A 144,179-nucleotide genomic window follows, 5' to 3' on the forward strand; every position below is an offset into this window, starting at 1 on the left:
GAGTCAAAAATCCAGCCGCACGATGAGTTGACGATCCAGCCGCGCAGGTTTGCGATCTCCCAGCCTCCGTCAGCGATGCTGCGCGTCGTTTCTCCTGCTCCATGCGTCGATTCTTCGGTCGCGTTTCCTGCGAGCGTCGTTTCTCAGCCGCGGAGCTGGCGGCGCGTCGTTTTTCAGCCGCCGATCGGATTCGCGTCGATCTTTTCCCCGCACGGCGCTCTGTGCGTGGATTTTCTTTGTCTTTAGGCTGCCAGCTTCTCCTTTCAGGGTCCCAGGACTGGATGGGCACCACAGGGCAGAGTAGGAGTCTCTCCAGAGGCTCCAGGTGCTGGCAGAGAGAAGTCTTTGCTGTCCCTGAGACTTCAAACAACAGGAGGCAAGCTCTAGATCAAGCCCCTTGGAGATTTCTTCTCAAGATGGGAAGGCACACAAAGTCCAGTCTTTGCCCTCTTACTCTGGCAGAAGCAGCACTGCAGGAAAGCTCCACAAAGCACAGTCACAGGCAGGGCAGCACTTCCTCCTCAGCTAACAGCTCTTCTCCAGGCAGAGGTTCCTCTTGATTCCAGAAGTGTTTCTAAAGTCTGTAGATTTGGGTGCCCTTCTTATACCCATTTTAGTCTTTGAAGTCACCTTTCTTTAAAAGGGACTCACACCCACTTGTGAAATCCTGCCTTGCCCAGGCAAGGCCTCAGACACACACCAGGGGGTTGGAGCCGCATTGTTAGAGGCAGGCACAGTCCTTTCAGATGTGAGTGACCACTCCCCCCCTCCCTCCTAGCAGAGATGGCTAATCAGGAAATGCAGGTTACACCCCAGCTCCCTTTGTGTCACTGTTTGGTGTGAGGTGAAAAACAACCCAACTGTCAAACTGACCCAGACAGGGAATCCACAAACAAGGCAGAGTCACAGAATGGTTTAAGCAAGAAAATGCTCACTTTCTAAAAGTGGCATTTTCAAACACACAATCTTAAAATCAACTTTACTGGTGGAAGCGTGGGGGTTGCTGAAGGACAGTGTGAGGGGTGCTGAGGGAAGCATGAGGGTTGCTGAAGGGCAGTGTGAGGGGTGCTGGGGGAAGCATGAGGGTTGCTGAAGGGCAGTGTGAGGGGTGCTCAGGAGAAGTGTGAAGGGTGCTGAAAGGCAGTGTGAGGGGTGCTGAAGGAAGTGTGAAGGTTGCAGAAGGGGCAGTGTGAGAGGTGCTCAGAGCCAGTGTGATGGGTGCTGAATGGCATTGTGAGGGGTGCTGGGGGAAGCATGAAAGTTGCTGAAGGGCAGTGTGAGGGGGTGCTCAGTGGAAGTGTAAGGGGTGCTGAAGGGCAGTGTGAGGGGTGCTCAGAGGCAGTGTGAGGGGTGCTCAGGGGCAGTGTGAAGGGTGCTGAAGGGCAGTGTGAGGGGTGCTGAAGGGCAGTGTGAATGGTGCTGAAGGGCAGTCTGAGAGGTGCTAAGGGCAGTGTGAATGGTGCTGAAGGGCAGTGTGAGGGGTGCTGACGGACAGTGTGAAGGGTGCTGCAGGGCAGTGTGAGGGGTGCTGCAGGGCAGTGTGAAGGGTGCTGCAGGGCAGTGTGAGGGGTGCTCAGGGGCAGTGTGAAGGGTGCTGAAGGGCAGTGTGAGAGGTGCTGAAGGGCAGTGTGAAGGGTGCTGAAAGGCAGTGTGAAGGGTGCTGAAGGGCAGTGTGAAGGGTGCTGAAGGGCAGTGTGAGAGGTGCTGAAGGGCAGTGTGAAGGGTGCTGAAAGGCAGTGTGAGGGGTGCTGAAGGGCAGTGAGAGATGCTGAAGGGCAGTGTGACGGGTGCTCAGGGGCAGTGTGAAGGGTGCTGAAGGGCAGCGTGAGAGGTGCTGAAGGACAGTGTAAAGGGTGCCGCAGGGCAGTGTGAGGAGTGCTGAAGGACAGGTTGAGTGGTGCTCAGGGGCAGTGTGAGAGGTGCTGAAGGGCAGTGTGAATGGTGCTGAAGGGCAGTGTGAGAGGTGCTCAGGAGCAGCGTGAAGGGTGCTGAAGCGCAGTGTGAAGGGTGCTGAAAGGCAGTGTGAAGGGTGCTGAAGGGCAGTGTGAGGGGTGCTCAGGGGCAAGTGTGAGGGGTGCTGAAGGGCAGTGCGAGGGTTGCTCAGGGGCAGTGTGAAGGGTGCTGAAAGGCAGTGTGAGAGGTGCTCAGGGGCAGTGTGAAGGGTGCTGCAGGGCAGTGTGAGGGGTGCTTAGGGGCAGTGTGAAGGGTACTGAAGGGCAGTGTGAGAGGTGCTGAAGGGCAGTGTAAAGGGTGCTGAAGGGCAGTGTGTGGGTGCTAAGGGGCAGTGTGAGGGGTGCTGAAGGGCAGTGTGAATGGTGCTGAAGGGCAGTGTGAGAGGTGCTCAGGAGCAGCGTGAAGGGTGCTGAAGCGCAGTGTGAAGGGTGCTGAAAGGCAGTGTGAAGGGTGCTGAAGGGCAGTGTGAGGGGTGCTCAGGGGCAGTGTGAGGGGTGCTGAAGGGCAGTGCGAGGGTTGCTCAGGGGCAGTGTGAAGGGTGCTGAAAGGCAGTGTGAGAGGTGCTCAGGGGCAGTGTGAAGGGTGCTGCAGGGCAGTGTGAGGGGTGCTCAGGGGCAGTGTGAAGGGTGCTGAAGGGCAGTGTGTGGGGTGCTCAGGGGCAGTGTGAGGGTTGCTGAAGGGCAGTGTGAGGGGTGCTAAGGGGCAGTGTGAAGGGTGCTGAAGGGCAGTGTGAAGGGTGCTGAAGCGCAGTGTGAGGGGTGCTGAAGGGCAGTGTGCAGAGTGCTGAAGGGCAGTGTGAGGGGTTGCTGAAGGGCAGTGTGAGACGTGCAGATGGGCAGTGTGAGGGGTGCTCAGGGGCAGTGTGAGGGGGTGCTAAAGGGCAGTGTGAGGGGTGCTCAGGGTAGTGTGAGGGTTGCTGAATGGCTGTGTGAGGGGTGCTCAGGAGCAGTATGAAATGGTGCTGCAGGCAGTGTGAGGGTGCTCAGGGGCAGTGTGAAGGGTGCTGAAGAGCAGTGTGAGGGGTGCTGAAGGGCAGTTTGAGGGGTGCTCAGGGGCAGTGTGACGGGTGCTGATGCCCAGTGTGAGGGGTACTGAAGGGCAGTGTTGAGGGGTGCTCAGGGGCAGTGTGAGGGTGCTGAAGGGCAGTGTTGAGGGGTGCTCAGGGGCAGTGTGAGGGGTGCTGAAGAGCAGTGTGAGGGGTGCTCAGGGGCAGTGTGAGGGTTGCTGAAGGGCAGTGTGAGGGGTGCTCAGGGACAGTGTGAAGGGTGCTGAAGGGCGGTGTGAAAGGTGCTGAAGGGCAGTGTGAGGGTGCTCAGGGGCAGTGTGAGGGGTGCTCAGGGGCAGTATGAAGGGTGCTGAAGGGCTGTGTGAGGGTTGCTGAAGGGCAGTGTGAAGGGTGCTCAGGGGCAGTGTGAAGGGTGCTGAAGAGCAGTGTGAGGGGTGCTCAGGGGCAGTGTGAGGGGAGCTAAGGGGGCAGTGTGAGGGGTTCTCAGGGGCAGTGTGAGGGGTGCTGACGGGCAGTGTGAGGGGTGCTCAGGGGCAGTGTGAGGGGTGCTCAGGGGCGTTTTGGGGGGTGCTGAAGGGCAGTGTGCGGGGTGGTGATGGGCAGTGTGAGGAGTGCTGACGGGCAGTGTGAGGGGTGCTCAGGGGCAGTGTGAGGGGTTCTGAAGTGCAGTGTGAGGGGTGCTCAGATGCAGTGTGAGGGGTGCTGACGGGCAGTGTGAGGGGTGCTTAGGGCCAGTGTGAAGGGTGCTGAAGGGCAGTGTGAGAGTTGCTGAAGGGCAGTGTGAGAGTTGCTGAAGGGCAGTGTGAGGGGTGTTCAGGGCAGTGTGAAGGGTGCTAATGGGCAGTGTGAGGGGTGCTCAGGGGCAGTGTGAGAGGTGCTGATTGGCAGTGTGAAGGGTGCTGAAGGGCAGTGTGAGGGGTGCTCAGGGGCAGTGTGAAAGGTGCTGAAGGGCAGTGTGAGGGGTGCTGAAGGGCAGTGTGAGGGGTGGTGAAGGGCAGTATGATGGTGCTGCAGGGCAGTGTGAGGGGTGCTAATAGGCAGTGTGAGGGGTGCTCAGGGGCAGTGTGAAGGGTGCGGAAGGCAGTGTGAGGGGTGCTGAAGGGTAGTGTGAAGGGTGCTGACAGGCAGTGTGAAGGGTGCTGAAGGGCAGTGTGAGGCTTGCTGAAGGGCAGTGTGAGGGGTGCTCAGGGGCAGTGTGAAGGATGCTGAAGGGCAGTGTGAGGGGTGCTCAGAGGCAGTGTGAAGGGTGCTGAAGGGCAGTGTGAGGGGGTGCTTAGGGGCAGTGTGAAGGGTGCTGACGGTCAGTGTGAGGGGTGCTCAGGGCCAGTGGAGGGGTGCTGAAGGGCAGTGTGAGGGGTGCTGAAGAGCAGTGTGAGGGGTGCTCAGGGGCAGTGTGAAGGGTGCTGAAGGGCAGTGTGAGGGTTGCTGAAGGGCAGTGTGAAAGGTGCTCAGGGGTAGTATAAAGGGTGCTGAAAGGCAGTGTGAGGGGTGCTGAAGGGGCAGTGTGAGGGGTGCTGAAGGGCAGTGTGAAGGGTGCTGAAGGGAGCAGTGAGGGTTGCTGAAGGGCAGTATGAGAGGTGGTCAGAGGCAGTATGAGGGGTGTTGAATGGCATTGTGAGGGGTGCTGGGGGAAGCGTGAGGGTTGCTGAAGGGCAGTATGAGGGGTGCTGAGGGAAGCGTGAGGGTTGCTGAAGGGCAATGTGGGGGGTGCTGGGGAAGCATGAGGGTTGCTGAAGGGCAGTGTGAAGGGTGCTGAAGGGAAGTGCGAGGGTTCATGAAGGGCAGTGTGAGAGGTGCTCACAGGCAGTGTGATGGGTGCTTAATGGCAGCACGAGGATTGCTGAAGGGCAGTGGTAGGGGTCCTGGGGGAAGCGTGGGGGTTGCTGAAGGACAGTGTGAGGGGTGCTGAGGGAAGCATGAGGGTTGCTGAAGGGCAGTGTGAGGGGTGCTGGGGGAGCATGAGGGTTGCTGAAGGGCAGTGTGAGGGGTCCTGGGGGAAGCGTGGGGGTTGCTGAAGGACAGTGTGAGGGGTGCTGAGGGAAGCATGAGGGTTGCTGAAGGGCAGTGTGAGGGGTGCTGGGGGAGCATGAGGGTTGCTGAAGGGCAGTTTGAGGGGTGCTCAGGAGAAGTGTGAAGGGTGCTGAAAGGCAGTGTGAGGGGTGCTGAAGGGCAGTGTGAAAGGTGCTGAAGGGAAGTGTGAAGGTTGCGGAAGGGCAGTGTGAGAGGTGCTCAGAGGCAGTGTGATGGGTGCTGAATGGCATTGTGAGGGGTGCTGGGGGAAGCATGAGAGTTGCTGAAGGGCAGTGTGAGGGGTGCTCAGGGGCAGTGTAAGAGGTGCTGAAGGGCAGTGTGAGGGGTGCTCAGAGGCAGTGTGAGGGGTGCTCAGGGGCAGTGTGAGGGGTGCTGAAGGGCAGTGTGAATGGTGCTGAAGGGCAGTCTGAGAGTTGCTAAGGGGCAGTGTGAAGGGTGCTGAAGGGCAGTGTGAGGGGTGCTGAAGGGCAGTGTGAGGGGTGCTGAAGGGCAGTGTGAATGGTGCTGAAGGGCAGTCTGAGAGGTGCTAAGGAGCAGTGTGAAGGGTGCTGAAGGGCAGTGTAAGGGGTGCTGACGGACAGTGTGAAGGGTGCTGCAGGGCAGTGTGAGGGGTGCTGCAGGGCAGTGTGAAGGGTTCTGCAGGGCAGTGTGAGGGGTGCTGAAGGGCAGTGTGAGAGGTGCTGAAGGGCAGTGTGAAGGGTGCTGAAAGGCAGTGTGAAGGGTGCTGAAGGGCAGTGTGAGAGGTGCTGAAGGGCAGTGTGAAGGGTTCTGCAGGGCAGTGTGAGGGGTGCTGAAGGGCAGTGAGAGATGCTGAAGGGCAGTGTGGCGGGTGCTCAGGGGCAGTGTGAAGGGTGCTGAAGGGCAGCGTGAGAGGTGCTGAAGGACAGTGTGAAGGGTGCCGAAGGGCAGTATGAGGAGTGCTGAAGGGCAGTGGGAGGGGTGCTGAGTGAAGCGTGAGAGTTGCTGAAGGGCAGTTTGAGGAGTGCTGAGGGCAGTGTGTGGGGTGCTGGGGGAAGTGTGAGGGTTGCTGAAGGGCAGTTTGAGGGGTACTGGAAGGAGCGTGAGGGTTGCTGCAGGGCAGTGTGAGAGGTTCTTAGGTGTAGTATGAAGGGTGCTGAAAGGCAGTGTGAGGGGTGCTGAAGGGCAGTGTGAGGGGTGCTGAAGGGCAGTGTGAGGGGTGCTGAAGCGCAGTGTGAAGGGTACTGAAGGGAGCAGTGAGGGTTGCTGAAGGGCAGTATGAGAGGTGCTCAGAGGCAGTGTGAGGGGTGTTGAATGGCATTGTGAGGGGTGCTGGGGGAAGCGTGAGGGTTGCTGAGGGGCAGTATGAGGGGCGCTGAGGGAAGAGTGAGGGTTGCTGAAGGGCAATGTGGGGGGTTCTGGGGGAAGCATGAGGGTTGCTGAAGGGCAGTGTGAGGGGTGCTGAAGGGCAGTATGAAGGGTGCTGAAGGGAAGTGCGAGGCAGTTCATGAAGGGCAGTGTGATGGGTGCTGAATGGCAGCAGGAGGATTGCTGAAGGGCAGTGTGAGGGGTCCTGGGGGAAGCGTGGGGGTTGCTGAAGGGCAGTGTGAGGGGTGCTGGGGGAAGCATGAGGGTTGCTGAAGGGCAGTGTGAGGGGTGCTCAGGAGAAGTGTGAACGGTGCTGAAAGGCAGTGTGAGGGGTGCTGAAGGGCAGTGTGAAAGATGCTGAAGGGAAGTGTGAAGGTTGCGGAAGGGCAGTGTTGAGAGGTGCTCAGAGGCAGTGTGATGGGTGCTGAATGGCATTGTGAGGGGTGCTGGGGGAAGCATGAGAGTTGCTGAAGGGCAGTGTGAGGGGTGCTCAGTGGAAGTGTAAAGGGTGGTGAAGGGCAGTGTGAGGGGTGCTCAGAGGCAGTGTGAGGGGTTCTCAGGGGCAGTGTGAAGGGTGCTGAAGGGCGGTGTGACGGGTGCTGAAGGGCAGTGTGAATGGTGCTGAAGGGCAGTCTGAGAGGTGCTAAGGGGCAGTGTGAAGGGTGCTGAAGGGCAGTGTGAGGGGTGCTGACGGACAGTGTGAAGGGTGCTGCAGGGCAGTGTGAGGGGTGCTGCAGGGCAGTGTGAAGGGTGCTGCAGGGCAGTGTGAAGGGTGCTGAAGGGCAGTGTGAGAGGTGCTGAAGGGCAGTGTGAAGGGTGCTGAAGGGCAGTGTGAAGGGTGCTGAAGGGCAGTGTGAGAGGTGCTGAAGGGCAGTGTGAAGGGTGCTGAAAGGCAGTGTGAGGGGTGCTGAAGGGCAGTGAGAGATGCTGAAGGGCAGTGTGACGGGTGCTCAGGGGCAGTGTGAAGCGTGCTGAAGGGCAGCGTGAGAGGTGCTGAAGGACAGTGTAAAGGGTGCCGAAGGGCAGTGTGAGGAGTGATGAAGGACAGGTTGAGGGGTGCTCAGGGGCAGTGTGAGAGGTGCTGAAGGGCAGTGTGAATGGTGCTGAAGGGCAGTGTGAGAGGTGCTCAGGAGCAGCGTGAAGGGTGCTGAAGGGCAGTGTGAGGGGTGCTCAGGGGCAGTGTGAGGGGTGCTGAAGGGCAGTGTGAATGGTGCTGAAGGGCAGTGTGAGAGGTGCTCAGGAGCAGCGTGAAGGGTGCTGAAGGGCAGTGTGAGGGGTGCTCAGGGGCAGTGTGAGGGGTGCTGAAGGGCAGTGCGAGGGGTGCTCAGGGGCAGTGTGAAGGGTGCTGAAAGGCAGTGTGAGAGGTGCTCAGGGGCAGTGTGAAGGGTGCTGAAGGGCAGTATGAGGGGTGCTGACAGACAGTGTGAAGGGTGCTGCAGGGCAGTGTGAGGGGTGCTCAGGGGCAGTGTGAGAGGTGCTTAAGGGCAGTGTGAAGGGTGCTGAAGCGCAGTGTGAGGGGTGCTGAAGGGCAGTGTGTGGGGTGCTCAGGGGCAGTGTGAGGGTTGCTGAAGGGCAGTGTGAGGGGTGCTTAGGGGCAGTGTGAAGGGTGCTGAAGGGCAGTGTGAAGAGTGCTGAAGGGCAGTGTGAGGGGTTGCTGAAGGGCAGTGTGAGACGTGCAGATGGGCAGTGTGAGGGGTGCTCAGGGGCAGTGTGAGGGGTGCTGAAGGGCAGTGTGCGGGGTGTTGATGGGCAGTGTGAGGAGTGCTGACGGGCAGTGTGAGGGGTGCTCAGGGGCAGTGTGAGGGGTTCTGAAGTGCAGTGTGAGGGGTGCTCAGGGGCAGTGTGAGGGGTGCTGACGGGCAGTGTGAGGGGTGCTTAGGGCCAGTGTGAAGGGTGCTGAAGGGCAGTGTGAGAGTTGCTGAAGGGCAGTGTGAGAGTTGCTGAAGGGCAGTGTGAGGGGTGCTCAGGGGCAGTGTGAGAGGTGCTGATTGGCAGTGTGAAGGGTGTTGAAGGGCAGTGTGAGGGGTGCTCAGGGGCAGTGTGAGGGGTGCTGACGGGCAGTGTGAGGGGTGCTTAGGGCCAGTGTGAAGGGTGCTGAAGGGCAGTGTGAGAGTTGCTGAAGGGCAGTGTGAGAGTTGCTGAAGGTAGTGTGAGGGGTGCTCAGGGGCAGTGTTAAGGGTGCTAAAGGGCAGTGTGAGGGGTGCTCAGGGGCAGTGTGAGAGGTGCTGATTGGCAGTGTGAAGGGTGCTGAAGGGCAGTGTGAGGGGTGCTCAGGGGCAGTGTGAAGGGTGCTGAAGGGCAGTGTGAGGGGTGCTGAAGGGCAGTGTGAGGGGTGGTGAAGGGCAGTGTGAAGGGTGCTGAAGGGCAGTGTGAGGGGTGCTCAGAGGCAGTGTGAAGGGTGCTGAAGGGAAGTGTGAGGGGTGCTTAGGGGCAGTGTGAAGGGTGCTGACGGTCAGTGTGAGGGGTGCTCAGGGCAGTGAAGGGGTGCTGAAGGGCAGTTTGAGGGGTGCTGAAGGGTAGTGTGAGGCTTGCTGAAGGGCAGGGTGAGGGGTGCTTAGGGGCAGTGTGAAGGGTGCTGACGGTCAGTGTGAGGAGTGCTCAGGGCCAGTGAAGGGGTGCTGAAGGGCAGTGTGAAGGGTGCTGAAGAGCAGTGTGAGGGGTGCTTAGGGGCAGTGTGAGGGATGCTGAAGGGCAGTGTGAGGGGTGGTGAAGGGCAGTGTGAATGGTGCTGCAGGGCAGTGTGAGGGGTGCTAATGGGCAGTGTGAGGGGTGCTGGACAGTGTGAAGGGTGCGGAAGGGCAGTGTGAGGGGTGCTGAAGGGTAGTGTGAAGGGTGCTGACGGGCAGTGTGAAGGGTGCTGAAGGGCAGTGTGAGGCTTGCTGAAGGGCAGTGTGAGGGGTGCTCAGGGGCAGTGTGAAGGGTGCTGAAGGGCAGTGTGAGGGGTGCTTAGGGGCAGTGTGGAGGGTGCTGACGGTCAGTGTGAGGGGTGCTCAGGGCCAGTGAAGGGGTGCTGAAGGGCAGTGTGAGGGGTGCTGAAGAGCAGTGTGAGGGGTGCTCACGGGCAGTGTGAAGGGTGCTGAAGAGCAGTGTGAGGGGTGCTTAGGGGCAGTGTGAAGGGTGCTGACGGTCAGTGTGAGGGGTGCTCAGGGCTAGTGGAGGGGTGCTGAAGGGCAGTGTGAGGGGTGCTGAAGAGCAGTGTGAGGAGTGCTCAGGGGCAGTGTGAGGGGTGCTGAAGAGCGGTGTGAGGGGTGCTCAAGGGCAGTGTGAGGGATGCTGAAGGGCAGTGTGAGGGGTGTTCAGGGACAGTGTGAGGGTGCTCAGGGGCAGTGTGAAGGTTGGTGAAGGGCAGTGTGAGGGGTGCTCAGGGGCATTGTGAGGGGGCTCAGGGGCAGTGTGAGAGGTGCTCAGGGGCAATGTGAGGGGTGCTGACGGGTTCGCCCCTGGACAGCAGACACAAATTATAAATGACCAACACTTGCTGTCACTTTTGTGAGCCTCGGGTGATCTATCGTGAATCATCCGGTTGTCATCTGGGTCCGGTGCGCGTGTTGTTGTGAACAACAAACGGCGTTGTGTACCTGGCAGCCGACCGTGCCAATCTTTTATGGAGAGTGAATGGTCCTTCCCTGGCGCCGCCTCGGTGCTTACTTGACGCTTCTAGGCGGCGGGTATATATAAGCGGGAGGTCGTCCCAGAGACACTGAGTGCCCTGTGAGCTCTGGGCAGCCATGACCCCCGCCAGGGCGACCCCCCTCCGGCTGCTGCTCTGCGTGATCGCCCTCCAAGGTGAGACTCTGCTGGCCCTGGACAAGGGGGTCCTCGGTGGGTTCGGGTTTCAGCACCCTGCTTGGGTTCTCTGGCCTTCACCAGGTTCTGGGATGTTCTGGGAAAGCTTTGCTGCTTTGGTCACCGCCTTGGACACATCTGGTTCCAGGTCCTTGAGGCCACGGCCAGGTCCTCGTCCCCGGGGCTGCGGTCAGGCTGCGCCTAAAGCACGATGACAGCGTTTACAATACGAACATAAATTACACATTTTCCAACTTTCAAACTTAGAATTAGTGAGAAATTGACCTCTTCCTGCGGTTTCCATCATTCTGCGATGCACAAGTCACACCAGAGATTGCATCCAGCAAATACCGCACCCTGCGGTCTCTGTAGGTGCCTGAGGCGGTATTACTTCCTACCACTATAGGGCCACCAGAGTGGGCCCAAAGAGTCTGTTGAAGGCCTTTCTAATTCCTCATCCAACCCGCACATGGGAACATGACCTTAGCTGAAAGGGCCTTATCCCAAGGACACCTTGTCTCCAGGCTTTAGAAGCCAACAGTGGGATCTCTCTGATGCTCGGTGCCCGGCCGGCACCGTGAGAACTGCGCAAGTAGCCCTTGTACATAGCGCCTAGATACCAGCTTAGCGTTTTCAGCCCTGCCAAGTGTCCCAGGTCCCCCGCTTTTTTCTTTAAATTCTGGGGCTTGTAGCAGTGGCATAACACAGGACCCCGCAGCCCCTGCCGGGTGGTGGTGGAGGGGGTGGTCTGGGGGGCATGGGGCAGGCTCGAGCTCAAGGGGGCCTCCTCAGCACAACACTCTGGCCTGAGACTTGAGTGAGTCCGGAGAGGGGGCTCCTCCATGTACTGTGCAGGACCCCCCCTAAACTTTTGTTACGCCACTGACTTGTAGTCGTGTTTGTTGCATTATCGACAGGACTACAAGTCCCATAATTCAAAGAAAAATACCTATACTGGAGCAGCACATCACGCTCGGACCTGGACAGTGCTTTAAATGGGCCGGTACTCTCCGGTACTGAGTACAGGCACTTTTTTATTTTGGGAGTAAATTAAATATGCCAATTAGGTATAAGCCAATCATACCAACTTTAGATGGGAGAGCACCTGCACTTTAGCACTGGTCAGCAGTGATAAAGTGCTCAGAGTCCTAGAGCCAACAGCGAGAGGTCAGAAAAACCAGGAGGAAGGAGGCAAAAAGACTGGGGATGACCCTGCGTAAGGCAAAAAGTCCAACAGAGAGTACCTGCACTTCTCAGGGAAAAAGTAATTCTTTTAATTAGAGAGTACGGGCACTTCTCAGACACAAGCAGGCACTCGGGTACAGAGTACCTGCACTTCTATTTTTCCATTTTAAGCACTGGACCTGGGAAACTTGTCAGCTACGCATTTTTTGGGGGCAAATACAGACTGCTTGTGCCTCACTCACAAGGAACGTAGGTGTGGTAAAGTGATGAGGGTGGAGTCTCTGCACTCGGGGTGGAATCTCCACACTCGGGCCGAAACCCCACAGGGTGCACGGCAGAGAGCGCGCCCTGCGGACAATGCGCCCTGAGTGCGGAGATTCCACACTCCCTTCTTTACTACACGTATCTCCACGTAAATCCCTTTGTGAGTTGGGCCCTAAGTAGGATAAGCAGACATCCTGGATTTCCCCGGACAGTCCCGGTTTTTAGAGAACTGTCCCGGTGTCCCGATGCTTCTCTTAATTTTAAATAAATGTCCCGGTTTTTGGGACAAAGGTCAGATCTTTAAATAAATGTCCCGGTTTTTGGGACAAAGGTCAGATCATCTAGGGAAGCATAAGTTGAAAAACGCCTACAAAGTATGAAATAAAGTAATTTATCTGTTACTGTCAGGCAACATAGTCCATTGTGTGCTCGCAGCAGAGAGTGGGGAGCAGAGAGAGGTGGGTGGGGGATGGGTTGGGGTGCAGGGTGGGAGGTCAAGCCATAGCTAATTTTATATACTACTCTTTTAAATGTGTGTGTGTGTGTGTATATGAGTGTGTATAGGCACACATTCCCGAAGCTACGCACAAAAAACGGGAGAGGCCAAATATAAAAGTGAGAGTAAAGTCTTTAGTCCTTCTTTTATGTCTGACCAGTCCCGGTTTTTGCTCCTCAAGATCTGATCACCCTAGCCCTAAGTGATGTGCGCCTTTGTATGAACTTGCCTGTTGTAGAGGTGGACGAGCCACTGCGAGATCGAGCTAGGCTCAAGCCTGACCCCTGGCTCTGGTTCAGCTCGAGGTCCTATTGGAACCTCGAGCCCAAATCGAGCCGAGCTTTAAAGTGGCTTCTGCCTGCCTGTCCTTCCCTCTGCCCAGGCTGTGGCCTTACATTCAAGGCTGCAGGTGGTGGAACTATGGAGCCAAGCTCGAGTCTTGGCGTCGGCTCAACTTCCTGTAATTCTCGGCAAATTACTTACTCTACCCATGACTGAAAATAAAGCAGGTAACTTTGTGTAATGTGACTGGTGCTTATGTAAAGCGCTCGGTCGAGTTCCCGCTAAATTTAAAGACTGCAATAAGGTAACATAAAGCCTTAACATAAGGAAAGAGAAAAAGCTACCAGTTTACTGGCTGATTTGTACCAAGTAAAACCAGAAAACCTCGATCAATCACAGCATATCCAGCTTAACCTGTGTGATCATAGGCAAATATTCTATTTCACCAAACTCTTTTTTCTTCATTGTCACGCATGAAGGCACTTTTAAATGTCTGAGTCAGTGCTTAATTTGTAAATAAAAAGGTGCTGGTGCCCAAAACCCTCCTCTTAAACACGCGGCTGCTGCAATTAAATGTGTGAACACGGAATAGTGGGGCAGCGTAATCCTGAAGCCATCTCGGGCCTCTTCAATCCATTTACAGCCACTCCCTGCTCCTTCAGCTCACTCTAGCAGCTTTCTACTTTCTCCCTTTGTGACGCTATTCGTTTTTCTCTTCCTCCGTCTTTCTCATATGTATCTTTTGCTCGCAGCAAATACTTGAGGCAGAAGAATAAGCCCCGGCCCTCAAAAATAAGTGCTGGTGCTCATCACCGGAAACAACAAGCACAAATTAAGCACTGGTCTGAGTTCAGACCACCAGTTGCATAAATATATCACTTTTAATAAGTACTTATGAGTTTAATGCTGTAATGTGCCCTACTAATGTAAAAGCTTTAAAACCTTACAGAAGTCCACATTTTTCAACTTTGAAGAGACTTTATCATATGTTTGTTCCGATTTTCAAAGGAATTATTTTCAGACCTCTGCTTGTTCAGAGGCTAAGTTCCGAGCCACACCCCCGGCTGGGCTGTGCGGCAGCTTTTCACCTGATGTGAAGGCGCGCTCACCTTTAAAAGTCTGTTGGGACTCTAGGAAGCAGCAGCGTGACGTGCTCTTGTGCACAGCATGTTGCCCGAAGCACCCCAACAGCAGACCTGCCAACTCACGCGCACCGCCGTGTGTCACACGATTTCAGCTCCCTACACGTGGTCACCCGGTGAGGAACCCGAGATCACACGGTGGCAGGAAAGACATACTGAAAACCACAGCAGAGAGCGCCTTTCCGGTTTGTCTTCGGTACTTTAAGCAGCAGATGTCCATTAAGAGGTGTAAAAACACCCTGGGGCTATAGCCTCAATGACCCTCTCTCTTTGCTTTTTTATAACATATATATCAGGGGATTGAATAGGGAAGAGCTACATTTGCTTGTAAAAGATGGACAAGCCAATTTTATTCCAAGAAAAGTTTGAAAGCCTTTTACTAAGAGCAAAACTGTTTAATGTCTGCCTGAAATGCTCAGGCTTCGTGTGAACACAGGCTGGGACGAGGGGCGTGGCTACCATTTGGTGCAGCTGGTGAAGTGGCACCAGGGTCCAGAGCCCAGAAGGGATACCTTGAACCTTGACAATGCTATATTTTACTTCCCTAACAGCAGTCAAAGGGACTACTTTCTGTGTCCCCACCGGTGCCCACAGCATCCTTGCTTTGCTAGTGGGTGGAGCAAGTCAAGTGGCTCTTGGCTGATGGGCAGGCAGAACAGTCACACAAGTGAAGTGTGTTCTAGAGTGTCTGCTGCATGAGTAGGATGCATTGGTCGCCATGACGACGACCGACTTCCCCCATCACTCACTGCATACCTGCTTTTTAGGCCTAGTGAGGAGAATAGACAGTCAGTCCTATATAAATAAACATTCAGTATTACCTAAGAGGCACTATCGGCACAAGGCCCCATCCAGTCAAATGTCTTGCCCCACCCTTACCTGGGGAAATTCATTTGTAAGTTGGCAGGTATGGAACACGCAGAAATATCAGATACTGCACTACTGTCGAGCATCCTGTCTGGAGTGCCCCAGCAAACAGAAGTATTGCTTTATGCCCTCATGTCCAGATTGCTGAAGCAGATGCATGATATTGGGCACTCATGCCCTGCATGTAATCTGAAGTAGGGAGGAATCTTTCATTCCGTCTGCGGAAGTGGTGAAATATTGGTCACTCCACTTCACTCTTCAACACGGAGTTCCAGAGAAATTCTGCCAATCGCAATCAGGATTTGTCTCCTGCGATGCTCCACAAAATGTGAGCGTGAGCGAGATTTGCCATCCCCTAGCATGATTTTCTAATGTGGGCGATCACAAGCGGCTGTGGTCGGAGGCTGCCGCTCGAGTAGATTTGCTGCCACTCTTGCGCGAAGCATGCTGATCTCCGCGCTTATTTTTCAGCGCTGCTCACGTTACCAGCGCTAAACTGAATTGCAAGTAGCATAAGTAGGATATTTTCTGCCCATTGTCAGAACTCCATGGAATCTCACGCAGTTTCACTCCATGGAATTCCGTAGAGTTACATAAAAACTCTGCCCACTCCTAGTCTGTAGCAGTTTCAGGAAATAGAAGCGTAAACATTTTGCTCCTATGATGCTTGTTGTCTTGAGCAGCCCTGAAAGCAGCAGCGTGACACTGGGCACTCATGTTGCGCTTGTGAGTGCTCTAGAAACCCGATTTGCGCTCATACTCAGCGCATTGTCTTCCACTCCTGAAAGGACCAGCACGCTTTTAGGTCGAGTCTACAGGCAGCGTGCCTGCACTGTCGCTATAGTGACAATTTCTTGTTAGGACGAGCCTGCTGGCAAGGCGCATGCGCTGCTATGGTGACCATCTCTTGTGTAATAAAAAAAAACTACATAAATTGAGATTTCCCGCAAATAATTTAACGTCCGTTGGCATCATAATCTCCTCTTTTTACTGCTTTCTAATTCAGCAGCGCTTGTGACATGTCACTTCCTCTTCCAAGTGTGGAGCATGGACCAAATACAACATGATTTTACCTAATTAGTATCCCTCTGCTGCTTGTGCTGTGATTGAGGTACTATTTTTGTCCTTTTTTTGACATTTTTATTAGCACATACTCGATCCAAGCCAAAGTAATTGGAACACCTATGCACTTATATGAAACAAAGGGGAAAGCTCCTTTTTTTTACATTCCCCATGTGATGTTGTTTGCAAAGTTTATTATAACTTCAAAAAGCATGTGTGAATTATGTGTTACAAGGGCAGGGAGGTACATTTTTTTAGTGGTAATGCACATAATTTTAAAAGAATATGTTTTTTATTTAACTAGCATTCATTTATGTATGTAAAAAATTGTATTTTTGTAGTTGTATGTAAATAAGGCGCTACACGCACCTGTGGCCGAGGCAGAGTGTGCACATGGACATGGATTCATCATTTTTCTGTGGAGTTGGGAATTTACAAATTAATTCTTTGTCTGCACCGGGTCTGGGACTGGCTAGCAGGGGACACAGGAAACGACCCCAGGACAGATACCCTTGTAGAAGGTACTTCCTTGTATACAGGTGCATATTTATGACAGCTTTGCATCATGCTTGCACCACACAGCGTGGTACATGGGTGACACTAACCTCTAAATCAGATGTTTGAAGCCATGAAAAGCCACTTTGAGTGGCTTTGAATGGCTTAAAAAATCTGCGGTAATAGAATGCAGCACAAATCTCTACGTTGCATTACTCTGCGCAAGGGAGGCATTCCGTGGATGTTGTGTGGGTGTTCCCACGCAACTCCCATAGATTTTGACACATTCCCAGGTTTACCAAACCTGGTAAACCTGGGAATGTGCCAAAAAAATTAAGCCTCCCAGGAGAGGTGCAAAGAGAAGAAATATGTTTATTTCTCCTGGTTACTTCCTCTTTCTATGTGTGCTGCATTCTGCAGTGCACATAGAAAGAGGAGAAAGCCTCTCAGCATTGTTTTGTGCAGGAGGGTACCCCTTCCTGCACAAACATAATCCTGCTGACAACTCAGACACCCAGTGCTTAATTTGTAAATAAAAATGTGCCAGTGCCCAAAGCCCTCCTCTGCAATTAAATTTCGGAACACGGAATACTGAGGCAGCGTAATCCTGAAGCCGTCTCGGCCTCTTTACTCCATTTACAGCCACTTCCTGCCCCTTCAGCTCACTCTTGTAGCTTTTTACTTTCTCCCTTTGTGACGCTTTTTTGTTTTTCCCTTCCTCCGTCTTTCACACATGTGACTTTTGCTCGCAGCAAATGCTTGAGGCAGAAGAATAAGCCCTAACCCTCAAAATAAGTGCCGGTACTCAGCACCGGAAACAACAAGCACAAATTAAGCACTGCAGATACCCCTGCAACGTGGTGAAAGGGTGCCTGTGTTGGCACTAGGCAGCCCATTGTGCACCAGTGCAGGGGGAAAGGACAGGACTGAGCCTCATGCCCTAAATGCAGTGCATTCCTGCCCTTGCCCAGTGATGCAGGGCAGGAAGGCTATTTGGTGTGCTTCATTGCACCACAAATCCCACAAATATGCCCCTCAAGCCTCGAGCAGGCATGCAGACTTCACCTTAGCACATCTGCAGAAGGGAGACCTCAGCCAACTGTGCATCTCCCTTGGTACGGAAAGGTACCAATGTTATTTTATGTTTCATTGTTATTGTTAGGTCTCATTTGTTCCACACACAACCACACTTAACCAGCAGACTTTGGAATCAGCTTCCTTATTACCTTAGAAACCAGTCAAACCTGTTGACTTTCAGGAAACTTCTCAAAACATGGTTATTCCCACTCCCTATCTAGCAAAGACGCACTATTTTTCATTGCAGGATTCTTTTTTCTGCATATGCTAGCGCCAAGACGCCCTCGGGCAAACACCGTACTCTATAAAAAATAAATATCAACAATAAAATCTACCATTAGTACAGCATCCAAGATACTGTGTGCTATAGTATCTTATGTTATGTTACATGTAAATGTATATATCCCAACTACTTCAGGGACCAAAGAGAAAACTTCTAATCGTAGTTTTTTCTCCGGTTGACACAAGCGAATTCCCTGTTGAGTGTTTAAGGTTTTTTCCAAAAGTATAATCCACCCCCTCCCACCAAGCGTTCTGGAAGAGTTTGTGTGATTTCAAAAGCTTAGGAATGCATCCATTACAAAGCTGTTTTTATTGCTTGATCCAATAGAAAAAGTTTGTGTTGATTTCAGCTCCTGCTTCCAATGCACTCATTTCATGTCTTAAAATATTAAAAAAGCGCAAACCTCTGCACCTTTCAAGCAGTGTTTGAATCATCCAATTCAACAGTGATTCTCCAGGCAATGTTTCCCATCCCCTCCTGCTTGAAGGCAGCCTCATGCATTCACAAGAATAACAGTAAATTGAAAGGCTTAAACGAGAGGGGTCACTCTGCTAGCGTTGCAATATAGCTGAGCATTAAAGGGGTTCGTTTAAAAGAAATTAGGTGTGTTCACATTTGTAATGTCCAGTTGTAGGGTGTAAAATAACTCAGATTACAAGTGTAAGCCTGAGGTTACGAGATTACTCCATGTCACCAGGGATCCCACATTTTACTCTTCAAGCGACAATAGCTTCTTCCACAGAGGTGAACAAGCACTTCAACTCCCAGAGTGCATTGGTGCCTTATCAAGGACCCACATTACACCCCATCTCAAAAAACTACACTGGCTCCTGATTCAGAAGAGATGTCAGTTCAAGATGCTGACCCACGCCTACACGGCCCCGCACAAGAAAGGACCAGCATACATCTACAAATGCCTGCCCTTCCACCAACCGACCAGACACCTCCGATCAGCTTCCCTCTCCCTCGCAGACACCCCATGGACCCCTCGAGCCAACAGCAGAGGATGCTGCTTCTCGCACATGGCAGCCAAGGCTTGGAATAACCTCCCCCTGCACCTCAAGACTGCACCATCACTCTAGAAATTTAGAAAAAATAAAGACTTGGTTGTTTGAATGATCATTCTTCCACGCAGCAGCACACAGCTCCAGCGCCTCGAGAGCCTCACTGGTGATTTGCCACGCTCTATAAATGTTGATTGATTGATCAACCAAACTATAACATATATCTAAGGAGATTTAATAGGGGAGAGCTGCATTTGCTTTTATTCAGAGAAAATTTTGAAAGCCTTTTACTAAGAAGAAAACTCTGTTTAATGTCTGTCTGAAATGCTCAGGTCTTGTGTGAACACAGGCTGGGGCGATCAACGTGGCTACCATTTGGTGCAGCAGTTGCAGTGGCACGGAGGTCCAGAGCCCTGGAGGGGTACCTTGAACCTTGACAACACTATATTTTACTACCCTAACAGCAGTCAAAGGGGCTGCTTTCTGTTCCCTCACCAGTGTCCACAGCATCCTTGCTTCGCCCCTGGGTGGAGCAAGTCAAGTGGTTTTTGGCTGATGGCTGATGAGCAGTGTAGGAGGCTGGCCTGGCTTATAGTGGGTACCTGATGGTACTTACACCTTGTGCCAGGTCCAGTTATCCCTTATTAGTAGATTAGTAGTGTTCTAGCAGCTTAGGCTGATAGAGGTAGCTATAGCAGATCAGCTTAGGCTGAATTAGGAGACATGCTAAGCTCCTACTATACCACTCATATCATATAGCACTATATCATAAGAATCACAATACTCAGAGTTACTAAAAATAAAATAACTTTATTTTAGTGACAATGTGTCAAAAATATCTCAGAGGATATACTCCCTTAGGAGGTAAGTAAATTACACAAAATATACACACAAACCAAAATCAGGTAAGTAAACAGTTAGAAAAGTAGTGCAAACACTGTAGAATACAATAGGATGACATAGGCCTAGGGGCAATAAAAAACATATACTAAGAACGTGGAATGCAAACCACTTAGGGACCCCAGGCCTCATGTAGTGTGTAGATGGTCACTGGGAGTGTAAGAAAACACTAAGGGTGTCCAAGATAGCCCACCCCAAGACCCTGAAAAGTAGGAGTAAAGTGACCCTACGTCCCCAGATACACACTTAAGTCGTGATAGGAGATTCTGCAAAGACCACAACGGACTGCAAAGCACTGTAGACAGATTCCTGGACCTGAGGACCTGTAAAGGAAGGGGACCAAGTCCAAGAGTCACAAAAGTGTCCGGGAGGACAAGAGCCCACTAAAACCGGATGAAGGTGCAAAATGGCTGCCTCCGGGTGAAAGAAGCTGAAGATTCTGCAACAACAGAAGATGCCAGGAACTTCTCCTTTGCACAGAAGATGTCCCACGGAATGTTGGAGGATGCAGAGGTTTTTTTTTGGAGAAAGACTGTAAACAAGCCTTGCTAGCTGCAAAGGTCACGGTTGAAAAAAATGGGTGCTGCCAGGCCCAGGAAGGACCAGGGGGTCGCCACTTAGAAGAGGAGACAGAGGGGGCACTCAGCAACACAGAGAGCCCATTCTCCAGAAGGCAGCACCCGCAGAAGTATCTGAACATGGGTTCAAGAAAACTGAGCATGGTGGTCATCTCAACACTACGAAGGGGGGTCCAACGAAGCTGGTGGTCAACTCAGCGAGTTGAACAATGCAGGACGGAGTGCTGGGGACCTGGGCTAAGCTGTGCACAAAGGATTCCTTGCAAAAGTGCACAGAAGCCCTAGCAGTTTCAGTTAATGCAGTATACAGGATTACTGTCTGGCGAGGGGAGGCAAGGACTTACCTCTGCCAAATTTGGACAGATGGACCACTGGACTGTCTGGGTCACTTGGATCCAGCACCTGTGTTTCAGGGACCACACTTGTCATGATGAGAGGGGACCCAGAGGACCGGTAAAGCTGAAGTTTGGCATCTGCGTTAGCAGGGGGAAGATTCCGTCGACCCACGGGGGATTTCTTCTTGGCTTCCAGTGCAGGGTGAAGGCAGACAGCCCCCAGAGCATGCACCACCAGGAAACAGTCGAGAAAGCCAGCAGGATTAGGTGCTACAATGTTGCTGGTAGTCTTTTTGCTATTTTGTTGCAGTTTTGCAGGCATCTTGGAGCAGTCAGCGCTCGATCCTTGGCAGAAGTTGAAGAGGGAGATGCAGAGGAACTCTGGTGAGCTCTTGCATTCGTTATCTGAGGAAAAACCCACAGGAGAGACCCTAAATAGCCCTCAAAGGAGGATTGGCCACCTAGTCAGGTAAGCACCTATCAGGAGAGGTCTCTGACGTCACCTGCTGGCACTGGCCAATCAGAGGCTTCCATTGTGCCCTCAGACCTCTGGGTTTAAGATGGTAGAGGTCTGGGACACACTGGAGGAGCACTGGGCACCACCCCTGGGGTGGTGATGGACAGGGGAGTGGTCACTCCCCTTTCCTTTGTCCAGTTTCGCACCAGAGCAGGGCTGGGGGTTCCCTGAACCAGTGTAGGCTGGTTTATGCAAGGAGGGCACCATCTGTGCCCTTCAAAGCATTTCCAGAGGCCAGGAGAGGCTACTCCTCTCAGGCCCTTAACACCTATTTCCTAAGGGAGATGGTGTAACACCCTCTCTCAGAGGAAATCCTTTGTTCTGCTTTCCTGGGACTGGGCTGCCCAGACCCCAGGAGGCAGAAGCCCGTCTGTGGGTTGGCAGCAGCAGTAGCTGCGGTGAAAACACCAGAGAGCTGGTTTGGCAGTACCCAGGGTCCATGCTGGAGCCCCGGGGATGCATGGGATTGGCACTCCAATAATAGATTTGGCATGGGGGGACAATTCCATGATCTTAGACATGTTACATGGCCATATTCAGAGTTACCATTGTGAAGCTACTTATAGGTATTGACCTATATGTAGTGCACGTGTGTAATGGTGTTCCAGCACTCACAAAGTCCGGGGAAATTGCCCTGAACTATGTGGGGAAACCTTGGCTAGTGCCATGGTGCCCTCACACTTAGTAAATTTGCACCTAACCTCTACCAAGTGAGGGTTAGACATATGGGTGACTTATAAGTTACTTAAGCGCAGTGTAAAATGGCTGTGAAATAACGTGGACGTTATTTCACTCAGGCTGCAGTGGCAGTCCTGTGTAAGATTTGTCTGAGCTCCCTATGGGTGGCAAAAGAAATGCTGCAGCCCATAGGGATCTCCTGGAACCCCAATACCCTGGGTACCTAGGTACTGTATACTAGGGAATTATAAGGGCTTTCCAGTGTGGCAATTAGAATTGGTGAAAATGGTCACTATCTATAGTGGCAATTTTAAAGGCAGAGAGAGCATAAGCACTGAGGTTCTGGTTAGCAGAGCCTCAGTGACAGTTAGTCACTACACAGGGAACACATTCAGGCCACAAACTATGAACACAGGGGTCCTGGCTAGCAGGATCCCATTGAGACAGGCAAAAACAAACTGACATACAGGTAAAAATGGGGGTAACATGACAGGCAAGATGGTACTTTCCAACAAGCACACAGCACAGTCACACAAGTGGATTGTTTGTTCCAGCATGTCGGTTGTATGATTAGGATGCACCGGTCGTCATGGCAACAACCGACTACCCCATCACTCATTGCATGCCTGCATTTTAGGCCCAATGAGGAGAATGGACAGTCAGTCCTATGTAAATAACCGTGCAGTATACTACCTCAAATTCTGTCCCGCCCCAATTACACGCATCACTCCCGTACTTTGGCAAAATGTTTTTTCTCAAATTTCATATTTCACACAAAGCAGATGCACTGAGGGTAGAGAAAGCACTGAGAGAGATAAAAACTCAATTTAACTTTTTTACCCTTGAAGTGCACCAGTTTCTTGTTCATATTTTCTCCCCTGATGGTTGTCAGCCATCAGCCATCTGCTGTCAGTGTTAACCTTAAATACGTGGGCCAGATACCTTTAATCTAGCTAGTGGCAGATTAACAGCACCGATAGAATAACAAGCATTGGAAAATCCAGTCAATCTCACCTTTTGGCACTATTGGCTTTGCTAGTGGTGTTTGCCAATTCTGCGCAGCACTGGCAAAAAAGATACAAGCATATGGGGAGAGAAGAAAAAAATGAGAAGCAGTGTTAAAAAAAACGTAACCATAATCACTAGTTCCAACCCTAAAAGCAATATTTAATGGTGAAGTTATTGCGCGGGGCATTTATGTGCACAAAAGATTGAAGCAAGAGTAGAGGATGGTGGGAGTACGCATTGCAAGGATATCTATTTTAAAAGGAAGCCACCCGCAGCATAGTCGATGCATTTGCAGCTAAGAACCGGCATTTAAATAGTTTGGACAGGAGTGGCTTACTGGCTTTGCCCCTTAAACCACCACACGTTGGGGCATATTTATACTCTGTGCTGCATTTGTGTCATTTTTTTTGCGGCACAAACTTAACTCCATATTTATATTTCGACAGTAGACTTGTCTAGCGTCAAAATATTAGAGTTTGCACCATTTTTTTGATGCGTGAACCCACCTTGCATCAATGAGATGCAAGGTAGACGTTCCCATCGAAAAAATGGCGCTATCCCCATAGCGCCATATTTATCCCCCATGCTAAAATGATGCACGGGTGGGAGGCGGACCCAAGTAATGGCGCTAAGTTTGCTTAGCACCATTTACTTAATGCCTGGGTTAGACCAGACGTTAGGGGACCTGTGGACCCATTTCCATGGTCAAACACCAAGGAATGGGTCCACAGGTGCACACCCCAAGCCCCAGGAACACCCACACCAGAGGGACACCAGAGGATGGGGAACCCCAACCCAGGTAAGTAGGTGAGTATAGGTAGGTATTTCTTAAAACAATTTCTAAGTGCCATTGGGGGCCCTGAAATGGGGCCCCCTGCATGGCACTGGGTGCAATGGCCATGCCCAGGGGACACTGGTCCCCTGTGCTGGCCATTGGGATGGTGGGTATGACTCCTGTCTTTTCTAAGACAGGAGTCATTTTTTTGGATGGTTATGCATCTGGAAATGACACAAGGCTGGTTAGCGGCATTTTTTTTTTGCCACTAAGAAGACTAGCGTAATTATCTGCCACACAACCTTTGTTTCCCATACCGCCACCCCACCCGGCTAGGATACATATTTTGTTTTACGCTAGCCGAAGCTCAGTGCTGGCTTTCGCCATTCCTTAAACATGGCTCCAAGCTGGCGCTGTAGAATGGCACCAGCCAGTTATAAACTTTTTGATGCCAAACTGCGTTAGTGCAGTTTTGCATCAAAAAGTATAAATGTGCACCATTATGATTTGACGACCAGCAGGGCTGCGAGGAGAGCCCCGCCTCCAAGCTTAAATCAGCCAGAACTTGGCAACTGACGTGAAATATTTATTTTTTGTGTGTGTATTTTTTTGCCATCTGGGCAGAGAAGCATCAGTCACTCACATTTTTAATTAGATGCAAGCATGAAGATTCAGCTAGTGTGGGCGTGTTAGCCAGTTTCCCACAGCATGGAAGCCTTCTCCTAATGGCGAAAGATCGCATGAGATGGCACGGAACAACCGGTAAAATGTAAATGCTGAGAAAATTCACCTCAAAACTACAAGTAAATGTGCAGTTGAGTATGCAAAGCCAAGCGCCGAAATACCTCCACAAAAACACAAGTGGCGGAAGTCATTAGGGTATATCTGCTGATGACTAAATAAAAATAAAGGTGTAGCGGGGAGGGGAAGACGCGCACTATAGACACCATTGCTATGCAAGGACACGGAGGCGGCCTGGGACCTCTCAAACGTTGCTGAACTGGAATGCTAGCTTACACCCTCAAAGGTGCTTGTAGAATTAAGCAGGTCAGAGGAACATTAGTGCGAACTCGACCTGGAGGGTATTGGAGCGCTATACACAGGGGCGTAGGAGACAGCGACATCCTTGGGAATTTTCAATTGACCCTATACAGATCGCCCTTTGTTTGTGAAACGCAGGCTTTGATAAACGTACACAATCATATAGGGGGTCATTCTGACCCTGGCGGTCTTTGACCACCAGGGTCACGAATGACGGAAGCACTGCCAACAGGCTGGCGGTGCTTCCAAGCCCATTCTGACCGCGGCGGTAAAGCCGCGGTCAGAAAACCGGGGCCGGCGGTTTCCCGACGTTTTTCCCCCGGCTGGGCGAATCCGCCAGGGCAGCGCTGCAAGCAGCGCTGCCATGGGGATTCTGACCCCCTTCCCGCCAGCCTGTTTCTGGCGGTTGTCACCGCCAGGAAGAGGCTGGTGGGAACGGGTGTCTAGGGGCCCCCTAACAGGGCCCCATGAAGCTTTTCACTGTCTGCTTAGCAGACAGTGAAAAGCGCGACGGGTGCAACTGCACCCGTCGCACCGCCGCAACACCGCCGGCTCCATTCGGAGCCGGCTCCTGTGTTGCAGCCCTCATTCCCGCTGGGCCGGCGGGCGCTAACTTGCTTAGCGCCCGCCAACCCAGCAGGAATGTCAGAATAGGGGAAGCGGTATTTTGGCCGCGTGGCGGCCAAATGGCGCTTCCCGCCTGGCGGGCGGCAACCGCCGCCCGCCAGAGTCAGAATGACCGCCATAGTTTGGACGTGGAATAGGGAGAAAGGAAGGCACATTGTTACAGTTTGAAAGTATGATCTATTGTTACATTCACAAAGTATTTAGACCAAATGTGAAAAAACAGGTTGCTTAACCTTTCATCGTCATGCACCAAGCAAATAAGGGCAAAAAAGTTGCACCGATCATGCACCTCGCCTCATGCAAATTGAAACCGTACTGGAGATATCAAAAGCGATCAGGTACAATAATTGTAACCTGTGCTCTGAAACTGTAGTTCTAATAACACTTCTACTCCTCTGTGTGATCTTGGGCAGCTCAGTTCCACACCAGTCAAAACTGGGAGCATTTACACTGAAGAAGCTCTTGGTGTTACAGACTGTTTAATACATGGGATTCTGTGCTCCCTGTATAAACGGCAGTCAATTATTTCTATATAATCAGCTACTTCTGATGCATCAAGTCACTGATTATAAAGAAAAAAGACGTCAGACCTTGACTTTTATATGTTCCTACAGTTGAGTTCTGACTCACAATGCCTTCTGCCAGAGCCAGCAGCCAAGCTGAAAGGCAGGTCAGGTCACAGAGCACAATTAAAGCAACATATAGAACATTGCTTTTCTTTCTTCTGCTCTATTTTAATAGCTTGAAGTGACAGAAGCTGCACTAAGGCAGTGGTTCCCAACCTTTTGACTCCTGAGGACCCCTATTGTATCACTACTGGAAGCCGGAGACACCCAAGCATTTGTACGATTTAAATTTAAAACATTAAAATAGTAATTTGCAAAAAATACACACACAAGTTCACAACAAACAAATACTCGAATAACTAAAGATATAATTATTTTATATTGAAGAAATATGCAAAAATCGAAACATTTTAATGGGAAGATTAGCGCAGCAGCTCAGGTGACTAACTTTTCAATGTTTGGTCTTATTTAGGAAAGCTGAACTCTCAGGTCAGATTCTAAATTTCCCAAGCGATTTCTGTTTTTATTTTTGAGGTACATAAGATCTGAGAAAGTGTTTTCACATAAATATTTGGTGGGGAAAGGAAGTAAAACCATAAGGGCCTCTCATCTCTCCATAGCCTCTCTGTCACATATAATTAATTTGTTTTATCGCACCTCTCATACCAGTGCAGGGTGTCAGAGCACTTTACAGGGGACTACAAGGTGCAGAATTCACATGTCATCCACACTTGTAGGCATTTTCTAAGAGTGTTTGGTCTGGAGAAACACAAACTCAGGATTCAGAACATAACACAGTGGTTAGCGGTGACTTTAAAAATAAGAATATATTTTTATACAAGCAAACCTTTCTTAGCAGCATAAAGAAAATGAAAGACTGGGGGAAAAATAACTTTATACTTTGTGCCTTGCAGTTTGCATGCAGCTCTTTGATGGAAATCATAGCTCACTGTGCTAGATTATGACTGTAACTTATGAGCTGCACAGTAACAAAATAATCTCTGTGACAAAAGTAGTAACCCACTGAGCTATGCACATAAAATACTGTTCTTTGCATGATACACGTTCTTAGCAGCAGGCATAGTAACCATCCGTGCTACCTTAGATGAATCAAAAACGCCACTAGACAAAACTCCCATCTTTCTCCAGCAGGTAAATTAATCACCAGAGTTATCTTGACGCTTTTATTTCTGTGTGAAAGCTGCTGCACATGTTTCTAGAGGCCCCAGCCAGAGAAGTGCTTTCATGCGGATCCCCTGGGAATGTGTCATGGACCCCTGAGGGGGGCCTCTGCCCACAGGTTGGGAACCGCTGCACTAAGCTTTTAAGTGATTTATGAGAAAGGTGATGGTGTGACCATGTATTATATGGGCTATTATAATGCCTGGCATAGATGATAAGGATACTGCAAGTCACCTCAGAGCTCCATACTTTATAAACAAACATTGGCAAAGCCAATAGGTCTCATCGATGCAGAGCTATTGGTTTTGCTAATGTGTTTTAGCCATGTAAATTAGCATGGCTACTGTTCAGCATGGCTATAAGTTAATGGCATAAAGGAGAATGATGTGTCATAGAGTGTTGTCGATTGGTGTGGCACAGAGTGTTGAGGAGTGAGTAGAGTGTCGTAGAGTGGAAAGGCATAAAGAAGAGTGGAGTGGCATAGACTGGAGTAAATTAATGTGGAATGGTTTAAAGAGAGTTGAATAGAGTGTCGTTGAGCTTAGTACAGTGTTATATAGTGGAGTGTTGAGGAGTGCTGTAGAGTTGAATAGAGTATCATAGAATGAAGTGGCACAGAATGTCGTGGAGTGGCATAGAGTGGAGTAGTACGTCATAGAACAGAGCGGAGTAAAGTAAAACTGTTAATTGTAAACCTCGCACTTGTATAGCGCACTACTCACCCGTTAGGGTCTCAAGGCGCTATACGCATACCACTGTGGAACCCCTCCTGGTTTTTCCCTTTGAGGCACCCGCAGGGTGAAGCCAGGCATCCAAGCGCTGTCAGGGCCATTGTGGCGATTAAGCAAGCTATTGCCCAGAGTTACAGAGTGGTACCCATCAATTAGATTAGGCACTGAGGCGAGAATTATCTGGTCCAAGGGAACTGAGCCCAAGACCCACCAAGGCGGGAATTGAACCCCAGTCCCAGGCCAGATCTCTGCATCAGGGTCTGCCGCTCTAACCATTGTGCCACACTTCTCTACGAAGTGGCATGGAGTGGCATAGAATCAGATGTGTAGAGAGTGACAGAGTTTAGTAAAGTGTCGTAGAGTGGTACAGATTGGAGTAGAGTTTACTGGAGTAGAGTGCCATGTAATGTAATGTTCTAGAGTGAAGCATCGTAGAGTGGTCTAGAGGGAAGTGATGCAGAGTACAGTGGTGCAGAGTATATTGGCACAGAGTGCATTGTTTTTTAGTAAAGTGCTGTTGAGTGCATTGGTGTGCAGTGCACTGGTTTAGAGGGGGTGCACTAGCATAGAATGGCGAAGATTAGAGGGGTGCAGACTGGAGTGGCACAGCATAGATTGCAGTGACGTAGAGTGCTGTGTCAAAGGGTGATGTGGTGCATGATAGAGTGGCGTAGAGTGTAGTGGCATAGAGTGCATTGGTGCAGAGTACAGTAGAGTGGCATAGAGTTGAGCGGTGGAGAGTAGCGTGCAGTGGTGCAGAGTGGAGTGGCACAGAGTTCAGTGGCAAAATGTGCAGTGTTGCAGAGTAGAGTGTCATAAAGGACAGTGGCATAGAGTAGAATTGCAAAGAGTGCACTGGTGTAGAGTACAGTGGTGCAGAGTAGAACAGGTTGGCGTAGTGTGCAGTGTTGCAGAGCAGAGTTGTAGATTGCAGTGGTGTACAGTGATGTAGAGAGCAGTGGTATAGATTGAAGCGGTGCAGAGTAGAATAGAGTGGCAAACAGTGCAGTGGCATAGAGTGCTGCAATAAAGTACAACGTTGTATAGTAGAGTGGCATAGAGTGCATTGGCATAGTCTGCAGTGGTGCAGAGTAGAGTGGCATAAAAAGCAGTGGCAGAGAGTGCACTGGTTTTTAGTAAAGTGGTTAAGAGTGCATTAGCATGGGGTGCAGTGGCATAGCGTAGAGTGGTGCAGAGTAGAGTGACGTAGAGCGGGCAGTACAGTGTAGATTGCAATGGCATAGAAGCAGTGGCATAGCGTAGATTGTTTCAGAGTAGAAGGAAGTGGTATAGAGTGGAGTGGTGCAGGGTAGAGTGAAGTGGGGTAGAGTCGTGTAGAGTACAGAGGTGCAGAGTAGATTAGAGTGGCATAGATTGGATTGGCACAGAGTGCACTGGCGTGGAGTGCAGTGGTACAGAGTAGAGTGCATTAAGACAGAGTACTCCGAGGTGTGGAGTGGACTGGTGTAGAGTTGAATGATGTAGAGTGCATTGTCGTAGACTGCAGTGGTGCGGAGCACAGTGGAGTGGCCTAGACTGGAGTGGGGTAGAGTGCATTGGCATAGAGTAGAGTGGTACAGGGTAGAGTACGGAGGTGCAGAATGGAGTGGTGCAGAGTAGATTGCAGTGGCATGGAGTGGTGCAAAATGGAGAGGAGTGACATAAAGTGGAGTAAGCATAGTGCAGTAGCGCACTACCACTAAAAATAATACATCTTCAATTGAAATGACAACTACATTTGCACAGACATAGAGTTTTACTGATAAAAGTATACAGTGCACAAATGTTAATGTGTGGAAATGTCATTGCCTAGTGTATTGATTTGTTTTGATCATCTTAAAATATTTGTTTCCACCACACTTATATTCTTCAATATCTGCACATTTAATTTACAGACATTTAGGGGGTCATTCTAAGCTTGGCGGGCGGAAGCGGGAACCGCCACCGGCGGTCATTCTGGGTTTCCCGCTGGGCTGGCGGGCGACCGCCAAAAGGCCGCCCGCCAGCCCAGCGGGAAACACCCTTCCACGAGGAAGCCGGCTCCGAATGGAGCCGGCGGAGTGGAAGGGGTGCGACGGGTGCAGTAGCGCCCGTCACGAATTTCAGTGTCTGCTAAGCAGACACTGAAATTCTAAGTGGGGCCCTCTTACGGGGGCCCCTGCAGTGCCCATGCCATTGGCATGGGTACTGCAGGGGCCCCCAGGGACCCCACAACACCCCATACCGCCATCCTGTTCCTGGCGGCCGAAACCGCCAGGAACAGGATGGCGGTATGGGGTTCGGAATCCCCATGGCGGCGGGCGGTACACCGCCGACTTTCCGTTTCTGGCCGCAGCTGTACCGCCGCGGTCAGAATGCCCAAAGGAGCACCGCCAGCCTGTTGGCGGTGCTCCCGCGGACCACGGCCCTGGCGGTTTTTACCGCCAGGGTCGTAATCAGGCCCTTAATGTTTGTTGTGTGGTAGAAAAAAATATCATCTTAAAACCTTCCTCCATCAGAACCCCAGTAGCCAACATGATTGTCATATAAGTCCTCTCACTTTGAAACCAGAGGAAAAAAGATAAACACCAAGCTCCAAGGGAAGACAGAGTTTGTCATTTGACCTCGGTCTTTGAATGCACAGCAAGTGAGACAAAATAAGAACAAGATTTAAAGGCATGTTTACAGAAATCAAACACTGGTGGAAGGATACAGTAAACAAAAATGCTCTACGGGAGGGACAAACTCAAGCTGGACAGCCTAAAACAAATACAGCTAGCAAATAGAAACCAAGCAAATGTGAGCTGCGAGCTACAAAGCCAAAGGTAAGCAATGGGTGGAATACATTCCCAGGGAAGCTTTACAAATGTCCTCTAAATGTCTTTAGCAAACCACACAGCTGTGCTGTCTGGTAGTCTTTGACATATTGAACTCAGCCTTTGACCTCGTTCCTCTATCTGTTTATTGAACTCCTCTGTGACCTGCAATATCCTTATACAGTATGGCAGGGGTCCTTTATGCCTTATATCAAGAACTGTGTACTGAAAGTTATAACCTCATCTCATGCAAAGCTTGGTGAACCTGCACACTGAACCTCCATATCCCTGTCTCCCAGACCTGTGCAACATCCGCCACCCGTACATCATTTGGAGGGGCGCTGTATGAAATGGAACATTCACGATGAGCCAATTATGATACACATCAGAAGATTGAAGAGATCTTGTCCTCTGTAACACAGATTAAAATATATGCAGAATTACCACTTCCTTCTTTGAGACCCCAAGGTACTTGAGGTCTACTATGTACCTTTTTATTCCACGTTGCTGAAGACAAGGATGTTGAACAATCAACCTCATTTAGCCTAATCCACACATCAGAGTAAGGATTCTAAGCCCATGAAATAAATACTGCCACCACTCGGAGATCTGACAGACTAGAATACAATATGCCATCTAAACACTGCGATAGTCAAACTGTATCTTGCTATTTAGGGCCTTTTGCATACTCTCTTATGGGCATGGACTGCACTCACTCACATTATGAAATGTGTGCAGATTTATGCAAATGCATTGATACAAACACTGAATTGCTGATGCCTTGGTTGGCTATTGCCAGGGCTACTGGAATTAAGCAATTATTCGCTGCAGTGTTTTTGGCAAAAAATATGGATTTGCGGCATTTGCCACAAAATCCATCATCTGCTGCATAATCTTCGGTTCAAAAGTTACTAAAAGCACAGCAACACGTGTTGGTGCACAGTGGAAGGCCCCTTTGCAAACGTTCACTACTAACCTTTCTTTTGCTTGTTGCTATATTTAGGTGTTAAGCTGATACTAATGAGGTGCAACCTAAGCCGAGAGAGTGTTAACAAGTGTAAAAATGCTAAAATATGAAATACTATCAAAAAATGTGTCACATTATGCCGCACAATTTGTAGGAAAATACCTTCCTTTTGGCATGGTTACAACCACTTTTTGCCTGCTATTAGTGTGCTTGGACTGTTTATCTCCCTCTAAATTTGGTTGTCTAGGACCTTTGTGCACTCCTAAATTGGCATACTGGTGCCCCCTTATAAGTCCCTAGTACATGGTACTTAGGTACCCATGGCATTGGGGCACCAGGGGCTCCCCATAAACTGCAGCATATATTGTGCCACCCACGGGAGCCCATGCAAAATGTGTATGCAGGTCTGACATTGCAACCTACATGAAAAGGTGCATGCACCCTTTCACCACAGGTCACTGCACCAGGTCACTGTAAGTTGCCCCTATGGTAGGCCCTTATAGCCCTAAAGGCAGGGTGCAGGTCCCTGTGTGTGAGGGCACCCCTGCATGAGCAGAGGTGCCCCCTATAACCTACAGTTCAATTGCACTGGACTTCGTAAGTGCAGGGAAGCCATTTCACCTGTGTACTGGACACAGGTCACTACCCGTGTCCAGCTACATAATGGTAACTCTGACCCTGGGCATGTTTGATATCAAACATGTCGGAATCATACCCTAATACTGTTGCCAGTATTGGTTGTATGATTCCATGCACTCTGGGGCCTCCTTAGAGGATCTGCTCTCCTCTGGAATTGTGTGATGGAACCTGCATCAAAGGTGGTGGTCTAGAGTGGCCTCCTTGGTCCTCTCTGACAGTTGTCCAACTTGGGAGACGGTGAGGCCTTGCATTTCCTTGCAGGACAGTACCCCTGTGCACCGCAACTCTTGCAGCCACCAAGGCTTGTTGCCTCCTGCTCAAAGGCATCTTCAGGCTTTGAGTAGCTTTGGTCCCCAGCACTTCTTCCTACCCAGCATATTCTCCTCTCTGCTGCTCCAGCGACGTGGGGCTCCTCTTCAGGTGTGCTGACTGGGCCTCACTGCAACTTACTATGCCTGCTGCCAGTAGGTTGCCTGTGGGGGCTGCGACTGCTTCTGTTGGCTCTCCCAACTGCTGAGGGTCACCCCGGACTCCTCTTCAAGGGCCAAGTACCTGGGCCTTGCTGGTCCTCTTCAGCTTGGCAACTCTTCTTTTGCTCCTCTTGCATTTGCCAAGGCGTGTTGGTGGTTCTCCAACACCACTGACCATCTGCAACCCGACAACTGATGTGGGACACCATCTGCACTGCTCGAAGGACTCCTCTTCAGCTCCTAGGGTCAAGAGCTGGCCTTCTTCTTCCCCTGTAGACCTGGTTCTTCATCCACAGAAAGGTGGGTAGTAGCTCCTGCCCTAACTGGACACTCCATCGTGGACTGGATTCTGTCCCCTTCTTTTGCAGGTCCTCTTCTTTCAGAATCCACCATTGGTTTCTTCTAGACTAGTCCTGTTCTTGCATAATCTTTTTTCTAAGTCTTCCTGTTAGTCCTTGGGAAGACCAGGTACTTACCTCTGCTTTCCTGGTCGCTGGGGGTCACTCAGATACTCACCTCTTGAGCTTCCTAGTTCTTCCAGCTCCACTCTAACAACTCCACATCCTCCATGGGGGACTGTATCTCGCATTCCACTTTCTTAGTATATGGTTTGGCCGTCCCCTAGGGCCCTTGCGATTTTCACCAAGTATTGCCAATGCTTGTTGTTTTCTATGCTAATTGCTGATTGCTAATGTGTATATAATTAGTGTGTACTTACCTCCAGTTGGGGGGAAACTGCCTAGGGGTAATCTAGTGTTGTGTTACTATAATAAAGTACCTTTATTTTTGTAACACTGTGTGGTTCCTTCATGTCTGATAAGTTGCTGTGTGACTACAGTGGTATTACATAAGTTTTGCATGTCTCCTAGATAGGTCTTGGCTGCTCATCCTCGGCTACCTGAAGAGAGCCCTGGCTTCTATTCACTGCCTACACTTCACTAATAGGGGATACCTAGACCTGGTATAATACATAGGTGTCCACCACACACCAGGCCAGCTTCCTACACAATTTGCCTCTTCCTGCTGCATAATTTAGTCAACCCTGCCAAATATTTTTGGCGCTCCCCAGTCACATAATTCCTGTGGCCCTGACTATCACCAATGTATCCTCATGTAACTGTTATTATTTATTTGCTATTTTTTCTGTCTCTACTCATAAAAATGTAAAAATAATAAAACAAATTATAATACAAGTCAAACGAGAATGTTAAAAACAGAAAAGATAATATACCTCAATATACTTCAATATGCTTAAGTATGTAACGATAATAACAACATAACTAATAACGCTAGACAACACTGCCAAAAATGAAGACGTGGCTTCTCCCTGTTAGCCGTGCTATAATCCAATCCTTCATTACTTAGATAAAAAGCATTATGTGTACATTTTAGAAAGAGATACCCTTCTAGTAGCTAAATGATATAGGCCCTCATTTTGACATTGGCGGGCGGCCAATGCCATCCTGCCATCAGGCCGCCTGTGCGGCCTGAACCCCGCCGGCCCTATTATGGCTTACCCGCTGTGCCAGTGAGTCGAAAAAGAGTTTGCACCAGCCGGCCCAGTGGGGAACAGGGCCTTAACAATGAAGCCGGCTCCTAATGGAGCCGGCGGCAATGTGGTAGTGCAGCGGGTGCAGCGGCACCCATCGCGCAATCCACTGCCCATAATTCAGGCAGTGGAATGCACGATGACTCTGTGCATGGGGGCTTGGCATGGGCAGTTCAGGGGCTCCCAGGGGCCCCCAAGGCCCCCATTCCATCAGCCTTTCCGCCATGGACTGGCTGGCGGATGGGGACTCGTAATCCCCAGGGCAGCGCCGGGACCGCCAGGCTGCAGGCTGGCGGTAGCCTGTCAGTGTCTGCGGTTTGACCGTGGCAGCTCCGCCACGGTCATAATGTTGTGGCTAGACCGCCCCTTTGGCGCCGGTCTGACCGCGACCGTGACCCTGGCGGTCTAGTGACCGCCAAGGTCATAATGACCCCCATAGTCTGAAAAGGTAGAATCTTGCCTTCCCTGTTTCACCAAAAGGTGTGATCCTAGGCAACTACAAATACTCAGGACACAAGTCCTACAGAAAGAAGTAGGGGGGGCTAACCAAGTAAGGCAGTTTGCAAGTGACATCACTGCACATGACGTCAGGGCGCGTGACATTGCACTTGGCATCACAACCCATGACCTCACAGAAAGTGGCCTCAGATCTTAACATCTTAGACAAATGTTTAGAAGGCCTATCAAGTACATTTGAGCGCATTACTATATTTAACAAATTAGATTTTGCTCTGGGGTTGTGCCAAAAAAGTTATGGAACCCTGACACAAAATCTGGGCCTCAGTTTATGCATTTATTTTTTAGAAACCTTGCCACAAAGAAATTGGCATAAATGAGAAATGTGGCAGCAAATCACTTCTGATTAATTAGTTACAAAGTCTGCATTTTAAAATATCTTGTGGGGGTTAAGACACCTTCTGAAGAGATCTTTGTGTGCCCAGTATTTCTCAGGGAATAATAATAATGTTTAGGTATGATGTAAAGCGCTTTGACACCCTGCATTGGGACGAGTAGCGCTATAAAAGAAATAAAGCAAAATAGTGGTATTTAAATAGTTATTAGTGTAAATACTGGGACAGACCAACACATCAGATATTCTTACAGTGCATACCTATCTCTTATATGCAGGAACTGAAACAAGTGAAAACCACTTCTCTTGGGTAGCTGTGAAGTAATAGCAAGCGGTGTTCCATTTTTCTCCTCCATAGCAGCTAGGTGTGAGGCTCCAGCCGGCTTCCAGGTAGAAGAAACAAACAAAAGGCGGCCTGATGGCCCCTAATTTCAGCCTTTGTCCTGGGCGAGCAGGAATTTAGAATCAGAAAGCCTTCCTCCATGCTGGCCAGAACAAATGAAAGCGCTTCTGAAAGTGTGTGCAGGCGCTACTGAAAATGTCCCACTACATCAGGACAAATTCGTCATGGTTTACTGGGGCCACTGGCTTGAAAATACTATATTTCACAGAGTCCCCTTTCTAGCTTGCAGGAGTCAGGCTGAGTGGAACTCTGTTCCCTCTTTTGATCTTCCTCATATGCCCTGCAGGGTTGTCTTCAAGGCGGCAGGTGGGGGTAGGGCTGAGAATGGCAGGATGCAGACAGCAATCAGCAAGCAGGCCCATTCTAAGCAGTGCTTCTGGGCACTAATGACCCTGCGAATAATAGAAGTGAGAAAATTATTTTGTCCCCTTGTCCCCCCTACCCTCATCCCTCGTGTCCCCCACACTCCAAAATCTGGGGTGGATACATCGCCCACGTCCTCCACACTTCCTACACCCATGGTTATACATGAGCACCAGCTACATGACACAAGGTCACATTCATTTTCTTTTTAAGGCTTGAGTCGATTATGTGATGTGTCCAGAATGACAAAATGTTAAGCTGACACAGAGAGTCAAGCTTGGCTCCTTAGTTCCAACATCCACAGTCTAGCTGTAGTGCCACATCCTGTCCTGGTATAGTTTGTGTGAGATGGCATAGGCAGAATAGAGGGCCTTTGGCATAGCATTAGGTTACTCAATATGCAGATAAAACAAAAGCTGCACAGGCTCCAAAAGTATATTACACATGTTCAAATCACACCAAAAGCACACATGCTAAAACTAGAAGCTCTTGGTTATTAGCACTATATAAATATTCTATTGGGCCCAGAGCTTAATTTGTGCTTGTTTTTTCCTGGTGCTGAGCGCTGGCAATTATTTTTCTGCCGCAAGCATTTACTGCGAGCAAAAGACACATATGGGAAGAACAGAGGACGGGAGAAAATTAAAAAGCATCACAATGGGAGAATGCAGAAAGCTGCAAGAGTGAGCTGAAGGGGCAGGAAGTGACTGCAAATGGATTGAAGAGGTTTGAGATGGCTTCAGGATTATGCTGCCTCAGTATTGCGTGTTCGCACGTTTAATTGCAGCAGCCGCGTGTTTAAAAGGAGGGCTTTGGGCACCTGCACGTTTTTATTTACAAATTAGGCACTGATTGGGCCTGGTCACTCATCTGCGGATGTGCCCTCGGTTGAAGGGGTGAAAGGAGGGAGTCTATGGGGTGAGAGAAAGGGTAATTGTGAGAGAAGGGCAGGGGGTGGGTGGATAGGGAAGTGAAACAGATCTGCTGGGCAGGAATCCAAACCTGGAAGTCGACGCTGTGTCTTTGGGCTTCCTTCCCACTAGCAGAGGGCTCGCTGCAGTCTCCGAGAAGGAGAAAGGGAGGTGGTTGCCTTTTATTCGTAGACAGAGAATCTGCACTGAATGGGACCCAATGGCTTCAATGGCGTCACAGGTTATGAAGTGGTACATGTAATATTATAGGCAGACCGGACAAGATTTTACTTGTGTTATGGTTCCAAAAGCACACACACAACCTCCTTGAAAACAAAAAAAAACTAGCATGGAGGGCGGCGTCCGTGAAGCAGACACCATGCTGATAAAAGAAAAAAAAAGATGTTACTTCTGTTACTGCTCCAAAAGCACACTCACAACCTCCTCGAAAACAAAAACAAAAATAGAAAATATGAGGTGCAGCGTCCATGAAGTGGGCACTGTGTTGATGAATAATAAAGCGTCATTGGCGCCAAAAGCATATTATTAAACAAAGTTTGCTCACAAACACACGCTACCTTCTGGTTGGAAAATGCTAATGCCATCAGCTGAGCGCATTTCAGTCGAAAAAAACACAAACACCACATTCCAAAAACACGAGCTAAGAAGAAAAAAAAAGTAATCCGCCGAAACTAAGCTAAATAGACAGGAGTACATGTAAAGGGCCAGTCGCCATGGAAGGAAACCAAACAGCAAAAGACGGAACAATACAGCCAATGCACCACTGAAAAGCAAGGTTTTCAGAGCAGCACAGGAAAGAACAAATGAAAACCATGGGCATGCTCGAAGCCGAGACAATAGTTTACAGCATGTCTCAAAGGATCAGCGCATGCGCTGCCTAGGCAAGACCTAAAAAATAGCTCAGTTGGGACTCAGATTTATATGTTATCACAAAAAATGTAAATGTAATGATATATCATTTAAAAAATGTATTTTATTTTAAACTTTTGCTTTTGAACCATTTGAGTGGGACTCTTTTTATCAAACTTGGGAAGATGAAACCTGACAATGCCTTTTTGGGATTCTAACTTAACGTTCACACCATGCCATAAGAGGCAACAAATGTTTAATTCGGATTCCCTCATATTATCATTAAACACAGCTGTATGCCAGAATTGCATAGACTCTGGAAGTTTTTCCTGATTATTCTCTTGTGTTTTGAATCTGTATGGTCCTCACCTGGCAAGGGCAAAAATTACATGAGGCGGAGACGAGGGAGGGGATATTGTCAAAAAGTCGAAGCAACTGATTTTTTAACTAAGTACGAGATTCAAATTCCTGCGCCTGCTCATAATCCGGTGATTCTGGTCAAATCACTTATGTTATGGACTATTCCCTCTGCTGCGATCTAAATCAGGCCCTTAATCTCATTGTGCATACAAAAAAATGAGTTTGATCTTGCTTAATATAATCTGGTGTTTACGTAAACCACTGGAATGCCAAGTTTGTCCAAAATAAAACTGAAAAGAATACATGCACATTTCCTGGCAAGTAACATCAATGATTTTCGTTGGTGCAAAATTAAACTGATATCCGTGTGATCTATGTTGTCCAGAGAAGATTATTTGAAATCGAATACAGGCCCTACGTATTGGGGAAATTGAAGGCCAATGCTTGTTTACTCATGTGCTTCTTTCTCAGCCCTTCACGTTGCCTGAGCCCCAACATCCAATGTTGATCAGTGCTCCCACTGCCCTCTGACGTGCTTTCACTTTGTTCTCCGTAATTTTTTTATATGCACCTCTCCACCACACAATTTATTGGCTTTGCCAATGCTTGTTTACTCGTGTGCTTCTTTCCTGACCGCTCAACTTGCCTGAGCCCCGGCTCTGTTTTGATCTGGGCCTCCAAAACCCTTTGTGCTTTCACTCTGTTCTCTGTATTTTTTATATACCCTTTTACACCACACAGTTTTTTGGCATTGTCAATGTGTTTTAGCCATGTTGTACAGCAAGAAAAAAAAAAAACGCTATGACCTAGTTAAAGCTGGCTGCATCATAGGACTTTTTTCTACAGCGGCTGTACAACATGCCTAAACAAACACTGACAAAGCCAGTAGATCTCGCTTAGGCGGGATCTATTGGCTTCACCAAAGCTTGTTTCATTTATGTGCAGCAGTCTATCACTCCCAGAAACTTGTAGTGTGACATGGATAGTCATTTGCAGCTTTTCTGGGAGTGATCTGAGATCTTCCTGTCAGTCAGTTCGCTCAGGTAAAAGGGATCACATTATTTCTTCAATGTATTATAGTCAGGGCCACTGGAATTATGCAATTGTGCTACGATTTTGGCATAACAATAGCTTTTTTGCATTTGCCACATTATTCACCATCTGCTGCATATTCAGCAGATTTTAATCAAAACAAATTTTTTCTAGCACAAACTATTTAAAGGTTACTAAAAATGCAGCAACAAGTGTTGCTGCGCAAAGGAAGCCCCGTGCAAAGCTGGACCACTCACCTTTCTGTTGCTTATTGTTATATTTGGGTGTTAATCTGGTACTAAGGAGGTGCAACGAATGCCAACATAGCGTTAACAAGTTTAAAAATTATACAATAATGAAGTAAACTATCACAAAATGTTCCACATTATGAGCATACCTTGCCTTTTCTTGCCGTATAATTCCAGTGGCCCTGATCATAGAATGCAACAAATTATGACCCCTGCAATTAGTAGCAGTTATGCAATTGGAAAAAGTACAATATATCCATCAAAAAGTAGTTGATGTGTGTATTTCTGCTGAGGTGAAACATAATTTTGGGTCAAATACACGTGAATATTTTTCAGAAAGTAATGATGATGATGAATCAGAAGAAACCCACGGGGGTGGGGTCAGTGACAGACCCCATGGAGTCCATCTGTCATTGGATGGTCCAAGAATAGTGGGGAGCCTCTATGTTTAGAAAGGAGGGGTGATCAGATGAATGACATGGTTGACCCTCCGGTACCTACTTGGGTGTCGTTCACTTGGGAGCACCTCGCACCAGTATCCGCAAGAGATGGTTTTAACATCAGTACAGATGGATCATTTTTTGGGATCCTGGTAGGAACACCAGAGGGGCATTCTGGTTGGTCTTTCCCAGTATTTTGGTAAACTCTCTATTTATTTGCATTCCAAAGTGCTCTATCTTGGGGCATACCCAGAAAATGGGCTAGTGGCTGTACTCACCTCCTTGTGGATGTCTCTGTGCCTCGACTGAGTAGATGGGACAGGAGTGGCTACCCCACTCTCTTGCTGCCGGACAGTAATTCTGAACATTTGCGCCCCCTAGGCCCTGCGGTGGTGCCCCACCTTTACTCCACAGACGCGTGAACCACAGCCACATGAAACAGTCACAAGACTATGAACAGCTACATTCACATCCTCTCTGTCACTGTATGGCATGTGTAATGCCACAAGACAAAAATACTGCATCTTCTATATCAGATCATTATCTTGAAGGATGACACTCAAGTCATCCTTGGCTTGTCCAGGAAGGACTATATTTGGATTAACAGCTAATCAGGAGCTGTCCATATTTAATTCAGCCCTAATGAGTCAGAGCTGAGTCTGTTTACCTTGCTTCCCAGCTAATGGGGTCTCGCTTTTTCTCTCTTTATACAACCTTCAACTATTTCTGAGTAGCCTTTAATTATTCTTGGTATAAAATGTTATAATCATCTATTCAAGTTACAGTAATTATGAGAAACATAGTACTTGTTGACATTTTGTGATTTGAACATGCTTAATGAGGATGATGCACATCATATTTTTACACTTTGCCTGTCTTTATATGCAATTAACTAGGGGTGGGCGGTAAACTACGCAATTCCGGCAGAGTTGACAGAGTTTTCCCCACTCAGTGCTCCCAAGTTCTAGAAAACGCCACCAACCACTGCATGGCAGAGTTTTGTCTTGCGCATGACGCCCCAATGTTAAATTGGTGAGCGTGAGGAAGAAAATTGTGCTTTAGTCCGCCTACAGGCAAGATTTCTCAACGTGGGTGGTCACACCAAGTTTCTACCACTCGCATTGCAAAAGCTGCTGTTCATATTGAGAAAGCTGCAGCTCAAGTAGAAAAGCTACTTGAGCCGCAGAATGAAGTAGTGCCCTTTGGGGCACTGTGTGGTGCCATTCGTGCTGTTGTGACTGTTTCGGACAAGTTCCCAGCGCTAAAAATCAGCTTAACGTACCGGAATTCCACCGCTTGCAGAACTCCACAGAATCTCACAGAGATTTTAGGTAAATCCACAGAATTCCACCGAGTGAAAGTCCGCAAGATCCTACAAGGCCTACAAATAACCTTTAAATAAATGGTTGCCAGTATATTTAACATCCTTTTAATGTGAGTGCTGAGTCCAGTGAACATCATTCAAATGCTTCTGTTGACCAGGGAGCGCATGCATGACAGTCACTGTTTGAGCTAGAACATGCTTTGGCAAACCAAATCAATCTTGCTTATCAGTCTTTAGTGAGCAACGCAATTGGCTTTTCCAATGCCCAGCTGACCATATTAAAAGTATGGAAAGGAAAGAAAACATTGCTTTCTAGATTTTCAAGATGCCTGCTGCATTGTGTGATGCAACCTGTAATGCATGGTCACATGCACTGCCGTGATGTGATGATGCAATGCTTCATGCCAAATGGTGGCCATCTTGGAGTTATGGAGTGGTAAACAAGTAATGACGTTAAAAAAACGCAGCGTCAGTACTGGAAGGCTCCACCATAGGCAATTAAAATCAAGGGTGAAAAAGCTGTGCTCCAGGATAGGCCAAACACAGAATGAGGAGGAAAGCCACCAACAAAAAGCAGGGAACTGAGATTGACATGAAAGCCAGTTAATCTTGAGCAAGGGTTGACACTGTGGAGTATTCTATACAATGCTGTCTGCAGTGAGAGAAAAAAATCACAAACATTTGAGGCTGTTATGCTCTATCCTCTGCCTTTCCCTTCCTGCCCTAAGACTGGCCTTGCCAGGCATGTACATCATTTGAGTGTGAGTGAGTGAATGTAAGCAAGCATCAGTCAGAATGTGTTGTTATACTTGCCAATCTGCTGCTGGACCTGGCATGTTTCTTGCCTTTTAGAAGCACACTTGGCAAAATGTTGGCACTGATGTACTGGAGGCAATACTTTTATATGGGATACGCATGACAAAATGCTAGTGCTGGCACACTCCAGGTCAATTTAAGCATGGGGTACCTGTGAAAAAAAATGCTTGCACTGGCATACTGGAGGAAATTCTTGGCATGTCGGAGAACAACAGTGGCAATGTCACAGGGTTATAAATGACAAAATGTGGTCCTTGGCACATCAGACATAAGTTTTGACATAAGGGTTCCCATAATACATGGACATCAGTATAAGCAAAATTCTGGCACTGGCTTATTGTATGTAGTGTTTGGGCAAAAGGCGCATCCGTGGCAAAATGCTGGCCCTAGCAATGGAAGTAATTTTTGACATAAGGGGCATCCATCGGCAATTAAAAAAAATAATTGGGTAAAATCATGGAGACTTTAATGATTAATGATTGTCGATTAATGATTAATGATTAGTTAATGATTATCTTTTGAGAGCCTATTGATTTTCAGCAAGTATATGTGAAAACTGTGCATTGTTTTCAAAGTCTGCACAGGGGAGAGGAACCCCCACTCTTTGAACTCCCCTGGAAGACTTCAGACTCACTTTGCTTTCTTACTATAATTCAACTGTTCCCTTGCCATATTATGTCAAAAGCTTTATATAGATGATTACTAAAATAGACATTTGTGGTGTGTTGTATTAATAATGCAATTATTATGTAAGTTCAGCAATGGTAATTATTTTGATGTCACCAGGATTAATGTCATGTAACATCACTTTCTGGGAAGATTCAGGCACAAAGGTAATATGAGGACACTTCCTGTGACATCATTAAGGTCGAAGGGTATATGATATTTGTTAGATCTGACAGCCTTAGGGTGGTCATCCCCCAACTTTTTGCCTGCCTCCCTCCATTTTTCTGACACAGTTTTGCCGGTTTTAGGACTCTGCACACTTTACCACTACTGTCCAGTGCTAAAGTTCATATACTCGCTCCCCTAAACATGGTAACATTGGTTCCTACCCAATTTGCATATTTAAGTTATCTGTAATTCTCTAGTAAAGTGCACTCACTACATGTGCCCAGGGCCTGTAAATTAAATGCTACTAGTGGGCCTGCAGTACTGATTGTGCCACCCACATAAGTAGCCCCTTAACCATGTCTCAGGCCTGCCATTTCAAGGCAAGGCCTGTGTGCGCAGTTTCACTGCCACTTCGACTTGGCATTTAAAACGTTGCATCGTCCTTGGGCATCAAAATATCCCCACATTGCAGTGAGGAGCCAAGACTGTGTGGCAAAAAACTACACAAGCCCTTGCAGCGTGGAAAGAAATGACACATTGTCTGTGTTGCGCTGGAAAACCTGACGAACACCTTATTTTTTCATGCATCTCCTCCTCTGCAGTCCCTGTGCGTCGTTATTTTTGATGCATCCCAAGTACTGTGTATAACAAAGAAACAACTATTGATTTCTAACGATTAAGACTCTTGTAAACCTTTTAAAAGTGATATTTCAACTTGTGCTTATTGGATCTTTGTTGTTTTGACCTTATCTTATTCAGATAAATATTATCTATTTTTCTAAACCTGTGTGGTGTATTTCTGTGGTGTCTTCACTGTGTTACTGTATGATTTATTGCACAAGTACTTTACACATTGCCTCCTAAATTAAGCCTGACTGCTCAGTGCCAAGCTATCAGAGAGTGGGCACAAGATAATTTGGATTGTGTTGTGACGTAACTTGCTTGGACAAGGGTGTAAACCTCTGCCAACTAGAGACCCCATTTCTAACAATATTACTTCCACTACGCTAGACATTTTGGTACATGGACATCCATGTCCAGTTTCCCAAATACTTATTCGAATTCAGAAAGATTTCCAAAACAGTGTTCATTCAAAAAAACAAAATGTGTCAAAGCTGTACTAAAGAGCATTTGCTGCCATCTGCTGGCCATTATTAGAATGTCATAAAGGAAGAAATTATTATATTCAAAAGCCATTACATTAGGATTGGACGAAATATTGAATACAATAATTTGGTGTTCCTCTTGTTAGGTGTTAAAATCAATCAATCATATGTCTTAAAGCACACTACTCACCCATAGGGTCTCAAGGACCTGAGGAGTGTGTCCTCAGAGATCAGTTGAAGAGCCAGGTCTTGAGGTCCTTCCTGAACTGAGGCAGCGATGGCTGCGATGAAGGGGTGAGATGAAGGGGTAAGGTGTTCCTAATTTTTGCTGCCAGGTATGTGAAAGATCTTCCTCCAGCCAATTACTTCTTTATGCAGGGTACGTTGGCAAGTGACTGACACAAAAGGAGAGGTCTGGAGGGGGAGTACCAGGTGATGCACTGGCTGAGGTAGCTGGGTCTGCTGTCGCAGAGGGATCTGTAGGCATGCACGAGGAGTTTGAAATTGATCCTCTTCTCAACGGTGATCCAGTGGAGGTTTTTCAGGTGTTCTGTGATGTGCTCTTGACGGGGAATATTTAGGACGACGAGTCTGGCGGCGGTGTTCTGAATTTGTTGCAGCTTGCTCAGGTTCTTCTTGCTGGTTCTGTCATAGAGGGCATTGCCATAGTCAAGTCTGCTCATGATTAGTGCACGTGTCATGGTTTTTCAGAAGACGGTTGGTATCCATCTGAAGATCTTCCCCTTATCCAGGTGGTGACTGCTTCCATCCTGTCCCTGAAATTCTTCTTGGCTGTTGAGGGGTTCTCCGTCAAGGAGATTATCTGCTGGGTGTCATCTGCATAGGAGATGATGTTCATGCCGTAGTTCCTGGTGATAGGGGGCGAGCAGGGTCATGTAGACGTTGAACGGCATGGGGCTCAGCGATGATCCTTGGGGTACTCCACAGCTAATGTCTGTAGGTTCTGACAGGTGTGAGGGGAGTCTAACTTTCTGTGTTCTGCCTGTCAGGTAGGAGTGTGACCATTGAAGGGTCTAGCTGCGTATACCTGCTGCGTGGATTCTAGCGCATAGGGTGCAGTGGAATACTGTATTGAAGGAGGCTGAAAGATCAAATAGGATGAGGGCTGCTGTATGTCCGCGGTCAAGAAGAGAGTGGATGTTGCCTGCGGAGGCAAGCAGGGCAGTTTTGGTGCTGTGGTTAGTTCTGAATCCATATTGGGAGACATCCAAGATGTTGTTGTCCTAGATGTATTGGCGCAGCTGAGAGTTGATTGCTTTCTTGGCGACCTTAGCTGGGAAGGGCAACAGCGAGATAGAGCAGTAGTTCTTGAGATCAGTTGGATCAGCTGTGGGTTTCTTCAGGAGTGGTCAGATGTCATCGTGCTTCCAGCCTTCTGGTTAGTTTGCTTACCCTAGGGAGGAGTTGATGGTCTTGCAGAGTTTGGGCACAATCGAGGTACTGGCCTTGTTGAAGATATAGTGGGGCAGGGATAGGTAGGGGCTCCGGAGTGGATGCTGCTCATGATTGAGCGGGTCTCGTTCATCGTGAGGGGGTCCAGGTGTGCAGGAGTCTTGGGGGTTCAGAGGATCCAGACAGGGGTGTCTTTGGTGAGTTCAGCAAGTCTTGGGCTCCGAAGCTGTCGTAGATGTCTTTGATCTTCTGATGGAAGAAGGTGGCATGTCTGTCGCAGAGATCCCGAGATGAAGGGATGTTGGTGGTCTCGGCTTGTGGTTGTGTTACAAACTAACTTTTAAAAGACAAAAACACAGAAACTGGGCAGTTATGGTTAAGTGAGGTAATTATAACTTGTGGCCACACCATGCACTGACTATGACCTCGCATATTACATCACTCATGACATGTTAAATGACATTTATGACATCACTGATGACATCTCAAATAACATACTTGCATATGTATATATCGGACTTTATAGCATAGGGTAAAGGAGTGCGTCATAAAGCCGTGCGTGATACTCCAACACTTTGGAAAGGTCAATGTCTTGTAATTCCCCGTGGCGTAATGGCATGATGGGCAAAGACCCGCATTGTAACAAATGAAATTCAGCACAGACCTAACCTACCTAATAGTAGTGATGTATCTTCTCAGGGACAATAGGTACATCACCCAAATCAGTAGTTGTTATTCAAAAGTATTCAGCGACAATGCAGAAACCTATATCATAGATGATTAATTAAACCAATTTAGAAAATACATATCATACCAAGCACTCATTCTGATATGAAAGATGACAGCCTTCTAGGTCCTGGTTATCTAAAAAAAAAGAGAATAATCTATCTTTCCAAACATGGTACTAAAACTAAACCACTTTCAGTTTGTTATATACTAGATACCACAGGGTAGCCCCTTTTTTTATCTATCGTTAATAAAGCACCTATTTTCTACTGATCAGAGTTGAAATCACCTCTAGATCCTTAAAGCAAAATGCCCTTGCTCATCCACTCCAGGGCATAATATGAACATTCTGGCCACTGACCCATATTATTTACCTTCTATGCCAAACAGAAAAAGGGCCCGGAAAAGAGTATTGATAGAGTCTGGATATACTGTTAAAAATATTTGAAATTGTTGAAAGAGGCAAACAAACAGGGGCTTAAATCGACCCCTGGAGCTCTCGAAGTGGGAGCGAAAGACCATTTGTTTTATTAGAAATACTAATAGGGCCATCTAACAAAAACAATATAACATCTCTTAATCAAGACTGATAGCAAGTTATATGCATCAAAGCCAGAAGCTTAGTGATTATTATTCAGTGACCAGTTTGTAGTGTCCTAGGACTGTGAGCACTAGGACCCTGTGGCCTGGGGTGAACTTAATGAAGGGACTACACAATCAATCTGAGAGGTGTTAAGGTGTGTTCTCTAATGGTTATGAGATATTGAGAAGTCAGTTGAATGTTGTACGCTGATGAATAAAGACATTAACTACGAGCTCCATGTGTGTGTGATGGTCTTGTGCATGCTCCCGAGCTGGGGAAATATCTAAAGTGTCATGACCTTTACAGCAACTGGTAAAGCTTAGTCTTCACTCATGAGAGTTTGCAGTAATTGTTCAAATGGTGGTAGAACTAGGGGCATTCGACTGGCCATTTCCCACACAACAGTCAGTTCCAAAATCAACACAGAGGTCTGTTTATTTAGTTCTACACCCAAGACCCTCTCTCCACAAAGGAGGTTTTGCTGATACCAATAGAGCAGCAGTCAATCCATAGGAAACCAAAACTGCAGTAAGTCTGTAGCAAGCAACTCGTACACAGTGGTTTGATAAGATGCTTTACTTGACAGGAGAGACTGAGCCTCTCAGGGTCTTGACAGCCCGCATTCAACTGCCAATCCTCTGTTTGAGATTTCCTTAATATCTTAATATTCTAAACAGAATACAATTACATCACAAAGTTTGATAACACTAACACTTATGTCATGAGATAGCCAATGCAGAAACCTAGCACTGGCTACTACATTATTCTGTTCCTTTAATAATACAAAATAGCATGTATGAACTAACAGCAGCAAACACAATAAACAAAACAGAACATTATGCTTATGTGAAATAACCTTATACACAAATATGCTAGTGACTAGAAAAGGAAACTAAGAATAAAAGAAATGAATGAAAGACCTATACATCTGAAAACTTTTTACCACAAAACCTTACTAAAGGTTAAATAGTAGCCACTAGTACCCAAATTGACATAAACAAATTGTTGTCAGGAATGATTATGAACAATGACCACTTGTACAAAAATCCATATAGACACCAGAGATCTTAACGATATTTAATGGGTACTTTCCACCGGCTAGTGCTCCCATGAGCACATAAAAGACTATGTTCCACCTTCTTTTCATTTCTTGAGTTTTTGGTAGCGGTCTTATTTCTACCCAAGCGTCCCACACTTGGATCATCATTCATATCATTTTCTGTGCTAGCAAACCTCTTAGATACTTGTGTTGTTAATACTATCTATTTTTCCTGAGTTACACCAGTTCTTGTTATTGACCCTAATCGCATTTCCACACACCTTGTCAACAATCATAGGTTCTGTATATTTCAAAGTTTCTTTCCTTTGATGAACAGGCACCTTGATCCGTACTTGATCACTATCTTTTATACAAGGAAAAGCAACCTTCTTCCGTGCATCAAAATAACTCTTCCTTACTTTGTGCCTCATGTACATTATGTCTGATGACCTCATCCACATCTTCCATTACATTATGCTTAAACCCATCTAAAAATCCAGCCTAGACAAATTTTGGATTATGGTTTTCTACCCCTCAGTAATTCAAATGGGAACACTTTCATAGAAGAATGTGGTGTTGCAGGGATAGAACCAAAGCATTCAGCGTTCAGCATTTTGCACAATACATGTGCTCACTATAGCCCAGTGCAAGTAGTTAACCAGGACGCTGTTCATACATTCTACAAGCCCATTAGTTTGGGGGTAATATAGTGAGCTTCTCAAGTGCTTTATTCCCCCTTACTGCAGAAAATTGTGAAATTCCTCTCTGATAAACTGCACTCCATTGTCAGCTTTAATGAAAGATGGGAAACCTCTTAAAAAAAACATCTTTCAAAAAGTCTGTGACATTTTTGGATGTAGGATCACTCATGAACCAGACCTCTGGCCACTTTGAATAATAATCGACCAGAACCACATCAAATCTGGATAGAGATTTTAACTAATTGAACGGACCCATTAGGTCAATTCCAATTTTTCTCCTACGCTGTAGTTGGAAGTTCAATTGACTGCATGGAAGGGTTTCTGATTTTGAACCCCTCCTCGGCATTGCTGCAGACTACACTATCACCCACATATTAATTAATTACTTTGTCCATAGCAAGCCACCAGAAGTGCTCACATACTCTATGCTTGGTTAAGGTCTTACCCTAATGACCCTCATGTGCACCACACATTATCGTTCTCCTTAATCTCTCAGGAGGCACAAATCTCTCTCTACGCATGAGTAGACCTTCTTTTACCAAAAGTTCAAAAGAAACCTTCACAAAAGTTGGAAATTGATATGGAACATTTTTCTAAATGGGCCATCCATTCTTAACAAACTCCATTACTTGCAATGAATCATCTTTGCTCAATTCTTTTCTCAGCTCCTCTTTACTTATAGCGCAAGCTATCTAACTCAGTAGCTGCAATGAAACAAATTTCTTGTTCTTCCTCGTCAACAATATCTAGGTCACTTTCTCTGATGGGAAACCAGGACAGATAATCTGCTCTACTATTCGTATTGCAAGGTAAATATGACACCTCAGTCATACTGCAGTAGTTTGGTGGACAAGAAAATCTGGCAATATAAGGATTATGATCTCTGATCTTGACTCCGGATAATGTGGAGACTAGGGGACTGTGAACAGTGTGCATCACAAAATGACTACCCCAAATGTAAGTATGGAACTTCCTGATTGCCCACCAGCATGCCACACGTTCCTTCTCAATGACAGAAAAGTTCACTTCTGCTCCTCTAAACGCTCTTGATGCATAGCCTAATGTGTCTTCCCCACCATATTTGGTTTGAGTGAGCACAGCACCCAACCCAAATTCACTAGCATTAACTGTTTACATGCATATTTCTTTTGGATCAAAAGGCTTTAAAACGTTTGTGCCTGCCAGTTCGGATTTGATCCCCTCAAAAACTTCCTGGCAATTATTGTCCCACACAAATGAACACTTTCTTCAACATGTTGGTTAAAGGCTTAACATTTGTTCCATAATCTGGCATGAATCTTGAGTATAACTCACAGAGGCCAGTGAACAATTTTAGACCATTCTTAACAACAGGTGATGATACTTCAACAATTGCTTCAACAAGACCAGGTCTTGGTTCAATCCCATGTTCAGATATCACATTACCCAAATATTTCACTTTTTCCTTCAAGAATTGACATTCCTCACCTTTTAACACAACTCCTTTCTCTTATATCACATTCAACACTTGTACCAAGGTATCATTGTGTTCTTCCTTTGTAGCCCCATATATCAGCACTGTCACTCCGTTGACCCCCTTGAGCATCTCGCACATGATGCTCTGGAAAAATGCTGCAGCAGACGCTAACCAAAAAGGTATCCTGCAATACTGATAGGTACCAATAGGAGACACAAACATTGTGAAATGTCTAGATGAGGGATCTAAGACAACCTCGTCATAGGCTGAAGTTAAATCCAATTTTGAGAACCACTTAGATCCAATGATCGTGGTTAGAAACTTGCGTATTTTAGGCAAGGGATGGGAATAAGCCCAAATATGCTTATTTAAACTTCCTAAATCCGTACAAATATGCAAATCCCAACTTTTCTTTCTACCTACAACTAATGGTGACAACCATAGCGATGACTTGATAGGCTTAATTATGCCCTTTATACATAGTTCATTCAACTGTTGTTCAAGTTTATCCCTTATACTAAATCGTACACTTCTTAACTTATGTTTTACCGGAATGGATCCCACTTTGACTTTTATTTGATGAGTGAAACCTTTGATCATGCCTAGCTGATCACTGAACATGGAAGGATTTTGTTTTATGATTCCTTTCACAAAATCAGTGGATTCAACAACTGATACTTGTTCTTTGGTGCCTGGTCTGAGGACAATTTTAAATAGACCTTGATGGAACCAAGCGAGTATTGACAACCCTTTGATTGCAACATAAACCTTACCCAGAATTTCCCTTCCTCCGAATTTTACAATGTTCTAAAAACATTCTGCAAGTTCAATTTTGCTTTCTTCCTAAGACACTGGTGCCCTGTCAGGTGGTTCTAACAGTCTATTTCCCCAAGTTTCTTCATATAATTCCTGCGTAATCATAGTTCTACAGGCCCCGGAATCTACAAGTAAATTAATCTTTCTATCACCAACCCAAAGTTCAACATAGGAATCTACACATGCAGTGGCATCTTCCTTCACAACGTCATTAGCAACCACCATCAAATCTCGGAGTTCATCTTGAATCTTTTTGACACTGTCTATGTCATCATACTCAGCCTCAGACACACTGGCCACTCCGTTACTGTTCATTTTGGTATTGACTGACTGCATATTACCACCACTCTACTTGCCACTCTGACACACTTTAGCAAAATGACCCACTTTACCACATGCTCTGAAAACAACATTTTTTGCTGGACAAACTTTGTTACCCCTAACATGAGTAGTGTTGCCACACCTAAAACAAGTGTTCAACTGTTTAAAAAATGGTTTATTGTCCTTTGGTGCCATAGTGCTGGTTCTAATTTCTTTGACCACACCCACAGTTCACTGGACTTATCTTCAAGGTCTTTGACAGATGCTTTAGACAATTCTATGCTTTTTGTCACATGAATAGTCTCTTCCAAGAATGGATTCCCCACAGAGAGAAGCTTTTGTTATCAGAACATTTACAAATGCACTAATTCCTGACCATTTGATCGGTAAATCCTTCAAATCGGCAATCCACACTTAACTTCCTGAGTGCCGAAATGAAGGCATTGACATCCTCCCCAGTTCTTTGCTCTCTTTTGAGAACTTTCTATCTGATAACTACCATGCTCCGGTGAATGTCAAAACCTAACTCTAACCTTTTTACAGCCTCAATAAATTAATCAGGTTCTTCTTCTTCATTATTACCCACAAACAGTGGCAAATGCTTAAATACAAACCTTCCTTCAAACCCCAGAGAATGAAGTAACAAGATTTTTTTCTTCATTTTTCATTTTGGTTTAAACTGTGAGGCATCTATTGCACTCAAAAATGTGGTAAACGCATCATGTCAGTTCATCCACGCAATCGGGGGATTTTCAAGAACCCTTAAGAAGAGGTGATGGTGGTGTAACTGCTTGCATCATGTGCTAAAATCAGTGTTACTGGATGCAACATCATCAGCCAATATCATAGAAGTAAATATCCTACATAAACTACACTGACGTGTGACACACTAACAATACCCAATGAAGGTGTGTGTATCTCTGTGATGCGACTGCTAGTTTACAGGGAACTACTGTTCCAAAATGGTGCCTGCCACTGCAATAAATGTCACTCAGCAGTATTGAATAACGCACTTGAGGCCCCTCATGCCTTGTCCTGCATTGAGTCACATGCATGCGCACTAACCACGTCAGGATATTATTCAGAAATGCCGTCAAAAAGAAAACGCCTCACCACTCGTGTTGAGAGCAAAACGTCTCACTACTTAACGCTGTGTGCGCAATACAGCCTGGACTTAATTTTGGAGAATATTTATTGCTTCAGCCTGGCGACTTCCACAGTAGCTGGTGAGGGAGATTCATCTTGACATCTCCTTGTTGTGGGTTCTGCAGTCTCTTCTCTTCCTCCACTTGTTGCCAAAATATTTGTAGTAACCAGGTGATACACAGTGGTTTGATAAGATGCTTTATTGGACAGAAGAGACTGCACCTCTCAGGGTTTGACGTCTTGACAGCCTGTATTCAACTGCTGCTCCTCTGTTTGGCATTTCCTTAACATTCCAAACAGAATACAAGTACATCACAAAGTTTGATGAGGTTATGTCTATGTCATGAAACAGACAGTGCAGATGCCTAGCACTGGCTACTACAAAGTTCCTTGACATATTCCAGTTTTGAAATGGGAGGTAGGTTTCCATATTTCATTTTCAAATGGAAAAATATTTCCTCAAATCTGGGGATACCCCAGACTGTATAATTTAACCAGAAAATATTTCAGACTCACCTGTGGAATCCATGCATTTTTCTCAGCAGATTCATTTTGTTCAGAATGCAAGATCTACTGATTAATAGGGTGCAAGCCAAAAGCCTCTTGAATTATGATCGCGCTTGGGCATATGTTCGACCTCCCCAGCCTTATGAGTCTAGGGTGGCATCAGGTGCCCTGGCATTATCTGTGACTGCCAAAGGGCTTTGAGCCTCAGGTGAAGAATGAAGAAATGTAAATACTGCCTCTTTCTGACTTCTTTAGGGGTGTCCAGCCTGAGATGCTACAGCTGCACTGACACCGGCGATGGGAGTTGTGGCCCAGGCAGGGCTGCAGTCACCAATTGCCCTTACCCTCGGGACATCTGCTTGGAGACCATCACCACTATGAATATAAGTAAGTCATGCACTTTGTAGGGGGTATGGTGGGGGGACCCCCAGTCATTTGCATTTTAGGTCATCGATAAATTGGAAGCATCCACTGCAAGTTCCTTTAAGGATCCAGAAGTCAGTTGTAGGACTGAAATATCAGGAGTGGATCCGCTCAGGTGTTATGTGATGTGCTATTTCTATTAGAATTTGATGTGAAGTAACGCCATTTTGTTGTGAAATTACATGCCTATGGTATGATGTAATGGGATTTTGAGTATTTGATTTTCACATGTTCTGAGCTCACTGTAGGACTGACATACTTCTACAGCATCCAGGGTCTTCAGTTACTAGGGAAGGGCTCTGAGAAGGATGGTGCCTCCATGTGTGACTGGGCAGAAAGCCTGGATTCATTGTAGCCAACACATCATAGAAGGTGAGCAGATGAGAGCATGTGTGTGGGTAACATAATTGGAGGTGTCCATAAGATCACAGCTCTGTTTGTAAGAAGGATACCCCCCTTGGTGCCTTCTAGACTCTCAAACACTGCCAGTTGGCTGAGGATCGTGGCAGACATTTGTTGAGTGTAGAATGTCCACTGGTCTTTACCAGGAACTCTCTCTTGTGTTAAGTGCTGTGGGTTCTGTGCATTGTAAATTATGATTTTTTTTAGATTGGGCTAAATCAACCTATCTTATAAACATCACATTTCACCCTACCAGGTCAAGTTGACCCTAAAGCGAGAGGAACAAGCCACGCTGGCACCTGCAGGGTTATGATAGAGAGAAGGCTGTAAATAGTGTCTCTTCAGCTGTTTCTTGAAAGGCAGGTGGTGCTGATGCTGGCTGCTGACAGCCCTGTGAAGGACAGACGATGCTTGCCACTTACAGTCCCATGCAGGATAGATAGGGTCCACCTGCGCATTCTCCCTATTGCTGGGGACTCTGAGAAGCCAAACAAAGCAAGTGGGCAACCTCTGTTTTGTAGGACTGAGCTGTACTCCTAAGTGCTTAGTGGATACATAATATTTGGTACCAGCACCCCATTTTTCTGTGTGCAATTGGAGCCATTTTTTTAGTGAGATGCCTCTCAGGTAAGGGTAAATGTCTGAGTGGTTGATTGCCAATGAGCGTGTTAGAGTTAGGAAATTTACTGCACAGAAAGTTTTCAAATGGAATTTAAGCGTGTTGAAGTAGCACCCTTAAAACAACTCTCTGCTGAGTTCAAGACACTCGACACCTGATGGTATCTAGAGTTTATGAAGACCTTAACAAGCCCTTTTGGTCTTTCACAAACTCACCGGGATACAAAAGCAGATTATGGCTCTTGGTCCATGGCATGCTCTGAGTAGACTCATGCATAGCATCCAGACCACTGAGAACTTCTACAAACTAGGAATTAGATGTGAAACTGCCCTTTGTTATACAAGTAACATTCCCTGAAAGGAACAGTGGGTCCATCCATGTGGTCTTCATGGCCACCAATAACAGGTGTCATGACTTTATTGCACTTTTTCCCCCAGGTTTTACCTCGCTGAAGGTTCTCTTCAAGGCGTGTGGGTTCAATGCCACCAGCGAGTCACCACTCCAGAAAGACAATAAAGCCATTGCAGCGGTGACAACAATCAACAGCTGTGCCACCGATCTCTGCAACACCCTCCAGTTCAATGCTGCGAACTTCCCATTGGCCAACATATCATTTGGTACGTATCCCATCTAACAAGGGTTAGGGGAGGATCGCCTGATGGGACTGGCTGTTCTCTTACTTGCTGGCTCAAGGCACACTGATCGGAGTGGAAAAGATGCACGTCCAAACCAACAGTATATAGAGAGCTGCTCTGCAGCATAAGTGACTAGCAATCCTTAATCAAAGGTCACAAGTTCAGCAGATCAATCAGAGGGAAAGTTTGGTGGAAGTCTTACTTTCTTTTTAATGCCATACGCATGATAGCTTCCTGGATGTATATGTTTAGGGAGCCTGGTCTAGAGTTGCATGGCTTGCACTATACATCGTTGGTCACTGATATTAATGCATATGGATGTGGTTTAGTTACAGGTGATTGGCTGAATGGACTGGCTGACCATGGTGTATCAGAAGATGTTTTTGCCTTGAATGCATAATGGGGATGTGTTTCTGAGATGATTTTGACAGTGAAGTATGGGGCCGAGGCCAATGCCATCTCACAAAGGGGACCTCCAGCAACCTCGAAATGAGCACTGTCTGCTATAGCAGACAGTGCGCATTCCAAGGGTCTTGCCTTTCTGCCAGTCTTTCCACGGCAGTGCAGCCACCATGGTAAGGGTGGTGGAAAAGGGACTCGTGATCAGCATGGAGATGCTAAACTTAACATTGCTGTGGCTGACCACGAGTCAGACCGCCGTCATGCCACCGGGATCCATGATCCAGGCAGTGATGGCGGTCCCCTGGTGGACTGTTTGCTAAAGTCATAATCTGGAAGTCGGACTGCCAGGAGTGCAGCAGTCTGACCGCCACCATGAGTCTTGCAGTCTTAAGACCTAAAAATTCATAATGAGGCCTTAAGTCTGCTCCCACCCGGCGGGAGCTTTAAAAATGTTCCTGCTGGCAGGGAGTAGACTTATGTTATGTTTCTGTACTCTGAACTGATGCGGGCAGCAAAAATGAACATATGGAGCAATGCCAGTTCCCACCCCATGCGGGTAGCAGGCTGGGCCCACAGGGGCAGTGGGGCCCCCTCTGCAGCCCCCAAACTGTTGATTGGTTGGTGCCCTGGCCTGGGACTGGAAAACCCACATATATTTGACACAGGACCCGGAGATAATAAGGCTCAGGGACGAGGGGCGCATGTCCCCTCCCCTTTTTATGTGAATTGCCTTTGGTCCAGGAAGCTGGGGGTCTGCTAAGGCTCAGGAAGGGGGGGTGTGCAACCACCTTTCCTTTCAAACAAGAAAAGGCCCCAGGGGATGGCGTCGGTGGAGCATAATAAAGCTTGGGGAGGGGGGCCGTGTGCCTCCCTCCCCTTTTAAGAAATGGACAACCCCAGTAGATGTGGTTCCCCTGCCTGAGAAGGCTCGAGGAGGGGGGCCACACAGCCGCCCTCCCCTTTTGAGTTAAATTCAGCCACAGAGGATGGAGTTCCCACGGCCTATGGAAGCTTGGTTATGGGGGCCACATGGTCCCCTCCCAATTTTTATTTGTTTGACCAAGGGGAATGGGATCCACAGGGCCTGATAAGGCTCGGGGAGGGGTCCTGTATGTCCCCTCTCCTTAGATATTGGCCCCAGGAGTTGGGGTCCCCAGGGCCCAGGAGCGTGTGGGGAGGGGTGCCACACAGCATCAGTGATCTGCAAATTCTAACTGGTGAATCTCTGTGTTTTTCTGAGTTCAAAACATTAATGATGGCACTGACATATTCACTGAACTATAATATTACTTTAACCTTTGTTTTTTCTGTGACTATATACACACAGATACACCCACACACACGCAAACACTTTAAACACTGTTGACCCATGAGAAGGACCTACTGCTGAAATCCATCTGGCTTAATAAACACATGGTTTATATGGATACAGACATCCTAGCCCGACTGCGCTCCACTGCCAAAAGAGGCAAGTAACTACTGGGAACTTTCTGTGGAGTGACATATATATACACATATATAAATATTATCAACATATTTTCAGTTAAAAATCTAAAAATAATGTTGAAAGAAAAAATAATTAGAAAAGCATATTTAATGAGTAATAATACTAACATCATAAATATAAAAAATAAGTTTAAAAAAACATTTTATAAAGATAATGTAAACCATAAAAAATAAAAATAATTAAAAGACTGTAAACATACAATGTTAATTAGCAATAACAAAATTACTATAAATGCAGATTAACAAACATTACATAAAGTATTTAATTTACAAATAATTATTTTACTATTCCCAATCCATCCTTTAAAAAAGTAAGGCGAAGAGAGCAGAGGGTTTGAATTTACTATTCACAGTCCAGTCAAAGTAACAATAGGTAAAAGTGTTGGACTCCAGAGGGGTTAGAGTTATTACTCCCACTCCAATCTACAACAGGGATAGTGTTGGACTCTGGAGGGGTTAGATTTACTATTACCACTCAAATCTACACAACATTAGGGAAATTGTTGGATTACTGTAGGAGGCTGGCCTGGCTTATAGTGGGTACCCTGTGGTACTTTCAACCTGTGCCAGGTCCAGTTATCCCTTATTAGTAGAATAGAGGTGTTTCTAGCAGCTTAGGCAGTTAGAGGTAGCTATGGCAAAGCAGCTTAGGCTGAACTAGACATGCAAAGCTCCTACTATACCACTTATATCATATGCACAATATCATAAGAAAACACAATACACAGAGTTACTAAAAATAAAGGTACTTTATTTTTATGACAATATGCCACAAGTATCTCAGTGAGTACCCTCAGTAAGAAGGTAAGTAATATACACAAGTTATATGTACACAAACCCAAAACAGGTAAGTAAGAGTCAGAAAAGTAATGCAAACAGTGTAGAATTACAATAGATTGCAATAGGCAAACATAGGTCTAGGGGCAACACAAACCATATACTCCAAAAGTGGAATGCGAATCACAAATGTACCCCAGACCTATGGAAGCTTGTAGAGGGTCACTGGGACTGTAAGAAAACAGTCAGGGTGTCCAAGATACCCCACCCCAAGACCCTGAAAAGTAGGAGTAAAGTACACCTACTAGCCCAAAAGGACACAATAGTCGTGATAGGGGGATTCTGCAAGAACAACAAACACCAGCAAAGCACTGAAGATGGATTCCTGGACCTGAGGACCTGCAAGGCAAGGGGACCAAGTCCAAGAGTCGCGATAGTGTCCGGGGGGCAGGAGCCCATGAAACCCCAGATGAAGGTGCATGGAAGCTGCCTCCAAATGGAAGAAGCTTGGATTTCTGCAACAACGAAGAGGACTAGGAACTTCTCCTTTGGAAGGAAGATGTCCCACGTCGCGATGAAGGTTGTAGTAGTGTTCCCACACAGAAATACCGCAAACAAGCCTTGCCATCTGCAAGGGTCGCAGTAGAGGTTTTTGGGTGATGCTGGGGACCAGGAAGGACCAGGATATCTCCCCTTGGAGGAGGAGACAGACGGGGCACTCAGCAACTCAGAGAGCCCCCACAGAAGCAGGCAGCACCCGCAGAAGTACCCAAACAGGCACTTGGAAGATTTGTGAACTGGAGCTGGCTCAGAGTCACAAAGGAGGGTCCCATGATGCCGGAGGCCAACTCAGAGGGTTGAGCACTGCAGGACGGAGTGCTGGGGACCCAGGCTAAGCTGTGCACAAAGGAAATCCTGGAAGAGTGCACAGGAGCCGGAGCAGCTGCAAATGACGCAGTACTCAGGTTTGCAGTCTAGCGTGGGGAGGCAAGGACTTCCCTCCACCAAACTTGGACTGAAGGATCACTGGACTGTGGGAGTCACTTGGATAGAGTTCCTGTGTTCTAGGGACCACGCTCGTCAGGATGAGAGGGGACCCAGAGTACCGGTGATGCAGTCTTTTGGTGCCTGCGTTAGCAGGGGGAAGATTCCGTCGACCCACAGAGATTTCTTCTTGGCTTCCAGTGCAGGGTGAAGGCAGGTGACCCCCAGAGCATGCACCACCAAGAAACAGTCAAGAAAGCCGGCAGGATTAGGCGCTACAATGTTGCTGGTAGTCGTCAAACTACTTTGTAGCGGTTTTGTAGGCATCCTGGCGTAGTAAGCGGTCGATCCTTGGCAGAAGTCGAAGAGGGAAGGGCAGAGGAACTCTGGTGAGCTCTTGCATTCGTTATCTGAAGAATCCCCCTGAGGAGAGACACTAAATAGCCAGAAAAGGAGGTTTGTCTACCAAGAAAGGAGAATTGACTACCAAGAAAGCTAAGAGCATATCAGAGGGGGTCTCTGACATCACCTGCTGGCACTGGCCACTCAGAGCAGTCCAGTGTGCCCCCAACACCTCTGAATCCAAGATGGCAGAGGTCTGGGACACACTGGAGGAGCTCTGGGCACCTCCCCTGGGAGGTACTGGTCAGGGGAGTGGTCACTCTCCTTTCCTTTGTCCAGTTTCGCACCAGAGCAGGGCTGGGGGATCCCTGAACCGGTGTAGACTGGCTTATGCAGAGATGGGCACCATCTGTGCCCATCAAAGCATTTCCAGAGGCTGGGGGAGGCTACTCCTCCCCAGCCCTTCACACCTATTTCCAAAGGGAGAGGGTGTAACACACTCTCTCAGAGGAAATCCTTTGTTCTGCCTTCCTGGGCCAGGGCTGCCTGGACCCCAGGAGGGCAGAATCCTGTCTGAGGGGTTGGCAGCAGCAGCAGCTGCAGCGGAAACCCCGGAAAGGCAGTTTGGCAGTACCCGGGTTCTGTGCTAGAGGCCCAGGGGATCATGGAATTGTCATCCCAATACCAGAATGGTATTGGGGTGACAATTCTATGATCTTAGACATGTTACATGGCCATGTTCGGAGTTACCATTGTGACGCTATACATAGGTAGTTACCTATGTATAGTGTACGCGTGTAATGGTGTCCCCGCACTCACAAAGTCGGGGGAAATTGCCCTGAATGATCTGGGGCACCTTGGCTAGTGCCAGGGTGCCCACACACTAAGTAACTTGGCACCCAACCTTCACCAGGTGAAGGTTAGACATATAGGTGACTTATAAGTTACTTATGTGCAGTGAAAAATGGCTGTGAAATATTGGACGTTATTTCACGCAGGCTGCATTGGCAGGCCTGTGTAAGAATTGTCAGGGCTCCCTATGGGTGGCAAAAGAAATGCTGCAGCCCATAGGGATCTCCTGGAACCCCAATACCCTGGGTACCTAAGTACCATATACAAGGGACTTATATAGGTGTACCAGTGTGCCAATGAGAATTGGTAAATTTAGTCACTAGCCTGCAGTGACAAATTTAGAAAGCAGAGTGATACAGTTAGGCACCACACAGGGAACACATACAGGGCACATACTATGAGCACTGGGGTCCTGCCTAGCAGGATCCCAGTGACACAGGGGCTAAAACATACATACATACAGTGAAAATGGGGGTAACATGCCAGGCAAGATGGTACTTTCCTACAATTACAGAGATTTTAGATTTACTATTCACACTCCAATGTAACCAACAGAACAGAAAATGGAGGACTTTGGACGGAGTACAGATAACATTCCAGCTCCTAATAATTTTGTATAAAATATGTAGATACCTAAAAGAAAAAAAAACAAATTGTGTTAAAAGTGAAAAATATGTATTATATAGTACTAAAAAATCCATAATAACATTTAAAAAAAACTTAATGTGAATCAAATTTATTTCCCTGCCACAAAGAAACAGGAAACACCAAAACATTACTTACATAATAAATACAACATTTTTAAATATTAGTTTAACAAAAACAAAAAATGTATTTACAAGAAGATACATTTTACATTATTATTAAAACACTTAACACTAAATATTTAAATAAAAGAATGAAAATACATAATATTTCCAACATTAAAAAAGATATATAAATAATTATCAGTTAAATATTTTTTATAATTAATGTAAAAATGATTGTAAATTCTATACAGTCCCGCCCTCTTTCCCTTCAAAACCACCAACCCGCAACAAAAATGTGCATCATTAACAAAAGTGTAAACATTTAAATATATAAATATATTGTACCTTTTAAACTAAATAAGACAATACAAAATAAGAAATGTTCATAATTAATTGTCATTTACATAATTAACATTTAAAAAATAATTGGCATTAAAATAACATTATTTGTACTTTAAGTAACCTCCTGCCCTTTTTTCCCTACAAAACCAACAACCTGCTACTAAAAGTTATTATTAGTAATTTAAAAAACTTCCTACTTTATTCCCCAACAAAAATAAATAATTTGCGGCTAATATTAGTAATTAATCAACATTTAAAATTTTAAATATCCATTAAAAATATCAAATTAAACTTACATCTAAAAATACATACCTACATAAAATAACTATTAAACAATTAAAATAACACCTAAAACACACGTCACTAATACATTTTAAATTAAAAAACAAGAGTTTTACAACTATATTTAAGTAAAGGATATTATATAAAACATAGCCTTTAAAATGATATAATCTACCAAAATTACCCATATTCTTGAAGACGGTATTCTCTGACATGATATTTCATTATTAACAATATTTATGTATCAGAATACTTTGTCAAACACCACAACATATAAAATCCAAAACATTCATCCAAAATATCATGACCAGAATGGTGAGAAACAAAGGGCCTTATTATGAATTTGGCGGTCAGACGAGCCGACCAGCAAACTCGCGGGGAGGATGCCACTGTCATACCAGTGGCATCCCCCCCCAGGTGTTTCACAATGTACCCGCCAGGCTGATCAGCGGGAACATTGTATTACGTATTCCGCCAGGGTGACAGGCAGGAACATTGTTACGATATTGGTCTCTACTCCCTTAAGGGAAAGCAGACAATGTGCATTACAATGGTGCTGGTCAGGGCGCCCCCGGCACCGGCATTCTGTCAGTCTTTCCATGGTGGGGTGACCACCATAGAAAGGCTGACAGAAAACTGAGTTGTAATCAGCACGGTGGCTCTGAGTTCAGTGTCACCATGTCTCAGTACAACTCAGACCCCCGTTAGCCTGTTGGGGACAATGTTCCTGGCAAGGACAGTGGCCCCCTGGCGGGTCCACCCATCAGGGTTCTAATGTGGTGGTCGGACCACCTGGGGTGCGGCGGTCCGATCGTCACCACGAGTGTGAGGGTCCTCAGACCACCACATTTGTAATGAGGTCCAAAATATCAAAGAGGTAAGTGTGCAGAGGAAGGTATGGATTTACTAGTTTTAACTCCACATCTAGATGCTTTGAAGATATAGATTTCACTAAGGCAAGTATTTGTGGAGTTAGGTATAGAACATCTATACATATTTACCTTCCGATATTTTGTCTCTCAATATTCTGGATTAGATATTCCCAGCCCAGATCAAAGCAACCCATAATAATAATTCCTTAAATGCTCTCTTAAGTGAGGGCTTGACACTGGAATGCGAAGTCCTGCTTATATAGACAGAGGGTATTGGGCAATTGTGTTAATACCAGAGCGTTAAGTTTCTTTAGGGTATTCATGAGAAGGGTTGTGTTTCCAGTAGTCATGGTTATTCAAAATGTACAGATGCTGTGCCCTGCATAACACAAAAGTATGTAAAACACAAAAGGAAGTATAAAATGATTCTGAAGACTCTCAATTGTGAGAGAAAAGAATAGGAACAAAAGGTAGTGGAACCCACTATGGAAAAAATGGCTTAAATATTCGGTGCCTATATCATGTTTTGCAGGACAAGCCCAGTTCAGATCATTGGTACTTACTGATTGTGCATCTTCTACTGTTTTTAAGTTTGGAAAGAGATAGTTTGCAGATGTTACTGGATTCATAAATAGCAAGAAAGGCAAAATTGTATCTATCAGTTGTTGTGTCATTCACATGTTGATCACCCCACATTCATCAGATACTATCTTTCTAGATGTTGGATCTGGCCCTCTTTGCAAGGTCACCCCCAAAATGTCTGCCTTGTTCCCTCCACTTTTTGCTGAATTTATTTTTGTTGGCTTTAGGACTCTGTGCACTTTACTACTGCTAACCAGTTTTAAAGTGCTTTTGCTCTCTCCTTTAATCATAGTTTAATTGGCACCCATAAGTCCCTTGTAGAGTGCTATACCATATACCCAGGGCATGTAAATTAAATGCTACCAGTGTGCCTGTAGCCCTTATTGTGCCACCCACTTAAGTAGTCTTTTAAAACATGTTCCAGGCCTGCCATTGCAGCCTAACTACAGTTTAAAACTGCCATGTTGATTTGACATTTAAACCTCCTTGCCAAGCCCTAAACTACCCTTTTATTACATATGTCACCCTTAAGGAAGGCGCTAAGTAGCCCATAGGGCAGGGTGCTGTGTAATTAAAAGGTAAGATATGTACTTTTAAGTTTTACATGTCCTAGTACCGGAAAGCTCCTAAGTTTGTTTTTCACAACTGTGAGGCCTACCCCTCCCAAAAGATAACATTGGGGATTCCTTATTACATGTCATAAGCTGTAATTTCTAATTGGGAGCAGGTGGCTATATCATGGCTATGTCAATTTTGGTATCTATGAAATTGTAATGATAAACCCTCCTTAATAGGAAAGTAGAATGTTTCATTACAACTTTGAAAATGACACTTTTGCAAAGTTAGCATTTTCCTGTCCTTATCACTTTGTGCCTACAGCCTGTCTTGGGTCACATGACTTGGTGTAGCTGACAGTTAGACTTTCTGAATTCCTCCCAGAAAGTCACAAAGTAGAGAGATTAAGGGGGTCATTCTGACCCTGGCGGTCACCGACCGCCAGGGCCAACGACCGCGGAAGCACCGCCAACAGGCTGGCGGTGCTTCCTGGGCCATTCTGACCGCGGCGGTAAAGCCGCGGTCAGAAAAGGGGAACCGGCGGTTTCCCGCCGGTTTTTCCCTGGCCCAGGGAATCCTCCATGCCATGGGGATTCCGACCCCCTTCCTGCCATCCCGTTCCTGGCGGTTGTTACCGCCAGGAACAGGATGGCGGGAACGGGTGTCGTGGGGCCCCTGGGGGCCCCTGCACTGCCCATACCACTGGCATGGGCAGTGCAGGGGCCCCCTAACAGGGCCCCATAATGATTTTCAGTGTCTGCTTTGCAGACACTGAAAATCGCGACGGGTGCCACTGCACCCGTCGCACCCCAGCAACTCCGCCGGCTCCATTCGGAGCCGGCTTCATCATTGCTGGGTCTTTCCCGCTGGGCCGGCGGGCGGCCTTTTGGCGGTCGCCCGCCGGCCCAGCGGGAAAGCCAACATGGCCGCCGCGGTCTTTTGACCGCGGTGCGGTCATTCGGCGGTTCCCGCCAGGCGGGCGGCTACTGCCGCACGCCGCGGTTGGAATGACCGCCTAAGTGTGTCTCAATGGGCCATCTGCTTGCAGGCTGGGGGGAGGAGCTCAGCATAACCTCATTTACAACTGAATTGCCTGCGCTCTGTCTTCACACAAAGGGCCTAACAACCCTGTATTGTCACTGCTGCCAGCTTGGAGCCAGGGCTGGGGAGTCAGGAAATTCAATGCACTTCAAAGAATCTTTCCAGAAGCTTCTCCCACCTTTCTGAAGAAGGGCACCAGGGTATAAAAATAGGACCTTCAGACCCATTCTTCAGTTCACTACTAGACCTGCGGAAGGGCTCTCAGAGGACTGTCTGCTGCTTTGCCCTGCTGTGCACTCTGCAAGACTGCTGCTGTACCTGGAAGGTGTGCTTTGCTGTTTGGAGTCTAGCTTGAAACCTCTGAGGCCAGCCCATCTGTTGAGTCCTTCAACTTTACTTTAACCCAGGACCCTAGGGTGACTCCAAGAACTAGGTTGCTGGCCTCCTGTTCAGGGTCACAGGGACATAGAAGAATTTCAGCCTGTGTCCTGCGCCCACTAGAGGTGTCCTACCATTCCTGGACCCTTGGTTGTGGCACTAAAGGTGCCCAGATAACCAAATACCACAACTGAGGACGTAGGCCCTTATTACGGGTTTGGCACTCCTTGGACCACCAAAACTGCAGTGGCGGTTAGACCGCCACAATCCTGATGGTCCGACCCTCAGATTACAATGACCACCAGGAGACCACCACCTCTGCTGGGCTCAGGGATCCCGACGGGTTGGTGGCCATGTCGTGGGCAGTGCAGGGGCCCCCCCACCAGCACCCTCGAAATGCGCACTGCTACGGCAGACAGTGTGCATTCTGAGGGTGCTGTGTGTGACGGTATTGGCCTTTTTTCCCTGAGGGAGCCGAGGCCAATGCTGCCACACTGTTTCCACCGGGCTGACTGTTGGAAACATCGTAATACAACGTTTCAACTGGTCAGCCTAGTGGAAACATAATAATATGATGATGGTGAGGCCGCCGGCTTGACAGCTGCTTCACCACCACTGTTTTGGAGTTGTGGGGGTTCAACCACCCAAAACATAATCAGGCCCTTAAACAACTTTTTGCCCAAAAGTTCTCTGAGAGCTAAGAGGAGACCAGGATCAACCTGCTCACCTATCTGCCCGAGTGACATCTCCAGTTGGATTGACTTTGCAACTTATCCCGCTACGTCCTTCTCTGCAGCAACAAATCCTTTTAAGCGGTCCTTCAACAAAAAAGCATCTAACCTCGTAGAACTGTCTTTGGCTACAGCACTCTGCCTCTTCCTGCTGGAGATTTTTGACTTCCATTTCAATGACTACGTTCGAACGTAGAAATTTCCACTACAGCTTTGACCCAAGGCCATCTGACAAGAAGAACCCTCCTCGGAAAATGGCTACAGCCTTGCCCCGCTGAGCTTTACCTTCTTAGACACTTTTACTCAGAATTCCTTCTAAGTCCAAAAGTAAGTGCTGACCGGGCCCAGTCCACTTCTTGTATCCGAACTGTGGCCCATCGCGGTCGGCCATATTTTTCGACTTTGAGCCAACAACTCTCTTAGTTTGTACAGGGAAGGTTCCCATTTCAGGAAAGCTACCATATTCCTGACTAGACAAGATTGGTAGAGGGTGAGCACAGATAGTTCAAACACATGAACTATGCTTGGAACCATTATCAAACAATGACCAAGTTAGATCAGATTTAGGATGGATGGAGTTAATTGTGTATGTAGTGTTTTTTTGGTTTCCATGTCTTTGCCCTATTAGTTATTTCCTCTACTCAGTGGCGGACATCAATTCAGGGTGCTCATTAGAAGATGCTTGGCACAGGATACTCAATGGTGGGAATCAGTCCAGAGTGCTCCTTAAATTGTGCTGGTATGGGATACTCTGTGGTGGGCATCAGTACAGGGTGCTCATTAAAAGGTGCTTGGTACAGAATACTCACTAGTGGGCATCATCCTACTATACTCATTAAGGAGCCCTTGGTACATGGTCCTCCATGGCGAGCATCCGTCCAAGGTACTCATTACAAGATGCTTGGGGCAGGATACTCATGGTGGCAAATCAGTTCAAGGTGCTCATCAGAGAGTATTTGCTACAGAGTACTTAGTGGCAGGCATCAATCCAGAGTTCTCATTACAAGGTGCTTGGTACAGGATACTCAGTGGTGGGCATCATTCCAGGGTGCTTATTACAGAGTTCTCGGTACAGGATACTCATTGGTGGCCATCAGTCCAAGGTGCTCATTACAGAGTACTTGGTACAGGAATCTCAGTGGTGAGCATCGGCTCAGAGTTCTTGGTGCAGGATACTCTGTGGTGGGCATCAGTCCAGGGTGCTTGGTGCAGGATAGGCAGTGGTGGGAATTAGCTAGGAGCTCATTAGAGGGTGGTTGGTGCAGGATACTCAGTGGCAGGCATCAGTCTGCTGTGCTCATTAAAGGTCACTTGGTACAGGGTCTCAGTTGTGGGCAAAGTACAGGGTGCTCACTCCAGGGTCCTTGGTACAGGATACTCAGTGGTGGGCATCGGTTCAGAGTGCTTGCTACAGGGTCCTCAGTGGTGAGCATAGATCCAGAGTACTCATTGGAAGGTGCTTGGCACCGGGTGCACACAGCTGCACACTTGATTCAGGGTGATCTCTGCACAGGGCGCCCAGAAGAGAGTGCTCAAGTATGGGTGCTCCATACCCCAGGTCCACTACTCAGCCTGCCCTTACTTTTCTGTCACATTCACAGCTGGGCACAGGTGCAATTTTAAAATGTGGTGTTGGGCTGGGTTGTGAACAGAGGGCACTATCTGTTTACTACTGATCAGGTGATAACAGATGCTGATCATTCCATGACAATGGACATCTAAGCACCTGGGACTCTTCACCCTCAGCCTTGTCTATTTTCAGCACACATCATGCATCATCTCACTCATTCATTCAACCACACACTCATTCATCACTGATTTATCCAACATACACTAAGTCAACCTTTTATCCATCTATATCCACATATTTTTATCCCATCACTCATCCATGCATGTAGGACCTCATTACGAGTCTGGTGGTTCAAGGATCGCCAGACTTGCGGTCAGACCGCTGCACTGCAGGTGGTCTGACCACCACACTACAACCCTGGCAGTCAGAACGCCAGGGGACAGCCAGGAACAAGGTTCCGGATAGGCTGATGGCAGTTCGACTTGTGGTCAGCCACGTCGGCACTGAACTCAGCGAAACCGTGCTGATCACGACTCCTATTTCCGCCAGTCTTTCCATGGGGACCCTGCCATGGAAAGGCTGGTGGAAACACAGTGCTTGGGGCCACATGGGGGCCCTTGCACTGCCATGCCACTGCCCCCCCTGCCCAGCACCCTCGGAATGCACTCTGTCTGCTGCATTCCGAGGATGCTGGTGTGCTATTGTATTGGCCTCAACTCCCTTAAGGGAGCCCATATCAATACCGTAGATCTATTCCTGCCAGTCAGCACAGCAGGAATATTGTAATACAATGTTCCCAACGGTCAGCCCACCAGGAACATTGCAATACGATGGGGGGGGCATCGCTGGCATGATGGCAACATCCTCCCTGCAGCTTTGGCAGTCATGCTGTGGAACCACTAAAGTCAAAATGACCCCCTTAGTGTCTCACAATTTCAACCATTTATTTATCTAGTGACTGAGGCCCTCATTACGACTTTGGCGGTCTTTTGGAAAGACCACCGTCATCACGGGTGCCCAAAGACCACCAGTGTTGGAGGTCTGAAGACTGGCGTATTAGGACTCACCCGAGGATTTCCGCCCGTTTAAGGGTGGAAATCCAACACCGTCGGCCTGAACAACAGCAGGTGAGAGGTTGTTGCACTGCCAGCACCGCCACGCTAAAAGGACTCAGCCTGCTGTCTTACAAGACGTAATACGGCATGGCGGTTTCTTCACGGCAGTGAGGTGCTGGTGGTAGAAACGCCAACACCCATCCCCTCCCGGAGGACCACCTCACCCAGACAGGTAGGTGGACCATCCGAAAGGGAAGGGGGGTGTTGTGTGCATGTGTGTGGTGTGTGCTTGTATGTGTAGCGGTATGGGTGTGCGTGAATGCGTGTGTGTATGTATTTGTGCGTGGAGGGTGTGTGTATCTGAATGAAAGCAGAGGGGAGGGTGGTGTTGGGGTGCGAGTTAGTAGGTGTGAGTATTGGGATGCATGTGAATAGGGGTGTTTATATGGGTGCGTGCGATCGAGTAAGGGTGTATGTCAGAGAGTGTGTTGATGAGTGGAGGTGTATGTCAGGGAGTGTTTTCATGAGTGGAGGTGCATGTATGAAGGTGTGTTGATGAGTGGAGGTGCGTGTATCAAGGTGTGTTGATGAATGGGGGTGCATTTATGAAGGTGTGCAGATGAGTGGGGGTGCCTGTGCCGACGACAGAAATCGAGATTCCTGTCACCGGGTGTGTTACCACCCGGGTTTTCATGGTTGTGTGACTGGCCACGAAAAGCCTGGTGGTGTGCCTACTCATAATACCGCCAGCGGTCTTACGGCTGCCACCGGGCCAGAGGCGCTCACCTCCGGCCCGGCAGTCCGACCGCCTTGGCGGTATCGCAACATTGTGGCGGTTTGGCTTTGGCCAAAACTCCGCAGCCTTCACACCACCACACTTGTAGTGAGGGCCTCAGTCTCATTCATCTACTCAGCCATCTGTGCAATCACACACAGTTGAGTAATAAAAATTGAAGCCTATTATCTTAATCAATGCTTGTTATTTTTAGTGTGAACATTGATGGTACCCCCTGACGTAGCTCCTGATGGAGTGTCTTTGTTTTTCCAGATACCACCCCTCTGAATACGTCCCTAGAGTGCTACGGCTGTCTCGGTATCTCTGCAGATCAGTGCACCAATGAACAGGCATCAAAGCTGAGCTGCGGTGGCGAGCAGTGCGCCACTGGTGTCTACCAGGTCAACCTGCGTGAGTACTTACACAATAACATTATTTAGAGCCACGAGCGAATGTAGCACTCAGTATATACAGGGAGTGCAGAATTATTAGGCAAGTTGTATTTTTGAGGATTAATTTTATTATTGAACAACAACCATGTTCTCAATGAACCCAAAAAACTCATTAATATCAAAGCTGAATATTTTTGGAAGTAGTTTTTAGTTTGTTTTTAGTTTTAGCTATGTTAGGGGGATATCTGTGTGTGCAGGTGACTATTACTGTGCATAATTATTAGGCAACTTAACAAAAAAAAAATATATACCCATTTCAATTATTTATTATTACCAGTGAAACCAATATAACATCTCAACATTCACAAATATACATTTCTGACATTCAAAAACAAAACAAAAACAAATCAGTGACCAATATAGCCACCTTTCTTTGCAAGGACACTCAAAAGCCTGCCATCCATGGATTCTGTCAGTGTTTTGATCTGTTCACCATCAACATTGCATGCAGCAGCAACCACAGCCTCCCAGACACTGTTCAGAGAGGTGTACTGTTTTCCCTCCTTGTAAATCTCACATTTGATGATGGACCACAGGTTCTCAATGGGGTTCAGATCAGGTGAACAAGGAGGCCATGTCATTAGATTTCCTTCTTTTATACCCTTTCTTGCCAGCCACGCTGTGGAGTACTTGGACGCGTGTGATGGAGCATTGTCCTGCATGAAAATCATGTTTTTCTTGAAGGATGCAGACTTCTTCCTGTACCACTGCTTGAAGAAGGTGTCTTCCAGGAACTGGCAGTAGGACTGGGAGTTGAGCTTGACTCCATCCTCAACCCGAAAAGGCCCCACAAGCTCATCTTTGATGATACCAGCCCAAACCAGTACTCCACCTCCACCTTGCTGGCGTCTGAGTCGGACTGGAGCTCTCTGCCCTTTACCAATCCAGCCACGGGCCCATCCATCTGGCCCATCAAGACTCACTCTCATTTCATCAGTCCATAAATCCTTAGAAAAATCAGTCTTGAGATATTTATTGGCCCAGTCTTGACGTTTCAGCTTGTGTGTCTTGTTCAGTGGTGGTCGTCTTTCAGCCTTTCTTACCTTGGCCATGTCTCTGAGTATTGCACACCTTGTGCTTTTGGGCACTCCAGTGATGTTGCAGCTCTGAAATATGGCCAAACTGGTGGCAAGTGGCATCGTGGCAGCTGCACGCTTGACTTTTCTCAGTTCATGGGCAGTTATTTTGCGCCTTGGTTTTTCCACACGCTTCTTGCGACCCTGTTGACTATTTTGAATGAAACGCTTGATTGTTCGATGATCACGCTTCAGAAGCTTTGCAATTTTAAGAGTGCTGCATCCCTCTGCAAGATATCTCACTATTTTTGACTTTTCGGAGCCTGTCAAGTCCTTCTTTTGACCCATTTTGCCAAAGGAAAGGAAGTTGCCTAATAATTATGCACACCTGATATAGGGTGTTGATGTCATTAGACCACACCCCTTCTCATTACAGAGATGCACATCACCTAATATGCTTAATTGGTAGTAGGCTTTCGAGCCTATACAGCTTGGAGTAAGACAACATGCATAAAGAGGATGATGTGGTCAAAATACTCATTTGCCTAATAATTCTGCACTCCCTGTAATTCCACCAATTTTAACTGCGATCAAAACTAATTTATATTAGCCAGGTTTTATACTGAAACCAAAGCCCAGATATACTCATTCCAGATGTTCTGCACTGTATTGGACATGAGGGGAACACACAGCTCAGAGATATCTGCTAAAACTTGCCTGTAAGTCCTTTGATCCCCTGCGTTGATGCTAGAAGAATTACAGCCTATGGGTGCGAATTGTGCGCCATGGTGCATTGGTGAGTGTGCGCTATGCAGTACAAGAATCACATTGGAAGCATACCCTTCTGCTACAAATTCCTATGCATTTAGACAAACTTAGAAGATGTCCATGCATTGGATGCATGCTGAGCACTGCAGCACACATGCAGTGTGCCATTTGTTTGAGAATTATACAGGTTTCGCATTATTTGTGCCTGCTTCAAATAGGCAGTAGTTTTTTGATGCCAACCATGGTCTATCATTGTAGATTGGGGTCAGCATCAAAACCTACAGGTTTATGCTTTGATTTGTCCCACTAACGACTCTGAGATGGAAAATTCATAAAAGTGTGCACTTTTCTAGCACAGAACACCTTTTGTTTAAATAGCAAGCACCACTTTACTTTACATGACATTGCATCTGTTTGGGCTGGTGTAAAGTCTTAGTAAATCTCTACCAAAATTTAAATAATACAATTTTTACTGAGATCACCTCTTAATATTTATCAAACACTTAAAATTAGCTGCTTGTCCATCTTACTCTAGGTTTTCTCATCCTAGAATGAGTCTGAAGTGCCGAGTGCCAGGTCATTATATGGGATAGTTTATAGCTTCTTCAATATAAAAGGGCGCTGGAGAAATACACCACATTTATAGACATATGGAATCTCATTAAGCATTTTTCAGGTAGTGATACGTTGTATCTAGAACACAGCCCAGTAACAAGTTCGCTAGGCCCCCTGACACTAAGAACATCTTTAATGTGCCAACCCGAGACTGAAAGCCTGTTGGAAAGCAACCACCCAGCAACCCACTGAACACTAATTGAGTGAGATGTGTTCTAGATAACGATCAACCCTAACGCATACAAAAGGAATTGTAACTATTATAAAAATCAACAAGATAGTAGCAACAATGTTCATCAAGAGGATAAACAGGGCAACCTGTAACAATTTGGTTACCTCATGAAGCCATCTCTATGTTATATATGAGAAATATAGTAAAAGCCATAGGAGTTCCATTGTTTTAAATTACTTAATAATTCCATCATACAAGGTACTGTCTCTAAAGAGAATTTCACTTTTTTTAAAAACAGGAGGATGAACCCAGGATTTAAAAAAACTACTGTTCCATATCCTTGTAAACGTATTTAACAAAATGTTTGAAAGCATGTGTAGAAGGCTGGCCTGGTGTGTGGTGGGTACCTAAGGTACACCTTATAGCAGGTCCAGGTATCCCTTATTAGAGTAGTGTAGGCAGTGCCTAGAAGCCAGGCTCTCTTGAGGTAGCTGTAGCTGTGCAGCCAAGGCTTATCTAGGAGACATGCAAAGCTCATGCAATACCACTGTAGTCACACGGTACTTACACACATGAAAGAAAACACTCAAAGGTACTATGTTTTAGTGACACAATACCAAAAAGTACTAGAGAGGCAACTCTCCAATAGGAGGTAAGTAGCGCAATATATATATATATATATATATATATATACATATATATATATATATATATATATATATACACTAGCTATCTGTAGGAGGCTCGACTGGCTTGTAGTGAGTACCAAGGGGTACTTGCACCTTGCACCAGGCCCAGTTATCCCTTATTAGTGTATAGGGTGTCTAGCAGCTTAGGCTGATAGATAATGGTAGCTTAGCAGAGCAGCTTAGGCTGAACTAGGAGACGTGTGAAGCTACTACAGTACCACTTAGTGTCATATGCACAATATCATAAGAAAACACAATACACAGTTATACTAAAAATAAAGGTACTTTATTTTTATGACAATATGCCAAAGTATCTTAGAGTGTACCCTCAGGGAGAGGATAGGAAATATAGACAAGATATATATACACAATAGCAAAAATATGCAGTATAGTCTTAGAAAACAGTGCAAACAATGTATAGTTACAATAGGATGCAATGGGGAAACATAGGGATAGGGGCAACACAAACCATATACTCCAAAAGTGGAATGCGAACCACGAATGGACCCCAAACCTATGTGACCTTGTAGAGGGTCGCTGGGACTATTAGAAAATAGTGAGAGTTAGAAAAATAACCCTCCCCAAGACCCTGAAAAGTGAATGCAAAGTGCACTAAAGTTCCCCTAAGGACAAAGAAGTCGTGTTAGAGGAATAATGCAGGAAAGACACGAACCAGCAATGCAACAACTGTGGATTTCCAATCTAGGGTACCTGTGGAACAAGGGGACCAAGTCCAAAAGTCACAAGCAAGTCAGAGATGGGCAAATGCCCAGGAAATGCCAGCTGCGGGTGCAAAGAAGCTTCTACTGGACAGAAGAAGCTGAGGTTTCTGCAGGAACGAAAAGGGCTAGAGACTTCCCCTTTGGTGGACGGATCCCTCTCGCCGGGGAGAGTCGTGCAGAAGTGTTTTCCCGCCGACAGAACGCCAACAAGCATTGCTAGCTGCAAATCGTGCGGTTAGCGTTTTTGGACGCTGCTGAGGCCCAGGAGGGACCAGGAGGTCGCAAATTGGACCAGCAGAGAGAGGGGACGTCGAGCAAGACAAGGAGCCCTCTTTGAAGCAAGTAGCACCTGGAAAAATGCCAGAAACAGGCACTACGAGGATGCGTGAAACGGTGCTCACCCGAAGTCGCACAAAGGAGTCCCACGTCGCCAGAGACCAACTTAGAAAGTCGTGCAATGCAGGTTAGAGGGCCGTGGACCCAGGCTTGGCTGTGCACAAAGGATTTCCGCCGGAAGTGCACAGGGGCCGGAGTAGCTGCAAAAGTCGCGGTTCCCAGCAATGCAGCCCAGCTAGGTGAGGCAAGGACTTACCTCCACCAAACTTGGACTGAAGAGTCACTGGACTGTGGGGGTCACTTGGACAGAGTCGCTGGATTCGAGGGACCTCGCTCGTCGTGCTGAGAGGAGACCCAAGGGACCGGTAATGCAGCTTTTTGGTGCCTGCGGTTGCAGGGGGAAGATTCTGTCGACCCACGGGAGATTTCTTCGGAGCTTCTGGTGCAGAGAGGAGGCAGACTACCCCCACAGCATGCACAAGCAGGAAAACAGTCGAGAAGGTGGCAGGATCAGCGTTACAGAGTTGCAGTAGTCGTCTTTGCTACTATGTTGCAGGTTTGCAGGCTTCCAGCGCGATCAGCAGTCGATTCCTTATCAGAAGGTGAAGAGAGAGATGCAGAGGAACTCGGCTGAGCTCATGCATTCGTTATCTAAAGTTTCCCCAGAGACAGAGACCCTAAATAGCCAGAAAAGAGGGTTTGGCTACCTAGGAGAGAGGATAGGCTAGCAACACCTGAAGGAGCCTATCACAAGGAGTCTCTGACGTCACCTGGTGGCACTGGCCACTCAGAGCAGTCCAGTGTGCCAGCAGCACCTCTGTTTCCAAGATGGCAGAGGTCTGGAGCACACTGGAGGAGCTCTGGACACCTCCCAGGGGAGGTGCAGGTCAGGGGAGTGGTCACTCCCCTTTCCTTTGTCCAGTTTCACGCCAGAGCAGGGCTAAGGGGTCCCCTGAACCGGTGTAGACTGGCTTATGCAGAATTGGGCACCTCTGTGCCCAACAAAGCATTTCCAGAGGCTGGGGGAGGCTACTCCTCCCCTGCCTTCACACCATTTTCCAAAGGGAGAGGGTGTAACACCCTCTCTCAGAGGAAGTTCTTTGTTCTGCCATCCTGGGCCAGGCCTGGCTGGACCCCAGGAGGGCAGATGCCTGTCTGAGGGGTTGGCAGCAGCAGCAGCTGCAGTGAAACCCCAGGAAGGGCAGTTTGGCAGTACCAGGGTCTGTGCTACAGACCACTGGGATCATGGGATTGTGCCAACTATGCCAGGATGGCATAGAGGGGGCAATTCCATGATCATAGACATGTTACATGGCCATATTCGGAGTTACCATTGTGAAGCTACATATAGGTAGTGACCTATATGTAGTGCACGCGTGTAATGGTGTCCCCGCACTCACAAAGTTCAGGGAATTGGCTCTGAACAATGTGGGGGCACCTTGGCTAGTGCCAGGGTGCCCTCACACTAAGTAACTTTGCACCTAACCTTTACCAGGTAAAGGTTAGACATATAGGTGACTTATAAGTTACTTAAGTGCAGTGTAAAATGGCTGTGAAATAACGTGGACGTTATTTCACTCAGGCTGCAGTGGCAGGCCTGTGTAAGAATTGTCAGAGCTCCCTATGGGTGGCAAAAGAAATGCTGCAGCCCATAGGGATCTCCTGGAACCCCAATACCCTGGGTACCTCAGTACCATATACTAGGGAATTATAAGGGTGTTCCAGTAAGCCAATGTAAATTGGTAAAAATGGTCACTAGCCTGTCAGTGACAATTTGGAAAGAAATGAGAGAGCATAACCACTGAGGTTCTGATTAGCAGAGCCTCAGTGAGACAGTTAGGCACTACACAGGGAACACACACATATAGGCCACAAACTTATGAGCACTGGGGTCCTGACTAGCAGGGTCCCAGTGACACATAACAAACATACTGAAAACATAGGGTTTTCACTATGAGCACTGGGCCCTGGCTAGCAGGATCCCAGTGAGACAGTGAAACCACCCTGGCATACACTCACAAACAGGCCAAAAGTGGGGGTAACAAGGCTAGAAAGAGGCTACTTTCTCACACTATCAGCATAGAAAGTGATAGAAAACAGTGCACATGCAATTAGACAATAGTGACCCTAGGGGGAGCCCAAACCATATGCCCAAAAAATGGAATGCGAGCACAGGACCCCACCTAGGTAAGTGGAATGTGCACAGGGGAGCTGGGGGTACTAGGAAACCCCAAAGGTAAGTACCACAGTGCCCTCTAGCGACCAGGAGAGAATGAGTAAATTACTAGATTTTCCCCAAACCACCCAAAAGGAAGAAAAAGAAGAAAAGGCAACACCCAGACAAGACTGCAAGAAATCAGCAGTGGATTCCTGAAGAGGAAGACCTGTGGAAGAAGGTGACCAAGTCCAGAAGTGTCCAGGAGGAGTAGGAGCTACTATCCATCCAGCTGTGGATGCAGGAGTTGGTCGATGGTGAGACGAAGACGGTCAGGAATGCAGCCCCGGAGCAGGTGAAGAGGTTCCTAGAGGATGCAGTTGACGTCCCACGCCGGATGAAAGATTGCAGTCAGCTAGTGGCATGGAAAAGCCACCACAAGCCTTAGCAAAGGCAGAAGTTGTGGTTAAACAAAAGTGGAGCTGCCGGGGACCAGAAAGGTCCAGGAGGACTTAACCCACAAGGGGAGTCCAAGGGGGACCCTCAGCAAGGCAGAGGGATAACAGAAGAAGAGGCAGCCCCAACAGGAGGCCCACTGGATGAGGAACCAGGAGTCATGGAGATTCCATGCAGCACTACTCGAGAAGAGTCCCACACCGTAGGAGAAGCATGCAGAGGGCTGTGCGGCACAGGAAGGAGTGCTGGGGGCTGGGGCTACAGGGAGCCTGAAGAACCCTTGGAGGAGATGCAAACAAGCCTTGGCAGCTGCAAGAAATGTGGTGCATGGGGGTACTGTCCTGAGTGGGAACGTAAGGGCTTACCTCCACCAAAGTTGGACAGCTGGCAGAGAGGACCAAGAGGACAACTACAGACCACCACCCATGATGCAGGATCCACACAGCTCAAGATAAGAGCAGATCCACACAGCAAGTCATCTCTGCAGTTGGTGCCTGGGGAGATTCCTTCTCTCTTCTCATGCAGGCTGAAGACTTGCCACCCTCAAAGGATGCACAGGCGGGGGAATGTTGCAGTAGCTGGAAGGAGCTGTGGAAACAGTGTTGCAAGCAGAGTCTTAGTTGTGGATGCAGATTGTCAGTTCCTGGAGGGTCTAGTCGCGGTTCCAGTGGCCAGAAGTCGAAGTAAGGTTGCAGAAGAGTCCTGCTGGAATCTTGCAAGCCGAATCTGACGACCCAGCCAAGAGAGAGACCCTAAATAGCCCTGAAAGGGGGATTGGTCACCTAGCCAGGTGACCACCTATCAGGAGGGGGCTCTGACGTCACATGCGTGACCTGGCCACTCAGATGCTCCCAGAGGTCCCTGCCAACCTTGGAATCAAGATGGCAGAACTCAGGGACCCTCTGGAGGACCTCTTGGCACCACCCCTGGGGTGGTGATGGACAGGGGAGTGGTCACTCCCCTTTCCATTGTTCAGTTTCACACCAGAGCAGGGACTGGAGGTCCAAATGTGCCTTTCAAAGCATACCAGTGGCTTGGGGAGGCAGGTAAACAGGTAAACAGGGCAACCTGTAACAGGCTGGTGATATCATAAAGCCATCTCTATGTTATATATGAGAAATATAGTAAAAGCCATAGGAGTTCCATTGTTTTAAATGAACTAATAATTCCATCATACAAGGCACTGTCTCTAAATGTTTAAAAATGCTAGGGTCATTTCACTTTTTTTTAAAATAGGGGGATGACCCCAGGATTTAAAAAAAATAGCGTCTCATATCCTTGTAAACGTACTTAAGGAAAAGTTTGAAAGCATATGTTGCCCATGAGCTTTATGACCATCTACAAAATTCAGAATATTTGGTTCTGCAGCAAGCTGGTTTTTGTGCAGAGAACAGCACCAAATCTATGATCATGGCCGCAAAGGATGATATCAGGCTTGATCAGAGTAATGGATCACTCTGACTGCTGAGTCTCAGCTCATGTAAGTATATGTTTTAGTAGTAAATATGGGAGGGACAGAAGGGAGTGGCTGGGAAATTGGAACTACTTCCTACAAAATTAGAGGGACCAAGGGAGGAGTATGGAGGGGTTAAGGAATAAGTAGGTTTTTAGGGAAGGACATGCACCCACCCACAAAATAGTAAGCCCATTCACAAGCTGCAATTATAAAGTTACCACAGCCAAAAGGGACCCACAACAGTCGTAAATGTACTCCAGCTCAGAGCTGGAGGACACCCATGACCACTCATGGCCAACCACTGGTACTGCAACACTCTCTTTTTGTAAAATATTGGGGCAGAGATTTAAAATTAAACTCTTTAGGAAATAAAGTTAAACCAAATTAAATATTTAAATTTGTTAACAATGTAAATAAATTTAACATAATCTTACAAACTATTTTTAATGTAATTTAACATTTTATTAACTTTTCTAAAATATAAAAATTGTGAGATTCATTTTTTCTAAAATGTAATTAAATGAATTTTAATTAACTGAATATACCACTGTTAATAATAAAAATAAAAAAATCATTTTAGAGGTATTGTTGATAATCTAAACTTCAAACAATGCTGCAACATTTATATTGTTCTACAATTAATATTATTTAACAATAATATTTTACATTGAAATATGTTTTCCATTTTTGGTAAAGTGTAATAAGCGTTTACACTTTTTCTTATACTTTAACATACAGATATCTCCTCCCCAATGGTGGAGACCTATGCATCTATTTTAAAAGTTACTAGTTGTAACTTTGAACTATTGACTTATTTTTAAAAATAATTGTTAAATGAATTTAAATATATTATATTAGCTGAAAATAATTGTTAAATATTTATTTCGAATATCCCCACTACAGTAATAACATATTATATGTTAAAAAGTGCAAAACTGTATGCATACAATTAATTGAAATTAATTTAAGCATAAAAAAGTTACATTTTATGAATGCAAAAAGGGAATTAAAATGTCATAATTATTTAATATTTATTTTCAAAGTATATATTTTTTAACATTCAATTTCATGTGCATATATTTTAAAAAGTTGAAATAAATGAATTTAATTTAACAATATTTCCTACAGGGTTCTATTCTAAGTCCCTGCCTCCACTATCATCGATGGGAGGTTGTTGCAGAGTCTATGGTTGGCCATGTGTGCTGCCAGAGTTACTACTTCTCCTTTTTGGCTGTAGTAATTGTACACTGATAAATGTGTCTGTTTCAGGGGTAGAGACGGGCAGGTATTCACTATTGACTAACTTTACACTCGTAAATGGTGAATAGCCAAAAGTTTTAAAGTTATTCAAAAATGAAAGTGTAAACGTACATATGTCAATTTACTCCGTTAAGACTACCATAGAGTTTTACAAAAATCAGAAATAATGAATAGATTATGCATGATTGGGAATTATCTCAGATATGTGCCCAATATATCCCACAATGAACCAAACCATGAACAAAAAGAAGTCCTTTTCAAAGTCACTGATAAGGAAATTAATTCTCACCAGAAGAAAGTCAAGATGTTGTTAAAAGTAGAGTTTGTGGTTCAGGGGATTATTATGAGAAACTACGCATGATTAAGGCTAGGATTCTGAACTATTCTAGGTACTACCAAGAACAGAGTTTAGTACAAATAGATCTATGTTAGCATGATTAGAAAAGTGTGCTTTGCTCTATGTAGTAAAGAGACTTTGAGTAAGTATTCATGTTATTACAAGTAGAGGTCTGAATGGTTGGAATATCATCAGAATTGGACTTCTTAGTGATTCTGTTACTTATAAAATCAGACTTTTTAGTCACCTTCGGTTTTGCAACTCAAAGTACAGATGTGTATTTTTCTTTACATTGTATGCTTTGTAAATATATCTGTTCTTGCTCAATGTTTTAGTTCAACAGCATTCCTGTTTTTAAACATCCATCCTTGTGCTGGCCACCCAAGGTTCCATTTGTCCGCATGTGTCCGATGTGGTATCGGGAGTGAACTTTGTGCGGATCTGTGTATTATCAAAGCTTTTCATTGGAAGTGTCTAAATATTATCGCAATACCATTGCCCCAAGCTTAGAAGAAGCACAGTTCTGAGTGACTCTGGGGTAGTAGAACATAGCCTTACACAATTCTGTATCTCATGATGAGTCACTTTGACAGCTATCTTTAAAAGAGGCTAACATTCTATAAATTGTTAAAAGTAATTGAGATCTCATTATTAACTGAGTTTAGGGGTTTTCGTAGTATATTGGACAATATACCCCACCACAAATATGGCAGATGTTTTTATTTCTAGTGTTTTATGTACTATGGCTAAAATTTAAAAAAATGAAAAATTTATATAAATATATATATCTATCAATATTTATATAAATAAATAAATAAAACAATACAGTGGACCAGATATCAGACACATTTTGCCAGAGAATCCCATACACCAAACTCTAAATAAGGTTCTAAGTCTTATTAGTTTTTCAGAGGGTCTTTCTGCAGCATTCAGAGCATTCGCAAGCAATTCAAATCTGGATTGTTCTTTCAGTAAAGAGGCATATTAAACCATTCTGTCCTTATTAGGACAAATGTGTACTTAAAAGAACACTCCATTCCCTAATTTTCCAAAATGAGGGAACAAGATTGACGTCTTTCTCCTAAGAACAGTGTGTATTATTCCTACATTTACTTGTTTGGTACCATACACATTTGCTCATATATCATGGGACTTTAGTGAGTTCACACCACTCATCAGCACCATCCCCCCTCTGAATATTGTTCCAGCACTACTGTTTTGAATGTGTAGTTTGCAGCACCATTTTTAGATTTTGGCATGATTGACCTAGTGATGGACCTCGTGTGTGTTTATTTTTCTTTCCAACAGGTAACATTGATTACCTGAATATCTACTTCAAGGACTGTGGCCGCTGGGGGGCTGGCACTCAGATCTCTCTTCTTAATAACTTGGGACTGGGTGTGCTTCTCCGTCGCACCCTCTGCACTGGGGACCTGTGTAACCAGGAGATCGCGCCCACGATCGCGCCCACGCCTCCAGAAGGGGCTCCGCGGCCCTCGCCAGCAGCCCCTTCTTCTGGCCGCCATTACAGCATGATGAGCAGAGCAAGCACATGGAAACCTGTGAACCAAGCCCTGCAGCCCTCCCCTCTAGCCAAGGAATTATTGTGGATTATTCATGAGATGAAGGCAGGAGTATTTGTACTATTTGTATTCAAAGGACAGATCAAGAGCTAAAATGAGTGATTTGAAGTGATGTATCTTATGGAACTGCAAATAGGTCAAAAAAAAAAAAAAAAAAATATATATATATATATATATATATATATATATATATATATATATATATATATATATATATGTATATATGTATATATATATATATATTCACTATAGCAATGCTCACAGCTGGGCTCCTGGAGGCCCGAGAGAGGTGGTGCGTAGAGAACCGGCAGAGCACTCCGGTTAAAAATAGAAACAATGAAGAAGCTTCCAAGGAAGAACGCACACTCGGGAAATCCCAGAACTCAAATAGAGTAATTTATTTCACACACTACGCGTTTCGGCTGTCTAGCAGCCTTGATCACGTGTAACATACCACCAGTGTACATTTAGTTAAATACCCCTTGAATATAAACATAGAAATAGGACTACACATAACAAAAGTTATACAAACAGTGGAAATAAAAAGGGGAGTAAATAATTCATACATTAAGACCATTGCAGGAATAAATATATTAATAAAGCAGTACTTTTTCATATATTAAAATAATTGCAATATTTCATAAGTAATAAGTAAAGGAATGATAATAATAAGAAAACATTCGGTTTTCAACCAAGTGCATTAACATTGCCTAACTGGCTCCCAATTAGTACTCAATAAATAACATAAATAAATAAATATATATAAATCTAAGTTATCATATGTATCCGTTTTAACAAATTAACCGCATAGATATTATTTAATACATCTTACAATATTTTATTTTAATGAATTTAATATTCTTAATAGTTGTAGATGTCTAGAATTATACACGATCAATTGTATCGGCATACTCAATTGCATATAAATGTCTTCACAGTTACATATAAATATATAAATATAAGTATAAATATAAATATAAGTAAGAATATGAGTATAGATAAGAGCCAGTCAATTTTTTCGTTGTAAATTTCAAGTTACATCTATTCCGCACTTCCAAATGTACTTCTTCAATGCACTAGCATCTAAAGTTATTCATTTAACATTCCTTAAATTACTCCCTAAGATGATTCTAACCATATTTTCTCCCAATCTACATAACCACATGTTCTACACAAGTTTTCAAATATCCGATATCCCTGACACCTCGTGACTGAATACATGCACTTAGTATTCCAAAATCGGGAATCCGTCCGGACTCCTCCATTCTGAAAGAATAAAATAGAATTGAAAAATAGAAAATTGGTTAAATATTAAAAGTATTAAAAATACATACTTTCAATGAAAAGCTACCACTCAAATACGAGCATTAATCCAAATAACTAAAAGCTCCCATCCCATGTAATAATCCTAAAAATAATCATCAAAAAAGATGAGTGGTAAGCTCTTCACTCATATTCAATCCATGAGGTGTCTTAGTTTCTAAATCAAGAATATATTTGGATTCTTTTATACGTAAGGTCAACTCTCTATTACCTCCTCTATGATACGCGGGTATATGTTCAATACCAAAGTAGGTCAACACAGTAGCATCAGAATTATGATACTCCTCAAAATGTCTTGCTACCGGATAATGGGGATTTTTTGATGTAATAGCCCGCATATGTTCAAGAATACGCTTCTTCACTACATGTTTTGTACTTCCCACATACCACAAATGACACGGGCATTCCAATACATAAATCGTAAAAGGAGTACTGCAAGTGAGAAACTGCTTAATGGGTCTATTTGTCCCTGGTCTTTTTATGGGGTACTCTTTTCTTGCCACACTATTACGACAGGCTTTACAATGACCACAGGGAAAAAATCCCTGTAAATTATGCTCCTTAACATGAGATAACGGAGAAATATCATTAGATCTCAACATATCATGAAGATTACGGCCTCTTCTGTATGTAATCGAAGGCCATCTCTGAATCTCCTTACCAATAACAGGATCACTTTTCAAAATGTTCCATTGTTTGGAGATAATCTTTTTAATCTTTGTGGTGTCCTCATTAAAAGTTAAAATTAATCGAGTATCATCCTTCTCCTGTTTTTCAGTTACTGCCGTATTATCAAAGAGAGTCTGAATTCTCTCAACTTTCTTGATTTTTTCTGTGGCCTTTTTAATTATCCACCCCGGGTAACCTCTTTGTTTGAATCTTCTAATCATCTCTACCTGTTCTCGTTCAAATGCCTCATCTGTGTTACTTATTCTTTTAGCCCTCAGTAGTTCTCCATACGGAATACTCCATTTAAGTTTATCTGGGTGTCCACTAGCAGCATGCAATAAACTGTTTCCTGCTGTAGCCTTACGAAAGAGTTCAGTATATATCATCCCATTCTTAATCTCAATCTTTGTATCTAGAAATTCAATATACACCTTACTAATATTGTAAGTTAAACTAATATTGAGATTATTATCATTAAGTTTAGTGATAAACTTAATAGCCTCTTTCTCAGAACCTTTCCAGATAATAAATAAATCATCAATATATCTGAGCCACTGTATAGCCTGATGTATTTCAGGATACTTCTCTTCATCCTTGAAAACATGTTCTTCCCAAAGGCCCAAAAATAAACAGGCAAAACTGGGGGCAAAACAAGTTCCCATAGCAGTCCCCAAAATTTGTTTGTATAGTTGACCATTGAATAAAAAAATATTATTAGTCAGACAGTACGTAATCATTTCAATGATCATATCCGTATGTGCCAGGTATCTTAACGATCTAGTATGTAAAAAATGTCTGCATGCCTGTATGCCTTTCTCATGATCAATAATGGTATAAAGGGAATTTACATCAAGAGATATAAGTAAAAAATCTTCTTCCCAAATAATACCCTCCAATTTGCCTAAAAAGTCCTTTGTATCCTGAACATAAGAGGGTAAATTCATGACAAAATCTCTTAGAAAAAAATCCACATATTTGGATATATTTTCCAGAGCATTACCACAAGATGATACTATAGGCCTTCCCGGAGGGTTGAGTCTATCCTTATGAATTTTCGGGAGAATATACAATACAGGTAACTTGGGAAAATCCTTTTTCAGGAAACAGTACTCCTCCCACACTAATAGACCCTTATCCTTCCACTCTGTTAGGAGACGCCATATATTAGTGATACTATTAGAATATACTTCTTTAGTTATAACTTTATAAAAGTGTGTATTACTCAATTGACGCATAACTTCGTCAATATATTTCTGCCTTTTCCAGAGTACTATATTGCCTCCTTTATCTGCTGGGCAAATAATAGTATCACTGTCTTCCACTAATAATCTAATGGTCTCACTCTGATTAAATGTCATATTGTTATTATTTCTTGGTCTGAACCATGTTCGATGCCGGAAATGTGTCAGACCACGCACTGTCATGTCATAAAAAGTATCTATATTATCATGCATCATATTTGGCAAAAATGTCGATTTGGGTTTGAAACCGGAAGGAACTACTCGATCATAAACAACACCCAGCTCTTCCAAATTTTGATATAGATTCTTTTCATTAATTGGTGTTATACAGTCCTGTTCTAACTCATGCAGAATTAACAATGTATCCACATCGCTAATAGATAGAACATGTTTGTCACTATCCTTATTCACATCAGGTTCCAAACTATTGCAAATGTTCCCTTTCAGTTTAAACCATTTTTTTAGTTATAACGAAGTTATGCGTCAATTGAGTAATACACACTTTTATAAAGTTATAACTAAAGAAGTATATTCTAATAGTATCACTAATATATGGCGTCTCCTAACAGAGTGGAAGGATAAGGGTCTATTAGTGTGGGAGGAGTACTGTTTCCTGAAAAAGGATTTTCCCAAGTTACCTGTATTGTATATTCTCCCGAAAATTCATAAGGATAGACTCAACCCTCCGGGAAGGCCTATAGTATCATCTTGTGGTAATGCTCTGGAAAATATATCCAAATATGTGGATTTTTTTCTAAGAGATTTTGTCATGAATTTACCCTCTTATGTTCAGGATACAAAGGACTTTTTAGGCAAATTGGAGGGTATTATTTGGGAAGAAGATTTTTTACTTATATCTCTTGATGTAAATTCCCTTTATACCATTATTGATCATGAGAAAGGCATACAGGCATGCAGACATTTTTTACATACTAGATCGTTAAGATACCTGGCACATACGGATATGATCATTGAAATGATTACGTACTGTCTGACTAATAATATTTTTTTATTCAATGGTCAACTATACAAACAAATTTTGGGGACTGCTATGGGAACTTGTTTTGCCCCCAGTTTTGCCTGTTTATTTTTGGGCCTTTGGGAAGAACATGTTTTCAAGGATGAAGAGAAGTATCCTGAAATACATCAGGCTATACAGTGGCTCAGATATATTGATGATTTATTTATTATCTGGAAAGGTTCTGAGAAAGAGGCTATTAAGTTTATCACTAAACTTAATGATAATAATCTCAATATTAGTTTAACTTACAATATTAGTAAGGTGTATATTGAATTTCTAGATACAAAGATTGAGATTAAGAATGGGATGATATATACTGAACTCTTTCGTAAGGCTACAGCAGGAAACAGTTTATTGCATGCTGCTAGTGGACACCCAGATAAACTTAAATGGAGTATTCCGTATGGAGAACTACTGAGGGCTAAAAGAATAAGTAACACAGATGAGGCATTTGAACGAGAACAGGTAGAGATGATTAGAAGATTCAAACAAAGAGGTTACCCGGGGTGGATAATTAAAAAGGCCACAGAAAAAATCAAGAAAGTTGAGAGAATTCAGACTCTCTTTGATAATACGGCAGTAACTGAAAAACAGGAGAAGGATGATACTCGATTAATTTTAACTTTTAATGAGGACACCACAAAGATTAAAAAGATTATCTCCAAACAATGGAACATTTTGAAAAGTGATCCTGTTATTGGTAAGGAGATTCAGAGATGGCCTTCGATTACATACAGAAGAGGCCGTAATCTTCATGATATGTTGAGATCTAATGATATTTCTCCGTTATCTCATGTTAAGGAGCATAATTTACAGGGATTTTTTCCCTGTGGTCATTGTAAAGCCTGTCGTAATAGTGTGGCAAGAAAAGAGTACCCCATAAAAAGACCAGGGACAAATAGACCCATTAAGCAGTTTCTCACTTGCAGTACTCCTTTTACGATTTATGTATTGGAATGCCCGTGTCATTTGTGGTATGTGGGAAGTACAAAACATGTAGTGAAGAAGCGTATTCTTGAACATATGCGGGCTATTACATCAAAAAATCCCCATTATCCGGTAGCAAGACATTTTGAGGAGTATCATAATTCTGATGCTACTGTGTTGACCTACTTTGGTATTGAACATATACCCGCGTATCATAGAGGAGGTAATAGAGAGTTGACCTTACGTATAAAAGAATCCAAATATATTCTTGATTTAGAAACTAAGACACCTCATGGATTGAATATGAGTGAAGAGCTTACCACTCATCTTTTTTGATGATTATTTTTAGGATTATTACATGGGATGGGAGCTTTTAGTTATTTGGATTAATGCTCGTATTTGAGTGGTAGCTTTTCATTGAAAGTATGTATTTTTAATACTTTTAATATTTAACCAATTTTCTATTTTTCAATTCTATTTTATTCTTTCAGAATGGAGGAGTCCGGACGGATTCCCGATTTTGGAATACTAAGTGCATGTATTCAGTCACGAGGTGTCAGGGATATCGGATATTTGAAAACTTGTGTAGAACATGTGGTTATGTAGATTGGGAGAAAATATGGTTAGAATCATCTTAGGGAGTAATTTAAGGAATGTTAAATGAATAACTTTAGATGCTAGTGCATTGAAGAAGTACATTTGGAAGTGCGGAATAGATGTAACTTGAAATTTACAACGAAAAAATTGACTGGCTCTTATCTATACTCATATTCTTACTTATATTTATATTTATACTTATATTTATATATTTATATGTAACTGTGAAGACATTTATATGCAATTGAGTATGCCGATACAATTGATCGTGTATAATTCTAGACATCTACAACTATTAAGAATATTAAATTCATTAAAATAAAATATTGTAAGATGTATTAAATAATATCTATGCGGTTAATTTGTTAAAACGGATACATATGATAACTTAGATTTATATATATTTATTTATTTATGTTATTTATTGAGTACTAATTGGGAGCCAGTTAGGCAATGTTAATGCACTTGGTTGAAAACCGAATGTTTTCTTATTATTATCATTCCTTTACTTATTACTTATGAAATATTGCAATTATTTTAATATATGAAAAAGTACTGCTTTATTAATATATTTATTCCTGCAATGGTCTTAATGTATGAATTATTTACTCCCCTTTTTATTTCCACTGTTTGTATAACTTTTGTTATGTGTAGTCCTATTTCTATGTTTATATTCAAGGGGTATTTAACTAAATGTACACTGGTGGTATGTTACACGTGATCAAGGCTGCTAGACAGCCGAAACGCGTAGTGTGTGAAATAAATTACTCTATTTGAGTTCTGGGATTTCCCGAGTGTGCGTTCTTCCTTGGAAGCTTCTTCATTGTTTATATATATATATATATATATATATACGCCAAAAACAAATCAGAATCTGACACTCCTTGCAAATCAAATGGCCTTCATTGTTGTATTTTTTGAAGAAGGGCCAAGGAAGAAGACCGTGAAGGTTGAAACGTGTTGCCCTATGTTCTGTCTAATGGATTTTTTAAATAAATGAAGGCCATTTGATTTGCAAGGAGTGCCAAATTCTGATTTGTTTTTGGCGTGGATTTAAAATGGATCCTGTGCCCATTTACTGAGCACCAACCTCGATAGGCGAGCGCTGGAAGGAACACAGGATTGCTTTTTGATGATATATATATATATATATATATATATATATATATATATATATGTGAGGTGAAGAGCCAGATGAAGCAGCAGCACATCAGACACCAGTCAAGCCATGTGAGAAGGGACAGTGAGTCATGTGATGTTCTGTGTAACATGGCGACCATCGGGACTGGCAAATAGCTGTGTGCACGGAAGATGGAGAAACTACCTATGCTAGCTGCTGAGTGTCAGATTCAATCCCTTCAACATTCTGGCTATTTTGTGTATGCTATAAAATAAAGTCTTTTATTAGTGTTTTTCTTTGTTTTGAAGTGAAATTTACGGATGTGATATTGGTGTAAGGTTCGAAGTTACTAAACTGAACTCAAGCTACAGCTGAAAACATGTAAAAGAAACAGCCACACCAGCAGAATGGAGTTCAACATTGTCATAGCAAATATGTAAACAAGTGCCACATCTGAGTACTCTGTGCAGTCCTGCCAAGTATCACACATCAGGCGTTAGGGTGACACATTTCAGTGTGGTGGTCCACATCACCGCACTGAAATGCATAAATTACGCATTATAGTACTGCACAGCTGTCAAGCGGAGCACTGCTATAATGCACCACCGCGGCTCAGTGTGAGTTGCAGTAGTGCGGTGCGCGCTGCTGCTGGCAGCCTATGGGGGCGGCTCAAGGTCTGCTGCTCTCTCTCTGCTACAATGTATCTTAAGTTGTAGACACACATGACGCTCCTTGAGTGAATGGTGTTCTTTCTTTCTAATTCCTAGTTTTAAGATTGATGGACAAGAGAGACTATGAATGCTCCTCGGCTCCAAAAAGAGGATTTACTTATTAATGTTACTTTATCATTTAGTTTAGAAAAATACTAATGTTTAATTTAGTTCAAATGTAATATTTGTAAATAATATATTAAAACAATTGACTTATTTAATATGCTGTCATTTTAATTTACCCTTTCCTGAATCCTAAAACCCCCTAACTGTCCCTTAGTGCTACCATTTATTCCCTGCACCCTAAAGCCCCTTAATACCCTTAATATCCTTAATACCCTTTAACGCTGCCATACCTTGAACCCTAAAACCTTCTTAACACCCATTAATCCTACTCTTCCATGAACCCAAAAACCCTCAATACTGCTTAATGCTACCCTTCCCCAAACCCTAAAAGCTTCTTACTATCCCTTAATGCGTCCTGTCCCTCATCCCTAAAAAATTCCTTACTTCCCATTAATGCTGCCCGTCTGTGAACCCTAAAAACTCCTACTACTGCTTGATGCTACTCTTCCCTGGACTATAAAAACTGCTTACTACAGTTCAATGCTACCCTTCCATGAACCCTAAATCCTTGTTACTACCCCTTAATGCTACTCAACCCGGAAGCCTAAAAGCCCTATAACGAATGTATGTCAGAACAATGCATGCTGGAACAACGAATGCCTGAACAACGAGGTCGGAACAACGACCGCGTTGTTACCACTAATGCCTTTACCACGAATGCCTTAACAATGATTTTTCATTGTAAAGGCATTCCTGGTAAAGGCATTAGTGATAGGCATGCATGGTTCCAGCATGTGTCCCTCCTGGACCCCACCCCTAAAAATTACCGCGACCTTCCCACCCTCTCCCCTAAAACCACGCCAACCCCCCACCCTTGCCCCTAAAACTACCCCAACCCCCCACCTCGTCCCTAAAATTACTGCGACCCCCACCCTGCCCTTAAAACAACTCCAACCCCCACCCCATCCCTGAAACCTAAAGTACCCCAACCCCCACCCCTTAAACCTAAAACCACCCTGCCCCTAAAACTACCCCGAGCCCCCCACCCCGCCCCTAAAACCTTAATCCCCAACCCCCCACCTCGCCCCTAAAATTACCCTACCCCCCAACCTACCCCTAAAACCACCCCTAAAACAACCCCAACCCCCACCCCATCCTTAAAACCTAAACTACCCCAACCCCCACCCCTAAAACCTAAAACCACCCCAACATCCCGCTCCTAAAACTACCCCGAGCCCCCACCCCGCCCCTAAAACCTAAACCCCCCCAATCCACCACCCCGCCCCTAAAATTACCCGACCTCCCAACCCACCCCTAAAACCTAAAACCACCCCAACCCCCACTCCTAAAATTACTGCAACCCCTCACCCCGCCCCTAAAACCTAAAACCACCCCAACCCCCACCCCTAAAACCTAAACCACCCCAATCCCCCACCCCACCCCTAAAAACCTAAACCACCCGACCCCCCACCCCCAATTACTAAAAATACCCGACCCCCACCCTGCCCCTAAAACTAAAAATACCCCTCCCCAAACCTAAACCGCCCGACCCCCACCCCTAAAACTAAAAATACCCCAACCCCCACCCTCGCCCCTAAAACTAAAAATACCCCTCTTCCTCGCCCTAAACCTAAACCGCCCCCTCCCCTAAAGCTAAAACCCCAACCCACCACCTCACCCTAAAACTAAAAATACCCCGACCCCCCACCCCACCCCTAAAACTAAAACCCCGACCCCCATCCCTCCCTAAAACTAAAAATACCCCCACTCTCCACCCCATCCCTAAAACTAAAACCCAACCCCCACCACCCAAAACTAAAAATATCCTGACCCCCCACCCTGCCCCTAAAACCAAAAATACCCCTTGCCCCTAAACCACCCCGACGCCCCTCCTCTAAAACTAAAACCCCAACCCCCGACCCCTGCCCCTAAAACTAAAAATACCCCGACCCCCGCCCATAAAACTAAAACCCCAAACCCCCACCCCGCCCCTAAAACTAAAAATACCCCGACCCCCCACCCGCCCCTAAAACCAAAACTCCAAACCCCCACCCCACTTACCTGACTCATCGCGTCGTCCTCCTCAGCAGACTCCCTTGTTCTGTGCCTTAACCACGCAAGTGCGTTGTTCAGCTCATGCGTGCTTAAGGCACAAAACAACGAAGTCGTGGTTAAGGAAAGCGTTGATCTGCTTTCGTTAACCACGACTTCGTTGTTACGGAGTCGTCGTTCACGGCGTTTCCCCCCATAACACCTTTCAGAGACCCTTCCCTGAACCCTAAAAATCCCATACCATCCCTTAAAGCTACCATTCTCTGCACCAGAAAAACTTATTATCGACTGAGGCTACCCATCCCTGAACCCTAAAATAAAAATCTCTACTACCCCTTTATGCTACCCTTCCTTGGACCTGCAACCCCCTGAATGCTTTCCGTTTCTGAATCCTATAAACCCCTTATCATCCCTTAATACTACCAATACCTGAACCCTAAAAACCCTAACTACCATTAATGCTACATTTCCTCGAACCTTTACTACCCTTTAACGGAACCCATCTGTGACCCCTAAAAAGCCTTCCTACCCCTTAACGCTACCTTCTCTGAACATTTAAAAAACAGCCCTTACCACCCCTTAGAGCTATCCATCCCCGAACCTTAAACACTCCTTACTACCCTTCAATATTAAATTCCCTGAACCCTACAAACCCGTACTATCCCTTGATGCTACCTTTCCCCAACCCCTAAATTCCCTTACTATCCATGAACACTTACCAACCCTGAAAAACCTTACTAACAATAATTCTACCCTTCCCAGAAAATTAAAAGCTCCTTACCACCCCTTAACATCATACTTTCCTGAACCTTAAAACCCTTTACTACCCTTAACGCTACCCTTTCCTGCACCATAAAAATCGCTTGCTACTGGTTAATGCTACCCTTCCCTGAACTCTAAAAACTCCTTCTGTTAAACCATACAAATGTTTTAACATTAGGGTCCCCTGAACCCTACAAACCCCTTATTATTTTTTTAATGCTATGCATCCCTGAACCCTAGAACAATTTACTATCCCTTAAAGCTACCCATCCTTGAAAGCTAAAAACCCCAGTAATACTCTTTAGAGTACCTACCCCTGAACCCTAAAAAGATCTTACTACTCTTTAATGCTACCCTTCCCTGAAAACTAAAAACTTCTCACTACCCCTCAATGCTACCCTTTCATGAACACTAAAAGCTGTTATTACGATTTAAATCTACATGTTCCTGAACCTTAAAAACCCTTACCATCCCTGAAACCTACCTATCCCTGAATGCTAAATACCCCTTACCACTACCCTTCCCTGAACCCTACAAACCCTTCCTACTCCTTCACACTATCATTAATGACCATACAAATCCTTACTACCACTTAGCGCTACCCATCCCTAAACCCTAACACATTGTTACTACCCCTTAATGCTACCCATCCTTCAACACTAAAAAACCCTAACTACCCCTTAGCCCAATCCTTCTTTGAACCCTAAAACATCCCCTACTGCCCTTTAATGGTACCCACCCCTGTATCCTAAACACCCTCACTACACCTTAACAATATCCTTCTCTGAACTCTAAAAAACCTTACTACTCATGATGCTATCCTTCCCATAGTCCTTAAAACCTCTTATACACCCCTTACAGCTACTCTTCCCGGAGCACCAAAAACCCATACTACTCTGTAATGCTACGTACACCTAATTCCTAAGAAACCCTTACTACACCTGAACGCTATCCTTCTCTGAACTCTAAAAAACCTTACTACTCATGATGCTATCCTTCCCATAGTCCTTAAAACCTCTTATACACCCCTTACAGCTACTCTTCCCGGAGCACCAAAAACCCATACTACTCTGTAATGCTACGTACACCTGAATCCTAAGAAACCCTTACTACACCTGAACGCTATCCTTCTCTGAACTCTAAAAAACCTTACTACTCATGATGCTATCCTTCCCATAGTCCTTAAAACCTCTTACCCACCCCTTACAGCTACTCTTCCCGGAGCACCAAAAACCCATACTACTCTGTAATGCTACATACGCCTGAATCCTAAGAAACCCTTACTACACCTGAACGCTACTCTTACCCGAAACCTAAGAACCCATACTACCCCTTACAGCTACGTTTGCCTTACCCCTAAACACCTTAGTATCCTTAATATTATCCTTCCATGAACCCTAAAATCCCTCAATACCCCTTAATGTTACTCTTCATTGACCCCTAAAAACCCACTACAACCCTTTAATGGTACCCATCCCTGAACTCTAAAAAGCTGTGCTTTAATGCTACTCTTTGCTAAACCCTAAAAACGCCTTACTACCACCTAATTCTACCATTCTCTGGACCCCAAAAGCCCATTAGTACCCTCTAATGCCACCCTTTGCTGAACCCCACAAACTCCTTTCTACCCTTTAACTCTCACTCAGGGATTATTACTGTTGAAAGCTGGAGAAGCCTAAGGGTGAACTCCTGGGAAGAACTGCGATTGAAATTATTGATTTCCCAGGTAACTCCTCCCTTTTAAGGTGACCCCCTAGGGTCCCACTTGTGGTTCCTGTTATTTTTATCCCCACCACCCTCCCTACAGTTATATGGCCCTGGTATTGGGAACTCTGGGGAGATGTTGCTCTGGGGCGTCCTTAAAAGGCCCGAGTGGTGTCAAGCAAGACAGAAAAGCTGAACTCTTTAAAGATTTAAAACATCAATGGGATTACTGCTGGGACTGAATTCTGATGTTTAGATACAGCAGAGATGTGCTTGTAGGAGGCTGGACTGGCTTGTAGTGAGTACCAAGGGGTACTTACACCTTGCACCAGGCCCAGTTATCCCTTATTAGTGTATAGGGTGTCTAGCAGCTTAGGCTGATAGATAATGGTAGCTTAGCAGAGCAGCTTAGGCTGAACTAGGAGACGATTGAAGCTCCTACAGTACCACTAGTGTCACTTGCACAATATCATAAGAAAACACAATACACAGATATACTAAAAATAAAGGTACTTTATTTTTATGACAATATGCCAAAGTATCTCAGTGAGTACCCTCAGTATGAGGATAGCAAATATACACAAGATATATGTACACAATACCAAAAATATGCAGTATAGTCTTAGAAAACAGTGCAAACAATGTATAGTTACAATAGGATGCAATGGGGACACATAGGGATAAGGGCAACACAAACCATATACTCCAAAAGTGGAATGCGAACCACGAATGGACCCCAAAACTATGTGACCTTGTAGAGGGTCGCTGGGACTGTAAGAAAACAGTGAGTGTTAGAAAAATAGCCCACGCCAAGACCCTGAAACGTGAGTGCAAAGTGCACTAAAGTTCCCCAAAGGACATAGAAGTCGTGATAGGGGAATTCTGCAGGAAAGACACAAACCAGCAATGCAACAACGATGGATTTCCAGTCGAGGGTACCTGTGGAACAAGGGGACCAAGTCCAAAAGTCACAAGCAAGTCGGAGATGGGCAGATGCCCAGGAAATGCCAGCTGTGGGTGCAAAGAAGCTGCTACTGGACAGTAGAAGCTGAGGATTCTGCAGGAACGACAAAGGCTAGAAACTTCCCCTTTGGAGGATGGATCCCCCACGCTGTGGAGAGTCGTGCAGAAGTGTTTTCCCGCCAAAAGACCGCCAACAAGCCTGCTAGCTGCAAGTCGTGCGGTTAGGGTTTTTGGATGCTGCTGTGGCCCAGGAGGGACCAGGATGTCGCCAATTGCGTCTGGGGATAGAGGGGGCGTCGAGCAAGACAAGGAGCCCTCTCAGAAGCAGGCAGCACCCGCAGAAGTGCCGGAACAGGCACTACAAAGAGGAGTGAAACGGTGCTCACTCGAAGTTGCACAAAGGAGTCCCACGCCACCGGAGGACAACTTAGAAAGTCGTGCAATGCAGGTTAGAGTGCCGTGGACCCAGGCTTGGCTGTGCACAAAGGATTTCCGCCGGAAGTGCACAGAGGCCGGAGTAGCTGCAAAAGTCGCGGTTCCCAGCAATGCAGTCTGGCGTGGGGAGGCAAGGACTTACCTCCACAAAACTTGGACTGAAGAATCACTGGACTGTGGGAGTCACTTGGACAGAGTTGCTGGATTCAAGGGACCTCGCTCGTCGTGCTGAGAGGAGACCCAGGGTACCGGTAATGCAGTTCTTTGGTGCCTGCGGTTGCAGGGGGACGATTCCGTCGGCCCACGGGAGATTTCTTCGGAGCTTCTAGTGCAGAGAGGAGGCAGACTACCCCCACAGCATGCACCACCAGGAAAACAGTCGAGAAGGCGACAGGATCAGCGTTACAGAGTTGCAGTAGTCGTCTTCACTACTTTGTTGCAGTTTTGCAGGCTTCCAGCGCGTTCAGCAGTCGATTCCTTGGCAGAAGGTGAAGAGAGAGATGCAGAGGAACTCTGATGAGCTCGTGCATTCGTTATCTAAGGAATTCCCCAAAGCAGAGACCCTAAATAGCCAGAAAAGAGGGTTTGGCTACTTAGGAAAGAGGATAGGCTAGCAACACCTGAAGGAGCCTATCAGAAGGAGTCTCTGACGTCACCTGCTGGTCCTGGCCACTCAGAGCAGTCCAGTGTGCCAGCAGCTCCTCTGTTTCCAAGATGGCAGAGGTCTGGAGCACACTGGAGGAGCTCTGGGCACCTCCCAGGGGAGGTGCAGGTCAGGGGAGTGGTCACTCCCCTTTCCTTTGTCCAGTTTCGCACCAGAGCAGGGCTGAGGGGTCCCTGAACCGGTGTAGACTGGCTTATGCAGAAATGAGCACCATCTGTGCCCATGAAAGCATTTCCAGAGGCCTGCCTTAACACCTTTTTCCAAAGGGAGAGGGTGTAACACCCTCTCTCTGAGGAAGTCCTTTGTTCTGCCATCCTGGGCCAGGCCTGGCTGGACCCCAGGAGGGCAGAAACCTGTCTGAGGGGTTGGCAGCAGCTGCAGTGAAACCCCTGAAAAGGCAGTTTGGCAGTACCAGGGTCTGTGCTACAGACCAGTGGGATCATGGGATTGTGCCAACTATGCCAGGATGACATAGAGGGGGCAATTCCATGATCATAGACATGTTACATGGCCATATTCGGAGTTACCATTGTGAAGCTACACATAGGTAGTGACCTATGTGTAGTGCACGCGTGTAATGGTGTCCCCGCACTCACAAAGTCCGGGGAATTTGCCCTGAACAATGTGGGGGCACCTTGGCTAGTGCCAGGGTGCCCACACACTCAGTAACTTTGCACCTAACCTTTACCAGGTAAAGGTTAGACATATAGGTGACTTATAAGTTACTTAAGTGCAGTGGTAAATGGCTGTGAAATAACGTGGATGTTATTTCACTCAGGCTGCAGTGGCAGGCCTGTGTAAGAATTGTCAGAGCTCCCTATGGGTGGCAAAAGAAATGCTGCAGCCCATAGGGATCTCCTGGAACCCCAATACCCTGGGTACCTCAGTACCATATACCAGGGAATTATAAGGGTGTTCCAGTATGCCAATGTGAATTGGTGAAATTGGTCACTAGCCTGTTAGTGACAATTTGGAAAGAAATGAGAGAGCATAACCACTGAGGTTCTGGATAGCAGAGCCTCAGTGAGACAGTTAGTCATCACACAGGGAACACATACAGGGCACATACTTATGAGCACTGGGGCCCTGGCTGGCAGGGTCCCAGTGACACATAGAACTAAAACAACATATATACAGTGAAAAAAGGGGGTAACATGCCAGGCAAGATGGTACTTTCCTACAGTGCTGCATTGCCACTTGGGAGAAATGAGCATAGCACCTCTAAAAGGGTCACTTCAGACTGTTGGACGTTTTGCTGCTATCCCACAATTCAGCAATATTGTCACAACAATCAGTTATCATGACTTTATCCCAAATTTGGTAAATATGCAAACATTGTTTCTGTCTCTTTTTCTAAAATATTGGTGTCAAATGTTCATCAGAATGTTGTTTGTGCTCTGGTACTCATAGGTAAAGAATGCACTACTTTTCTCTTAATGCAAGTTAAATGCACTAAATATAATTTCTCACACATATCACCAGATTATTTACTACTTTTTACTTCACACATATACTAAATGACCTCCAAAGTTGTATGTACGTGAATGATGAAAGACACCTAATATGGTTACAAACTTTTTGCAATAATGATCAATCCAGGTAAGGTAAACTTCCTTTTTTAGGTCTAGCTTGTCAGAACAGTTGTCTGGAAGACATGTTTTTAGCAGTTTTTTTAACATATGTGTAGAGTGGGCTTTGGATTGGCTCCAACTGAGGACCATGGCTCCTCACCACATGCTATCAGCGGGTGATGTATCATTCCGCCTTCCAGAAAGTGCTTCTATTAAAATGCTCAAGGGTTTATTATAAAAATGAAAAATAATCTCAACTGTGCTACTTGTCACATTCTTTTTCTTCCATATGCTTCCTACACAGAAATTGTCAAAGCCAGTAGGACATGCTTTAGTGTGCCGAACAACATTTGTGCATAGAGTATATGTACACAGCTTTTTGGTTGGTACATTAAAGCCTGACTGACTGTCTCTGCCAATGCTTTTTGGAATTTTGACCAATTTTTCCCCAAGTGAGCTTGGCAATCAGTGAAGTTTACGGGAGGAGATCCATGCACAAAAATCAGATATTAGATAGTGAATCCGAGAGCCTTTATTAGGGAGAGACCCAAAGTAGATACTCAACTTGAAATTAAGAGTGGCTACGGCAGTTCCTAATTTGAGCTGATGGTTTGCAGTGCTCAGCACTGGCACTTAATTGTCAAACCTGGCACATATGACAGTATGACACATGGTGGCACCGTCTGCCTAATTTAGAGATGAGCACTGCAACAGTTGTTTATTAATTCTATATACAATTAAAATCATGTATACCTGCCACCAAAGCCATTATTAAAGCTTTAACGAACTGAATATAATCTGAATTGTCACACTTGTAACAGTGTGGTGATTTAGTGGTTGTCATTGGCAGCACTGGCAGGAGGAATAGGTGGTGCCAGCTGCAGTGATCCGTTTATTCTGTATTCTCGCTGAAGCGAGGAGAGCAGCATAATGTCTCCATCTTCCACAAGGTCTCCCAGTTTGGAGATCCCTATTAGATCCCATGCCCTGAGTCCCCTCAGCTTACACATTTCGGGAAGCCATCTCCCCTCCCATTTTGTCGTTTCTCTTGTGGGCTTACCATGCCATCCAATGTACCTCGTGGCTCTATCCCAGGCTGTGCAAGAATCAAAATATCCAGCAGGGATAAATATAAAAACAAATATCTAAGCAAAAAAATCACATTTTCACTGAAACGTAATTTCTTTATTACAATTAAATCAATTCAATCAAAGTGTCAACAAATTACCTATAAACCTAAAAAGCCAATTCACAAAGATAACAAAAAACTTATATAACAAAACTAATTATTTACAAATCATATGCATAAAATAATCGACCAACAATTACATTAGGGCACCGTAGAACATAAAGATAAGCTGCTAAGCCATCCAAAGGCAAGCAGTCACAAAGAAAGGTACTGACAATAGTCCAAGGAAAGCATCTAGCCCCAGTGAGGGAAACCCATCACTGGAGTCAAAGTCTGATACAGTCCACCGATTATTAAATCCAACACATCAGGAATTCCAACAGTCACTCCTTAGACATTACAGTCAAGTTATAGTCGACACGTTTCGGCCTTAACAAATCCGGCCTCTTCAGGACAATAATGACAGTGCCTTAAGTAAGTAAGTTTATGGGCAGCAGAGGCGGTGGCTAAATACTCTACTGCAACCAAGGAAATACTTAAAAAGGGAAACCAACCAGCCGGTTGAATTCCAGTAATGCAGCTTCTCAGCGTGAGCACCACCTGGGTGGCTGGAAGGAGATGTTGTGTCCCCTGGCTCCTATAGAGATAGCGGAGGCAGGATGTCGAGGTCTACTGGGATCTCTCCAATCTGAAGGTAGAGTGACATAGGGGGGCATAAAGACAATCATTAACATTTATGAGGTGGGATGCCCAGTAATAAGCACGTAAGTCTGGCAGAGCAATTCCACTGTTCTATTGATTGCGTTGAAGAGTTGTTAGGGCCACCATGGGGTGTTTGCCTTCCCAAAGCAGTGTTCGTAGGTTGCCTTCTATTGTGGTGAAGGTCTCAGACGATCAAGTAGTATGTGTTCTGGAGGGTGTAGAGAAGCTTAGTCAATGATATCATCTTGAGGATAGCCGTCCTACCCAGCAATGTGAGGGGAAGTCCCCGCCATCTCGCCATGTCCTCCCAGCAGGAATGAATAACTCTTCCCAAATTGTGATCAAAGCATACCACTTTTTTAGAGTCAAAACTATTCCAAGGTATTTAAACCCCAGGGCAGTGTCAAGCGATGGGGGAGGGAGGCCCCAGCCTTCTCCTTTGGAATATACAGTATGGACTTATTCCAGTTAACGCAGTATTCTGAATAAGCCTCATATTCCTCCAACAGCTGGAAAAGTAAAGGTAGGGACAGGGAGGGTTTACTGATGTAGAGGAAACATCATATGAGTATAGCAAGATTTTTTCTTCAAAGGCCATCTCACCCACAATGTGGAAGCCCCAGATTTCCGGGTGGTCATGGACCCTACAAGCCAGTGATTCTATAGTAAGGGTGAATAGAAGGGAGAGAGGGGGCAACCCTATCTCGAACCCCCACCAACTGAAAATTCTGAGGATGTCACTCCATTTACCCTGACAGAAGCTACCGGAGCTTGGTAGAGTAATCTAACACATTCCCTATAGGTGGGGCCCAAGCCAAATTTTATCAATGTATGCTCCAAGAAGGGTCAATGTACAGCATCAAATGATTTTTCTGCATCCAGTGCCAACAGAACACGTGGCTCCAACCAGTCTTTTATTTTGTTTAGCCAGTTTTGTGCATATGTAGGTTGTTTACCTTCCAGGCATGAATGCTGATTCGACACGGTGTATCAGTGGTGTGATACCTTGCATAAGTCTGGTAGCTAGTATTGTTGCTAGAATTTTAATTTCCAAATTTAGAAGGGAGATCAGGCGGTAGGAACAACAACACTCCCTGGTTATAACATCTTTTTGTATTCTTACTAAGGTTGCCTGCATAAGGTCTGGGGGAAGAGCTCCTGTCCATCCTGCCTCCAAGAACATATTCAGAAGATGAGATTCCAGGAGGGCCGTATGTTTCTTGTAGAATTCCGTTGGAATTCAATTGGGCCCTGGGCTCTTGTTAGACTTTAGCTTGGCCATAGCGGCCCAGATTTTCTCCAGCAATATCTCAGTGTTCAACGCTTCTCGGGCCTCGCAATCTAAGGCAGGGGTCATGAACGATTCTAGGTATGTTGCTATCTAGGGTGATGATTGCAGTGTTTGAGGCCTATATAGATCTTTGTAGCAATCAAAGGCATCAGGGATGCCTCGGTCGTCTGATTCCTCCACTTTCCCTCCCAGAACCCATCTGACCTCTACCTCATTCTGTCCCAATCTGTCCCAACCTGCCCCAACCAAGCTAGCAATTTCCCAGCTTTGTCTCCAGCATCATATAATCTATGGTGGGTCACTAGTATTTAATTTTTGGCACTTTCTTGAGCAAGGGCCAAGGGATAGGGCTTCGAGACTAGGGTTTGCTCACGCATCAACCGCTAGTTCTCTAAACACTCGAGGGAGCTGAATGTTTTCTTCCTTTTCTGTGCATTAGGTTTTGTGCCCTATCTTGAAGGACTGTTTTGTAGGCTTCACAGAGCACTATTTGGAAGTAACTGAGTCCTCGTTTTCTTTAAAGTAGAACTCAGTATCCACCCTAATACCAACCATCACCGCTTGATGGCACAAGTCCCTCACATTCAATTTTCAACCAGTCCCACTCATGACCCTACTGCCAAGTTGCACCACCAAGGGTGAGTGGTCCGATAGACCCCTAGTGAAGTAGTCTGCCTGCAGTACCACGCTCACTTCCCCTGCCAGGTCTAGGACATAATCTAAACTGGAAAAGACTTTAGGAGCTCCTGAGAAACAGGAGTAGCTCCCATCATAGGAATGTGCCCACATCCATAAGTCAGTAAGCCACAGGGTGTTTGTGAAGCCTGTGAGGACGGTGCGGTGTGTGGGTGCCCACAGTACTTGAACTATCCCATTCTGGTATCATAACGTTGTTGAAGTCACCACCGTCGTTGAAGTCACTAATGTGGAATGAGAATTCTGCCTCTTGTAGTATTTTAGCTACTTTCTCAAATGTGGGGGCCTGCAGTCGGGGGTGCGTATAGGCTAACTAATGTTACATCCATAGGTCCCCAAAGGCCTTTCAGTCCAACAAATAACCCTAGCGGGTCTACCCTTTGCTTTGTGTCCAGAAAGGATAGGTTTTTCAGAACAAGAATAGCCACCCCTCTTGACCCAGATGTGTATCCTATGAGTGCAAGTGCAACATAAGCTCTTCTTCCCAAAAATGTACACTGTGACCCCTTGAGGTCTGTTTCCTGTAAAAGTACCACCGAAGGTTGAATTCATTTTATGTACTGGGAGACTAGACCTCTCTTGACCGTGTCGCCAAAGGCCATTCGCTTTCCATGGTAAGACTGAGATTGTCTTATTGTCCACTAAAGATACACTAATCTCCCTTGTGTATGGGAGGATAGAAAACCCCAGGGGCAAGGAGGCAGGCAGTTCGGTGTTGAGTGGCAAGGTCAGTATATGTGTTTCTGTTCCGGGCCACGCAATGGCCCATGCGTCTGCAGGTTCAACACTCCAATTGTCTCAATGTTAATCTCTTGCGAGGGTGGTAGTCGACACAACAGTAGCACTACCCCTTGAACTTTGTACCTAAAAAACACCCCATCCATCTCAATGGCCCCCCTGCCTACCCCACAAAGACCCCGACGAGTGAAATCCCACTTAATTAAATGTTAAACTACTCTGAGAGGCCTGTAGCTCACCCTTCCCATCCGTTATTCTAACTCACAAACCCCCAACAACTACCACAGGGTCCACTGTCCCTGGTACCAGTGACTCAGTAGAATGAAATCAATACGTTTGTCTCCGTGCTCCTGTGACTGGCGGTGGAGGGGTGAAAACGGTGGTGGTTTGCTGCTGTATGGGCCTGCTGGTGTGCCAAAGTGCCTGTCATGATTGCGCAGGTATTTCTGCAATAATACTGTTTGGTTGGATAGTCTCCGGATCTTCCTCGAGAGCAGAAATTACCACCACCAGGGGTGAGGGGTTTCTGGGGTTATTACCTGATTTTCCCCTGGTGTCTTGATCTTTGTTCTTCTATGTTGGGGCAATTGGTCCTTCGCCTAGTCCGGGGAAGTCAGCGGGTGCTCAGGGGTATCTTGCCTCTGCCATGGAGCGTTGGAGTCTCGTCTCTGCGGCCCCTCCCTCTGGGGTGTCAATTCTCCTTAGTCCAGGCCCCCTCCATTGTGTTGGGACAGGAGTCACTCCCGATTTCAGGGCATCTCTGCAGGTCGGAGCGCACTTCCAGCAAAGACCAGGCTTACTTCGATATCAAGAAGAAGAAGGACTTTCCCTCGTACAGCACCTTTAGCTTAGCCAGAAACATAAGCCTGTATTGTAGCTGGAGGCCCCGTAGTCTAGCCTTAACCTCATCGAATGTGCGCCTTTGCTTCTGCACTTCCCTGGTGTAGTTGGGGAATATCAATATTTTGGAGCTATCATGGCGCACTTCCCCCATCTTACACCCCTCCATTAGGATCATGTCTCCATCACAATAGATCACTGTCCAAGGGGGTGACCCAGACAGGAGTTTGTTCCTCAGTGCATGGTGTGGTCTCTCCATGACAAAATAGGAGGAAAACTTGTCCTGGGGGAGAAAAGAAAGCCTAGGAATTGTGCCATGTTGAGCCCTCAACTTCTTCTGGGAATCCTATGAAGCAGAGGTTGTTTCACCGAGGGCGGTTTTCGGCATCTTCCAGTCGTCATCACATTCCGTTGTTGGCATCTTGGGTTTCTGCAACAGCCTTGCCAAGAGTAGAGACAGTGTCTTCCAATTCTGATATCCTTGACTCTGTGGAAGAGACCCTTTCCGCCACGTTCCAGAGGTCCTGCTGCAATAGGGTAACTTATGAGTGCACTTCACCCACCATTCCTTCCAGTGCCTCTCGGGAAGCCGGTATGGCTAGGAGGAGGGCAGCGTTATTGGGCATTAGTTGCACGGCAGGCTCTGGCGGTGGCGGGGTCACCACTCCACATTGCAATCAAGCCGCTCCTGGCAGGAGGGTCTGGAATCCTTGTCCTTAGCCATTGGTGCCACCGAGGGTTTATCTCGGGGTAACGTTGCATCGCCATTTTGTCTGTAGAAGGCAAAAGGAGGAATGTTCAATAGTAGTCAACCATGGGGATACTCGCCCCTGAACCTCGTCAGTCCAGATTTCAGCAGGTCTCAGGGGTCTGTATGACCTGCCCAGGGTCCGTTGCAGGAGCGCCCATATAGCAGAGAAGGCAAGGCATCCGGCAGCAGGGAGTCTCCGATGAGTGGTCACATGGTTCAGATAGTCCCAGTCCACCACCAAGCTGACTGGGATGACCCTGTTCTCTCTACTTCAGAACCCCACATAGGGCTTTACCACACTGGGTACACTGGTAGGGAATGAGATGTTGGGTGGGGCACTGAGGCACGTTTGTGAACACTCACGAGTTCCCTCAGACCCTTGATGCTGCCAGTTGCTGTCCAGTTATGCAGTGGAGCTACTCCAATCAATCAGGGACTCCGAAGGACCTCTCTTTGATGCCACCACTCCCTCTATACTGTGTTCACCTCTGATGTGTCTTGGAGGGGGCACGAGCATGCCAGCAAAGGGTATAGCAGTAGGGCTGTCCCACAGGTTTTGAGGCTCACAGTCTGAACATAAGGAGGACTAGACCCTGAGGTTCAACCTCAGGCTCTCACCTGTGTTGGTCCCCATGCAGTTTCACTATGGAGCCTCACAAAGCACTTGGCAAGCTGTTGGGATCTCTCATTGGCGCAGTTGCTCCCCTTATATCGGGTTCATCCCCGATGTGTCAGGAAGGGGGGACATGAGCATGCCAGCAGGAAGGGCAAAGACACTGGATGTTTCTCGAGTCTCAAGGTCTACCGTTTGAACATAAAGGGAACCGAGCTCTGATGGCTATCTCCGTAGGTGGTCGGGGGATTCAGGTGGTCAGGGGAGTCTAGGGTTAAATACATGGATTCAGGCACCCCTGCAGAGGGAAGCCACATCGGCCTAGTGCTGCCCGCTTCCGCCCCTTGCAGGTGGTGTCCTCGTGCCTAGTGGACCTACACTTGCACTCCTGCAGAGCAACCCAGTCCATTGGCTATTGCCAATCACATTTGATGTGGGTTTGGAAAAAGGTTACCATTTATTTCCAGGCCTCTCGGCATCATCCCAGGGCCTGGGCTGACATCCGTCGCTCCGGTTCTCCTCTCGCTGGCCTGGCTAGCACCCTCTTGATCGGTTCCACCCAGAGATGCCAGGCAGCCGGCAGGGACCCGCCTCACTCCAGTGTTGCAGAAGAATGGATTGATTCACCCCGCAGTCGCTGTGCCTCCCAGCAGCTCCCGCCTCAACGCCTCCTCACCTGGTTCAACTGGTCTAGGCCAGCCGACTCCTTAGCATTCTCCTGGGCTCACGTCTCTCCCGGGGGAAGCAAATGTCTCTGGCCTTGCTATTGGTAGCCATGGGCCAAAGAAGATTTCCAGTTCTCAGTGATCGCAGGTGCCCAAGGTGAAGGGGGCATGACCCAGCGGGTTCTCTGGGCGCTGATGGGGTCAGGGCCGCAGGGGAAGGTAGGCCTTGACCAGTGGGCGGAGCGGCCTAGCGCCTAATCCACCGCTTTCTCTCACCATCACCTCCACTCCACACTACTCTCCACAAGCCTCTACCCCTCTCTTCACGAGGGCGGAGCAGCGCATCATCACCTCCACAGCAGGCTGCTGGGACGCTGGTCACAAGGGGGCCTGGGGTCTCACTCTCAGTTGTGGCATCGCCGGACACGCGGTGTCGGAGGACGACAGGCGGGCCCTTAGCAGCTGGGCGATGTCCTCCTCGGCGATGGTCAGTCATGCGGACGACATCGGTGCATTCGGCGGCAGGATGGCGAGGATTAGAGCACAATATTCTACGGGCCGACTCAGAGCTCAGAAACTGCAAGCCCAGCTCCGCTGCCATCTTGGCCACGCCCCCATAAGCATGATTGTTGACCCACTCTCTGTTCCAGAGTGAGGGCCTGTTTTATATATTGGCAGTATGGATACTCCGCCACAACGGCGAGGGAGTATACATATCGCCATGACAGTGGTCTGCCGCCTGATTTAAATGTAGGTGGACCTTTGATTTAATGATGGCAGAGACTTCTCTGTCTCCGCAGTGATTGCACACCTCTGATAGCCCGATGGAGTAAGGACCATCAGAGGTTGCTCTCTAAGTCCACCCACATAATTAAAATAGGCAGAACCAGTAGTCAAAGAGGACTCCCAAATCTCAAAGTGGAATTTTCTTTTTGAGAATACAAAATAAAACAGTTTGTGTTATGGCTGTGTCACGCTTGATGAAGATCTGCATCAAACTGCAAAAAGCATTAACAGGAACTGCCGTGGCGGCGACTGGCTTGGCGGTCATTCCATCATTTGGTTGGCAAAGGTGCAGCGAAGGTGATGGAGCCAATGCTCTCCACTGAATGCCAAACCTCTGTCAGTCAAATTATAAATTGGCCCCTTAACCATGTGTTAATGAACAGTGAACCATTTGAGCCCACATTCTGATTGGTTAACCCTGTGGGTCAATGAATGGGCCTAGTCCCATAGGTGTCAATGGAAAGTGAAAATTATGCCTGCAAATCCAAAATACAGACCTCTAAATTTGGTCTCTCTGGAGGCATCACTGTAGTACTAATCTTCCAGTCTATGCTTTTTGAACACTGGGTTGTACTACTGTTCCATTTTGGGTGGGAATTTGTTTTGGGTGGAGGGTGGCTTACTCTTTTCTCACTTGCAAGTCAGCTACAAAGGCTATGATAACTTTACTCAGTCATATACTCGTGGCTGCTAAGAAACTAGGGAAGCATCTTCAACGTGCCTCCCCATGTCTGATACCCCTACCGCATTCATTGCAGTGAGTAAGCCCCTGAGCCAAGTTCAAACCAATGTGCCAAGAATTACAATAGGTCCTAATGGTTGGTCCCAGGTTACTTGTTTTTGTAACACCTACTGCAGTGGTTCTTAACCTTTCGAAATCTGCAGAGAACACTGATTAACACCTGGAATCCAGGGGCCTCCACGCCATAGCTACTGTTTGAACCAAAACAATATTACATTTTCTCTAACTCCACGGGTAGGAAGATTGAAACGTCCATATTTCTCGCTGCATATCTATCACTGTCCAGCAGATGGCGGCAGGCAACAAGCTGCGTTGCTAGTTATGAAAGCACAGCGCTGCCTTATTGTTTCCCACATAAATGTCCTTCTCCCTCTGACCTCCAAAAACCACAGGCTCAGCCCTGGATCACCCTATATGGACGACAATTAAGAGTGGCCTGGGGTGGCCTGTCCATCGCTCCCTCCGGCTCTGCCCTTGCAACCCCCAAGTCAAAATATTTATGAAATTCGCAACATGAAAACAGAGTGTGATGTCTGTTTACTTTCTGCAGTTTGCACTCAGGGGGATACTGGAGGCGCTTAAGTGGCCAACGGCAAAACAAGGGGTCAGCCTTGAGATGTCATCATATCACTTTCACTTCCGGGTGACCAAAGACCCCGGATTAGCCATGATGCTCCTGGTGTTTGAAGATGGTCCTCACTAAAAGAAAGACATGTCCCAGTCTTTGAGAGAGGGTGGGCCGAGTGTGCACTTCAGTTAAACACTGTTCCACGTCTGCATCATGGCAAGAGCAGAGGTAAGGGGCACGTTCACGTACATTTCACGTGACGCAGGACAGCAGGCAAAGTTGCAAGGGAGAGAGCGGAAAGGCACCATATCTGTTAAGATATGGGGCATTTCAGCCTTCTCCTTGTGTTCGTGCACTGTCTGCTGCCTCGCGCCAAGGCAGGTACCCTTGCACCATGCTGCAATGCGGCGTCCGAAAATCTCAAGCGGAGGGGTGGGCGGGGGAATAAAAAATAATCATTAAAAAGTGCCTCTTCCCGTCACCACCGCCACCTGCCACCTTGATCCTCTTCTTCTGGTGTTCCAGCATTCACTGGGACACCAGCACAGGGTGCCCATCAATCCTGGAGCTGTTTACATGCTTAAGCTAGCATGAAAGCAGCGTCGGGATTGGTCTGAGCAGCGTGGACTGCTGCTCAGACACAGCCCTGGGGTCTGTGCAGTTTCTCCAGCCCGGTTGTTCAATGCAGCCGGGCTGGAGAAACCTAAGTTCGCTTGTGTGTTTGGCCGGCCTGAGACGGCCGGCCAAACGCACATGCGCACTTAGGTGCACTCTCTCCTCCTCTCCCTCTCACCTCCTGTGGCCCAGCCCGGCCCTCCCTTCAAATGCCGCCAGGTGAGCCAGCGAATGAAAGATAAAATGATAAAGAAATATCTTTCAGCTCCTGGCTTAGAGGGGGGGGACAGCACCCCTCCACCATTGTGATGTAGCCGCCCCTGCTACAATGGCGTCTGCATCACATGCAGGATTGGTTTTGTGCAGAAAGGGGTACCTTCCTGCACCAAAGCAATCCTTAAGGCCATTCTGCATTTTGCAGCATGCAGAGAAAGAGGAAGTAACAAGGAGAAATATAGATATTCTTCCTTGTTAGAAGTTACGAGAAATAAGTATATTTCTCCTTGTTAAGCCTGCTTCATGGAGATGTACCTTTTTGATACATCCCCAGGTTTACTCATTGTAGTACATGTGGGATTGTGCCAAAATCAATAGGCGGATGCATGGAAACACCCATGACCACCCATGGATCGCCTTCCCAACTCAAAGTAATACAAGATAGCGATATATGCTGCCTTCAGTTACTGTGTATTTCCTAAACCATGGAAAGCCACAGTAGGAAGTTGGCTCGTCATATAGTGGACCAAAACAAGGTACATTGTGCAAAGACTCAACGCAATCCCCAGAGGTATCACAGAGGCACAAATGACATCTCAAATGCTCTCTTTTAGGGGAGTGTGGTTGAGAAGTTAGACATATCAGAGGGCAGTGCTAAGCACATAAGGCACACACTCATACAGTAAGTGAGACAAACACTCATAAAAGAAATCCGACACCAACTTAGAAAAATAACATGTACTTTTATATAAACGTTGATACCAAGATCACTGGAGTCATGTGAGTACTTTTCGAGTTATGAATTCTTAAAGTTCTTAAAAGTAGACACTGCATTTTTCAGGAAACTGCAATGCAGCTCTATGGAGGAGAGCAAAGACGGCAATCCAGGTAGAGTACAACGACTTATGGGTAGGGGTGGGCGATGAGCTCTGCTCTACTGGCAGAGTTTGCAGATGTATGCTCACTGCGCGTTCTGTATGGAGCGTGGAGTTCTGAAAAACTCTGCAGAGCAGAGTTTTTCCTTTCTCACAGCTTGCCAATGTTAGGTTGGTGGACATGAGCAAGAAAAATCACAAACTAGATCACCTCCCGTCTAAATTTCTCCTTGCGGTGGTTGCGGCAGGTCGCTACCTCTCATGTTGAGAAAGCTGCTGCTCGCGTTAAGAAAGCTGGAGCTTGAATAGAAAATCTGCTCGGGCCAAAGAAAGAAACAGCACTCTTTTGCACTAAAAATCAGTGCAAGCCTTACCACACTCCGCCGCTATCGAAATTCCGTAGAGCACAGCAGAGCTTTTTGGGCACTTTGCGAAGCTTCACGCAGCAGAATTCCCACAGGGGGGCTCAATCCTTGAGGTCTTCGAGCACATGGGGACACTGTTAGTCCACTCCCCCTCAGGCTGTAAAGAACAGGTGCAGGGATGTCTGCTGGCTTCAGGTCCAGCTGTGGAGTTCCTTGCGGTTGCAGGGGGGCCTGCAGAAACACTCTACAGGCATGGACTGGGGGTCCAGTCCAACCAAGCTGGCTCACATCGCATGAAGTGGGGAGATGTGGGGACACCCTTGGTTCTCTTCTCCTGGGTCTGGGGCAGATGGGTGCAGAGGTGTCCCAGCACATCAGGTCTTTGCTTCTCGGTCACTCACATTTGTGGGGGGGTGTCTGCAGAAACAGTGTTCTGACGCAGTTGGGAAGTCCACAGTGGGTGAGCACAGGGTGTGCTTCTTTTTTTGAGGGTCTGGGCAACATGCTGACACCGTTGGCCCACTTCAACATGGGCTAGGTGACTCGGGTGCAGTAGCGATGGCAGCATCAGATTTCTGGCGGTCCCAGGGTGCCTGCAGATGCAGGGGAGAAGCTCCTCTACTCCAAGGGAGTTCCTCCTGGTGATTGGTGAAGTACTGGCAGCTCTTCCCATTTCTTGAAGGCTGTAGTGGCAGGACAGGTCAGTTGCTCCTCAGGGGTCAGGTGCAACAGGCAGGCCAACAGGGTTGGTACCAAGTAGGCCATGCTCCTTATTTTTTGGGTTCAGCAGGCTTCTTGTCCACCCCTTTTTTAGTGTCCTTTGAAGACTTGAGGATCTGGTATCAGGTGGTCCCCTAAATACTAAATTTAGGGGGTGTTGAGAGGAGTGAAGGGTAGTAGCCAATGGGCTACTTATCCTTGGGGTCACTACACCCCCTAGAAGACCACTTCTCCTGTGTGGAGTGGGCATCACCCTGTCCAGAGTTCCTAAATTCTACCATATGCAAGATGTCCTAGGTTGTGTCCACTTCAGGCTGGTCACCCTAGAGGTGATCGCAGTCTGAAAGTGTGACATGCCTCCTGCATAGTTAATTTTCTCACCTGTCCAGGTGCCAGATGGGACCTGGGGCAGGGGGGTTGGCAACTTCCTCTGAGGAAGGACAGTTCTGCATAACAAAGGCGGTGGGCTTACTTTGAAGCTCCTATCTTCGAATGCAGGTCGTCCTGTGGGGAAGGGTTGGTAGCACACAAGCCTCAACATGCTTTTGTATCTGACCTCTTGAGAGTGGGGGCCAGAGGCCTGGGATTCTCATCTGTTGGTGGCAGGCTGGACAGAACCGGTCAGTGAACTCACCAGCAGTTGGTATGTTTTTCCAGAGACACCTCTAAGGTGCCCTCTGGGTGCATGTATCAATAAATCCATCACTGGAATCAGTGTGGGCATAATAATATGAGATGTTTGATAACAAACATCCCTAGGTTCAGAGAAGCCATCATGTAAATCGGGAACTCGTATTGACCAGTGTCCAGCATATGTATATAAAATGGCTTCCCTGTACACTTACTAGGTCTAAGAATCGGCAAAGACATAGTAGGGCCATATTTGCTCATGCATATATTCCCTCAGCTGTAATGCACCCTGCCTTAGGGCTGAAGGCCTGTTGTAGAGGTGACTTACAGATATTACAAGCAGTGTTTTAGGGGACATGGCACAAGAGTGTGTTCAATGTTGTGTTTTCAATTTTGGGAGCACCTTGTCATGCAACCTACAATGGCAGTTTGCATAAGGATTGTACTGGATCACAGCCATTGCTGCAGCTCTGAGGGGCCCTCTTTAGTACCCATGCCCTAGGCACCAGGAGTACCATTTACTAGGGACTTACTAGAGTGCTAAAGAGCCTGGTCAATTGAGAATCAAGTGACCAGGTGTCCTTTTTTGGTGAAGGAACACTGGCACTGGGGAACTGGTTAGTAGAAACCCAGTGCACTTCAGTCATAGTTGCATCTAAAAACCAGGCAAAAAGTGAGGGTGGGTACTGTAACCAGACCCCAGCTCCCCACACACATGCAATGTGGCTTTGCATGCTTAGGAAATACTAGGGATGGGTGCCGCCGGAGTTCACTAAGTTTTGCCCATTCTGAGCTCCACTTGGAGCACAGAGTTCCAGCAAAACTACGCCATGCAACAGTTGTTGGCAAGTGCAAGAGAGAATTTACATTCCCTAGTGTGATTTTCAGGCACTAAAATTAGGGGTGTGTGGGGAGCTCTGCTCCGCTGGCAGAGCTAACGGAGTTTTTGGAACTCCACGCTCTGTTTGCAGCATGGATTAAGTCCAAAAACTCCGCTAGCCCCGCCAACAGAGCGGAGCTCACCCAGTGCACGTTGCAGCCCAGTATGGGCTGCAGAGTGCAAGTGCAGACAGTCTGCACTTGCGCTATGCCGCCCATAACTGGGCTGCAGCGCACCGGAGCAGACCAGATGGAGGCAAGACCTGAGATTCATCGCTTTCGGTCAACGACAAAAGGATAACTCCCGGGAAGACCCAGGTAAGTCCTCGTCTCTTTTTATAATTGTTTGTGCACACTGGTGCAAAAACAAGAACTGAAAAGGCAGCTATTGCTGCCTATAGTCCTGACCTCAATTCAGGCCAGGGCCGTAGGCAGTGAAACTGCCTTTTCAGGTCTCTTGTGCACTGGCCTGTCCCGTGTGCACTGCACACGGGGCAGGCCGGTGCAAAAAGCCCTGGCAGCTTTTGCTGCCTATATCCCTGGCCTGAATTTAGGCCAGGGTCGTAGGCAGTGAAAGGAACCTGCCGTTTCAGGCCTCTTGTGCACCAGCCTGCCCTGTGTACACTGCACACAGGGCAGGTCACTGCACAAGAGGCCTGGCAGATTTTGCTGCCTATGTCCTTGGCCTGAACTCAGGCCAGAGCCGTAGGCATCAAAAGAAAGCTGCAGTTTCAGGCCTCTTGTGCACCGGCCTACCCTGTGTGCACTGCACTTTCACGGCCAAGGCCCTCTACTGAATATGCCCAATCTCGGAAGCGCAAAGCAGGGGTGGGCCTGGCTGACCAGGCCGAGCCTGCTTATCGCTTCCGAGATCGGGTGCATTCAGGACTCTGCGGGTCACGGAACTCCGCCTCTGCGGAGTTCCATGGAGTTTTTTTTTAACTCCATGGAATTCTGCAGAGGCGGCCTCCGTGAACTCCAACCAGGCCTAAAAAGAATGCATCCTGGTGAGATTTCTCAACACAGGTGGTCAAGACAGGTTACAACTGTTTGTGCCAATAAAGCTGCCACCCAAGTAGATAAATAACTTAAGCATCAGAAAGAAGCAGCACACTCTGGTGCGCCACGTGGTGCAGTTAGTGATGATTTTGCAGAGCGGAAGTAGCTTCAGGCACTAAAAATCAGCACAAACAGTGCAACATGCCCGATTCCACCCGCTTGCAAAACTACATGTTATATTGCAGAGTTTTTCTGTAACTTTGCAGAATTCCGCGGAGTGAAACTCCTTCGAGTTCTGCACAGTCCTACTATATACCAAAAATGATTATACACAAAAGTGATGCAACCCCAATGTACAATCATAGTATACCTGCTGCTAATTTCTATAAAGAGTCACCTACTGTGCTGCTTAAGCTTCACTCACACAACACAACAGGCTTTAAACGGGGCAAACCAGGGCCTGTGAGTCCATCCCCCAAGCACCAGGCTCACTAGCCTTTCCCTGGGACTCAGAATTCCATTGGCGATGATACTGTTTTCATTTGACCGGTTTCATGTAAAAGAAGCTTACACAATTCTATATTGGAGCTGTGAAAAAGGGGCCATGAAAGTTTTCCTTTTAATTCCCATAATAGAGTGGAAATGATCCCCAATGAGGATCCACAGACCTCTCTCCACCATCTTCCTCCCACCCTCACAGACAAGCAAATTGAAGCTTATTCCATCATTTGTTTCATTGTTGTTAAATTGAGCCTTCTCTGGTCTGGAAGAAAAAGCAGTCACTACCTCTAGTAGTGACTTATATTTAATTTTTTCCTCCAGTCCATTACACTGAGAGTAGGTGTGAAATTTTGACAGATTTCAAGCTCTCCCTGGAGATAGTGGGCTTTTGGCTCACTGGTCCTGCAGAGGGCAGAAAGGCAACAAAACCTGACTACAGGATCTGAGGAACCACCCACCCTCATACTAGGTAAGCACTTGTGAGATGAGAAAACTAAGGGAGTGCATTAGCTATATCACACAAAGACAGACTTGGCCTTCTCGGAGTATAAGGAGATAGAAGAACTCCTATACCCCTCACTCTACCTGGAAAGCGCATCATGCTGGAGCGCACCACCCCCATGAAGATTCACTGCAGGCACGCTGAGGCACCAAGGACCAACAGGAAGGATGCGTCCAGGTTCCCGGAATGTTGAGGTAAGTCGATCTGGGCAGCGCCCTCCTCTCTACCGCCACCATACGCCCTGTGCACACAATGCAGTCTCTTCTCAGAGACTTCCAAGGCTCAAAGAGGTTAACCAAGGGCAGACACAGGTGTTGCATTCATGGTGTGGAGACGTGATTGCACTGGGGCGTCTGAACCCACGACCCTACAGTGCAATGCAATTTTAAATATAAAAAAAATGACTTTAGAAATCTCTCCAACAATTTGGACAGGTTTTTGGGAACCTGAGCTTAATCAAATGTGCTTGACCTATTTTAAGAGTGCAACTTAAGGAGCTAAAATAATTTAAATGTGGACATTTTTGAGGTTACCATATTATGTCTATCTAACTTTGGCAAAGGGCTTGGTCTTCAAACTTGTCCTTTATCTAATAAGTTTGACTTATTTGTTAAGATATTCAAGAAGACGGTTCCATTTTTTGGCAGTCGAAGTTGAAACATCTAGGGCCTTATTTATACTTTTTGGTGCAAAACTGCACTAACGCAGTTTTGCACCAAAAAGTTTTGCACCGGCTTGCACCATTTTTTAGCAACAGCTGGGCACCATATTTATGGAATGGTGCAAGCCGGTGCAAAGGGTAGGCTAGCTTTAAAAAAAATTACGTTAGACAGGTTTGAGTCAAAATAAATGATTCTGACCAGATTAGCATAATTGTTTGATGCTAAGGGGCATATTTAAACTCTGTTTGCACTGAATTAGCGTAATTTTTTTTTTTTTACTCTAATTCAGTGCAAAACTAACTCCATATTCATACTTTAGTGCGAGACCCGTCTAGCGCCAAATTTATGGAGTTAAAGTCATTTTTTGGAAGTGGAAACCTACCTTGCCTTAATGAGATGCAAGGTAGGCGTTCCCATGCAAAAAATGACTCTATGGCCTTAACGCCATATTTATACTCCCATGCAAAAATGGTGCAAGGGAGGGAGGAGGGGTCAAAAAATGGGGCAAAGCTTGCTTTGCCCCATTTTTTAAGACCTGGGTCAGGGCAGGCGTTAGGGGACCTGTGGGCCAATTTCCATGGTGGAACACCATAGAATAAGCCCAGAGGTGCCCTCCCTAGGCCCCAGGGGCACCCCCACCCACACTAGAGGGACTGCGAGGATGGGGGACCCCATCCCAGGTAAGTACAGGAAAGTGCATTTTATTTTTGAAAGTGCCATAGGGGGCCCTGAAATGGGCCCCCATACATGGCACATGGTGCAATGGCCATGCCCAGGGGACCCCTGTCCTCTGTGCTGGCCATTGGGGTGGGCAGCATGACTCCTGCCTTTTCTAAGGCAGGAGTCATGTGGCATGGTAGGTTTAGCACCATAAAATGACACTAATCTGGTTAGAGTCATTTTTTTTTTACTCTAACCTGCCTAAAGCGATTTTTTGGTGCTAAACCCTCTTCTTCTATACTGCCAGCCCCACCCGACTAAAGTCATTTTTTAAAACTCTATCCTACCCTTTGCACCGGCATGCACCATTCCATAAATATGGTACCCGGCTGGTGCACAGAAATGGTGCAAGCCTGTGCTAAACATTTTGGTGCAAAACTGAGTTACTGCAGTTTTGCAGCAAAAAGTATAAATAAGGGCCAATATTTTGTAAGTTTGCGCCACTTTTGCGTCAGAAAATGATGTTAATGCGGTGCAAAAAAAGTATAAAGCAGGGCCTTGGTGCTAGACAGGTCTAGCACCAAAGTATAAATATGGAGTTAGATTTGCACCGAATTAGAGTAAAAAAATGACGCTAATTCGGTGCAAACAGAGTATAAATATGCCGCAGAGTATAAATATGCCCCTAAATATGGCGTTAAGGCCATAGAGTCATTTTTTTGCATGGGGACGCCTACCTTGCATCTCATTAAGGCAAGGTAGGTCTCCCCTTTCAAAAAGTGACTTTAACTCCATAAATTTGGTGCTGGAGGGGTCTAGCACCAAAGTATAAATATGGAGTTCGTTTTGCACCGAATTAGAGTTAAAAAAAAATGACACTAATTTGGTGCAAACAGAGTATAAATATGCCCCTTAGACCACCCAAAGTTACACAATGAGATCAGGAGACCCCTAGCAGGAGTTTTAAGGATTATAAAGATTTATGAATCAAGTACATAGATTTAAAATCAATACATTCACCAATTGTCAGCAAGTGAAGATAGGCAAGTGCTTAGGAAATATGATCTCCCACATTTAAACCAAGTGCCAGTCTTGCTGTATAATTTTGTACCAGCTGCAGTCGGTGCAGTAGACAGTCTGGCAGGTCAAGGTAAAATGCTGTCCAGTAATCTGACCATGCAGCTATGAATTCATTGTGAATCAGCACCTTGTGGGAAAAGGAGAATAGACCTAGCAGTTTTTTTTACAATGTTTGTAATTGGAACAGACAAGATCACACCCTGGATTTGATCTGCTTGCCCAGTAACAGATTACATTCTATATTCACTCCTATATTTTTCACATCCAGCAGTGCTTCCCAACCTTTTGACTTCTGTGGACCCCCACTTTATCACTACTGGGACCCGGGACCTCCACTGAATCATTATTGAATCTGGGGACCCACACCGAGTCATTACTGGATGCCGATGACCCCAGTCTGAACATTGTTGATGGTTTGAAATGCAAAACAATACACAAAAATACAGAAACAAGCACTCATCGAACACATACACAAATGATAACACATTTTGATTTGCAAACACATATAAATAAAAAATATAAAAAATATTGTAATAGAAAGGTTGCAGCTTTTCTAAATTCAATTGAAGCCGCACATCATCCATTCTGTGTTCGGTTTGATGCACCCGCACGGCTCCCACAAATCAATCTGAGAATACTAATTTAATTTTTGGCCTCCAAATTCAAGTTCCTTGACATTAACAGTCTGTTTTAAAATTTTCAGTTGTACGCTTTGCCACTCTATTCAAATACACGTTATTAATCAGTTAACATTATTTAATTTTCTAAGCAGTTGCGGACCCCCAGGAGTCCCTGTACCACAGGTTGGAAACCAATGGCAAACTGTGTTGGAACTGTCTTTGGGACCAAATAAGTAGGCAGGAATGCAATATTCCAAAAGTGAGTGGGTCTTATGGGGCACAGGATCTCAATTTTATTACTGTTTAGTTCCAAATGATGGGGATGCATCCAGTGTCCCACTTGAGATAGGCAACTGAACAATTTAAGTGCTGTATCATTTAGATCCTTTGAAGTGCTATTTGTGCATGACCTGTATACATGTATTGATCGAAACCATGGGATTGAACCTACTCCACCAGCAGAGATAATATTGACCCTTGAGGAATTCCACAATGTATTTGCTGGTTTGATGATGAGTATGCTCTTATGGTTTCCACAAAGGAACTGCTTAATAGACAAGCACCTATCCATTCCTGTTCTGGGCTTTCACTACCACTATTCTGCAGCTGGTCTAAGAGGGTCGGACGATTTACAATATCAAAGGTCTCTAATATGTCCAACAGGTTCACTGGTACACATTCTCTGCAGGAAAACTGCTCTCTCCAGCAGATTTGCCAAACATGATAGCTAAGAGATTGGGTGATTATTTGCAGAATATGTGTAACACTTGCACCCCACAGGTCCTGCTGTTTGGGCGACCCCCAGCATGCCAGGGCCTTCAGTACTTGCAGTGGCAGGGAAGACAAAACCTTTCTCTGTAATGTCTGCAGGTCCAGGAGTCCACTGGTCAGTGGAGGTCCAATATTTATCCTTTAAAGTCGGGGAATTTTCTAGAATACTCCACATGTGGTTCAGGGATATTATTTCCTTCCCCTGTCAAGGCTCCAAGTGTTTGAGGTGACAAAAGGCTAGTGTCAGGTTCTTCTATCTGTGCTGGAGGCAAGCGCATTGAAATGTAAGTGGAGCAGGGAACAGCTTTGTTTCAGCCATCCTGGCAGAATGGCCCGACTTGCCCACACATAGTCCCGTACTGTGCACTGTATGAGCCCAATATGCATTCTTAATGGGGGAGAGATTAACAGGCTCAGGCAGCTGAAAACTTCTAAAAGGCATTAGAAGGTTTTGGACAGGAAAATGCAAATGTTCTAAAAGTGACTGGGGGCTAGCCCTTTGAAATGTATGCTAAGTGGCATTCCCCCGCTAGGGGGGCTGACAAAATGGCGCAACGGAATCTAGGAGATTTCTTTGTGTCATTTTGTTTGCACTTTTAACGCCTGCTCAGAGCAGGCATTGAAAGGAGGCACACCATTGTTTACACTGGGCCTCAATGGGCTTTGCAGGATTAGCGTCAAAGTTTTGGTGCTAATCCCGCACAGATCCAAACTAGTGTCAACAATGTTTACGCTAGTTCCCTAACTACCGCCATGGTGCGCCATATTTTGGATACAGTGCATACATGGTGGCGTTGGGGGGGGCTAAGTGGCACAAGGAAAGTGGCGCTGCTTTCCTTAAATCAGGCCCTTACTCCCCTATTGTTCACTGCCTGGGCCCAATATGCATTCTTAATGGGGGAGCCATTAACAGGCCCAGGAAGCTGGAAGCTTCTTACACTTTAGAAGCTCTTGGACAGGAAAATGCAAACGTTTTAAAAGTGGCATTTTCAAAATTGTAATTGTTAGACCTGACAGTCTTAGGGTGGTCTTCCCTCCAAATTTGCCTTCCTCCTCCACTTTCCTAACCTCGTTTTTGCTGGTATTAGCTCTCTGCGCACTTTACCACTCCTAACCAGTGCTAAAGAGTGTGTGTTCTCTCCCCCAAATATGGTAATATTGGCTCACACCCAAATGGCATATTTCATTTACTAATAAGTCACTATGAAAGTGCAGTACATGTGCCCGGGGCCTGTAAATTAAATGCTACCAGTAGGCCTGCGGCACTGCTTGTGCCTCCCACTTTAGTAGCCCTGTAACCATGTCTTAGCCCTGTCTTTGCAGAGTCCGTGTATTCAGGTTTCAGTGCCACTTCAACCTGGAGGTAAATAGACCTTTCCCTTTTCTGTACATACAGGCCACCCTTAAGGTAGGCCCTGTACAACCCAGAAGGCAGAGTGCAATGTATTTAAAAAGCAGGACATGTACCTTTAAGTTGAATGTGTCCTGGTACTGAAAAGTTGTTTTCACTACTCCAAGGTTTATCTTTCCCATAGGATAGCATTGGTATTACCTTATTACATTTAAAGTGTAATTTCCAATTGGGAAGAGATAAACCCCTCAAGTCTGGTGTCACTGGAATCACAATTTAAAATAGAAACTTATGGTGAAGTCAAATTTTAAATTGCAATTCTGAAAATGCCACTTCTGGAAAATTGGCATTTTCTTGCCTTAGTCATTTGGTGCCTGTAGCCTTTCTCTGATCACATGACTGGGTGTAGTTGGTAGTTGGGCTTTGTTTATTTCTCCTAGATGGCCACACACAATGGGAGCTTATGTGTGTTTCAATGGTCACTGGACAAGTTTTGAAGGTCTACTGTACTGGGTGGCGCAATGAGTGCTGCAGGCCCACTAGAAGCATTTTTTATACGCCCTGGGTACATTTAGTACCATATACTAAGGACGTACAAGTAAATTAATGGTACCAATCATGTATAAGTAAATTTACCATGTTTTAGGGAGAGAACAGAAGCACTTTAGCACTGGTTAGCAGTGGTAAAGTGTGCAGCATCCTCAAAGCCAACAACAACGCCATAACAAAACAATAGGGGTGAAGTTTGGGGTGACCCTGCAGAGAGGGCCAAGTCCAACACATTCCTGCACCCACTGTGATGACAATGCTAATAGCGAACAAAGAGGCATGCTAGTTGTTAGGTGTACCTAGTATGTGGCCTAGATTCTTATTAGCGGAGGAATCACATTAAAGGATATTAAATGAAAACTCAAGAGATGATTCTGTACAGAAAAAATCATGAACTCACATATTTAAGGGTGCTCCAATTTAAAAAAACAAAACACAGTCATGAACGTTCCTGTTGTATTCTGTAGAAGATTCTGATGCTGATTTTTCTTGGAAGCATTTAATCTAAGCTGGAAATGTCGTTCGTCTACATACCTTGGCAATTGACCAATTATATCATAATTTGAACATTGGTGATTAATTGCAGAGTGGCATTTATCATGCTCAAAATGTTCTTTGCTGGCACAATGGTAACATTCACTGATGTTGATCTTAGATATGGAAAATTAGATGTTTTTCTCATTGTATGTTCATTGTGAAGATGCCTTTTCCCCTTTTTGCTGGAAGAAAATTGTTTTTTAACAGATACATCAAAGATTTGCTCCTTATCTATACTGTATGAGGAGGCCACTTGAGCACACCTTCTTGAAAGTTCTGCCTTCTTGATATATGAAATTACATCCTTCTGTGGTGAATCTCCGTACAACCAGACTTTCCTGTATGTGAGAGTTGTTAGTGTACATTAAGATTTGGGCGCTAATTAGTTCATGATGGAGAGTCCCAAGTTTGCATGGAATGGCCAGTTTCATCAAAGATGACACACAATCCTCAACTGACCCATATTTGTTTTGGTTCCTTTGGATAAAAATGTAGCTATTGATAGCCACTCAAATCATAAGAAAGAAATATATATCCAGAACATTTTGTACCCAACAAAATCTCCAATTCTTCTTTTCAATTTCATTTTATTTCTATAAGCCTTTAGGTCCTAAAGTATATAATAATATTTTTTTTCCTTATAGAAGTAAACTCTTCTTATTTTTCATATTCTAGTGTAGAAATATAATTGGAAAACTATTCTCCTCACTCTTGCCATTTCACGAGCCGGTTTTCCATGGGCCCATAGAAATGGTTGCATTGGAGTCAGGGAAAATGGTTGAGAAGCATCCATCTTGAGTCACGATTCACTATTGAATGTACATCAAAAAAATCCTCATCACATTTAGTGCAGCTGCTAAGTACGTAAGTTAACTACTTGAACCACTACTTTATTTAGCTTGAAGCTGTAGTATAAATGCAATGCACATTTGCAACAGTTATATTCAATACTGAGGGGTGTAAAGGAGATGGAGGTTATTAGCATGCATTGTTACCCTTATTAAATATAACTTGATGGTATTGCATGCCCAATCCAAAGTGGTTCATAGCATGACACGTGGTGATGTTGGCTTATGGTAGTTTAAAGTTTATTTGTTGTGTAGTTGTATGCAGTTTCATTGTGTCTATGATTATGATTCGGAGGAGCAGTCTGCCTTGACAAATAGCTAGTTATGTTGATGCAGCTGCATACGAATGGTGGGAGATGCAGCAATATGAGACCTGGATGATGAGAGTAGACTGCTGACTCATTAAACAACCAATGAGAACCAACCACCATTAGCAGACTGAATGCGAACCAACTGCCTGCAGCTCAACTCCGACAAGACAGAAGTACTGGTCTTCAGCAACAAGACCTCCCCATGGGACTCCACTTGGTGGCCATCAGGACTAGGACGAACACCCACACTCACAGACGATGCCAGATATCTTGGAATCATCATAAATGACAAGCTCAACATGACGGCTCAAGTCAACGCAGTGTGCACCTCCTGCTTCCACATCCTATGCATGCTGTGAAAAATCTTCAAATACTTGCCTCAGAAGATCAGACAAACCATCAAGCAAGCACTCATCACCAGCAGGCTGGACTATGGCAACACTCTCTATGCCGGAATCTTCAAACAACTCCTACTCAGACTCCAGACTATCCAGAACACCGCTGCAAGACTCATACTCGACCTTCAATGCTGCACCAACATCACACCACATCTCAAGAAGTTTCACTGGCTCCTGATTCACAAGTGTAGCCGATTCAAACTTCTCATGCACACATACAAAGCTCTACACATCAAAGGACCAAAATACCTGAACAGCCACTTATACTTTCACCAACCCAACGGACACTTAAACATGCCTCACTCTCACTGGCACCCATCCCCGCAACCACAAAAGCAAAACTGAAGGTCTCTCATTCTCTTACATCGCAACGCAAGACATAGAGCGACCTCCCTCAACCCATCAGAACCTCCTCCTCACTTCTTGAGTCCTGCAAGAAGTTATAGACCTGATTATTTCTATAAGCACCTTGGGTACAACACACCTACACCCTGCCCAAGCGCCTGGATACCCTCTCAGGTGATTAGTGCACTATGCAAATCAATATAATATAACATAACAAGTGCACAAGCAAGGCAACAGGGTCAAGTTCTCAACGATGTGCGCATGCAGCTTCTATGGAGAATACAATTTAGAAATTTTTGTGGACTCACAGTTGGCCGCAATAACATTTAATCACCTCACCAGCAACACTGACCCGCAAACATTTGCTTACACTCCTCTACTTGCTGGTTGTCTTACAGAGCAGAACCAGCAGAACCGTATCCGTACCAGCTCGCAATCTGTGAGGAAGGACGATGTTCCAAGATGATGTGAGTACAATATGAGACTGTTTGCTGCTTGTTTTCTATTTGCATTGAGCATTCAACAAATATTAGAGTTGAAAACGTTTATTAGTGATAGACCCTGAAGAGCTGCACATTCTCAGTTCCAAGTACACTTCAAGTACTTAGCAACACTACAACACCCACCTCTACTCGGTCCTTTTCTTTCTGGCAGGACAACTGTGAAGCTTGAGCTTCATTTTCTTCTTCTTTCTGGTTGGTTTTCAGTCACAGTTTTGTTTTCTTGGTGGTCTGTGATGTGTGACAGCTGAGTTGTTTCAGAGAGTCGGTACAATGAGCAATGCCTCTGCTTCAGTCCCTAACACCCTTTCAGAGGTACATGGCTGACATTTGGCTAAAGCTAATGAGCCCTTCCTGTCATCCTCAGGTACATCTCGCAATTTTCCTATTGTAACACAGGACTCAAATGTCTCTCCTCAATAAATCTCAGAATGGCATAGGTACCTGTGACTTTCATGGAATGTATTAGGAAATTGATGAATGTGACTCCCATCCTGTTTTCCAGAGGCTTTCCAGGCTCCTGACAGCTGCTGGAGGGGCTTAAAAGGTGCTTGCACTCTGTAAGCAAGAGTGCTGTCTGTAAGTTTTAGACCGTAATACAACTCTTGTGATGCTTTCTGGTCAGATGGCAATTCTGTGCAGTGATGGTGGCAGCATTCCTGCAGTACCTGAAGGACAGAAAAGGGTTCACATACCCAAGGACTTGTTGCCCAGTCAGGGCCGACTTTAGCACTGGTGGCACCACGTATGGCAATCTTATTTGGCGCCCTCCACCTCATGACCACCTCCTTGGATTCCCTCACTACGACCTGGCAGAAGTGGCCCATATCTCCATAGCCCCTCTCACATACATTTCATTTGTTTTAAAGTACTAGTAAAGGCTAGCTTTACTAATTTACTCAGCTATCCCCATAAAACATAGGCCCATATTTATACTTTTTGGCGCACACCTGCGCTAACGCAGGTTTGCGCCAAAAAGTATAGCACTGGCTAGCGCCATTCCTAGACGCCAGTCGGGCGCCATATTTATGGAATGGCGCTAGCCGGCACTAAGGCCCTGCTAGCGTCCTTGGAAAGGACGCTAAAAGTTCCGGGGAGGCGTAGCGGGAACCGGGGCTTGTGCGCTAAATTATGGCACTATACTGTTTAGAGGCAAACCATTTTCTGGTGCACAAGCCCGATGGACATGGCTCTTGTCTTAGTAAAGACAGGAGCCATCCCCACCACCCCAATGGCCATGCCCAAGAGACGAATGTCCCCTGGGTATGGCCAATGGGGCCAGCGCCATGCAGAAGCCTCAAGTCAGGGCCCCCGAGAGGTGTTTGGCAAAACAAAAAACAGTACTCACCAGACTTACCTTGGATGGGTCCCCCATCCGTAGGTGATCTCCCGGTGTGGGTAGGGGTGGGTGGGGGTGTCCCTGGGAACAGGAAAGGGCACCTGTGGGCAATTTCCATGGTCTCTGACCATGGAAATCTGTCTACAGGTCCCCTTACGCCTGCCCCGAACGGTGATGGATTTTAGCACGGGGATAAATATGGCGCAAAGGCCATATCGTCCTTTTCTGGACGGGAACACCTACCTTGCATCTCATTGACGCAAGGTAGGTGTTCCCCTCCACAAAACGATGTAAACTCCATAACTTTGGTGCTAAACGTGTCCAGTGCCAAAGTACAAATATGGAGTTAGGTTTGCACTGAATTACCGTAAAAACAAATTACGCTAATTCAGCGCAACCCAGGTATAAATATGGGCCATAGTTATGTTCTTTGCAGCATGTATATAAACCCTCTGTGCTACTTTATGTTGAGTCCAAACTGCCAGTAAACAAAACTTCATCTCTCTCTAGCAAGAACAATAATCCCAAGAGTTATCTTGGCATTTTAATTGCTTCCTGAAGGGTGGATGCACAAGGTGTTTTTAAATCACATGTTTCGTAAGTTATTGCTAAACACAGCTCCCCCCTGAGGTCACCACCCCCATCCAGGTCAGCACTCGGTGCAGCTGCACCGATTGCACCGCTGTAAAGTCGTCCATGTACCCAGTTATGTGGTGGTTAGACAACACTGATAAATGGTTTGGTGCTTATGAGGTTGCAGTGCGGGTTCACAAGGTTTCTAGGAGCACTGCGGGGTTGATCTGTGGAAATACATGCCTAATATGGGGAGGGCCTCACATCTGACTCTAGAGGTTGGGGACCAAACCAAGTACACCCCTACGAAAGCAATTTTACTCGCAAAATTTGGGCTGACGCCTGAGAAGTATAGCCAAACATACAGGGATAGCCAAAAGTCCCCAACCAATTCTGGGTAGATTTTGTGGACTTTCTGTAAGGCACTGAATGGTTGGGTACAGGGCAGCAAAGTGAATGATTATATTGGGTTATACAATTTAATCCTGAGAGATCACATGCTCGGTGTCTGTTTTACAGAGTTGCACCAGCACCTAGTGGACATCAAGCTGACTGACCCCAGGAAGCTTCCTGAGGAGGCGGACTGCTGCACAGTACCAGGGTGTCCAAGAAGGTATCTGCAGAGGACTCCCTCATAGTTGGTCAGGGTCCTAACCAGAAGAAAGAGTGGTGGGGGGGGCATAAAAACAAGGAGTTCTCTAGAGGTCACCAAAACAGTTCCCAAAGGAGCGGTAACCAGTACAAGTCTGATTCTAAATCAGTACAGGTACAACCCAGGCACAGCCCCCCCCACCTGTGAGCAGACACCTTGGTTGTTGAGTATAGCGCTCAGGGAGGAGGTAGTCCCAGTTAGCTTTGGGGAGCAGACAGAGGAGACCCTAGTTTCCCTGCGGGAGAAGAAGATGGTACCCTAAAGCCCATATGCCTGCAACTACATCGGAGTATAGGCAATGGGTCACCATCAATGGGCAGCGGTTCTACGAGACAAAGGATTTAGCATGACAACTGTGAAGTGTCAGCTGGTGTCTGCAGAGCAGGTCATACCAAATACATTCCACCAAGTCATAGTCAGTGACAATTGTGAGAGCCATCTATCGGTGGCTCTGAGTCCCTTTTAGTTGGGGGAGGTCTTAGGTCCTCTGAAAGTAGCTGTGAGCCCTGCCATGCCTGTAGATTGTTTGCTAGGCAATGACCTGAAGCACACCGCCTGTAGGGAGGTAGAGCTCAGGTCTCACTTGGAAATGTGGGATTGCCTAAGTGGGTCTGTATGACAACATGGTCCATGGCTGCCGGGGAAGTTAGTCAAGGGCATCTGAGCCTGGAGCAATGGGCCAGACACCTGCCAAGGAGAGAAGGCAGGGGGTGTTGGGAAACCAGCCCCTGAAGTTGCCATGATGGAGGTCCAGAGTCCCTGGGGAGGAGCCGTGGTCCCTCAATGTTACAGGGCCTTCCTAATGGGTTTGGGTAAAAATTATGGGTCTACCTGAACCCATGAGGCATAAGTGGGATGTCCTCTTGCCATGCCTTCTCTTCGCCTACAGGGAGGTGCAACAGAAAGGATTAGGGTTCAGTCCCTTTGAACTCCTCTATGGCCACTCTGTTAGGGGACCTCTGAACCTCCTACTACCCCTCCCCCCCAGGATGTGGTCAGCTGCATGCTGGCCCTCCACAACCAGATGCACGGCTTCTGGAAGAAGGCTGAAAGCAACCTTAAGGCCAGCCAAAAGGTCATCTAACTCTGTTACAACCAGAAGGCCTCTCTGGTGGAGTTTCAGCCTTACTAGAAGGAATGGGATACGAAGCCAGTGGAGCCCAGAGCCCTCCAGAACAACTGGACCAGCCCATACCAAGTGAAGGAGCACAGAAGGAGGAGCCCACCTATTTGGCATGCATGCTACTCTTGACAGATGAGGGAGTGGAAGAGGAGAGTGAACCACTCCCTGACCTCCTCTCTACACAGGAACACAATGCGTCAGTGGAGGGTGTCAACCTCTCTTCCACTCAAACCTCAGAGCAACAGAGCGACTGTTACCAGTTACTGGGCCAGTTTGCCTCTCTGTTCTCTCTTGCCCCTAGACTCAAACAACTGTGCATCCAGGTTGTCAGATAAGCTGAGGGCCAGTATTAGGGAGGAGAGCTCCAAGATACTGGTGTTATGGGTGATGGAGCCCTCTAGTAGACCCTGCTCCAGCCCTGTGGTGCTGGTGCCAAAGACTGCCCAACTGGGTGCCACACCAGAACTCACGTTTTATGTGGACTACAGCGGACTCAATTCCGTCACCAAGACGGATGCACACCCCATCCCCTAAGCTGATGAGCTCATTGACAAGAGCTGGATACTGCCAAATGCCTTAGGACTTTTAATGTGACATCAGGGTACAGGCAGATTGCCCTGACTGAGGGGGCTAAAGAGAGGTTAGCATTCTCAACCCCAGAGGGCCACGTCCAGTTTTGGGTGATGCCCTTTTCGTTTGGAGAATGCCTCCGCCACCTCCCAGAGATTGGGAAACAGGGCCCTGACTAGAAAGGAGGCCTTTTGTGGTGCCTGCCTGGACAACAATGCTGTCTACAGTTCCAGCTGGGAGGAACGCCTGCAACACCTCAGCGAGGTGCTTCAGGCCCTGCAACAGGCAGGCTTGACCATCAAGGCCAGTAAGTGGCAGATTGGGCAGGGATCTGTGGTCTACCTGGGTCACCTGGTGAGTGGGGGCAAGATGCAGCCAATCCAGGCCAAGGTTGAAACTATCATGGCCTGGAAACCCCCTAAAACTCAGGCAGACGTGAGGGCTCTCCTAGGCCTCAAAGGGAACTATACGAGATTTGTTAAGGGTTAAGTCACCATTCTGTCCCCTTTAACAGAGCTGACTTCGAAGAAGCAACCCAGACTGGTGATCTGGACAGAGGCTTACCCTCAAGGAAGCCATGTGTACAGCACCTGTACTCAAGGCTCCTGACCATTCCAAGGAATTCATAGTGCAGACGCACATTTCCCAGCCTGGCATAGGGGTAGTCTGAGCACAGTTGAATGGAGAGGGCCTTGATCAACCAGTAGCCTTCATTAGCAGGCAGCTACTTTCACAGGAATAGAGGTGGAGTGAGATTGAAAGAGAAGCTTTTGCTGTGGTCTGGGCACTCAAGACCTTGACACTATGGTGGTCATTCTGACCTCGGCGGTAAAAGGCGCCTACCGCCGGTCAGAAATCCTCCATAATTCCGCCGCGGTCGCGGTAACCCGCCACGGTCATTCTGACCCGCAGCAGCCAAACCTCCGAAAATCCGACAGCCACAACAGACCGCCAGACCAGCGGTCGGCGGAAAAGTGGAGGTGACCAAACCTCCACCGTCACGCCAACAGAAATACGCCCATGCCATTACGACCCATGAATCCACGCGGCGGTCATTCAAACGCGGTTTTCCATTGGCGGTACACACCGCCGCGGTCAGAATACACACAAACGAACAAAACTCAGCCACATTGGCCGATTTGAATTCCACACACCTGATACACATACACACACCACTCCCACACACACAATACAATATAAAACACACACCCACATCACCCACAAACCCCTACGACAAAAAATTCAGAAAGAAGCACTGAGAGACACATCAGCGATCACAGAATACCATCACACAGAGGCACACTACACCATCACCCACACAATATCCACACACAAAACAACACACACCACCACACTCAACACACTTAACTACACATACTCCACCCCACACATCATACACACCACTCCATGGCACCCCAAAGACAGCCCCGCTTCTCAGACGAAGAACTCAGGGTCATGGTGGAGGAAATCGTTCGGGTAGAGCCCCAGCTCTTCGGCACACAGGTCCAATACACCAGCATTGCCCGGAGGACGGAGCTATGGCAGAGGATTGTCGACAGGGTCAACGCTGTGGGACAGCACCCCAGAAATCGGGAAGACATCAGGAAGCGATGGAACGACCTACGGGGGAAGGTGCGTTCCATGGTATCCAGGCACAACATCGCCGTGCAGAAGACTGGCGGAGGACCCCCACCTCAACCCCCACAATTTACAACATGGGAGGAGGAAATCTTGAACATCCTGCATCCTGACGGCCTCGCAGGAGTCGGCGGAGGAATGGACACTGGTAAGTTGAAGCTTCACTACTGCTTCCCCCCCACCTGCATGCCAAATCATACCCCAACCCTCACCCCCATCCTCGAACCCCACCCTCACCCCCACCCCCATCCTCACCCCCACCACCATCCTCACCCCCACCACCATCCTCACCCCCACCCCCAGCACACCTATTCCCTGCCAATGTCTCACCATCACAACCCACACATCCCAAAACCTAGGCCTGCATGCGTCCACTGAGCATGGACACCCATCACCAAAGCATGCCCAATGCATATACACATCCCCCCCACAAGCCACCCTCACCAAAGCCCCCACACACGAATGCCAGCACTTGGGGACACGGGAACCCACAGATACACCCATAATGGACACATTGAAACTATAACCATACCTCTATACCCCTGCAGGCCCCGACCGCCAACACACCGCCACGGAGGGCCCAGAATTCTCCACACCCCCCACCCAAGAGGCCGTCAGCGATGACAGCAGCTCTGTCGACCTGGACACCGATGACCAGCCCGGACCATCGGGGACCTCTGGACAGTCGGTTCCCCTCAGACAGCCACAGGCCACTACAGACCGAAACCCCTCTGGGAACACCAGCACAGCTCCCACCCAGCGGGCCCATGCCTCTGTCTCCAGGGCGCGTCAATCTGCGGTGTGTCTACCACTACAGGGCACCCAGGATAACCCACCACCCCAACAACAACAGGGACCTGGGGGCTGTGGTAGTGGGCACACCGGCCAGGGGGCAGAGGCCCAGGGAAACAGGGCAACTCGGAAGGCAGCTGTGCGACAGGGGGGGACGGGCCCAGGGAACCCACTCTCCACGAGGCCCTCACCACCATCATGGGAGCATACAACCGCTCCCAGGAGACGATGGCGACGGTACTGGCCCGGTTCCAGGAGATCCAGGTACTGCAGGAGGAACACTATCGGGGGTACAGGGAGGACATCAGAGCCCTCACCTCCACCCTGGTTACCATGGTCGGGCTGCTGCAGGACCTCATCAACACCAGGACGGACACTCAACAACAACAAAGGGCCCCTGCCACTAGCCTGGACCAAGAACAGCCAACCACCTCCGCCGGCTCTAGTGGTCAGGAGGCCCCCGCACAACAGCAGCCCACCAGACCCCCACCACCTGCAGGAGAAGAACCACCCCGCAAGAGGGCCCTGAGATCTCGCAAGAAGACAGAGTAGGATGTCAAGACCCCCGCCAGCAAAGGATACCACCTGATGTCATCCCACTGTCCCACATTGTCACCCTGTCCATCCTTGAACTGCCCATGCTCCATCTCTCCACAGGCCTCTGGACAATGCACCTGTGTGACTGTTACTCTGGACTCTGCCATGGACATTCCTTCACCATAGCCCCCACCCACTTGAAACCACCCATCCCATTTTGAGCACTGAAATAAACACCTATTTTGCACAAAACCATCTGGAGTCTGGCTGTGATTTCAAAATATTGTAATTGACATGACAGTGCAAATATGTCCTTGTACATAGTGAAGTCAACAAACAGCTGCCACAAAGCTGTAGTCCATGGGGAAACGAAGCACAGGACTCGTAGTGGGGACCCCAGATCTGAAATAGGGAGGGAAAAGCCACACCTCAGTCATCATACACTGGGGCAAATAGACAGGCAGCAGAGATGCAGGAGAGTAGTTCACATTCACTAAATTATGTTTGAATTGTTACCTGTGTCCTATTGGAAGTACTGTTCAATGATTCTGTCCCTGTTGTCTGTTTCAGCCCCGTCGTCTTCCTCCTCGTCACTCTCCACAGGTTCCACAGCTGCCACTACACCACCGTCTCGACCATCCTCCTGCAGGAAAGGCACCTGGCGGCGCAAAGCCAGGTTGTGAAGCATACAGCAGGCCACGATGATGTGACACACCTTCTTAGGTGAGTACATTAGGGATCCACCTGTCATATGCAGGCACCTAAACCTGGCCTTTAGGAGGCCAAAGGTGCGTTCGATCACCCTCCTAGTACGCCCATGGGCCTCATTGTACCGTTCCTCTGCCCTGGTCCGGGGATTCCTTACTGGGGTCAGTAGCCACGACAGGTTGGGGTACCCAGAGTCCCCCAATAGCCATACACGGTGTCTCTCTAGCTGTTCCATCACGTAAGGGATGCTGCTATTCCTCAGGATGTAGGCGTCATGCACTGACCCAGGGAACTTGGCATTTACATGCGAGATGTACTGGTCAGCCAAACACACCACCTGGATGTTCATGGAATGGTAACTTTTTCTGTTCCTGTACACCTGCTCCCTGTCTCTTGGGGGAACCAAAGCCACATGGGTCCCATCAATGGCACCAATGACGTTGGGAATATGTCCAAGGGCGTAGAAATCACCCTTCACTGTAGCCAATTCGCCCACCTCAGGGAAAATGATGTAGCTCCTCACGTATTTCATCAGGGCAGACAACACTCTGGATAACACCTTCGAAAACATGGGCTGAGACATCCCAGAAGCAATTCCCACTGTTGTCTGAAATGACCCACTTGCCAGGAAATGGAGTACTGACAGGACCTGCACCAGAGGGGGAATCCCTGTGGGTTGGCGGATGGGGGACATCAGGTCGGGCTCCAGCTGGGCACACAGTTCATGTATAGTGGCACGGTCAAGCCGGTAGGTCAGGATAATGTGGCGTTCTTCCATTGTCGACAAGTCCACCAGCGGTCGGTACACGCGAGGATTCATCCGTCTCCTCGCCAAACCCAGCGGACGGTGCCTAGGAAGGACAACATGGAGCACAGAGTCAAGCAACCCACAGGTACGTACTCACAGCTTGCACAGTAAACGATTCTCTATGCAGTGAATGGCGTGTCTGAGTGGCTATGCAAGGCCTAGGCCTGTGTGACGCAGTTGAAATTGAGCCATGTGGACCCTCGAAATGGCGGCTGCCTGACCTGTGAAGTGTGACAATGGGATGTGAGGTCAATGCGCTGGCGTGGCACACCGCGGCGGTCGGCGGGCGAAGACCGCGGCGCGAAGCCGCATTGGTTAACATTGAAGCCTAGGGGTTTCAGGAGCCAATGGCGAAGGGCGCCGGCGGTGGCGGTACGCCCCGCCGCGGTACGCACCGCCGCGGACGTGACCGCCATTTCCTATCTACTTATCCACTTGCGACTTGAACTTTCACAGGAGAGGACCTATACTGCAAGTGTTGCTGTGACCTCGGTCTGGAAGGGACAATGGCTGCTGCGACTGGGGAAAGGGCCCCTGCCTTCACTGGAGAGGAGTTGGAGAAACTTGTGGATGGGGTCCTCCCCCAGTATGCGCTACTCTATGGTCCTCCAGACCAACAAGTGAGTTTAATTCAATATGGATTTGGGGCCACTGGCTGGCTTGGGGGCCTGGCGGGGGGCCTGGCGGGGATGGGGGGCATGTTGGGCCTGGCGGGGGACCTGGCGGGGATGGGGGGCATGTTGGGTCTGGCGGGGGGCCTGGCGGGGGGCCTGGCGGGGATGTAGGGGGCATGTTGGGGCTGGCGGGGGGCCTGGCGGGAGGCCTGGGGGAGATGGGGGGCATGTTTGGGCTGGCGGGGGGCCTGGCGGGGATGGGGGGCATGTTGGGCCTGGCGGGGGGCCTGGCGGGGGGCCTGGCGGGGATGGGGGGCATGTTGGGGCTGGCGGGGGGCCTGGCGGGGGGCCTGGCGGGGATGGGGGGCATGTTGGGCCTGGCGGGGGGCCTGGCGGGGATGGGGGGCATGTTGGGCCTGGCGGGGGGCCTGGCGGGGATGGGAGGCATGTTGGGGCTGGCGGGGGGCCTGGCGGGGATGGGGGGCGTTGGGCCACTGGCAACGAAAATGCAGACAAACTTGAACGTGGTATTTCTCCCTCCCTGTACGTGTCACATAGGTCCGCGCCCATGAGAAGATCGGGATTTGGCGTGCCATCGCCAAGGAAGTCCGGACCCTGGGGGTCCACCATCGACGGGGCACCCACTGCCGCAAGAGGTGGGAGGACATCCGCCGCGGGACCAAGAAGACCGCCGAGTCTCTGCTGGGGATGGCCTCCCAACGTAGGCGGGGTGCCTGCCGTCAACTGACCCCCCTGATGTTCCGGATCCTGGCGGTGGCCTACCCTGATTTGGATGGGCGCGTGAGGGCAGCACAGCAGACACAAGGGGGTGAGTACAAGCATCATCTACTCTGTTGTCGCGCAGTGGAGGTGTCTGGGTGGGGGAGGAGGGCTGTGGGTCCCCCTAGGCCAGGGCGATATCTGTAGGCTGGGCACCCCCGTAAGCCCCTGTGTCCCCAGCCACCACCCTCAGTAGTGTGTCAGTACAGCCATCCCTGGGCCGTGTCATCCATGGGTGCAGTTGTCAACTCTAGGCGTGTAGAGCATGTTCCACGGAATGCGTAGCGGACCCCAAGTGCGCAACTTAGTGCAGGGGGCATCTGTGTCTGTCATGTCCGCTAACTGTACCGGTGATCCATGTACTCAAAATATCTTTATTTCTCTCTCCCCCCCCCCTTTTTGTTTGTCTTTCTGTGCTTGTGTGCATCAGCATCATCAGGCGGAGGAGAAGTGGCATCGGGGCAGGAGGGAGCTGCATCTCACATGGCCCAGGAGGGCCATGCCACAGAGTCTGACTGGACCAGTGAGACGGAGGGCGAGGGGAGCTCCACAACGGGGACGACTGGACCCTGCAGCGACACGGACACGTCCTCGGAAGGGAGCTCCCTTGCGGGGGTGGCACCATCCGTGCCCCCCGCCATTACAGGTACAGCCGCCACCCAGCGCACCATCTCCGCCCTCCCAGCAGCCCCTCAGCGTTCGCCCCGTGCCCGCTCTGCCAGGAAGCCGGGCATCTCCTTCGCCCCAGGCACCTCAGGCCCTGCCCCTGTTACCCCCGCTGCCCTCAGTGAGGAGGTCATTGACCTCCTCCGAACGCTCATTGTTGGGCAGACTACCCTTTTGAATGCCATCCAGGGGGTGGAGAGGGAGGTTCATCGCAGCAATGCGTACCTGGAGGGCATTCATTCGGGTCAGGCTGCCCATCAGCGATCGTTCCAGGCTCTGGCCTCAGCACTGACGGCAGCCATTGTCCCTGTCTCCTGCCTCCCTCTACTAACTCCCTCCTCCCAGTCTCCTGTTCCTCTGCCTGTCCCACCCACACCATCAGACCAGCCTGCACACACCTCAACACCCAAGAGCAGCTCATCCAAACATAAGCACCACAGATCACGCAGACATTCACACAAGCAACATTCCGATGCAGACATGGCAACAGTCACTACCACCTCTGTGACCCCCACCTCCTCGTCTCCCTCCTCCCTCCCTGTGACGTCTACACTCACACCTTCATTCACCTCACCATCAGCCAGTGTTTCCATCACCAGCATACCCTCCACTCCAGTCCGCACACGTGCAGTCACCACCCCCACTGCCATTTACACGTCCCCTGTGTCCTCTCCCACTGTGTCTGTCACCCCCTCTTCCACACCACACAAACGCAGCCACCCACCCACCCAACAGCCATCCACCTCACGACAGCCTCCCGCTCCTGCACCTGCACCCAAAGACAGCAAACTTGTCTCGCCTACAACCACATCCTCTCCCTCCACTCCCATACCCACTGTACCTACCACTCTCCATTGTCCCAAGAAAATCTATCTCTCTACTGCTACCTTCTTTCCTGACCCTGAGCCCCCCCCTCCTTCTCGTCGGGGTAAAAAGAGCACCTCAGCCACCACCAGCCCTGCAGCCCCCTTGAAAAGGGTGCAGGGGTATTGGAGCCCACCAGCCCGCAGGTCTGGATCTTCGCCCAGCAGCAAGGGGACAGCCAGCCCACCCCCTGGGAAGAGGAGCAGAAGGCGGAAGGGCCGCCGCCGGAGCCCGGATTCGATATCCCCCCAGGACACTAGCCAGCCACCGTCAACAGCCACAACTCCAAAGGGAGGAAAGGGCCACAGACTCCCGACTAAGGAGGGCAAGGGCAGCAAGGCGGAGAAGTCAGGCAGCAGGCCTGCTGCCCATGGAGGACCCGTCACAGCTGCCCAGGAGGAGCCCGCAACCCCCATAGCCGCTGCCCCGGGAGGAACCGGCACAGCTGCCCCGGGAGAGCCCACCACCCCCATAGCTGCTGCCCAGGGAGGACCCAGCCCAGCTGGCCAGGAGGGCCCCACCACCCACAGCCCAGGTGGGCATTGAAGGAGCACCATCCCCGCTGCCCAGGAGGGCACCACCAGGCAATGAGCAGTTGGCCATAGAATGGCCGCCGTCTCCAGCACCGCTCCGCTGGGGACCGCTGTCTCAAGAACCGCTGAACTGGGCCCTTCAAGGCAAGAACCGCTGAACTGGGCCCCGCCGTCTCCAGCACCGCTCCGCTGGGGACCGCCGTCTCAAGAACCGCTCAACTGGGCCCTTCAAGGCAAGAACCGCTGAACTGGGCCCCGCCGTCTCCAGCACCGCTCCGCTGGGGACCGCTGTCTCAAGAACCGCTGAACTGGGCCCCGCCGTCTCCAGCACCGCTCTGCTGGGGACCACCGTCTCAAGAACCGCTGAACTGGGCCCTTCAAGGCAAGAACCGCTGAACTGGGCCCTTCAAGGCAAGAACCGCTGAACTGGGCCCTTCCAGGCAGGAACCGCTGGCCCTTTGGCAGACGTGGCAGGGCAGGATCTGTCTCGGGCAGGGCTGCAGGATGTCCTCTGGCCAACATGCCTCCTCCAGTGGCAGTGGAGTCTGTTATTGACTGTTTGGACTGTGGCTTTGCTCTCCCCAGGATGGCCCAGTGGGCAGGCCACCCACTGTATGGACTGTATGGACTGTGGATTTGCTCTCTCCAGGATGGCCCAGTGGGCAGGCCACCCACTGTATGGACTGTTTGGACTGTGGCTTTGCTCTCCCCAGGATGGCCCAGTGGGCAGGCCACCCACTGTATGGACTGTATGGACTGTGGCTTTGCTCTCCCCAGGATGGCCCAGTGGGCAGGCCACCCACTGTATGGACTGTTTGGACTGTGGCTTTGCTCTCCCCAGGATGGCCCAGTGGGCAGGCCACCCACTGTATGGACTGTTTGGACTGTGGCTTTGCTCTCCCCAGGATGGCCCAGTGGGCGGGCCACCCACTGTATGGACTGTTTGGACTGTGGCTTTGCTCTCCCCAGGATGGCCCAGTGGGCGGGCCACCCACTGTATGGACTGTTTGGACTGTGGCTTGGCTCTCCCCAGGATGGCCCAGTGGGCGGGCCACCCACTGTATGGACTGTTTGGACTGTGGCTTGGCTCTCCCCAGGATGGCCCAGTGGGCGGGCCACCCACTGTATGGACTGTTTGGACTGTGGCTTGGCTCTCCCCAGGATGGCCCAGTGGGCGGGCCACCCACTGTATGGACTGTTTGGACTGTGGCTTTGCTCTCCCCAGGATGGGCCAGTGGTCATGGAGTCCCCTCGTGGATCTGGCGTCGTGTACTCAAGTGGCTGAGGTGCCCCCCCTTCCCTTCCCCCTGAGGTGCCTGTCCTTTTTTCTTTCTGATGCCCCTGCAGTGTTCTCTCCGTGGAGTTCTTGTCGTGGGACTGTGCCTTGCCCCTTTGCTCAGGACCCCTGTGGTCCACGGACAGTGGTTGGACTACATTTAGTAGCTGTATATATTTTGTACATAGTTTATTTATTTATTTGGATTACTGCTGTCCATTTTTTAATATATCTGCCCGTTTGAGATCTCTTCTTTTGGTCTTTGCATTATTTCGGAAGGGGGGGGGTTTGTGGGTTGTGACAGTGATCTGTGGGAATGCATTGATGTGTGTGTTGTAGTGGGTGTGGGTGGGTGGGTGTGTGCCGGTAATCTTTTCCCTCCCCTGTGTCGTAGGTGCAGTACTCACCGATGTCTTCCGCGCCGCCGGGCGTGCTCCTGGTACAGGAGCAGGTATAGGAGTGCGGGGATGACCTGCAACTCAGGTTCCATACTGCCGGAATCTCGCGTGGTGTATGTGGAGGTGAGCGTTCTCCCGTTCGTAGTCTGTTTCCGCCGTGTTTTTATCGGCGGTGCTCCCGCCCCGGAAAAGGTGGCGGATTGGTGGGTCGTGATAGGGTGGGCGGTACATTGTCTGCCGCCTGGCTGTTGGCGGGGACCGCCGCGCTGTTTGTTTGTTCCGCCGTGGCGGGCGGAGTGTTAATGCGGCGGGCTGTGTTGGCGGTTCCCGCCAGGGTCAGAATTGCATATTTTGGACTGCCGGCCTGTTGGCGGGTTGGCCGCCGCTTTATCACCGACCGCCAGGGTCAGAATGAGGGCCTATAACTGTTTGGGGCTCACCTCCGGAATCAGATAGACCACAGGCCCATCAGATGGCTCATGCAGATGAGGAGTGAAAATCCCAAACTGTTGAGGTGGTCCATCTCCCTACTGGCATTGACTTTATGGTGGAGCACCGCCCGGGGTCATTCCATGCCAATGCTGATGGTCTTTCCAGGTTTTTCTGCCTTTGTGAAGAGAACTCCCAAGGCATTGGGTAGCTCTCTCCACATTCAGCTGGGGGAAACACATTAGACCTGACAGCCTTAGGGTGGTCTCTCCCCCCCCCCAACTTTTTCCCTACCTCCTTCACCTTTCTGACCTCATTGCTGCTGGCCTTAGGACTCTGTGCACTTTACCACTGTTAACCAGCGATAAAAGTTTTGTGATGTCTTTCCTAAAAACAGTAATATTGGCTTATCTTTGATTGGCATATTTAATTTACTTATAAGTCCCTGGTAAAGTGCACTAAATGTGCCCAATGCCTGTAAATTAAATGCTTTTGTGGGCCTGCAGCACTGATTGTGCTACCCACTTAAGTAACCTTTCAACAATGTATCTCCCATTGCAGAACCTGTGTGTGCAATTTTACATTGCACAAATAACCCTCTTACCAGCCCCAAACCTTCCCCTTTTTATACATAAAAGTCAGCCCTAAGGTAGGCTCTGGACAACCCAGAAGGCACGCCACAGGACATGTACATTTAAGTTTTAAATGTCCTGGCAGTGAAAAACTCTCAAAGTCGTTTTTCACTAGAGCAAGGCGTATCTCTCCCATAGGATAACATTGGGGTTACCTGACTACGTTTTATAAGTGTAATTCACAATCTGGAAGAGATAAGGTTTTTGAGTTTGGCGTCTCTGGAATCAACAATTTAAAACCACAACTTATGGTGAACTCACATTTTTTGCAAGTCTGAAAATGCCACTTTAGAAAGCTGTCATTTGGTCTCTGATCTCTTGTATAGGGTGAGTGGCAGCAGGGCTTTGTGTATTTCCCCTAGACAGCCACCCACAGTGGGAGCTTAGGTGTGACTTGAGGGACCTTGATAGGCCATCCTGGCAGGATTAGGGGGGGAGCTGCCCACAGCCTCACTTACACCTGAATAGGCTGTGTCCTGTCCCTAAACAAAGGGCTGCATAACCCCATGTAGTGAGTCTGGAGCCAGGGCAGGAAGGGCAGGATCTCTGTACACTTCAAAGACCTGTCTTTGAAGTCTCCCTTATTTCAAAGGCCCAACTGGGCATAAGTACTGGACCTCTGACACCACAAAGTCAGTACACTACTGAACCTGTGAATACTCTGCCAAGAAGGACTGCTGTGCTGCTGAAGTACTGCATCTCTGCTGGACTGTTGCTTTGCTGGACTCCTGCCTTGCTGCGCTCCATGCTGCCTGCTGTTCCACTGCCTGGGTAAAAATGCACCTGCACCTGGACTCTACCATCTGTGGGTCTGTCCTGTCAAGTGGAGCCACCCCAGTCCTGGACCCTTGTAAGTGGACCTAAGGTACTTGCCCCAGCAGAACCGACGCATCCTCTGCTCTGGGAGCACAAAAGACGCATTTCGTCTGGTGCATGGAGAGCATCGAGGCATCAACTCTACTGCATGTGTCAGAACCAGTGCAACCAGGATCACATCGTCGCTCTACCACTCATCTCTAAATCAGTGCATTGCCCTTGGAACCAGCACTGTGACGCATTTCTCGATGCAAGGTCCTTGCATCCCCATCAACAGCAGCTTTGACAACAACGCCAAAACTCCGCCTCGCAGCCTCTGTGCTCATCGGAACTGATGCATTGCCTCAACTGCACCACAGCTTCTCGACATTGATGCAGTAAGAACTTGCAGCCCCACCTCATCTTGGAACAGATGCATTGTTTTAGTTGCATGGGGAAAAGCAATGCATCCACTCCACTGCATCGCGTAGAACTGACACATTGCTCCCCAACCCGAATTTAAGGTACTTTTGTTCCCCAGGCCCAACTGGGTCAAGCCCTCACCTTATTGCGATCAGCATGAACTTTTGACTTTGTTCTGGTTCAGCACCACCAGATATCCCAGCTTGGCGTTTTTTGCTTCTAAGAGCTATTTTACAGTTTAATCTTTACAAATTCATAAGTCAAGTTCAACCTATTGGATTTTTTTTGTTTGGGTCTTGTTTTATTTATTAAATCATACTCTATTCTTCTAAACTGGTGTGGATTCACTTTGTGTGGTGTTTTTACTGTTTTACTTCTTGAACCTTTGTACAAATACTTTACGCACTGCCTCTAAGTTAAGCCTGTCTGCTTTGTGCTAAGCAACCAGAGGATGAGCAAAGGAAAATGTAGGGTTTTCCTGACACTAACCCTGACTAGGATTGTGGTTGCTGTTTGACTAAGGTTTACACCTCAGTCAACTAAAACACCAATTTCTAACAACATAGATGTTGTATTTCATTTTCTTAGCAGAACCTGTCTTCTCTATGTGACTGGGAAGTGCTTGAAAAGCCATGGAACTGAAACATTTAATTACACATGTGAACAATGATAGACAAATCTTGGTAATCCGGCAGCGAGTTGAAATATAAAATATGGAAGGGATTTGTCCACCGCCAATATTAGCATTACATTTGTTCTACCAAATGGAAGAGGCTTTGAGCGTGTGTTAGGTGTCCGAATCCCTTTCAGAGAGCTGCAGAGTATGCAGGGGCTACTGGGCCCAACCGTAGGGGCTGAGGCCTTTCACTCCTGATGTACCGGGGCCCAACCTACTATAGACCCCGAGATACTGGGCCAAGAATCCCTTCTGCTTTTGACCCTCAGTGGTAACCATCAACAACCAACCCTAGGCTCCCTATAGGGAGGGGAGATAGGAGTTTTTGGATACAGATTAGTGGACACAGGCTCACACCTCGAAGAGTGTGCAGAAGCAGAAAGAAATCAATGTCCAGCCAAATACTCACTTTTATAAAAAAGAGAAGTATTGTATTTCTAACTCAACTCATCTAAAGGAAGAATATGACACTTACAAATAATAACACATTTCCCCGTGAGATCAGGCTCTAGCGTCCCACTCACTGTTGTTCATATCTAAGGAATGCTCAACTAGCAGTATGTATCTTCAGAGACCACTCTCACACTTAAAACCAAGTCAAAGGTGCCTAAGAGCTGCAGAGCATTCAGCAGCCAATCCCCCGGGGGCCAGGAGGCCCGAAACAAATCTTGTCCACTCCTGTAGGAGTGAAGCATGCAGAGCCTTGGGGTGAGCCCCATCCATGGTCACCCACAGCAGCTCTGGTCCCGATCAAGTCAGTCGGCTGCATGTGGACTCAGTGGCTGCACTTGGCAGATGCAGGCTCTCTCTTCCTAACGGTCACCTTCCGGCAACAATCGTAGTTTTCCTGCACTCTTCCGACGAAGCAAGTTCCCATGCTCCTGATGCTCCTAGCCTCGATCCCGAACTACGGAGGCCATGCACCCACATCGTCCGCACTCATTCTGCAGGGTCAGGTCAGTCAGAGTTCTCATTGCCCCTAGTGACCTATGGGTCACCATTGCTCACAGTTTACAGGCTCCTGCCCGGTCAACACAGCACAAATACTACCCACATATGGGGTTGTCGCACAGCTGCCATACAAGGCTTCCGCCTTATGCTGCCACCACCACTCGCGCTGCTGAAGTCTTGGTAAAGGCAATAGCCTTCCACTACGTACAACGCTAGCGCTGCCAGCCCAACAAGACTGCAGTCAATGAGACAAGCCTAAGTCATGGCGCAAGCATGATCCGTGTTTTCCTATGACAGCAAAAATCAGCATTAGGGATCCAGACAGTCCAGACCACAAGACAGTCTTTTCCACGGCAGCCCCTCTCGGCTCACAGGGTTTCTGTAATGGTTCCGCACAGGCTTCCACCTTTACTGCACAACAATTTTTTCCACGGCAATCTTCACCACGGCCCTCTCCTAGCAAACAGGGGTCACTGAGTCAGTTATGAACATGGGTATTGACCCGATCGGTGCAGCAGCTGTTTCCTCACACCTCGCATCTGAAGTCCACTCAACAGGACTCTCCCAACCTTGCTCCCTCCAACGCTCTTTTCTTCCACCAAGGGCACACTGGTCTTGGCAAGCAGGCAGAAGCTGATGTTCCAGAGCAAGTGGTCTTGGTTTCCCTTGATGAGCGGACATCACACAGCAGGGAGATTAGCAGGCCTTGGTCACAGACAGTAATCTTGCAGAGCTTCCCCTCCTCACACAGCCCGTCTGGCTGCTTGGGAGATTTCAATTTTGGTGTCTTAAACACCCCTTCATATAGTCCATTTCCAGACACCAAGTGTGATTTAGGGGCTAAGTCTCAGAATTTTGGTATTGGGGCTCTACTTCTTTTGAAATACATACTCCCCTGCCCCCTCTTTCTCTTGGAAAGCCACCTGTCACAGCAGGAGAGCAGTTGATAGTCCCACACACAGACCATGGGAGTGACTAGAGTTCACACCTGGATGTCATCCACTGTGATATGTTCATCAAAAAGTTAATATCAGACTCCCAGCCTTACTTTGTATGAGTCCCTTATCAGCCACATCTCCTTCCGGGGATGAGTACAGGCCCGTATCTTCTGATCCTTCACTGAATCAAAGAGCGCCCTTTGAAGTGTACAGAAGGAGTCTCTCTCTCACTTCCCCAGTGGGTGTTCCACACAGCTCACAGGAATGCAGCAATCCACAAATCTGGGATGCCTTTCCCTCCTTATGTCTTCACCAGGAAGGCCTGGGTCTCCCAAAATGGAATCCGGGGTCATCCATGCAATGCACCATTACAAGTAAGCTTGCACTCAATGCACGTATACAGTACGCACAATTTTACCTCCATGTTTTGTGCCACACCAAGCACACATCACTCAGCACACACATTCCTTCTGCGTGCACTGCACAGCATTGTAGCCATTCTGTATTGTGCCGCTTGCATGCACATTTACTCCTAGCACACATGTTCACCATGTGCATGCTGCACAGCACTACATCTTTCATGTACTGTATTCCTTGCAGGTACACATACACCCAGTACATGCACTCACTATGCACACACTGCACAGCACTTTATTCTTTATGTGCAGTAGTCATTGCAGGTACACATACACCCAGTACACGCACACACTATGCACACACTGCACATCACTGCTCTATCCCTGTATTGTACCCTTCCCAGGCACACACACATCCAGCGCAGTGTCACAATTCCTGCTCTGCACAGCGCTTCACATCCAACCAATGTAGGCCAAGAGGCTAGTTAAGCACACAGCATCAGAACTTTAAAAAGTGAGTGAGCCTGGAGGCGTCACTCATGTGGCATAGTTGAAAAAGGACCTGTGCACGCCTACAGCTCACTACACGGTATGCTGCCACCACCACTCGTGCTGCTGAACTCTTGGTGAAGGCAGTAGCCTTCCACCATTTACAAGGCTAGCACTTTGGGTGACCCTCCCAGTCCAACAAGACTGAAATCCATGAGACAAGCCTAATCACGGCACAAGCATGATCCAGGTTTGCCTATGACAGCAAAAATCAGCATTAGAGATCCAGACAACAGAACATTTGGTCCCTCAGGACAGGGGTGCACATACATTACCATAAAGAGGACTTTTCCGTCTCAACAATAGGGAACAGAAGAAGGATGATAGTTTTCTTTAATAGAAAGTGGTACTTTATGTTTTTGCTATTGTTACCATAGTAGGGATGTTGGTTCGGGTGTGAGGGTTTTCACTTGTTAGAAGGTTGGAGTACACATGATTGAAACCTGTTTAATCTGTGTGTTATGGATAGAAATATCTGTTGTTGGGATGCCACCTTTGTTGTGTGAATTATACTTGTATCACAATGTTTGTGATTTTGAAACATGTTTTAACCTTTATTTTTCAAACAAAGGACACATCTGTAGCAAGTGTGGAAAAAACATAAGCAGAAATGCACCGATCGAGCACTCCAGTTCTTCTCGTCGGAACATGAGGAACTACATTTTTTCTTCCAAAGATGACATGCCCTGTCCACATTTTTTTGCATGATAGGGAGGAAATCACTAATACTTACCCATGCATGTTCTGTTGCTCATCAGGTAGGTTTGTGCCATTTCTGTAGATACCTACTTTATAAAGCACAGTTCATATAGAATTAAATTGTATACTGCATGAGCAACACTTTGCATTATTATTGCATCCTAACCCTAAGAATTACACATACATTTCTGCTTTGTGTACCCCCTCAGAAAGCCAACTATTTCCTGAAGACTTTGGGCCAAATTCATGAGAATTGCAGCACACATAGAAAGAGGAAAACACAAGGAGAAAATAAGATATTTCTCCTTGTTGCGCCTCCCGTGGGGAGGCGTACGATTTTGACGCATCTCCAGGTTTACAGGTTCTTGTAAACTGGGGATGCGTCAAAATCCATGGGTGTTGTGTGGGAAAACCCACTGCAATGCCCATGAAACACCCCTCTCTCGCAGAGTAATACATCACAGCAATTTGCGATGCCTTGCCTTACTCCATATCCATGAGACCATTCAAAACCATGCAAAGTGGCTTTGAGTGTTGCTACCTGTCATAGACATGCCTCTATGTTTGGGCTGATACTGGCCTGCATTGTGGTGACTTTGGGCTTGGAATGGGACTCAAAATCTGACTACACTTAGCAGGACTTAAGCTATGTAAGAAGACCCTGGGGAAAGTGGCAGGAAGTGATGTCCCCTGTTCACCAGTTCTTTTATTTCCTGATACCAAGAGTGTGAGAGGCCCACCCGCCTTCCCCGCCATATTGCAGTGGCAGCCCATCCACGTCAGCACCCTGACGCCAGCTCACAGCCTGGTACACGTCTAATGACGTCTCAACCATCAACTTCCAAGGAGCATTGCAGATGCATTTAAAGAGGTGAAATAAATAGTTTACCTCTCTAACCTAGTAGGAACAGTCTGACTCGCGGATAATGTCTGCATGGTGTGTATTTGACTCCTCAAACGGCGCCTGCACAGAGAGAGAGAGGGAGAGAGAGGTAGAACTGCTAAGGAGAGCGAAGGTAGAAATAGAAATACAGACTTAGGGAGGAGAGGTGGGCAAGGATGGAGGAAGTAGAGAAGAAAGAAAGGCTAACATGGGTAGGAGATGGGGGACTCAGGGAGAGACCTACAGGAAGATGAAAGAGACAAAGAGGGGAAATAAACACTGGGAGGAGAGAAGTAGACAAGGGGTGAGGAGAAATCTCCAAGACGTGGAAGACTGATGGGAGAGAAAAACACACTGGAAAGGAGAGACAAGAGGTCAAGAATGGGGTAATAGTGATGCAACCTTACAGAGGAAGCGGGGGTATGGAAGAGAGGGGAGCTGGAGTACCAAAGGAAGGGAAGGCAAAGAGAGATCACTGCCTAAAGAGTGCATAAAGAGAACAGAGATAGACATGGGGGGTCATTCTGACCTCGGCGGTAAAAGGCGCTTACCGCCGGTCAGAAGACCGCCATAACACCGCCGCGGGAAACCGCCACGGTCATTCTGACCAGCAACAGGCAAACCGCCAAAAACCCGACATCCACAAAAGTCCGCCACACCAACGGCCAGCGAAAAACTGTTGATGACCAAACCTCCACCGTCACGCCAACAGAAATACGCCCATACCATTCCGACCCCCGAATCCACGCGGCGGTCTTTCAACCGCGGTATTCCATTGGCGCTACACACCGCCGCGCTCAAAATACACACACACTTACAAAACACAACCACATTGGACAATTCAAAATACACACACCTGATACACATACACACACCACTCCCACACACCCAATACAATATAAAACACACACCCACATCACCCACAAATCCCTATGACCACCAATTAATGACTAAGGCCAGAGAGAAACACTACCAGCTAGTACAGAGCATTCACAGGCACATAACACCATCACTCACACAACATCCACGCACAAAACACCACACTCACCTCACTCATCACCACAAACACCACCTCACACCTCATCCACACCACCCCATGGCACCCCAAAGACACCCCAGGTTTTCAGACGCTGAACTCAGGGTCATGGTGGAGGAAATAGTTCGGGTAGAGCCCCAGTTCTTCGGGACACAGGTGCAGAACACCACCATTGCCAGGAAGATGGAGCTATGGCAAAGAATAGTGGACAGGGTCAACGCTGTGGGTCAGCATCCACGAAATCGGGACGACATCAGGAAGCGGTGGAACGACCTACGGGGGAAGGTGCGTTCCATGGTATCCAGACACAACATCGCGGTGCAGAAGACTGGCTTCGGACCCCCACCTCAACCCCCAGAATTTACAGCATGGGAGGAACAGGTCTTGGCGATCCTGCATCCTGAGGGCCTCGCAGGAGTAGGCGGAGGAATGGACTCTGGTAAGTCTAATCTCAACTACTTCATCCCCCCCACCAGCATGCCAAATCATACCCCCACCCTCCCCCCCACCCCCATCACACATCCTCCTTGCTAATGTATCACCATCACAACCCACCCATCCCAACACCAAGCCCTGCATGCGACCACAAACCATGGACACCCATCACCTAAGCATGCCCACTGCACATACCCATCCCCCCCCCAAACCACCATCACAACAGCCCCCCACAAGGGAATGCCAGCACTGGGGTACACGGGCACCCACCCATTGCACGCTATGGCACACACAAAAGCAATAAACATACTCTTATACCCCTGCAGGACCCGAACGCCACGACACCGCCCAGGAGGGTCCAGAAATGTCCATTCCACCCCCAGAAGAGGCCAACAGTGATGACAGCAGCTCTGTCTCCCTGGACCCAGATGACCAGCCCGGCCCATCGGGGACCTCGGGACAGTCGGTTCCCCACAGACAGTCACAGGCCACAGCAGACCTACCCCCCTCTGGGAACACCAGCACAGCACCCACCCAGCGGGCCCATGCCTCTGTCTCCAGGACACGTCAATCAGCGGTGTGTCCACCACTACAGGGCACCCAGGTTAACCCACCACCCCAACAACAACAGGGACCTGGGGGCAGTGGTAGTGGGCACACGGTCCAGGGGACAGAGGCCCAGGGAAACAGGGGAACTGGGAGGGCTACTGTGCGACAGGGGGGGGACAGGCCCAGGGAACCCACTCTCCATGAGGCCCTATCCTCCATCATGGGAGCATACCACCACTCCCAGGAGACGATGGTGACGGTCCTGGCCAGGTTCCAGGAGATCCAGGTACTGCAGGAGGAACAGTTTATGGGGTTCAGGGAAGAACTAAGAAACATCAGTTCCGCAATGGGCGCCATCGTTGTGGCTCTCAATCAGATTGTCAGCACATTGCGGGACCATGTGGCACCACAAAGGGCCCCTGTCACTAGCATGGACCAAGAACAGGCTACCACCTCCGCCGGCGCTAGTGGACAGGAGGCCCCGACACAAGAACAACAGGCCACCAGAACCCCACCCCCTGCAGAAGGAGAACCACCCCGCAAGCGGGGCCTGAGATCTAGGAAGAAGACAGAGTAAGATGCCAAGACCCCCGCCAGGAAAGGATACCCCCTGATTGTCATCCCACTGTCCCACATTGTCACCCTGTCCAACCTTAAACTGCCCCTGCTCCACCTTCCACAGGCATATGGACAATGCACCTGTGAGACTGAAAATCTGGACTCTGCCATGGACATTCCTCCACCATCACCCATCACCAAATTGCAACCATTACCCAAAATTGAGCACTTTAATAAACACACTTATTGCACAAAAATATTCTGGAGTCTGCCTGTATTTTTGAACAAATGTATTACACAGAACCGTGCCAAAATGTCCAGTTACATTGTGATGACAACATATCAC

At 47.2% G+C, this 144,179-nt stretch overlaps 1 protein-coding gene across 1 annotated transcript; it reads left to right on the plus strand.

Moving 5' to 3' along the window:
• The first annotated feature begins 10,033 nt into the window (after nt 1–10,033).
• LOC138247458 (uncharacterized) lies at nt 10,034–79,884 on the plus strand. The gene is made up of 4 exons (XM_069202083.1): nt 10,034–10,102; nt 52,138–52,269; nt 53,764–53,943; nt 79,499–79,884. Exons 1-4 carry the CDS (start codon nt 10,045–10,047, stop codon nt 79,864–79,866), a joined length of 738 nt encoding a protein of 245 aa, XP_069058184.1. The 5' UTR covers nt 10,034–10,044; the 3' UTR covers nt 79,867–79,884.
• The last annotated feature ends 64,295 nt before the right edge of the window (nt 79,885–144,179 follow it).

The sequence above is a fragment of the Pleurodeles waltl genome, chromosome 7, assembly GCF_031143425.1.
Source record: "Pleurodeles waltl isolate 20211129_DDA chromosome 7, aPleWal1.hap1.20221129, whole genome shotgun sequence".
NCBI classification, from domain to species: domain Eukaryota; kingdom Metazoa; phylum Chordata; class Amphibia; order Caudata; family Salamandridae; genus Pleurodeles; species Pleurodeles waltl.

Bases quoted from the DNA above. Each gene is read 5' to 3' on its own strand.
- LOC138247458 (XM_069202083.1), top strand. From the start codon at position 10,045: ATGACCCCCGCCAGGGCGACCCCCCTCCGGCTGCTGCTCTGCGTGATC. The intron at 10,103-52,137 runs GTGAGACTCTGC...TGACTTCTTTAG, and splicing joins CTGCGTGATCGCCCTCCAAG to GGGTGTCCAGCCTGAGATGC. The intron at 52,270-53,763 runs GTAAGTCATGCA...TTTTTCCCCCAG, and splicing joins CATCACCACTATGAATATAA to GTTTTACCTCGCTGAAGGTT.